This window comes from Oncorhynchus clarkii, chromosome 14, assembly GCF_045791955.1.
Source record: "Oncorhynchus clarkii lewisi isolate Uvic-CL-2024 chromosome 14, UVic_Ocla_1.0, whole genome shotgun sequence".
Lineage (NCBI taxonomy): Eukaryota > Metazoa > Chordata > Actinopteri > Salmoniformes > Salmonidae > Oncorhynchus > Oncorhynchus clarkii.
In genome coordinates, this window is record NC_092160.1 from 14,090,267 (window position 1) to 14,233,327 (window position 143,061).

Genomic DNA, 143,061 nt, shown 5'->3' on the forward strand with positions numbered 1-143,061 from the left:
AGTTTGCAAGCCCTGCCACATCCGACGAGCTTCGGAGCTGGTGTAGTACGATTTCATCTTAGTCCTGACGCTTTGCCTGTTTGATGGCTCGTCGTGGGGTTATAGCAGGATTTCTTATAAGCTTCCGCGTTAGAGTACCGCTCCTTTAAAGCGGCAACTCTACCCTTTAGCCCAGTGCGGATGTTGCCTGTAATCCATGGCTTCTAGTTGGGATATGAACATTTGAAGTCAGAAGTTTATATACACTTAGTTTGGAGTCATTAAAACTTGTTTTTCAACCACTCCACACATTTCTTGTTAAGAAACCATAGTTTTGGCAAGTCGGTTAGGACATCTACTTTGTCCATGACAAAAGTCATTTTTCCAACATATTATTTCACTTATAATTCACTGTATCACAATTCCAGTGGGTCAGAAGTTTAAATACACTAAGTTGACTGTGTCTTGAAACAGCTTGGAAAATTCCAGAAAATTATGTTGTGACTTTAGAAGATTCTGATAGGCTTATTGACATCATTTGAGTCAATTGGAGGTGTACCTGTGGATGTATTTAAAGGCCTCAAACTCAGTGCCTCTTTGCTAGACAACATGGGAAAATAAGTAAAAGTAAAAGTATTCAGCCAAGACCTCAGAAAAAAATTGTAGTCCTCCACAAGTCTGGTTTCTCATTGGGAGCAATTTCCAAACGCCTGAACGTACCACGTTCATCTGTACAAACGATAGTACCCAAGTATAAACACCATGGGACCACGCAGCCATCATACCGCTCAGGAAGGAGACGCGTTCTGTCTACTAGAGATTAAAACCTCTTGTGACTATTTTCATTTTTGGAAAAATAACGTTCCCAAAGTAAATGGGATATTTTGTCAGGACAAGATGCTAGAATATGCATAGAATTGACAGCTTAGGATAGAAAACACTCTAAAGTTTCCAAAACTGTACAAATATTGTCTGTGATTATAACAGAACTGATATTGCAGGCGAAAGCCTGAGAAAAATCCAATCCGGAAGTGCCTCATGTTTTGAAAGCTCTGCGTTCCAATGCGTCCCTATTGAGCAGTGAATGGGCTATCAACCAGATTACTTTTTTTTACGTATTCCCCAAGGTGTCTACAGCATTGTGACATAGTTTTACGCCTTTATGTTGAAGAATACCCATTAGCGGCTACATTTTGTAAGTGGTCACCTGATGGCTCTCAGAGTGATTCTCGGTAAAATACAGAGGTAGACATTTTCCAATCGGTCCTACTGAAAAACCAATTGTCCCGGTGGATATATTAACGAATAGATATTTGAAAAACACCTTGAGGATTGATTATAAACAACGTTTGCCATGTTTCTGTCGATATTATGGAGCTAATTTGGAATATTTTTCGGCGTTGTCGTGACCGCAATTTCCGGTCAATTTCTCAGCCAAACGTGAAGAACAAACGGAGCTATTTCGCCTACAAAAATAATATTTTTGGAAAAAAGGAACATTGGCTATCTAACTGGGAGTCTCGTGAGTGAAAACATCCGAAGCTCATCAAAGGTAAACTATTTAATTTGATTGCTTTTATGATTTTCGTGACCAAGTTACCTGCTGCTAGCTGGACATAATGCTATGCTAGGCTATCGATAAACTTACACAAATGCTTGTCTTGCTTTGGCTGTAAAGCATATTTTGAAAATCTGAGATGACAGGGTGATTAACAAAAGGCTAAGATGTGTCTCAATATATTTCACTTGTGATTTTCATGAATAGGAACATTTTCTAGTAATATTTATGTCCGTTGCGTTATGCTAATTAGTGTCAGTCGATGATTACGCTCCCGGATCCGGGATGGGGTGTCACTAGATTAACGTACTTTGGTGCAAAGTGCAAATCAATCCCAGAACAACATCAAAGGACCTTGTGAAGATGCTGGAGGAAACAGGTACAAAAGTATCTATATCCACAGTAAAACGAGTCCTATATTGACTTAACCTGAAAGGCCGCTCAGCAAAGAAGAAGCTACTGCTCCAAAACCGCCATAAAAAAACAGACTAGAAATGTCCTCTGGTCTGATGAAACAAAAATAGAATTGCTTGGCCATAATGACCATCATTAGTTTGGAGGAAAAATGGGGAGGCTTACAAGCCGAAGAACACCATCCCAACCATGAAGCAAGGGTGGCAGCATCATGTTGTGGGGGTGCTTTGCTGCAGGAGGGACTGATGCACTTCACAAAATAGATGGCATCATGAGGATGGAAAATTATGTGGATACATTGAAGTAACATCTCAAGACATCAGTCAGGAAGTTAAAGCTTGGTTGCAAATGGGTCTTCCAAATGGACAATGACCGCAAACATACTTCCAAAGTTGTGGGAAAATGGCTTAAGGACAACAAAGTCAAGGTATTGGAGTGGCTATCACAAAGCCCTGACCTCAATCCTATAGAATATGTGTGGGCAAAACTGAAAAAAGTGTGTGCGAGCAAGGAGGCCTGCAAACCTGACTCAGTTACACCAGCTCTGTCAGGAGGAATGGGCCAAAATTCACCCAACTTATTGTGGGAAGCTTGTGGAAGGCTACCCAAGTTAAACAATTTAACGGCAATGTACCAAATACTAATTGAGTGTATGTAAACCTCTGACCCACTGGGAATGTGATGAAAGAAATTAAAGCTGAAATAAATCATTCTCTCTACTATTATTCTGACATTTCACATTCTTAAAATAAAGTGGTGATCCTAACTGACCTAAGACAGGGAATTCTTACTAGGATTAAATGTCAGGAATTGTGAAAAAGTGAGTTTAAATGTATTTGGCTAAGGTTTATGTAAACTTCCGACTTCACCTGTACATGGGAAATTGCCTCTAGTCTTGTTGGCGTCTCCGTCATTATCACTTGCTTGGAAAACAACTCATTCCAATTTCAACTTCGGTAACTTCATGTGGCGAATGTTGATAAAGTAGTCACACTGCACTGCTAAATGTACATTGATAATCATGTGAAGTCATTCTAGACTATGAGTGTTGTCATTTTACTCTATTGAAATAACATTAACTGTATATATATGGTAACCAGCTAATGTAAATTATTACAAAAAGACAATGCTGCAAACCAATTTTTGCAACAACAAATCCTTCTTGGGCAAATATATCTACTTTATATAGTAGGACAATGCTCCCTTTATGAAGCAGCCTTGTCTCCAGGGATGGACTGGGACCAGAAATCTAACACACCGGACCATTTTTCCCCCTCAGGCCCCCACACTGGCCATTTTGTTCCCTTGAGGCCCTCATTATTAGCAAGATTATGATTTTGCACACCAAAAAAAAAAAAAAAAAATTAGGCCCACTAAGGAAAAAGAAACACCATCCCATCTGGCATTTGCTGGTATTTATTTTTGCCATCCGCCCCTGTCTGTCTCCCTCTCACCTATGGGGGTATGTCTCCCTTTCTAATTCACATTTAGTTAGAGGGGAGTGCATGCTATGCAATCTTCGACTCCTCTCTCGGTTTAATTTTGATACCCTGCCATGCCAATCTCACACAGCAAAGCGAGAGAGCTGCTGTGAGGTTTATTTGAATTCATCTTCTCTTGTGTTTACACGAGGTCCTTTTTCACTTACTATCATTATCCTTATGAGTGTTATTATTTCAGCATCGGCATGGTACAGCATTCCCAAGCAGTCTACGTCAACATTGGTCTCGGCAGGACAGAACCTCTCCAGGAGTCCACAGTAATCTACCAGATTTGGGTTGTCACTCTTCGCTTGGTTCATGGCTCCCCTCTCTCTCTCTCTCTCTCTCTCTCTCTTCGTGGCCCCACTCTCTCGATGACGGAGAAGATAAGCATGTTACATACCAGATCACCAGGCTACAAAAAAATTGTTCTACTCAATAAGCCAGATGTAAATAATTGTTGAAAGCAATAGAGGGCCCTGCGTCGCTGAGTCCGCTGGATGTTGTGCTTGGCTGCCAGCACTGTGGCTCAGTTTCATTTAGGTCCTCAATGGCCTTTTAAAATGTTTTGTTCAATTCAGCACATGCTTTATTTAAACTCTACTCACAACAGTCTTAGAGTCCTTAGAGTATAAAATACCATACCACCCACATTAATGAGCTGCAATCTGAGCTCAAAAGGTGCCCCCCCCACAGGATTGCAGTGAGATTGCTTACCACATGACATGCTCACTTTGTATTGAAAGAGACCTTTAAATAAATACGTTTTATTCTGTTATTGGCTTTTTACATGTACAAAGCGTAAAATGTGTTATAGTTTTATCAAAAGTGGGAAAATACTGACGTTACATATGTAACAAATGTAAAAGATAAGTCTTCAATCTTACTTTCCCTGAAAGTAAGAACACACTTCAGCATGTGAAAATATCCATAAAACCCCATCTTAAGTCATTTAAGTTAATAAACAGTACAAAAAGTAGAAACCATACATTTAAAAATAATGCACAAAAACACTGACAACGATGACGTTCATGATTTCCCATGAAAACAGAAAAATATACACAAGTTCATAGTCGTAGGTGGGTGGGGTTCACGTCATGACGGGATGGATCAGCTATCATCGGCCGAACCTTTTGGCTGGTCAAATAACACTCAGGCTCGGGGGATTGTGACCCAGACTATTCATCACAGAACCTTCCCTTCCCAACCCCGCCAACAGAAACAATAGTATCCTCAGCATCCTTAAATGTCTGTAAGGCAGGGACTTGATTAATCCTAGCTCTTGGAGTGCTTAGCCAGTCATCTGAGAGAACACATACAGCCAGAGAGCGGTTATCGTGCTTGGGTCATAACACTGGCAGGCCTCGATTACCGTGCAAGCAAAGTGGTGTGCTCATTTTTACACGAGGGCTGTATCTGGATGCCTAGAGGTGCAGTAGAATCATACACATATGCTTCCTTTTAAAAAATTAGAAATGGGACAAAGAAGACACAGGCCGGGGTTTCTATTGCTATGGCCTTTGGAAATTCTCTTGCGAGTGTTTTCAATGCTATCGCTCATCTTATCTCTCACTGGTGAATGTGACAGACGTTTCGCAAAGGAGCGGCATTATTGGTAATACAGACCAGCTACGTTTGATGAAGATCAAATTTAGCTTTGCAGTCATCAAATTGAATTCAGACCCAGGCTTTTTGTTCCAACCATTCAGTGTTAATGTATGACGCATAATGAGACCGCAGAGATGATTGTACAATTAGAGGTTTGGAAAGGACTGGTATACTCTTCCAAGGGGCTAACTCCATTAGAAGTAATATTACAGGTGTCATTTTCTGCTTTACTGCATTGAAGGTTGTCTTATTTCCACAAAGAAATTAACGGAGACGGCTAGCCCAATGTGCTCTGCTTCTTATCTACATCGTCTTAGTTTCTCTTTTAGAGAACATACCATACTGTACAGGATTGTAATAAATAGTCTCATACATATTGCTCGGCCTCCCCTTCGTTCAGAATGGTCACTGACCCATCCCCACTGTTCATCTCAATGTTCATCTCAATGTTCATCTCTTTCGCTGCTGCGTTCTCCGGCAGCAGGGCCAGGTCCTTGAACACATCTACGTAATGGCCGAAGCCTGGGCCCCAGTTCAACAGGTTGTCCCAGTTGAAGCCCCCGGCTTGCTGGCCCAGTTTATGGGGCAAAGTGTAGTGGTCTGTCATCGGCGCCTGTGCAGCGGGCCCTCCCTCGGTCCGCCGGCTGGAGTAGCGCCTCTGCTTGAGCCGCCCGCCGTAGTCCTCATCGTCGGCGTCTGACTCGTTGACCTGCGACAGCTTGGGCACCCTGGAGCTGTAGGCCACGGGCTTCTCCCGGTCGTACTCCATCTCTGAGCAGGTGAAGGAGTCGTGGGAGTCGCTCTCAGATGATGACTCCGGGGCAGGGATGCCATCGGCTGGGTTGCGCACCCGTGACAGGGGCCTCCGGCAGTCCTCTTCAGACGAGGAGCGGCCGTGGTCGGCGCTGCAGATGCTGGGGTTGCGGGGCCGCGGCGTGTTGAGCCGCTCCACCTCCTCAATGGACAGCCCCACGGGGGGCCCCGTCTCCAGGGGGATCTGCTCGATGGGCTGCTTGAGCCGGCTGCCTGGCCTGGAGCTGTGGCCCCCCATAGTCTGGGGGCTCTTGCTGCGTCGGCCCAGCCGGTTGCCGTAGTTGAACATGGCTCCCTGCTGGCTCATCTCATTGTGGTGCAAGTCCAGGGGGCTGCCATCCCTGCGGGCCAGGTTAAGCTCTCTGGTGGGGGTGTTGCGGTAGAAGGACGAGGGCTTGGTGAAGGGGGCCGGGCTGTGCCTGGAGAGGGGGTTGGGCGTGGGGCAGGCTGAGTGGCTGAGAGGGGTGGACCTCAGGGCCTGGCTGTACTGGGGCTGGTAGGTGTAGCTGGTGGCCCCCAATGGCAGGGGAGACTGTCTGGCAAAGCCCAGAGGGCTGTGTCTCTGGATGGAGAACTTGGGCGTGTGGCTGCGGAACTGCTTGTAATGCTGGATGATGTCGGCGTCGGACGGGGCAATGCTGCTGGCGTTGTCTATGTCATAGTGTTCCATGTCTGCCTCAGGCATCTGGCAGGGGGCACAGGGGGCGCTGGGGATGGTCTCATTGTTGTGGGGAATGTCCGTCTCGTCGTATATGAGGTAGGGGTTTTCCCTCTCGATGATGTCAGGCTTGGGGTTCCCCTCAGGCTGCTTCCTCACCGTCATTTCATCACCGTACGGAGGGATGTTATCTGGGTCGTCAAAGGCCACGTTCTCACTCCCTTTTTTCTTCTTCTTCTTAGGCTGCTTCTCCTCCTTTGGCACTTTGGTCTTGTTGCGGCTCTTGCAGTGGTTGCAGAGGATCAGACTGAGCACCACCAGGGCCAGGGCTGTGGCACAGCTTCCCACAATGGCTGGCACTGCCCAGATGGGCAAGGTAAGCTCCTTGGCTGTGGGGCTCGGGCTGCAGATGAAGCCGCCATTGTTGGCCGTCTTGCAGAGGGTGCCCTGAGGGCATAGAACCCCCAGGCACGCCACCAGGGTCTCGCAGGTCTTGCCAGTGTAGAACTCAGAGCAGACGCAGGTGTAACTAGAGCGGGGGCCAGGGACGCAGCTCCCTCGGTTCTGGCAAGGGCTGGAGGCGCATTCGCCGGGCGGCAGGCACTGGTAGGTGTACCACTGGTTGACGCACATCAGGCCATCCCAGCAAGGGCTGCTCTCACACAGGTTGGGCCCTCTGCAGCCAATCTTAACGGCTGAGCTGGTCTTGGAGATGGTGACAGCGCTGTGATCTCCACTGAATGGTAGATTCTCCCCATTGTACTTCACATAGGCCAGGCAGCCGTCAAAGCCTGCAGGAAGAATAGGAAGAGGTGTTCAGTAAACAGGAAGTAGTCCTGGACGGTTATTAAGACAACACAGTGGCCTGGAAGATCATAATTTCCGAATGGCACAAGTTTGATCGCTTTTCAGAATTTGCAATGAGGCTTGGATTGCCTCCTTGTAATTAACAGGAACTGAAAGCTATAATCAGAACTGGGGGAATTTTGTCGACTATTGGTTCAGCATCGATTAAAATCTCAATGAATTTTCTCATGTAAAATACCTCGACAAATCACATTCTCAAATGGGTAAATTCTGAGACAAACCAATATGATTATTTACTAAAACATGGGAAGTTGATGCCAGACAATCTACCTTCAGACCTTATATCGCTTCAAGACATCCATGTGGAAGAAATGTTTTGGTGACCAATTCAAACCTTTGCTTTCATATTGCCTCACAATGTCCCTCACAGATGTAAACATGTTTATTGAATTTATTACAATATAAATGTAAACTATTTTGTCCTATTCATTATAATCTTACTAGTTGAATGCACACAGCTGCTTCGATACGCATATTGAGCGAGGGTCAGGTCTTATTTGGTGCAGGCGTGGAAACCGGGACCAAATTATCAGTGTGCTAGGCAATGCAGCCTGCAATAGATCTGCATGTTCAGAGCGTGTTTATTTTTAAATATATCCTGGACCTTGCTGTGTGAAAGAGGCCAACAAATCATTCAAATTGCAAATGTTTTACCATATTAGTCCAGTCCATAGTAGTAAGTCATTTTCTTTCCCCTAAAAGTCAGACATTTACAGCGGTGTATCCCTCCCTCTGGAAGCCCTCCCGTTCACCCTATCCAAACTATTTTCAAGTCAGAGTTGAGGACATTTGATACGTGATTTAGGCCTAACCGAAGCCGAGGTTCCAGAGCAAAGAGATTAAAACATGAAAGCATCAAAGGCGGGGCTCCCCCACCTAATTAAACTAGTTTCACATTAGTTATTGTCTAGAAATGATCCGTCAAAGAGAGCAACATTAACTCTCTTCTACTGTAAATATTTCACAGTCAAATGTCAAAAACACGATTTACACTATCTCCAGTAAGCAGGACTGGAACACCACCTAATATGGTCAACAGAAGACCTTTTATTCAGTGAAAAAGGTATCTACCATTCACATAATACACTGTGTGTACAAAACATGTCTTTCCATGACAGACTGACAAGGTGAAGGCTATGATCCTTATTGATGTCACTTGTTAAATCCACTTCAATCAGTGTATATGAAGGGGAGGAGGCAGGTTAAAGAAGGATTTTTAAGCCGTGAGACAATTGAGACATGGATTGTGTATGTGTGCAGTTCAGAGGGATAACGTGCAAGACAAAAAATACAAGTGCCTTTGAACTGGCTATGGTATTAAGTGTCAGGCGCACTAGTTTGAGTGTGTCAAGAACTGCAACGCTGCTGGGTTTTTCACACTCAACAGTTTCCCGTGTGTTTCAAGAATGGTCCACCACCCAAGACATCCAGCCAACTTGACACAACTGTGGAAAGCATTGGAGTCAACATGGGCCAGCATCCCTGTGGAACTCTTTCGACACCTTGTACAGTCCATGCCCCGATGCATTGAGGTTGTTCTGAGGGCAAATGGGGGGGGTTCCAACTCAATTTTCGGAAGGTGTTCCTAATGTTTTGTGCACTCAGTGTATGACAATAACAGCAACTTCACATTTCACCAAATCACCTGATGCAATTTTCTGCTGGGTGGGGCCAGAGGGGACACCACCGAGGGACATGGTCAGGACATTAAGACCCCCAAAGTCCTGTGTGGAGTGCTGGATGAGCTTGAGGAGGGCTCCGTCCACGTGAAGGGAGGTGGCTGAGCCGTTTTTGAAAATCTGCAGGACGTGCCACTGGCCATCTGATAGGACCATCTCCCCCAGGGTCCTCTCCACCTTGCCTCCCACGCCCGCGTCAGAGATGTAGTGGACATTGCCATTTTTTAACTGGGGGGAAAGAGACAGAGATGAAGTTAGATGGATGGATGGATAGATACACATGTAGACAGATGGACGGACACAGACGAGCGGACACAGACACACGGACGCAGACAGATGGACGCAGACAGACAGACGGACGCAGACGGGCGGACAGACATAGACACTGTATTGTACATGTTTGTTGAGAAGGAGAGCTCGGAGAAATGGATAAGCATGATTATATGATTATATGCTCAGGCTCTGATAATTCTCAACTCTGGGATGTTGTTGATGTTTCATTTCAGTTGGAGAGTTGTTCTTGTTTTGGAATTTTATTTACAGTATCGTTACTGTAACAGGTAGGAGAGTTGATTGAAAACACATGTTCCTTTACAATAATGACTGTTGCAGTTAGGTTTGCAAAGGCAGGGTGTATTACTGGAAACATTAGAAGTTTACCAGTAAACTACCAGAATTGTGGTGTCTTTCAAGGATTTTACGTAATCTATCACAAGACATCTAGTGGCCCTTTTGGGTACTTCAGATTATCACAGGTGTCCCCAATAATCTGTGTCCCTCTGTGTGGCCTTATCATGTAAAATATATGAAATAATTAAATAATACAAAATAGAATGACAAAGCTGTATAACATTATCTTATATATAAACCATCAACTTAGTGAATACCATTGGAATGAGGGTTTTAGCATGAAATGTCCTTTATAAAAATTGTTTCCCTAACTTTTATTCATTTTACTATGTCAATATGTATTTGCAAAGTTTTCGCATCAAACTGGCGGTAGTTGTGAAACAAGTCAATATTTGGAAAATGAATACCCTGACTTGATGATTTTTTCATTAAATAGGCTATTTCCTCTGCAACCATATGGTCTATCTACTAGAAACAACATGGACAGACATAGAATACATGAACACTATATATAAATACATATACATGTTTATTTGAAGTTATTCGAAATTACGATAGATGTCCATTGATTTGCTGTTAATTACCAAAGTCACTGAAGATTCCAGGTAACTTTGGTAAATGACCAGTCACTTTGCAACCCTCGTTGCAGTGCAGAGGAAAGTGTTGCATGTGCCAAATACCAGTAAACCGGACTGATATTATTATTATTATGATCGTGTTATGTTATGTATGCAGGACCAGTTAATACTTTTACTTTCACTATGCATAAACTATATCCATACGCAATAGAGTTCATTCTTTAAAAGTAATGAACCAATATGACTTTCTCTTACAAAATGAATGTGTGCCAGGCATTGTGTATGGTCATCTCATACATTTCAGGAGGAATTGATTTTAAAGGTTCACGACAAAATCTGGAAAAGGAAAAAATCCTGCGAGCCAAAAAACACAGGAAAAGAGATCTGGAGAACCAATTAAACTTATCTCTTTTACATGATTTATACTCCTGTACAAATTATTCTCATTTTCTAGGGTCACGCAGTACATTCAATATTGTTCTTTGGGCTGTATAGTAGTAGTGGTAGGGGGGATTCTGGGGGGCTGCTCTGCAATGGAAAACAACCAGAGAGACCCTCTGTGTCCTGGAGGAAAGGAAGGCCCTTGGGCAGCTGCCCCGAATCACTCAGAGCCTTGAAGTTTATAGCAGCAGATTGAAGGAGCGTATGGAGCGTATATATATGGGTAATGAGAGGAGGTGATGAAGACAGGTCCCCTTATAGCTTTGACTCAGGGATGGGGAGCTAAGGGAGGACTGTGTGTATGTGTGACATGTTTACGTGTGGATCTCAGGATGACGACCAAGTAGCAAATGGAGAAATTGACAAATATACTAACATGCCTGTATGTACGTTCACTTGTGCCTCCGGATGCTTTGGGAACAGCAGACACATTCTAGCATGTCTCTGGCATCGCTCCGTGGAGCCTTCCTTTACCTTGATGGTAGTGTAGTTGCTGCTCTCCTTGACATGGAGCAGGGTGCCACTCTTGCTGCGGGTGCGGAACTTGACCTCAAGGCTGCTGGGCCCAGAGAGGTCAGAGGGCAAGCCCATGAGGCTCTGGCGTAGCAGGACGTCCCGTTTGGGGCTCTGGCGCATGGCGTAGTCAAGCCGACCAGTCCCGTCCAGCGAGAGAGCCGTGTCGGCCGTGATGTCTATGAAAGAATGAAAAGCACAAGTCAGGGTAAATCAAAGGATATGATACAATCTGCATATGAGTGATGGTCAAATTCACAAGAAGTGTATGACTCAGACTGCAAGCACAGTCAGCCAAAACTCCCCTTCAAAGGGATTCTTACATTTCTCACAGTTTTTGCCGGTGAAGCCTTCCATGCATTTGCACTGCTGCCAGGACCAGTAGTCAATACAGGTGCCCCCGTGTCTGCAGGTGTTGGCTGTGCAGGCTCCCTCCAGTCTGGGACATCTACGGACAGACAGACAAGTCAGCCCCCATGGTGGACAGCGGGCCCTCTATAGGACCCGGCAGATGCAACTCCTCCAATACAAAAACCATAAAAGACCCAGGGAATTAGCATATTAAAAGATCTGTCCTCGCCACTATTCACATCAAACTAAAAGAAAAAATCTCCATTCTACTATTCCCAAAAAACTGTACGTCTGCTATTTATATCAAAGATGGCTTTTCAGCGGTTCTTGAGGGTTGAGAGCTACAGAGAATGACCAGATATCGTGCTGGGAGAGTTTGGGGGTTAGGGGGTTGGATGGAAGGATGTAGGAAAGAAAGAGGTAGGGAGAGAGCTAAACCTGTCAAGGATGCCATGGGATGCCAGGGCCTGACTGGGCTCCAGTGGGCGGCCGTTGACGGCGAACTCCATGATGCAGCCCACAAAGTCGTGTGTGGCGACCTGGCCACGGCGATGAAGGACGGGCTCTATTGACCTGACGCCTCCCACTGAGAGACGGTTGGGCCCAACGTCCAGGATCCTGCGAGGAGGAGAAGGGGAAGCCGCTGGGGGTCAGCGCCTCTCACAACAACTATGCCCTACAGGGGTCCGGGCCCTCCGCAAATAAACTGCAGCAGACCCTCCTCATCTGCCAGATCACTCACTCAGACAGTCTCACACACAGTTCTCCCCCTATGGATTCAGACAGCTTTTCACTCTGGGCCTCTCACAATGCTAAACGATACATGTGATGTCCATGTATGTGTTTACAGACACTATGGTTTACACAAGCCAACGTGGATATGCAAGGGTTCATTGAGAACAGTCGACATGATGGATGGGTCCACAGACTGTTCCATTAGCAGAGACATGAGATATTGTTGTATTGTTGATATTTTCAACTTCCCAGAATGACAACCAATAGTGATCGATGAGGAAGTTTGTATAAATTGAAAGTGGCCAGAAAGAGCTACTCTGACAGTAAACAGCTTCAAATGGCATTATGTTTTTTTTTTCTCTCAAGGAATTATATTTATTTACTACAGTATATCATGGAAATAAAGTGCTATTTCCATCTGGAAATAAATGCTTCCCTTATTTATACCCAAAGTCTCTTCTACCGAATTGAGCCTTTCACTATGTAGTTGACCGCTGGGTGTACGTTGCCAGGATGGACTGTGTGGTAAGCTCTATGTAACGTTATGTGTTCTTACCAGTCAGTATGGACAGCCACGTTGCTCACAGCACAGTAGCCTGGCTCCTGATCGTCCCCACACAGGTCGACTGTCAGGGACGCAGCCTGAATGACGAGAGGAGCAGAGACACGGTCACGCACATGTTATTCTGCTTTGACTATACAGCACACATACAACACAAAACAAATTACCACACACGTTGCACCTTCCTGATGGTTGTACCAGCACAGACAGTAATATCTTACTCAGATGAGCACTCCAGTTTGCAGGAAGACAGACAGACAACAGTAAATACAACTACATGACTGATTTTGTAAGTTACAATTCATGTTATTTTCGATAGCATACTGTATTTGAAACCATCATTATGAAGACGCAGTAGACCTACATGGAAATCTAAAATTCCCTAAGATATGACCTTTACCGTTAGCCAAGGCTAATAATTGTTCTACTTTCTCTTTAATTCTGTGGTCTCTGAAGCTTGACTGAGGTGAAAAAACGAGGTGGCAGGAGAAATGAAAAGTGTGTGAGCGTGTTGAAAAACCATGACAGTATGCTCCACATACACCAAGATCTTAGGTAAACACGGAGCGGCCTCCTCGGAACGTGAGCACAAATCATCCAAGAGATGCCAGAGAGCGTGACTCCACCATCCCTTCCTGCGCTAATTGCTAACACAGAAAAGTACAATTTACGAGGCAAAAAAACAACAATGGAAAAAAAGATTCATTTGTCTCAGGACTTTGTCGCTGTTGCTGAAGGGCAAGAGCTACCCTTCGGCGCCAGATGGGCATTTTATTAATGCTTTTCTCTCAGATCAAAGCCCCTGCAGCCAAACCACAGCCTACACACACTGTCAAGTGTCTCACATGACTGGCGAAGGGTTTTCTGGAGGAAACACCCTCTGAAAATGGATATAAAATGTGACAAAAGACCAGGAGCATTGTTTCTGTTTGTTTAACTTTCAGGTTACAGGGTAAACACCGCAGATTAGTGATGTCACAACATAAGAGGGCGGAAAAGTGTCACTGGAGAGCATCCTTTTCCAACGACCAACCCTCTCTGCTATTGTCTTCCATTCACCATGATTATTTACGTGAGAAAGTCAGGTTCAAGACTCGTTGAGGATGAAAACAGAACGTGGATGCTGAAGGGTGCGACTAGTTGTAAATTATTTATGTGAGGCCTAAAACCACTCACAATGGGAAGGAATAGGAAATAAGGCAAAAATAACCTTGAGAAGAACATTACAACAAATGTTGCAGTTAAATTGCAAATGACTGTATTACAAATGTAAGCTGCATTAGTGTTCTTAGTGGTCATACTCATAACTATTGCTGTTATAATATAGACAATATAAATTATGCTTGCTGGGGTGCAGCTTTCAGTTGGGTGATTTAAATATAAACAACAGTGTCCTTGACTCTCTCGGTGTGTCCTACATTACTAGGACTATGACTGGTGTCTGGTTATCACATCTGCTCAGAATCCAAAAGTGGAGGAACTTAAAAATGCCCTTCACAGGCATAGCCGCGGGAAGTAGGGGTGCTGCAGCACCCCCTGACATATCGGAGAAAAAATACTCGTCAGCAGAGCAGAAAAATAGATAATACGCTCTGTTTTCATTCTTATAGCTTGGTTAAGAACCTCAACATCGTAATTCCTCAACCTACACATCGCATTTCTCACTACACGTTGAGCACCTGTCTATCCTGTCACTCTCTCAAAGCTGACAATTTAACGATTTTGCCACTTTCCTATAAAATCCCTGTGCATGATGGGAAATTACAAATCTGAAGTCCGGCAGGAGACTTATACAACTTTGGACAGGCTAGTAATTTTTTTAGCCCAACCACTGAACAACTGGCAGAGAAACAACTAGATTTGGAGCAAATAGAAGGAATTTCAGAGTCTGAGGCTATTTTGGAGGCCATATTGTAAATCACAACAAGCAATCAAATATAATTACAACTATGAAAACTATATGCAGAACTACCAGTGTGTGGGCAGTTTGATTATCATCTCACGGTGCAAAAAAAAAAGAATATGAGGCCAAATTTGGACGCTGCTCTCAGCTATAAAAACCCAGGAGGTCATAACTGCTATTGAAACATAAACTTCTATATAGGCCTCCATGTGGGGGCTTTAGAATGCTACTCTACATTTGTGCAATTATAGGTCCATAAAACCATTGACTTCAACCCAAATATATTTTCCAACTGTTTATGGTGCAAAACAAATAAAATCAGCTTGGTGATAAAGTCATATGTAACAAAAATGCCTCTCACCATTCCAGCTCTCCTTGCGATGACTGTGTGGAACTGTCCATCTGAAACTTTTATCATGGTGATTAGTTTATAGGTCCCGCTTCCCAAGTTAAACGAGAAGCGCATCCGTCCCTCAAAGATCTCCAGAGCCAGGAATTCCGCCTTGTCTCCGGTCTGGTTGTCATGGTTGTACATGAGGAGAGCGTTGCTCTTTAGTGTGGCAAACTTGATGTAGATGTAGTTGTTGTTGGGATCCAGGCTCGGAAACTCCATGTAGGACAGCTCCTCAAAGCCGTAGCTGTTGAGTTCACAGTGTTTTCCAAAGACCCCTGAGGAGGAAAGGAATGAAAAAAATGAAACAGGGATGTCATGAATAATTCATCATACTGCATCTACAAAATCAGCACACAGCTGGGAATCTGTTGTCATCCGCTATCATAGACTAACCATAAGGGTATCATGCTTAGAAGAGAGAAACAGTTACACAACATACAGTATGTGAATAAATGTGACATGGAGACATGCTATCCACAGTGTCATGCTATCCCCAGTAATTTTGCCAATTGAGATAGTTTTCAATCACGTAGCAGTTTCCTCTAAGTGAATACTTACCAAATGGACAATGACAGTTATACCCATCCACTCTGTTCTGGCAGGAGCCGCCATTAAAACATGGGTTACACTCACAGTGATTGATGATGGAATCACACGTTTTTCCTGGGTTCACAAAACAACACAAATTAAAATGAACGAGGTGGGAAGACGTGGGGGCAAACACAGGAAGATGTGGGGGAAAGCACAGTTCATGTTGTTTTTCTTCCTATGGCACCCTTTCACTGATGCTTAAAACCACAGAGGGTCTACGCCATAGTTTCCCAAAATCAGTCCTGGTGCCCCCCGCTTGGTGCACGTGTTGGTTTTTGCCCTAGCGAAGCTAATTCAAATAATCAAAGCTTGATGATGGGTTGGCTATTTAAATCAGCTGTGTAGGGCTAGGGCAAAAACCAAGACGTGCACCCAGGGAGGGCCCCAGGACCGAGTTTGGGAAACCCTGATCCTAGGCTATTGTAATCTTATAAGAGTTTCTTTGAAACTTGCATGTGTGAAAAAGTACAAAAATATATAGAGATTTTAGAACTGTAGACTTCATAGGATCTCTGAAGCCAATGAACTAAAATATGATGAAAATGTGATGAATAACATAAGATAGTACAATAACAGACAGAACAAGGTATGCAAGGGGCGACACTGACAATGGCCTGCAGCTTTATGTATTTCTAAGCATTTTTAAGACTCCTGTACCATTAGAAAAATTATTTCACCACAACCAGGCATGGAAAATTGGAAGTGTGGAGTTCAACGGGAGGGCATGCAAACTTCTGTAAGTCAAAAGGTGCAGTTCTTCAGGAGGGCCATTTGTCTCGATGAAACGACAAGGTGTGTGGTCATTTGTTATGGTCATAATCAAAAAAGACAGTAATGGCTGGTGCTGAGGCAACATGTCTGCTGGTGATCATTGGAAATGTCTATCAGCCACTACAGCCAGCAGCTGATCAAACAGACATGATTCAAACTACTGTTCTCATTTATGCTTCTCCATGTGCACTCCCTTCATTAAGAGTAATATTTATCACACCATCAAATTCAAGTAGGGAGGGAGTGATTTACACAAAAATAGAGTGGCTAATTATCTATAGTTCACTCAAGAAAAAATGTATCTTTAAGGATCTGGAAGGATCAATCTTTAATACATCCTAAACCTCTCAATGTTTGAACAAAAGAAAGATGAGCAGAGCCCTAAATATAAAAAATATGCTTAAGTACTGTAGAAAGAAAGGCATGCAGAGGAATATGAGACTATATGAGACTAGTGGTGTACAGTCCACAGTAAGGCCCTTACTGGGGTCAATTTCGCATCATCCTTTTTATTAAAGTAAACATGACAAGCTGATATGCATCAAAGCTGATACCCCCCAACTTGTAATCGTAAAACCAAACAGTTTTGGGTTTTTGGCAGTCAAGCCTGTATGCTAGGGTTACAACACCTCTTGCATTCGTTTGGAGGCAAATATTGTACTTGGACAAAAAAGTGTGAGTCATGTGCAGTGTGTGTATACTTGAGCCTAGCTGAACATCTGTGGTTGTGTTGCTCATAAAATCTAAATGGCTCCTAAGGCGGTGTACGGTACCTGCAAAGCCAGATTTGCAGAGGCAGTTGAATCCACCGGGGTAATTCTGGCACAGCGCTCCGTTCTTGCAGGGGTTGGAGAGGCATTCGTTGACGTCCCTCTCGCAGGCCATGCCTGTGAATCCCTCTGGGCAGGTGCAGGAGAATCCTCCCACCAGGTTGTGGCAGGTCCCGCCATTATGGCACGGAGATGGCAGGCACTCGTCTATATCCATCTCACACAGCGCCCCTGCGTACCCTGGTCTGCAACTGCAGGCGTAGGGCTGATGGGGGTGGTTGGAGACAAGGATCACCGGGACACTATCCTCTGTCTTCATATCTGGCCCCACGCTAAGGCGCCTCTTGCAGCTGCCCCCATTTTGGCATGGGTTACGTGTGCAGGGGTCGTGATCCACTGAGTCTATCTGTACACCACTCTGCCTGTGCAGAACATCTTTAATGCTCTGAAAGAAGGTGGCAACTCCACTGGGGTTGACATACTGTCCGTGGCTTCGCTTTATGGCAGCCATCAGGAATGTTTGGTTGTTGAGTTCAAAGGCGCCATACAGTTGTACTCCAGTGCCAAGCCCTGCCAGCTGTGAGTTTGCGATACGGACAAAGCTAAGGTAGTGATTGGTGAGGAAGGTGGTAACCCCCTGGGTACGGAGGCGAATCAGGATACTATTGTCCACAGTGGCATTGGTGAACCCCACGAAGAAGACCCGGACGTTACTACTGACAGAGCCGTGGACACCATCACTACTTCGGACAGCTAATTCGAATGTTCCGTCTGTTGAGCGGGCCTTTGAGTTGAGGTCACAGGTGCCTGTTGGGATGGTAAACAGACTGGATGAAGGAGGGGTCAAGGAGCAGTGGAAGCTGTCTTGGATGTCTGGGTCTTGGGGCTTCACAACCCCAAGGGATCCTCCGGGGAACATGTTTCCGAAATAGTGGATGAAGATCTCCACGGAGCGTGGCTCTGATGGGTTATCATTCTGATCGTTTACTTTTACGTGGACTGTTCCAGTTGAGGACATCTGAGGGACACCGGAGTCCTTAATCACCACAGAGAGGTAAAAGTCGCTGATCTGCTCCCTGTCAATCTCTCGATTGGTGGTCAGCACTCCAGTGGGGCTGAGGCTGAAGTAATTACTGGCTGAGCCCGAGATGAGCAGACTGTATGAGAATGGACCTTGATTGGGTGACAGGTCTGGGTCGGTTGAAGTAAGAGTTGCGACATCTGTCCCAGCTCGCTGGTTCTCCATGACTTCTGCACTCACCGTCTTCAGAGTAGGACCGTTATCATTAATGTCCTCCAGATTCACAACCAGGGTGGCACTTCCAGTTGCGGAGGGTGAGCCAGAGTCCACAGCTAGCAGAGTCAGGCTGAACACAGGAGTGGTTTCCCTGTCCAGCTCAGCTGCTACAGACACTTGGCCAGTCTGGGGGTTGATAGTGAAGACATTTTTCTCTAAATCTGAGGCTATGGAGTAGGAGAATCTGCTCCAGCTTGGGACAGAGTCAGAGTCTTGGGCACTAACGAAGGTGACCAGACCGCCAGGGGATAGACCCTCACTGATCTGAACATTATACAGTTCCTGGCTGAAAACAGGAGGATCATTGGCATCCAGGATTGTGATATTCACAAAGACCTCGTCAATATCAGCCCCACGGATGCTTCCCGCATTCTTCGCCAGGACTTTGAGTGAGATCTTTTCCTCTTTCTCACGATCGAGGGGGCCTGTGACGTGGATCTGTCCTGTTTTCCTGTTGATGCCGAAGCCCTTTCTTCTGCTCTTCCCGAAAATTAGGTAGTAAACCACTCCGTCATCCCCTTGGTCACGGTCACTGGCGAACACCTCTCCCACCACTGTGCCTGTTGGAGCTGCTTCAGAGATTTCAAAGTAATACTGCTTCGAGACAAAGCGGGGAACGTATTCATTGGCTCCCTTGAGCTGAATGTTGACATTGGCAAAACTACAGCGCTCCTCGTCTGGGACATTGAAGGCCTTCACTGTTAAGTGGTAGACCTGCTTAGCCTCGTAATCCAGGAAACCCTGGGTGGTGATTACGCCTGTGTTTGGATCAATTACAAAGAGGTCGCTGTCTGACGACTGAATCACGTAAGCCATGACAGCATTGGGCCCTGAATCTCTGTCTGTGGCATTCATTTTCACCACCGTTGTGCCACTGGGAACGTTCTCCTGTACCACAGGGAAATACTCATCAGGTTCAAATATAGGTGGGTTGTCGTTCACATCGGTCACATGGATTGTGACCATGACGTAGCTGGTCTTTGCAATCCATCCCCCGTCGTTGGCTGTCACTCTGAGTTCATGCTTTTGCTTTTCCTCAAAGTCCAGATGATTGGCCAGAGATAGGACTCCTGTTTTACTGTTCACGGTAAACAGGCCCTTGTCATTACCTGTGGTGATGTTGTATGTGATAAGCCCGTTCATCTCTTTGTCCTTGTCCCTGGCAGAGAGCGTCCTGATGGCTGTCCCCACGGCAAGGCTCTCAGGTATGGTAGCTGTGACTTGGCTTTGGGAGAACTCTGGTGTGTGGTGGTTCTCCTCAGTGACTGCCACTTTCACAGTGGTTCTAGCACTCAGAGGGGGGTTCCCTTTGTCTCTGGCTGTAACATCCATGAGGAACACCTTGTTCATATCTGAGGTGAGTGAGGAGGCGACTGCGACCCATCCACTCTGTTTATCCAGCTTGAACTTGCTAGTGCTATTCCCTCCTGATATTATATAATCCACCTCAGAATTGAGGCCAAAATCTTTAAGGTCAAGAGCTATGACCCTGATAAGTTTGGTGCCAACTTTGACGCTTTTCGTGACAGGGGTAAAGTAGCTAGAGGATTCAAACTTGGGTGGATTGTCATTACTATCTACTATGTTTACAATGACTGTAGTTTCACTCATCAATGGCTTGGTCGCACGGTCTGAAGCAGTAATGATGAAACTGTGCCGATTTATGTTTATGTTGCTGCCAGTTGAGTTTTGATATTTTAAATGCTGCTTGATAAAGATTTCTCCCGAGCTTGAATTGATCCTGAAATATTCTGACTGGGACCTGATGAAATAGAATATTTTGCCATTGACACCTTCGTCGGGGTCAGTCGCAGACACCTGAGTAACGAGTGACCCCACCTCTGTAAGCTCAGGGTAGTCCAGGTAGTAAGATGGCCGACTGAATCGGGGGGCATTATCATTTACATCCGTTACAAATATTGTGACATCCGTGCTAACTGTCCAGCCAGAGTCATGGGCAGAAACTTTGGCAATGTAATGGCCAGTGTCCTCCCTATTGAGTGGTCTACTGATAGTTATGTCTCCAGTACTTGGATTGATAGTGAACGGTAGACTTTGGTCTGTGATTGAATATTTGCTTATGGCATTAGCACCTGTGTCCTCGTCTGTGGTTGTAACCCTGGTGACAGTGTAACCCACTGGGGCGTTTTCGGGCACTGTGGCGCTAAAGATCTTAGAGAACCTGGGAGCGTTATCATTCACATCTAATACATTGATCAGGACTTTCACAGCTGTGCTTTTGGGAGAATTGCCACGGTCGGTGGCCTTCACTTTGAGGGCATATTGAGCTAGTTTTTCCCTGTCAAGAGGCCTGGTCGTTCGGATTTCACCAGTGGCCCGGTTGATGCTGAAGCTGTTCTCCTTGTTGCCGTCGATAATGGCATATTCCAGCTGACCGTTAGGGCCGCTGTCCTGATCCATGGCTGAGACCATGAGCACCCGCTGAGGGGACAGGTTCTCCAGTATATCTGCATGGAATGGTTCCCTGTCAAATACAGGGTGGTTGTCATTTACGTCCAGCACTGTGATCTCCACTTTCTCATAGGAGGAATGGGGGGGGAATCCTTGGTCCCTGGCCTCAACCCAGAGCACATATTTCTGAATGTGTTCAAAGTCCAGTGAATGTTTGATTGACAGCTCTCCAGTCAACTGGTCAATGTGAAAGGCATTATCCAGGTTTCCACTGGCGATGTAGTATGATAGGGCCCCACCACGTGTAGAGGCCCCGGTCACTGTGGTAACGATCGTGTTTGTGGGTTGGCTCTCTGGGAATGTGAAAGTAGTATGCTTCAGCTTGATGACAGGGAAGTCTCCCCCGGTCACAAACCGGACGGTCACAGTGGTCGAGTCTGTTTTGGGATTGGTTCCTCCGTCTTTCACTCGGACAGTGAGGGTAACCTCCGAGCTGCCTGTCAACCTCTCATTGGCTGTTATGGCTCCTCTTACGGGGTCAATCTTGAACTTCTCGGAGTTGCGGCCAGTTAGAGAGTAGTGGAGCTGAGCATTGAGTCCAGCGTCCTCATCTGTCACCGTCACAGCGAATACCAAGTTGCCTGAAAATGAGAATGAGTGGATGAAATGAGACAAAATACCTCATAATAACTACTATAAGTACAACAGATATTCACTTCATCATCAATATTTTTCACAAAAGTAAAAATTTCATAGGGGTTCATATACAGTACACTTTAATTATATAATCATATATTGTACTGTGTAAGCATGATATAATCCGATATAGAAGAACATTAATATTTGACATTAAGATGAATTTATCAAACTGAACCCACCTGCTGTGGTGAAGGCGGGGATGTGTGTGACGTAGGGGTGGTGGTGGAAGCGGGGAGGGTTGTCGTTGATGTCAGCTACCACCACTGACACAGTGGCGGAGCTGGACATGCCCAGTTGCTGCCCCCCGTCTGTGGCCACAACTAGGAGCTGGTAGTTGGCTCTGGCCTCCCGGTCCAGTAGGGAGCTGGTGATGATCTGGCCTGTACCTGGATTGATGGAAAACTGACCGTTGCCTCCAGTCAAGCTGTAACTGTAGGGACACACAAAAGAGGACATGTGGAGGACACAGCTTTAAAGAGGCAGAGAGCACATTTAACAGAGAAACGCACATCTAATGTAACTTCCTTGCTGTTTCTTTGGTTTGAAGAAAGCACCATCTATCAAAGCATTACCCAATTCTTAAGGTATCCATCTTAATATTCTATCCAAGTTGGTTCCATTTTCTCTTGTATTTTTTCATTCTTACAGAGGCTTCTAATTCAAGCTGCTCTCTGCTGAAGTTCAGGGTTGGAGACACCCCGGAATTATTTGTGACCAAAGAGCCATACTTTTTTGGTTTCCAAAAGAGGATAGTGTTTCACTCAACTTTTCAGAAGTTTCCAGTAAGTCGCAGACACAAACATATACTGACATCTACATGTACACAAGAGCACATATTTTGAAAAGGCTTCCTAGAAAAGCATTTCCCCTGAAACTGGTGACAAATTATGGAATAAAGTGTGAACACAGGCGGAACACAGACTTTTTATTCGGACAACAAACAAGCAAACTGTCTACAACCAGAAGTGGTCAAAATAGTTCAAAAGCAAAAGTAAAAAAGCCCAAGTTAATGGGCTGTGAGAATGGAAACTAATAACTGATGGCAACTGGTTCTGATTTCCAGTAAGGCCTAGAACCTGTGGAACCCCCGATACTACTTCTGTCATAGCCAATTAACATCGTCATTACAATGTTTTGGGAAAGTGGGGCAAGTTGCCTTACCCACATGCGCCTCCCCATTGGGGGTACCGGGTCGAGGGGAGGGTGAACAAGCGGGGGTCCGATCTGAGTAAAATGTCCAACTTGGGGTAACAGGAGCCCGCCTATGACCCTAGGGACGGAGTGGGGTGGGCGTCTGGCTCTGGAATGTACCTTATGATACCGTTGAGGCCCACGTCTGCGTCGGAACTGTTAACCAGGAGCAAGTCAGTGCCGGTGGGGGCGTCCTCTGCAATGGTGGTGTGGAAGGTGGACGAGGTGAACACAGGGACGTTGTCGTTGACGTCATCTACCAAGACGGTGACCGTACCCGTTCCACTCAGGGGAGGAGAGCCTGGTCATAAAAGGGGGAGGAAAAAAGACAAAAAGGGAATGAGAGGATATCAAAGGAACACGAGAAAACTCTATTTGAAATACCTAAGGCAGTTCCATATGAGCACAGTTAGAATATCATTTTGTGTGAAAGATGAGTTATTGTGCGGGTTTATCGTTTACATGCTGAAGCAATTTATATCCTTGCAGGGACTGCACCACAAGATCCCTGCATTCAATCCAGCAAACGTCTTCGGTCACCACCAGTCCTGCTTTCTGAGCCATGCTGCCACATCAACACACAACACGTCAAAAGACATCAATAGCTCTGAAACAGAATCTTTAGAACGTGTCCTTCCCTGGGTCTTGGACATCATAGATGTAATCTGGTTGCTGAGGTACCGGTATCTATTTTGAGGCAAGCAGCACTCAGTGAGTTACTTTGTGGAAATCGAGAGAACAGAACATTCTATTTTCAGCAAAAATCTAGCCATTCCTTCGCCAAGCGAGTGACGAAATAAGGCACTCCGGGCCCTGAGGGATGGATTTAAATCAATAGTAGATTAAAACCAACTGCAAAGCAGAAACACAGAGAGGTTCAAACATCTGCTGGCTCAAGTTGCCCCTTCACAAACTTCTCTTTAGATGGCCTGTTAATGTAAAGTGTTACCAATGAACTTGTGGCTAATATGCAGCTGTATATTCAGCTGTTAACGTCAAATAATTGAACCTTGTGCAAAGGTACGGATTAATAATACAATAATAAAATAAACATTTGGAAAGAGTCCATGAATAATCTCTCTTGATCTGGAGCCTGTGCATAATCAAAACATACAGAAACTCCAGAATGTAATGCAGGGGGACAATATGGAGCATATCCCTTAGAGCCAGAAGGGCTCTCTTGATGTGTAAAGATCATGTTCATTAATAACACATGCTCATAAACTCTTTGCCGCATAACTAATGCTTATCTGCTCATTTGGATGACAAAGGGATTATGGTCCAGGGAAGAGTCTTATATTTATTGAATGAGCGGTGATGTGATGGCACTTCTACAAGAAATCCTTCTCAAATACTTATGTTAAATGAAATAACTTAATCTAATACCTGCAGATTTAGCTAAATCCTTCATACATTCAGCTGCTATGATCAGCACAGCAGTTGTTAGCACAAACATACTGCAAATTTCTACAAACACCCCGAACAAAAAATGCATTCCAGTGCAAAATAAATGATAACATACACAGCGAAAAAGTCAACAGTTTTATCCCAAAGTACCAGGCACAGAAACCGCAAACTATACTGGTGAGTCATTACAAGGATGAGTCATTCATTGCTTTGCCTCAAGAAAAGTTGCTAATTTTCACAATTGTATGTTTATTAGCAACTCTAGGCTTTGTTAGACTTTGAAAAGCGCATATGACAAGGTAATTTACGATCATGCAGTACATCATTTCAAGCAAGGTGTTTCAAAGTAGAAAATAGGGCAGCCTTGACTTACGAATTTGCTCATTCAAAAGCAATACAATTTTTAAGACCCCCCCCAAATTAAATGCATGGAACACTGAATACTATAAATAGCATTAAGTTGGATTGTCATCATTAAATTACATAACCAGTGGCACCAGTATCAGCACATATGAGTCAGAAAACTGCTTAGTAGTGGTCCGATGTGATTTACATGTCGGTCTCTGTGCTTAGTGTCATCACCCATACAAGCGTGCGACGTGACGGGATTGACAAGATTGAGTCATTGTTTCACGGGTTGTTATGGAAGCAGATTAAATGGCTGCCACTCTACAACTGATCCTCTTAATCCATGTCAGGAGGTGTCTGCATCGGTTTAAGGTAGGGAACGCCGAGCCACTGTTTCCGGGCAAGCTCTGTTTGGCAGACAACAACTCGTAAGAGCCCTGCAATGTTGCCAGCTAAGGATGTTCTGGTCTGCAACTCCTTGACCGATTAGAGTCTTTTAAAACCAATTGACTTTGTCTGCGACAGTCATTAACTCAGTGGAGCATAGATATCTGTTGAATTTATCTAGAAGTGATTCAATTAAAAACACCCTTGTTGACAGCCATGGTTCATATGAGGTATTTTCCACATCTTTCTGTGTGGATTAGTCTCACACCATCCTTCTCTCTCCACAGTCTACTTCTTAACCTCCCAGGGATCATTGCTAGCACATAACAATAGTTTCTTCATTTTGACCTGCTGTGTGTCCATAATGTGTACATAGTTCTGAAGATCTCTTACTACATTCTGTGGGCTCACAGATTCAGTCATCATGGAATGAAATACTGTGTGCAAATACAAGTATGCAAAGTATGGTGCTGATGCATAGTTTTGGTTAGGAGAAAACATTCCATGACTGCTTCTGTGACATTGAATACGGGAGGAAGAGAGCATAGCTACCACCCACACCAATATAATGCTAAGTTCCCACCCATATTGATAACAAGACAAGTTCAAGAATGTGACTGTGAATGGAGGGATAAAACAGTGAGAAGGTGTTGCTGTTTCAATAGGATGAGGATGCTCTCTCCAAAAAAACTGCTGTTGAAAATGCCAGCATCCCATCCAAACAGTCTGCACTGGAATCTGGCAACCAAAGTATCAAGGTCAACAATTTTTCCGACTTGAATGGTGAACGTTTCTACCACTTGTGACCAATGGCTTGAGCCTGGGTAGATATGGCAGAACTAGGCATACAGTAGGTTTGGCTGCAAGCAAACCTTGTCTGGCCTGCAGATATATGACAAATTACATCATCGTGCCATGGAAAGAGAGCTGGTGGAAAATTATACTGGGACGTCTGCAGCACCGGTGGTGGTGCCATTCATTGTGGTTATAAAGTATTGTTTCCATTGACAAAACGTGTTCCCAGAGAGCTCTTTCTTCCTGCTGCACCAGCAGTTCTGTGTATTTGACACTATTTACGAGCTAGTATGAAACCGCATCATGTTTTTTAGTGCCATCTCCGGTGATACTCCAGGGTAGGGCCAAACTTCATTACATCCACTGGAAAAAAGGCTTAAATATGATTAAAAAAATTACTTAACTTAAGATTCAACTAAAAAGACTAGGCTGAAATCAACCTTCTGAACCTTGTTTACTATACTTGAGGAGCTGGAAATGTCAGATATCAACTCTGCTCTATTGGACTTGAGTTAGCCTCATTAGCATCATTTTACACCGGGGTTAATCTAAGAAAAAAAATTGCTATCTAGAATCTTGAAGGGTTCTTCGGGTTAGCCAATAGGATAACCCTTTGAAGAATCCTTTTTGGTTCCAGGTAGAACCCTTTTGGGTTCAATGCAGAATCCTTTCTACAAAGGGTTCTACATCGAACCCAAAAGGGTTCAACCTGGAACCAAAAAGGATTGTCCTATGGGGACAGCCGAAGAACCCTTTTGGAACCCTTTTTTCTAAGAGTGTAGGAAAGCTGCTCTGACCTGACAATCCTGTCTTGATGATTACACTTTTATAGATCAGTATTTACCTCACACCGGGACATATCAACAACACTGCTCACATCTTTGGGAGACACATTGTATATAATACTTGGGGGACTTTGCTGTGATTCTAAAATGTTTTGCCAGCAAACACCACTCAATGTTTGGCGACATGTATATATAAAGTGTATATATTTAATAAAAATATGTCTTGGAGATTACAACATGAAGAAATGGGGTTTGGTCACAAGAAATGTGCTCTTTCAATCAAAAAATATTTTATCTCATGGTACCTTGTTTCCAAGACAAGGATTGCCCCGAGACTCCTAGTGGTGTCAGCAAGCTGTGCAATAGTGTTGCTACATGCTAAGCCCAAGCTAAGCCCTGACTAGAGACCTGTCTCCACAGTTCACTTTTTATTTCCAAGACTACAGGCTGATGGTATTCGGATAGATTTCATCGGCAGCCATTACAGTACGGGAGAAATAAGACAATGATAGAGACATTGAGTCATCACAGCCCATTTCACACGCAGAGACACAACACCTCAGATAAATACTTTAAGCACTAACGCAGGATGAGGATCCCTCACCACCTTAATTCAATCAGAAAAGCAATACCAATTTAAGCATGATTCATTCCCCCTAGGCTCGCTCAATGACAATTTGGCCAGCTGAGACCAAAACATAACTGTATTTGATATTTCTAAATTATACCGAAGAGACTGGAGTGGTCGTGAGAAGAACAATGTTCAATTCCTTCCTAATATGCAATTATTGCATTTAAGCCTATGCGCCTAAAATGTTTGTTATTGGTGGGATCAAATGAGCGAATGGGAGAACCCTAAATAACCCTAAGTGTCAGCGTCCAAAATAACAAGCCCTGAAGACTCACTGGGAGTGCTGTGTTCCATCTGCGTTGCCTGCTCTGGCTTAAACACACACTGACAGCTTTCCCTGTAAGCCGGCCTTAAGCCCTCCCCAGTAAGCATTGTCTAGCATAAACATATGGCCGAGTCTAAGCACCTTATTAGTGTACATTACCAGAGGACAAATCACATTGGCCCTGTAAAAGGTGGCATGGGCCATCCTTTCAGAGCTGGGGGGGGTACAAAAGACATATAATTACAATTAAACTATCTGAAGCTGGTTGGTGAGCATATGCCACACACTGAGATCTGTGCAGGGAGTTGACTTGCAGGAAATGGCTGCACCCCCCTGAGGAAGGTTGTTGTGTCCTCCAGGGATTGGCCAGTCTGAGCAGTGGTAAGAGCTGGGTTTGGGTGTCTTACTGACTCTGGGGATAATCTCTGCCTTCAAAATCATTGAGTGATCTCTCATTGAACACCCTGGTTCATCAGAACAATAGCATCGTTGTCCAAACTCTAGGGTTCATTAAAGTTGGAAGAACCAGACAGGTTGACTTAGGAAGAAGGATGGATGTGTACATTTATCTGACAGCCATCTGTAGCTGGGAGTTTAAGGCTAAACTGTTAATTACGCTTTATGGACAGCGGCTAGATTGTGTTCTTTTGGGAAGGCATAAATAAAACACATCATTACTCACAGTGAATTGGCCGCCATCTCGCCCGACATTGACATTTTTCTCTTCCTGAGAACCTGTTGCTTTGCGACCAAAGCTCCTTTTAATGTGCCCGCTCCAACACGCCTGAATGGGGATGGTGAAGCTGTGTTTGTCGGGTGCGAGCTATCTCACTGCTGGGTTTGCCAAATGTAACAAAGTAAACAGGGCTTTTTCTCACACTTAATGAGCGAGATAATATAAAAGGATATTCCCAGCTATACACAACAGACCACTCCCCGTTTCAAAACCCTATTTCTAATAATACAGCAATCTCAGAAGTATTCATCAAATGATACCTGGAATGTTACAGAGCTTTCAGTTATTTATGGAGTGCTGTATCTGAATGGTTAGACATATTTTTCCCCCATTATGTTATGAATAGGGGTTGGCGGTTTGCAGACAGACAGGAAAAGTCCATTCATAGACAAACTGCCATTTTCTCCTACTGCAGGACACGTACTGGGAGTTTATGAAGTGATTTGCCTCTTGTGCTTTTATTACCATGACGCTTTTCATTTGCTGAACTGTTCAATGGTTTTGACATTGTTGTCGCCCAGTAGGCCCACAGGTCTTTTAAATGACATGTTTTTCTGCTGTTTCCAAAAGTGAAAAAGAGTAACAACTGAAGAGTCGTCTATGCCGTTGGTTTTCAATGCCCATGGAGTACGACTTAGAAGACACTATTGGAATTATTGTGGCGGAAAATCGCCTATTTGAGATGAACTGTGTTGTGTGTTAGTGGCGTGATCATGGTTGAGAAGACCGCATCAGAGTCACAGAGAGCCACGGTTTTTAAAACGTGGATCTCCTGGCTGCCGCAAAGCACTAATCATCCAACCCACGCCACCTCTTTAAAACACTTATTAGACACTAAAGCTATTTACACAAACATTATGTTCCCGCAATTGTTAAGCGGACCAGAAACCAGGAGTGGAAAAAGAGGCATAGGAAAATAAAACGTCCTGCAAGACCACATTGTTACTGCGCCGGTTTTTAAGAGTTGATCTAGAATGTTACAGGTCTGTTAAAGTTCATTTGAGGAACCTGATATTTTATTTGGCCTCGTCTTGTGTTGCCACTAGACTGCCTTGGAGAGGACTTCAGAAATGGACCCCATTAAATATTTATTGTGGCTTTGGACAATGATTTGGCAAGGTCCCATCTATGCTTTTACAACACGTATCAGTAATTCTCCAAACTTTGTTAGCTTCACTTTCCATTGAAATCATTCTACTGAGCTAAGTACTAAAGCACAGTAGGGGCGAGGTGAGACATCTCTCAAAAACCTCTTTAAAAAGCAATAGTTATAATCCAAGACAAAGATCATCTTTAAGATGACCAAACCATTCATTCCTAACAGGGATAAATCCTACGCTGGAAATACTTAAGAAACCTAGGAGCTTTTCAGACCAGATTCATAAAAGATCCTGCATTCAAATGGGACGTTCCTTGCAATCCTTTATCTGCTAAGCGGTCGTTTAGACCTGAAAGGGAGAAAGTACACACACTTTGGCCCTATGGCGAGATGTGAAAGAGGGGATTTCTATGCGATGGTAAGCGCCGCCATAGGCATGGGCTGGGGGATTTACTGTGTCCTCCTCTTTAATAAATGGGACCAAACGTGGTGCATGTCAATGTTCCTCCGGAGACGTTCTCACCACACGCACGTGACCTAGACAATGGAGACATTCTACAGTATGAGAGTGAGCACAACCTGTTAACGTTCAATGTCATCTAGCATCACACAAAGTCAGTCGTCTATCGTGCATTATAATTGTGCTATAAGCATTCACAACAGAGAGTGGCTCCCAAGACAGCCTAAATGAATGCAGGTATAATGCCTTCAGGTTGCATCAACAGTTAGTGTAGTAACTTGACAAGGAATGTCCACATGCATTTCTATATTACTTTTCATTATTTCCAACCTAAGAAATAAAAGGTGTACAGCCATGTACAAACGGTACAAACACAGCAAAGTGATACAGCGAACTCAACATGTGATAGAGTCGCCTTGTACAGATCTGTCTCCGGGTGATGACCTCATCACGGTCAATGCCAATAATAACCATGCACACATGAATAGCAATCCTACTATACTGCAGGTAAGTACAATACATATTCAATGTAATTATATAGTGTCCACACTATAACACTTCTCCCCCCATCATTTAAATCCCCACTGTAAGGAAAGAACATAAGGTTCACCAGTAAACCACATCAGTGTTTTCTTTTCTCTTCTTCACAACACTTTAGAACTTCTGCTAGTGTTACTGTAAATGTAAAACAATCAAAACAATCTGAGTTAATACATGAACTGCACTGTAAACATATGGACTAACATCTAAAATTCCTGTTTTGGTGAGAAGCAACTCTGTGAAAGTTAACGATGCATACTCAAGGTTAGCTGCTACTATAACTTACCAATATGTCATACAGAAAATGTGTTTTTTCAAACTGTGGTGGTTGAGTAAAACAGTTCCAGTATCACTCATTGCCAACATATTGTAGCGTGTGTGTGTGTCCAATGTCTATTGTATGTGTGTGTATGTGTTCATATTTTTTATTGTCCTACATTTTTCTATGAGGGGGTTAACTTGTACTGGTACGTGGCTAGGCAGTGGGCTACAAATCTGATTTTCCTTCAGTTGATGCCAGATGTTTGATGTTAAACCCCATATAGCTATTACAGTTGCCTGGGACTCCACAGTCCCGTTATCTTTCTCTCTTGGTCACACTTTTCCCTCAGAAATTATGCCAACAACTTTCCACTGCAAGGGGATCTGATCTTCAAGTTTCCCTTCAACAAGCCTCCTTGTAAAACACCTTTATGCAGCTTGTATTTGTGCCACATTTCGGGCCAGAGCGCAGAGTTCCAAACATTGACAGGAGTGTGCCAAACTCCCTGTTCCCCAGCCAGAAAGCATTATGAGAACCAGGACCAGAGAGCTCTTCTGTTTCCATACATTTCATGACAGATTCCACTCAACAGAGCTGGCCCTGAAATTCCACTCAGCCACCGGTTTAATGAGTTTACCTTCGTTGAAACCCTCAGACAGACTCTGAAAGAGTGTCAGCCACAAGACAGAGGAGCAAAACAAACCCTGAAGTGGAATTCCTTCCATGATCCACACATCAACCATATTTTAACTACACATAACTAATCATAGGCCTACTTTATGTCACCCAAAGGAATCATCAATTAGACACGACAGCTCGTTCTGAATTCTGCAATTAAAACACTTTCCAAAACTACTGTAATTAACTTTTTGAGAAGTGGTCTTGCAGTAAACAAATAGTTAAAATGAACATATTCAACATCTACCTTAAAGATGTCCTGCCAGATAGTAAATGGGGTAACCATTTCCCTCCCTGTCTTAGCCTCAGCCTCAACAGGGTAATTCTGACTGTACTACGATCATGGGTTTTTCAATTTTCTACTCAAATCCCTCTTTTTGCATTTTCATTGGTAAAACTTGCAAAATGTTCTATCAAAATATTTTGCATTTGTTGACAGGGCTTCAAGCAATGGCATACTTTTGGAGCAGATATCAAAAGGAACACAATAATTGTCATAATTGGTTTAGAATGGTGTAGTTAATCATGATCTGAATCTCTGAATTTGAGCCTATTGTAAGTAATAAATCAAACAAAATAAGTATAGTTGTGTCACATTTCATGGCTTTGTCACTGCCATAGTTTTAAAAGGCAAGTGCAGAGGCAGTACTTTTGACTGGATATTAAAGTTATAGATTGTGCCTTTAAATCCTTTGCACATGTCCAAAACAAACACTGGGGCAAGATGCCACCCAGGGTCTGACACAATACACCTTTGAGACATTGCAAAGAGGGAAGCCCCGACTATAATCCATTATCCTAATGCACACTAGCCAACATTATAGCACACTACAGAGAGTGAATCTCTTTACTGTAAAATTTCTCACCAAAGTCAATGCCAAGTCAAAAATACCCATCATTACTACTGGTCACATGGTCAGTCCAGGAATTAAACAGAACCACCCTTTCACCATGACAGCCATGCCAGAGTAGACCAAAGAAACATATACTTAACTTACATACCATGTGATTTGGCTGGGACGAGGATACGCATGTACTCGCTTAACTGCATGTTTACTGACCTCTATGGAATAACAACCTAACCTTTTATCTGGATAAAACAAGCTTCACCACTGTATCCAAACAAACAGAGAAGGACCCTATGAAATGCTGCAACAAGGTTTCCTGGGATATACTTAAAAAGCCTTAGTGCTGGGAATTACCCGGGACCTTACAATATCATATTATCATCATACCTAGGTGCCGGTACGATATGTATTGTGATTCTGTATGTATTGCGATTCGATACAGTAATTTTATTGCGATTCGATGTTCCATTTTATTGCGATTTGATGTATTGCTCACCATATGTCTGCTGCAGAGAGTCAAGAGAGAGCATGAGACAATTAGTTTTGATCAGTCATGGAAATAAAAGTGCTGGAAACAAATTGGCTCCCTATTTAAAAAGAAGCTGGAGAACAAGCGATGAAAGAAAAACACTGGAGTTTCGGTGCAGGTACAGACAACTAGCTGTCGAAACTACGATTTATCGTCAAAAATGATATCCCTATATTGACATTTGCATGACAAAACAATGCATAGCTTACAGTGTGAAATAAGAATGAACTCCATGATTTGTTGAAATAGTTGCTTTGTGTTAAGATACTTGGGTCTATGTCCATGTGATGTAACACAGACGCATCCTACGGAGCATCGCTCTTCCTTCGCCAGATATTATCTCTCTTTTCAAGGAGATGATAGACACTAAGTTGAACATGTCGAATATGGTAGACACAGGTGTGCCACTTCGAACACCAATGGACGACAACACGTAATAAAACAGTCGCTGTCCATCTTCATGCTGTCGTGTCAAAATGCTAGAAACACTTGAAGATTATAAATTGACCGCTCTCAGCTGTTCTTACCGGAGTCGGTTGCCGTGATGACGAGGGTGTAGTTCCCCTGAGCCTCGCGGTCCATGGTCTGGGTGAGGATCAGCTGACCATTGGACGACAGACTGAAGGCTCCTTCTTCGTTCCCACCGCTCAGCATGTAACTCAGCTGGCCATTGGAACCCAGATCATCATCCCTGGCAATAACCTAGAGAGCAAAGATGAGACGGATAAGTCAGAGTGAAGCACTACTTATGACTCTGAGGCTATCCTAATATGGACACAATAAAAATAGATTTTCTCAGAGATCAGAAAAATGTAAGACTGTAACATCTGTCTGGGAGGACAGACATTACTGAAAATATGGCAAAAAAATGTCAGGTATGATATTGGTCTTTTCCAACCTCCTCTCCAGATGCTGTAAGGTTGGGCATACATTTTCAGACCAAAAGGACTAATTTGAGAGTGCCAGTCAGTGGTGTAAAAAAAAAAAAATTGTTATACTTGAGTAAAAGTAAAGATACCTTAATAGAAAATGACTCAAGTAAAAGTGACTCAAGTAAAAGTCACCCAGTAAAATACTACTTGAGTGAAAATCTAGAAATATTTGGTTTTAAATATACTTAAGTAACAAAAGTACATGGAATTGCCAAAATGTTCTTAAGTATCAAAACTAAAAGTGTAAACCATTTAACATTTCTTAAATTAAGCAAACCATACGACACAATTTTCATTACATTTTTTTATTGACGGATAACCAGAGTCACACTCTAGCACTCAGAAATAATTCACAAATGAAGCATTTGTGTTTATTCCGCCAGATCAGATCTAGTAGGGATGACCAGGGATGTTATTAAGTGTGTGAATTTGACAATTTTTGTATCAAAATGTAATGAGTACTTTTTGGTGTCAGGGAAATGTATGTAGTAAAAAATACATTATTTTCTTTAGGAATGTAGTGAAGTAAAAGTTGGCAGAAATATAAATAGTAAAGTAAAGTACAGATACCCCAAAAAACGACTTAAGTAGTGCTTTAAAGTATATCTACTTAAGTACTTTACACCACTGGTGCCAGTGCATTATGGGCTCTGTCTTTAATGCCCGCCGGGGCACAGATAGAGGGCCAAATCAGGTTGGCACAGGGACATGTTCTTGTGTGGCGACCCACTGCCGCTGGAGCCGTATCCACACAGCTGCAAAATAATTTCCTTGTAGGAACAGTATACAGACAAGCTGCACTGTGTGTGTCTGCTCACCGCAGTGGAGACAGGTCCTTTGTGTGTCTGCTCACTGCAGTGAGACAGGTTCTTTGTATGTCTGCTCACCGCAGTGGAGACAGGTCATTTGTGTGTCTGCTAACCGCAGTGGAGACATGTCCTTTGTGTGTCTGCTCACCTCAGTGGAGACAGGTCCTTTGTGTGTCTGCTCGCTGCAGTGGAGACAGGTCCTTTGTATGTCTGCCCGCTGCAGTGGAGACAGGTCCTTTGTATGTCTCTTCGCTGCAGTGGAGACAGGTCCTTTGTATGTCTCCTCGCTGCAGTGGAGACAGGTCCTTTGTATGTCTGCTCGCTGCAGTGGAGACAGGTCCTTTGTATGTCTGCCCGCTGCAGTGGAGGCAGGTCCTTTGTATGTCTGCTCGCTGCAGTGGAGAAAGGTCCTTTGTATGTCTGCCCGCTGCAGTGGAGACAGGTCCTTTGTATGTCTCCTCACTGCAGTGAGACAGGTTCTTTGTGTGTCTGCTCGCTGCAGTGGAGACAGGTCCTTTGTGTGTCTGCTCGCTGCAGTGGAGACAGGTCCTTTGTGTGTCTGCTCGCTGCAGTGGAGACAGGTCCTTTGTGTGTCTGCTCGCTGCAGTGGAGACAGGTCCTTTGTGTGTCTGCTCACTGCAGTGAGAGAGGTTCCTTGTGTGTCTGCTCGCTGCAGTGGAGACAGGTCCTTGTGTGTCTGCCCGCTGCAGTGAGACAGGTCCTTTGAGTGTCTGCTCGCTGCAGTGGAGACAGGTCCTTGTGTGTCTGCTCGCTGCAGTGGAGACAGGTCCTTTGTGTTTTTGCTCTGCAGTGGAGACAGGTCCTTTGTGTTTTTGCTCTGCAGTGGAGACAGGTCCTTTGTGTGTTTGCTCTGCAGTGGAGACAGGTCCTTTGTGTGTCTGGAGTGGAGACAGGTCATTTCTGTGTCTGCAGTGGAGACAGGTCCTTTGTGTTTTTGCTCTGCAGTGGAGACAGGTCCTTTGTGTTTTTGCTCTGCAGTGGAGACAGGTCATTTCTGTGTCTGCAGTGGAGACAGGTCATTTCTGTGTCTGCAGTGGAGACAGGTCATTTCTGTGTCTACAGTGGAGACAGGTCCTTTGTGGTTTTGCTCTGCAGTGGAGACAGGTCCTTTGTGTTTTTGCTCTGCATTGGAGACAGGTCATTTCTGTGTCTACAGTGGAGACAGGTCCTTTGTGGTTTTGCTCTGCAGTGGAGACAGGTCCTTTGTGTTTTTGCTCTGCATTGGAGACAGGTCCTTTGTGTGTTTTCTTTGCAGTGGAGACAGGTCCTTTGTGTGTCTGCATGCTGCAGTAGAGACAGGTCCTTTGTGTGTTTTCTCTGCATTGGAGACAGGTCCTTTGTGTGTCTGATCTGCAGTGGAGACAGGTCCTTTGTGTGTCTGCTCGCTGCAGTGGAGACAGGTCCTTTGTGTGTCTGCTCGCTGCAGTGGAGACAGGTCCTTTGTGTGTCTGCTCGCTGCAGTGGAGACAGGTCCTTTGTGTGTCTGCTCACTGCAGTGAGAGAGGTTCCTTGTGTGTCTGCTCGCTGCAGTGGAGACAGGTCCTTGTGTGTCTGCCCGCTGCAGTGGAGACAGGTCCTTTGTATGTCTGCTCGCTGCAGTGAGACAGGTCCTTTGAGTGTCTGCTCGCTGCAGTGGAGACAGGTCCTTGTGTGTCTGCTCGCTGCAGTGGAGACAGGTCCTTTGTGTTTTTGCTCTGCAGTGGAGACAGGTCCTTTGTGTTTTTGCTCTGCAGTGGAGACAGGTCCTTTGTGTTTTTGCTCTGCAGTGGAGACAGGTCATTTCTGTGTCTGCAGTGGAGACAGGTCATTTATGTGTCTGCAGTGGAGACAGGTCATTTCTGTGTCTACAGTGGAGACAGGTCCTTTGTGGTTTTGCTCTGCAGTGGAGACAGGTCCTTTGTGTTTTTGCTCTGCATTGGAGACTGGTCATTTCTGTGTCTACAGTGGAGACAGGTCCTTTGTGGTTTTGCTCTGCAGTGGAGACAGGTCCTTTGTGTTTTTGCTCTGCATTGGAGACAGGTCCTTTGTGTGTTTTCTTTGCAGTGGAGACAGGTCCTTTGTGTGTCTGCATGCTGCAGTAGAGACAGGTCCTTTGTGTGTTTTCTCTGCATTGGAGACAGGTCCTTTGTGTGTCTGATCTGCAGTGGAGATAGGTCCTTTGTGTGTCTACTCCACAGGGGAGACAAGTTCTTTGTGTGTCTGCAGTAGAGACAGGTCCTTTGTGTGTTTTCTCTGCATTGGAGACAGGTCCTTTGTGTGTCTGATCTGCAGTGGAGATAGGTCCTTTGTGTGTCTACTCCACAGGGGAGACAAGTTCTTTGTGTGTCTGCAGTGGAGACAGGTTCTTTGTGTATTTGCTCTGCAGTGGAGACAGGTATTTTGTGTGTCTGATCTTGTAAGAACTGAAGCTGGAGATGAGAAGCAGGAACGGAGAGTTGAACATTTAATTTAGCACAGACATGGAACAGGACAGGAACAGCATCTGAACCGGGTAATACAAAGGCAAACGACAATCAATGCTGAAGCGGGGAACAGAGCTGAGGAATAGACAGATATAGGGAAGGAAATAACACAGGAGATTGAGTCCAGGTGAGTGCACTGAATCGCTGATGGGCGTGATGAGGGAAGCAGGTGTGCGTAATGATGGTGACAGGAATGCGTAATGCAGGGCAGTCCAGCGCCCTCGAGCGCCAGGGAGGGAGAGCGGGAGCAGGCGTGACAGTACCAGCGCCACCCGGCGTCCCACCTGGACTAGCCTGACGGGCCTGCCGAGGCATAGGCACTGGACCAGCCGGCTGGGGCGTAGAAACCCGACGAACCAGCAGACACGTAGGAGCCTGGCGTACCGGCTGAGGCACGGGAGCCTGACAATCCAGTCGAGGCGTGGGAGCCTGACGAAATAAGACAGGTGATTGAGTCCAGGTGAGTGCAATGAATCGCTGATGCGCGTGACGAGGGAAGCTGGTGTGCGTAATGATGGTGGCAGGAGTGCATAATACAGGGTAGCCCTGCGCCAACGAGCGCCACGGAGGGAGAGCAGGAGCAGGTGTGACAGATCTACAGTGGAGACAGGTCCTTTGTGTGTCTGCTCTGCAGTGGAGACAGGTTCTATGTGTGTCTGCTCGCTGCAGTAGAGAGGTCCTTTCTCATTCACTTCAATTTGATACTTTGGATTGTAATACCTCAAAGACATTTTCAAAATAAATATTTTTTTATCTAAAAAAGAGTGAAACAAGCAGTACTCATTGCTATCATTCTTTATCTTTTTAATTGCCTATTTTCTATGCTAATTCGCAAAATCAAGACCACCATGCTTGATGTTTTTTTATTTATTTATTATTTATTTAACTAGGAAAGTCCGTTAAGAACAATTTCTTATTTTTAATGACGGCCTAGGAACAGTGGGTTAACTGCCTTGTTCAAGGGCAGAACGACAGATTTTTACCTTGTCAGCTCGGGGATTTGATCTGTAACCTTTCGGTTTCTAGTCCAACGCTCTAACCACTAGGCTACCTGCCACTCCGCAAGTATGTACGGTATGTAAAGTTTGTAAACTGATACCATACATACTTAATGGCTTAATATTCCTAGAAATTAAGTTAAGCCATTAGCTTGTTGAAGGTCTAAAGCTTGGCATATGAATTGGTGCTTTGTTTATGAGACTTAAATTCCCAGTGCAGAAATGTCAATAATGTTTGACCATGATTGTCTAGAATGACTAACAAAGTGAAAGACCTCACTGACCTGTAGTATGTTGCTGGGGAGACTCCCCGCGTTCTCCTGAACGTTCACAGAGTAGGGAGAGAGCTCGTACACCGGCGGGCAATCGTTCACATCCAACAGCACAATGTTGACTGTGGCGCGGTCCACCCTCGAGCTGCTTCCGCGGTCGGCAGCCTGGACCACCAACGAATAAGACGTCCGCACCTCTCGGTCCAGCTGCTTGGCCACCGAGATCCATCCGGTGACCGAGTCAATCCTGAAATCAGATTTGATGTTACCCCCAGCGATGGAGAAACGGATCTGCCCGTTGGTTCCCTCATCAGCGTCGCTGGCAAACACCTGGATGACATCGGAGCCCGTCAGCGTGTCCTCCTCAATCTCGATGTCGTAGATGTTCTGCGAGAAACTGGGTGTATTATCATTGACGTCCAGCACCAGCATCGTGACATCCATGGCTGAAGACAGCGGCGGCTCGCCCTTATCCTTGGCCACCAAAGTCAATGTATAATTGGACATCTCCTCCCGGTCCAGTTCGCCCACCAGCCTCACATCTCCATCGATAGTTCCTATGCTGAACTTGTTCCCAAAGGGGCTTTTCAGGGAGTACTCCACGTAGCTGTTGGGCCCACTGTCTGCATCAATGGCCTGGGCCGTGAAGACCACCGTGTCCACTGGAGTATTCTCCTGGATATAGGTCCTCTTCTGGGAGGTGAAGGTTGGCGGGCAGTCGTTGACATCCAACAGGATGATGGACACCTGGGCCGTGCTGGTGTAGCGAGTCATGGGGGCGAGGGCCAGGTCGTGGACAATGACCACCAGGTTGTAGAAGGACTGGGCCTCCCGGTCCAAGGCCTTTCTGGTCTGGAGTACCCCAGCTTTGGTAATGTCAAACTGGCTCTGAGGATCTCCCGATGCGATGGAGTAGAGTAGCTGGGCATTCGGACCTGGAAGACAAGCCATAGCAATAGATTTGGAGTTGGTTACCTTGCGTTAGTTGCTTGTACTAGAAAATGTGAAGCTCTGAAGAAGCTTTGTGTGCTTGCTTCAGCTGTTTGTTATGGTAGGGGGTAGTTACAGTATAATGGCTCTTTCTGTTTCAAGTCGAGAAGTATTCATCTGGAAGGGGTAGGATTAGATTACCTTAAAATATCCCAGAGAACATGTCATGTGATATACTGCACTGTACCTTAAACACATCATGCGTAGATAATTTGGACTGATGCCAGGTTGTTTAGATATGACTGTTAGACACTGTATGTCTGAATTATAATGTTATATTCGCTATCAACATGCATTTCCACATATTGCCTTAATGTCTTCACAAAGACAACTGTCTCAGCAGCCTTCCACTTTCTTCCTCCAAACGGAGGATGCCTTTATGCAGGGTAATCAATCTTTTTCAAAAGAGAAATCGTACAGCAACTTAAAATCACCTCCTTTACTGATTCTACAATTTGGGGATTTCCCTCACAATCGAAACACTAATTTCAATGAAATAACTAACTGCAGAAACCGCGCAAATGCAAACTATTAGACCTTGAAATCTAGCTTAATCCTTGTTCCTCACCTGGAGCCAGGGGAAGAATATCTTACATTTTGCGTCTGTAATTCAAGTCATGGGGGTATTCATGTGGAAAGCGGCCCAGCAACTTCCCACACTCCAGACGTTATTATTGAACACAGGTAACCCCTTTTCAAAAAGGCCAAGTCTACTTCTATCCTTAGGTTACAACCACGTCTACAGGGGTCAAGGGTTGAGGAACTTCTGTGAGTGCTACCAATAATGATTAGTGTGGAGGGACGGGGGGACGCTGAGAGAACATTGAGATAACACAGAGAGATCGTTGTGAGAACGTTGAGATCACAGAGAGAGAACAGTGACTGACTATCGACAGTGAGGGTCAATGAGAGCAAGTGGACAGTGGAGGAGAAGAAGCTTTACGTTGGGAGACACACGACAGGCTTCTGCCCCAGGAATGTGGGTCACAGTAACAGCATTATGCCTGGTATGGTCAGAGCGGTAATTGCAGTCAGAAAGGGATGGCAGAGCTGTTATAACAGCATGAAGCAGTCTAAGGTAACCACCTGAAATTGATAAGTACCTCAAGCCTAGTGGACCGTATTTCACAACATGATCCCAATGTGACAGGAATGACAAATGGAAAATAAATATATGGCTTAATATTATGTTTAGCTAACTGCCTTCACTACATGATCATTACAGGTCATAGAACAATAGTTATGGGCCATGCTATATTGACCATGTTCACCTGCATTTTTCATGAACCATCCGTTTATTGGTGTGGCAGATTATTCTATTATGGAAATCAGCAACTGACAGAAGGGACATACATACCGTCATCTGCATCACTGGCCCCTACAGTGATGATACTGGAGCCAGGGGGGAGGCTCTCGGTGACCGAAGTGCTGTAGGAGGTGGCATTGAAGATGGGAGGGTTGTCGTTGACGTCCAGGACGTTGAAGTAAACCCTGACTGAACTGGCCTGACCACCGCCGTCCTGGGCCCTCCCGGTCAGGATGTAGTACTGCTGGGATTCATAGTCCAGGGGCCGCGTGACGTTGAAGACCCCCGTGACGGGGTTGAGCAGGAAGGTCTCGTCTTCGTCGTCCTCCTCCAGGGAGTACGTGATCTCGCCGTTCATCCCCGAGTCCGAGTCACTAGCCAGGATTGCCGCCACAATGGAGCCTGACAAGTCAAGAAGCAGACAGTCAGACAGTGAGGGTTTGAGAGGGTTTTTGGATTGTTGGATTGGGATTCCCTCACGTCTACCTACCAACTCATTCAACTGCCATAGAAAAAAAATACAACACATTTCATATTTCCAAGTACCACTTTTTAATGAACAGATTCAATGTCCCAGTAACACTTTATTTTAATGGTTTGTAATAAACCATTTATAAGGAATATATAAATTGTCTGTTAACCATTTATTAATAATTACTCCCAAAATTAATAAACCATTTACTAATCATTATTAAAGTATTTTTGCAGTCCCTAATCTAAAGTGATTGCCATTTATAATGTAGAAATACTTTAAATGTTTTGAGTGACTAGTGTAATTTCTCACAAAAAGATGGGTATTGCATTGGTAGACATTCCTTCAGTACTTGATAATAGAACAAGCACACAACAAAGGATGTATAATGAACTATATATACACATATGTGAATATCTAACATTTACAAATATGGGAATAATGATTCATAAACAGTGAAAAAAATGTATTGTAAATGCCTTATAAATGGTTTATTATGGACCCTTAAAATAAACTGTTACAATCTTTGTTGACTTAGCTAACGAGCAAAACGTCTGCATTAAAAGCCTTAAAGATATAGATAGACTACATTCACGTGGAATGGCATAAACTTTAGCAGAAATTCATTTGGAACTTTCACACTGAGTAAGCATGAAATAACCTGGCAGTTACAAGCAACGCCATGTGACATTAAGCCTTTTACCTGATGTCATATCCTCGGGAATGTCGAAGGAGTACGTTCCACGGGAGAATTTAGGCGTGTGATCATTGACGTCACTGACAGTGATGTTCAGCCTCATATCTGAGGATTGCTTTCCATCGTCAGCTCGGACCAGCAGGGAGTACTTGGAGCGACGTTCCCGGTCCAGTCTCTTGGTGGCGATCAGGTCCCCTGATTCTGGGTCGATCCGGAAACTGTCATCGGCACCGCTGATAATGGTGTAGGTCACCAGTGCATTAGGACCCTGAAGAAATACAAATGGCTATAATTGGTTATTTCTAACGGCAGAAAGATTCAGTATCGATTTTTTATTATGAGGCTTTATTTAATAACCTCTATAGGATCAGTGGGTCCCCCGCGGGACGGTTGAGCTAACGTAGGGTAATGTGATTAACATGAGGTTGTAAGTAACAAGAACATTTCCCAGGACATAAACATATCTGAAATTGGCAGAAAGCTTACAATCTTGTTATTTTAACTACATTGTCCAATTTACAGTAGTTATTACAGTGAACGAATATCATGCTATTGTTTGAGGAGAGTGCACAGTTGTGAACTTGAAAATCTATTAATAAACCAATTAGGCACATTTGAGCAGTCTTGATGCAAAATTTTCAACAGAAATGCAATGGTTCATTGGATCAGTCTAAAACCTTGCACATACACTGCTGTCATCTAGTGGCCAAAATCTAAATTGCGCCTGTGCTGGAATAATTCTCTTGCATTTCAAAGATGATGGTACAAAAGTTTTATTTTTAAACATTCTTTTTCTTTGTATTATCTTTTACCACATTTAATGTGTTATATTTTCCTACGTTAATTTAACATTTCCACAAACTGTTTCACTTTGAAAGTGTTTCCTTTCAAATGGTATCAAGAATATGCATATCCTTGCTTCAGGTCCTGAGCTACAGGCAGAGACCGTGATGTTTAACATAGGTTAAGGATTATGGTTAGTCAAAGTCCTGAAGGGGGAGAGAGGGACATCATACTACTTTCTTTGTGAGAGTGAAATTCATGTTCACATCCACCCACTGCGTGCGTTCACACTTTTATCAAATACCTTATTCTAGGGCTAATAGATTAGACATTATTATATTAGAAATCTCAATGAGTGAAATATATCGCAAATGCATCACTTAGCAAGCTCCCCTCAGAATGGAATGGTCATGTGGGTGAAAAGAAAAACTCACAGGAGCTGAATGGCAGTATTCTCTTGGGCCTTTCTCTTGGTCTTTGAACTCTGGGGCTATAGAGTTCCTCTATAAACTCAACTAATAGATCCCATGATACCTTGGACAAGTACAACCCAGTACACATGTGAAAGCCATAGTGGTCCTTTGCAATTGGAGTAGAGGACTGGACGTGGTATGACAACTGAATAACAGTGGTGACAGATTTTAACATTTATGTTTGTGCTGAGCACAATACCAGAGCAGATGACTCTCTCCTGATGTCTGATGCTAAGTGAGGGAAAAAGGTACATTTCAAAAGCTACTACTTTTCAACAGAGGAATTATGTTTTGACTTGTCAAAAGCTAAAAACATCTTTCATTTCAGGGTGATTTCAAGGGTACTTTTGATCTTGACAAGATACAATAAAATGGAGTTGATGCAATAAAATAAAGTTGATGTATCTCCCATTTAGTAAGTAGTAATAGTTTATTGCTAGTTTATCAAGGACAAAAACCTCATCATTATGAGTTACCCCCATTGCAATTCCAGAGAGCCCATTCTCCTTCCCAGACCTTCAGAGTGGTACATTTTTTTCTGAGAGGTCAGATTGAGGCTGTGTTCATCTAACAGGCCCTTGTCATCAATTCGAATGCTGGATCTGGGATTCCCATCAGCCACCTGGGCTGCAAACTGGAACCAGACACCCTTCGTCTGCTAATTAATTCTCTGATAGGGTTCAAAATGAGAGAGGAGGAAAGGGAAAAAGAGGGGGATGGGAGAGGAAGGATTAGAGGGTTAAAAAAGAGGTGGAGGAGTGAGGAAAGAGGGGGAGTGGAGGGGAGAGGAAGGAGTAGGGGCTTAAAAAAGAGGTGGAGGAGTGGGGAAAGAGGGGGAGTGGAGGGGAGAGGAAGGAGTAGGGGGTTAAAAAAGAGGTGGAGGAGTGGGGAAAGAGGGGGAGTGGAGGGGAGTGGAGGGGAGAGGAAGGAGTAGAGGGTTAAAAAAGAGGTGGAGGAGTGGGTAAAGAGGTGAGTGGAGGGGAGAGGGTAGGGGGTTAAAAAAGAGGTGGAGGAGTGAGGAAAGAGGGGGAGTGGAGGGGAGAGGAAGGAGTAGGGGGTTAAAAAAGAGGTGGAGGAGTGGGTAAAGAGGTGAGTGGAGGGGAGAGGGTAGGGGGTTCAAACAGAGGTGGATGAGTGGGGAAGAGGGTGAGTGGAGGGGAGAGGAGAGGGTAGGGGGTTAAAACAGAGGTGGAGGAGTGGGGGAAGAGGGTGAGTGGAGGGGAGAGAGTAGGGGGTTAAAACAGAGGTGGAGGAGTGGGGGAAGAGGGTGAGTGGAGGGGAGAGAGTAGGGAGTTAAAACAGAGGTGGAGGAGTGGGGGAAGAGGGTGAGTGGAGGGGAGAGAGTAGGGGTATTAAAAGGAGAGAGGAGGAAAGGAGTAGCGGGTCCATCGTCTCCCGCTGACACTGACCATTCCCCTGACCTCCCCTTGTAAAAAGACTGACTAGTTTACAGCCGTCCCAAGGCACAGAGGGAAGAAAGAGGGGGGTGGGGGGCAACCAATTAAAGAGCAGGATTCCCGGGCCAGACTTGGGCATAAGGAAACTCATTTAGCAGATGAGTTGCAGCAGCAGAGCGGGGTGAGGAGAGAGACTCCTAGAGCTGTCAAGAAGCAGCCTAGTCCTGAAACAAGATTAGGCCGTGTGAGCCAATCACAAGACAGGTGTTAAAAGTCCAATCACAGCAACGTGTTGAGAGGTGATGTGTACTAATGCTTCTATTTACAATCCATCAATCTAAACTGATACAGTCATTTAAGAACTAGATTTGTAGGTGATGCACAGTACCAAAAGAAGGAACTTTCAAAGTTATGCTCCCCCTAGGACTGTTGATTTAGTAAATGACTGTGTTTTTACATGTGAGGTAAATACACAGTCATTTACTAGGCTTTAGTAACTGTCTTGTAGGAACTAGCTTCAGTCACGCTCATTTGAATTTTCAGCAGTCTTTTTGGCTGTTACGTTGTTATTTTGCTTCTTTAGCACCCAGTGTTCTAGATACTTTTCTTAGCTAGGCTTGCTATTGGTACCTGCATATTTTCCACTCTGTGTCAGAATGCTAATAAAACGAGAATGTTCTCTCCAAAAATACAAAAAGTGCAGCTTTTTTTTCGATTCTTTCAAATAATCAGGTGAGAACCATTTTCTCCAAAAGAGGCCTTCATAACAGGAGAGAGCAAAGCTTTATTCTTTTTCTTTTCCAAACTGAATGCAACCGCTCCCTTCGTTTCGGGAGTAGCGAAAAACGGATGCATAGAAACAGCATTTTAATATGCTCCCACATGACTCCCATATGTAGCACTGTTAAATTGGGTGGGATTCAGCCAGTTAGCTGGCCAACAGCTTGCCACGCCAGGTTACGGTTCCGTGGATCACATGGGGAGTTCTGAAAAGGGCCTGAATGCATTCCATACGCTTAGTGCCAGCGCAACCTGTGCTGTGGGCAGAAATTAGCCGACTTTATCTGGAGTTCAGTTTAATGATCATATCTGAGTGCAACTACTTTGTCCGAGGCTGCGTCCCAATACTCTAAACAAGAGCCTTTTCCAACTATAATTTCCTTCATGACCAATAATAGGTAAAATGACTGGATAGGTTTTATCATATTGCTTTCCCATTTCAGGTACTTTTGGATCAGTGGTCATGAAGGAGAGGAGGCAAGGGAAGGCAGCTATTTGATACTACTGGAACACAGCTCAAGTCTTTCTTCCCTTTGATTTTGACTATGAGGAAAAAGTGATAAAGAAAATAACGGAAACCGTCCAAGTCCATTTCATTTAAAATCCTTGAAGATCAGAGCTCCGAGTTCAAGTTCACTTGAGTCCAAGAGAAGTTACTCAAATGTCCTTAAAACGCCCTATTAGTCAAAATATTGACCTGACTCCAGGATTTACAGTCAATGTTCAATTCCGAATACAATGACCATTCCAGAAATGGACTGTGCATGATTTTTCTCACATTCTAACTGGCGAGGTTGGTGAGGTAACAGCTGTGTAATAAAAATGTGTGGCCTCATAAGTTAACGTTAAGTATGAGTGCATATTCTCTCACACACTAATCCCTCCTCACAATGGCCCCAGTTCTTTCCATTCAGATCCCCTGTCTCATTGGCAGGGCCAAGGAACCGCAGGCCTTGGAGATGCTGGGAGGACCTGATTTTCGCTCAGTGCTGGATTTTATGTCCACATCCTGCCTAAGCTGCGAAAGATGGAGCCTTTTTCTAATCAAGGGTGAAGTCAGTGATGTAATGTGAACTACAGAGGCCCGCAGAGGGACAATCTGCCTGGCGCGAGGAGTCAATTGTTAGCTGCTCTCCTCAGGGCTCGGTGACACCTGTGGCCCCTAGCCATCTCATGTAACGTCAAAACACGTGATCGCTGGGGACCGTGTGTGTCTGTGTGTGTGAGCAAGAAAAAGTGCTGTAATTTCTCCAACTACAAGTTGTGGTCACTGGTGTACCAGACAACCTCAAGGAGTGAGGGTGCACGAGCACTGGAGGCCCATGCGCCCATCATCGGTTGTTCAATTTTTGACAGTAACCCTCCAAAAAGTCATTCATAAACCTTTTTCATTTCCATATGTACTAGGATTCTAGTGTTTGTTTCTTGGGCTTCAGGAATGTGACTGATCAAACTGCATTACATGAGTGGCTGTGGTCGGATACTTGGTAAAATAATTGCAGAGCGCATTAATTGGACGGAATTCTTATTTAATTTTTGGGATATTGGAAACTACGTTTCTACCTGCAGCCACTTTAAGAAATCCCTAAACAGAGGCTCACATCTGCTCATTTCCAGATTTTCATTTCCAAGTTCCTATATGCAGATAAGAGCAATGCAGTATATTTAGGAGGTTGAACGCTTTACATTTAAGTGCGGCACCAGATCTAGTCAAGATGTACATAAAAAAAACATCAATTTTGATGGTAACACAGAGATAACGACGGTATGCCTTGTACATTTACTTTTTGTAATGGCTGCCTTTTGGCTGATCCTTCCCTCTAGCATGGGGGACGGGGACGGGGGAGTTATCTGCCAGAGTTCCATTCAAATAGGCAGAAGACAGAATATAGAAAAGGCCAATCCGTGGAGACTTTACCTCATCTGCGTCTGTGGCTGTTAGCTGCATTATCTTGAAGCCATCACTGATGTTCTCTTCGATGGTCACGTCAAGAAGATCGTTCGGGAAAACAGGTGGGTTGTCGTTGACGTCCTGGAGCGTAATTTCCACCTGGAGAGAAAGAAAAACACCACCATTTCCATGAAAACAGTGCCAAACTATGCCTGCTATAGCCGTTAGGTTCACTGCGAAACGTCCTGCTCGCATTTCTGACAGATATGCGCCCAGCAGGGACAAGTGATCATTCTTCCACTCTTCATAAAACTGCAGAGGGCTGAGGAGAGGAGAGTTACTGAAATGTCAAGTGTTTCAAATTCACGTTCTGAATAGTCTTATTTTGATGTCAAGTGTAGAGATCAATGGTAGTTTGATGCCAAATGTAGAGTGTAGTTATCAATGCATTAGACTGGGACAGTTCCATCGAGAGGGAGCTGCTTTATGGTTTTACACACACGTCTACACAGTGTACAGACAGTATTCAACTACTGCCTGGAGATACACACTTCTTATTCGTGTTTTACACAACCCAAAACCATTCTGTGGTATCTTTAGCATAATGAAAGAGAGAGGTGAAGGGAGAGAGAGGGAGAGAAAGATAGAAATATTATGGTGTCAAATTGTGTCGAGCCCATAAATATTAAATTTCCACTCATACTCCACAATCCAATCTCATCCCCTAACCCAAATATGCATTTCAATGCCAGTAAACAGTGTTCACTTTGAATCATAACAGACATTTCCGTTTGCATTCTTTGTTTATTGCTTCTATAAATATGGAAAAGTCGGGTTTGAATTCTCCAGTGTTGCCAAATCCATTAATGTTGACAGTGATTATGGTAATTATTTGCCTCTATGCAGTCTTATTCAGTCCTACAGTTGAATCTGCCGCTGTGCGGGTTGATGTGTGTTGCTGAGGCGCAATAGGCCCCAAAAACAATATATATACACCTTTTGGACCATTTGTATATTGATATTGTGCTGCTAGATATTACTGCTCTGTTGGAGATAGAAAAGTAAGGATTGAGATATTACTGCACTTTTGGAGCTAGAAACATAATCCTTTACATATTACTGCATTGCTGGAGCAAGAAACATCGGGCTGTCCCAACAAAAAATGATCTTAGTCAACGAGAATCGTGGGTTCTTTCGACGAAACGATTGGTAACATTTTTTAAACATGTATTTTTCCATATATAGACTATATGTAGGTTACTGGGGTTGTCTGATGCTTTAAGCATTGTGATTAAAAATTAAGACACAAATTACTAAAGAGGGAGCCAGAGATCAATATAGTCTAGCCAGAAGAAAAAACCCTCCTCCTCCCGCTGTGCGCTGCTGCTGGCCTTCACAGATTCTGACACTAAACTCCTGAAGTTGCCAGTAATAGGCTACACCAGCAGTCGACAACCTTTTCGATTTGGAGTGCCAAGTTATCATACCATTTCTACTGATCTGCGTGCCAGTTATGATTTTCATATGTATATTTTCATGGAACAGTTTCATTTCATTTATGTCTTCATATCTCAAAATAATTTAGAATTGTCTTCATATGTGACCCAATTCAGGAAACTAGGCGTATGTCGCAAATCACGACTTCACAGGAGCACCTTTTGAACGTAAAAAATATATTTTTTATGAAAATGCTTTTTTTGGCAGAAATGCCTTCTCGAACATGTGAACTTTCATGTGCCTTAATATCAAAGGTGTATGTCATCTGTAAATACAAATTGTTAAATTATTAAATTGTGAGCCTAATTGGTTTAGCCAAAGAAAAAGTCAGCAACCTTCCCGCTAGCCATGATTGGCTGAGATAATGATTGGGCTGGACATGCCGAGAGATGAGTTTGGATTGGTCTGCGGTGTTGCATCTTGTGTCTATAAAATGAGCTGCTCGTAATGCGTAAATAATCCTTTCTACTGCAGTTTTCTTGAAAGATATGTTAGCCATGGACAACTGCAAATATGTTGCTACTGCTCTCAATAACATTGCTTCCCTGAATTTACAAGGCGCTATCGACCAAGGTCAGTGGGAATAAGTTGTGATGGACTACTTTCTGGATGACGAACATGCCATGCAATGCTGACTCTCTCATTTTATAACGAATCAGTGGAACACAACGGGCCAAACAAGCTGTGCAAACTAAACAGAAACAACACAGGATGTCTTATAAAAGGGCTTGCTAACTAAAAATGAACCTAACGTTATTTGGTTAACTTTAGTTTGCTATGACAATCGGTTTATATTGTTAGTAACGTTACTCTATGGATTGGGATTATAGTTCATTTTTTAGCTTGCTAGCTAACGTTAACGTGACATGTCTAAACAAAAGATCCCAAGTTAAAGCTTGCTGTTAGCTAGCTAACTTTAGCTGAGGTTAGGTGGCTGGCTTGCTAGCTAACATTAACTTATGTGAATGAAGTGTGTGTAACGTTAGCAATGTTTTCTCAGAATTCCATTTCGCATTGCTAGATATAGCCTAATGTTAGCTGGCTAACATTGAACTTATTGGTTAACTTTAGCTAGCTATGACAATTGGTTTGTATTGCTAGTTAAAGCTTGCTATTAGCTAGTCAGCTGATGTTAGATGGCTGGCTAGCTACAGTAGCTAACACTACCTGAATGAACTGTGTGTAGTGATGTCATCTCTGCCATTTCGCATCTATTGTATAATAAATCTGAAATGTTTGTGTGGAATTTGTCTTTCAGCATTAATCAGTAGAACACGCCTGACTAATCCACCAGTCATACAGTCATCAAAAAGAGAGCTGGCCCAAGCAAGCAAAGGCAGCAGCGCAGTCATCAACTACATGCACCCTTTCTTCACCAACTACGGAGTTGGGAAAACACATGTGGACCTGAAATGTGATAACTTCAGTGGCCAAAACAAGAACAGGTTTGTGCTCTGGTATTGTGCCTGGTGGAACATGTACAAGCTACACCACAATCTGGACTTTCACTTCCTGATCACAGGCCACACCAAGTTTGCCACTGACTTGTGCTTCAATCTCATCAAGCAGCGCTTCAGACAGACCAGAGTGAACACTTTATCTGAGATTGCTGGAGTTGTGAAGGACAGCACTGTGACAGGGGTCAATATCCCAGAGCTGGTTGGACTGGAGGATGGTATGGTGCTGGTGGAAAGCTATGGCTGGCAACAACACCTGACTCCGTACTTCAGGCCGCTGGCACAGAACAAGCAGTACCAGCACGTCAGGTAAAAAATTATTATTTGTATGAGGTTATTCTTATCTAAACTTGGGAGGTGAATTGATGTGGTGCAGGGTTGTAATGTCTTCTGATTTTTTTGTTATTCCCTGTTTTACAGCTTTGATGCTCTGGAGCCTGGTGCTGTCTCCAAGGAGCGTTCGGACTGTCGGGACCAGGTTTCAGCTGCTGCGCAATGCTGACATCCTTCCTTCCATAGATGGTCTGCCAGTAAAAGCTCCACCTGGACTGGACACAGCTAGACAACATATTTTTGACAAGATCAGGGAGATTTGCGACAAAGAGGCTATGGACATCACATGCCCTGCACCAAAGTCAAGGGCAGGACAGAAAAAGGCTCTCCGAATATAGATTCCTTAGTTCATGCGTGATTTGGACGGTCCAGTCATATGTTGCTGCAATTGTTTTGTGTTATCCTGCTGCTCAGCCACTTTACCCCTGATTACATGTACAGTTGAAGTCGGAAGTTTACAAACACTTAGGTTGGAGTTATTAAAACTCGTTTTTCAACCACTCCACAAATTTTGTTTTAACAAACTATAGTCTTGGCAAGTCGGTTAGGACATGTACTTTGTGCATGACACAAGTAATTTTTCCAACAATTTTTTACAAACAGATTATTTCACTTCTAATTCACTGTATCACAATTCCAGTGGGTCAGAAGTTTACAAACACTAATTTGATTGTGCCTTTAAACAGCCTTGAAAATTCCAGAAAATGATGTCATGGCTTTAGAAGCTTCTGATAGGCTAATTGACATCATTTGAGTCAATTTGAAGTGTACCTGTGGATATATTTCAAGGCCTCAAACTCAGTGCCTCTTTGTTTGACATCATGGGAAAATCAAAAGAAATAAGCCAAAAAAATGCAGACCTCCACATGTCTGGTTCATCCTTGGGAGCAATTTCCAAATGCCTGAATGTACCACATTCATCTGTACAAACAATAGTACGCAAGTATGAACACCATGGGACCACACAGCCATCCTTCCACTCAGGAAGGAGACGCGCTCTGTCTCCTAGTGATGAACGTACTGTGGTGCAAAAAGTGCAAATCAATCCCAGAACAACAGCAAAGGACCTTGTGAAGATGCTGGAGGAAACAGGTACAAAAGTATCTATATCCACAGTAAAACGAGTCCTATATCGACATAACCTGAAAGGCCGCTCAGCAAAGAAGAAGCCACTGCTCCAAAACCGCCATAAAAAAGCCAGACTACGGTATGCAACTGCATATGGGGACAAAGATTGTACTTTTTGGAGAAATGTCCTCTGGTCTGATGAAACAAAAATAGAACTGTTTGGCCATAATGACCATCGTTATGTTTGGAGGAAAAAGGGGGAGGCTTGCCAGCCGAAGAACACCATCCCAACCCGTGAAGAACAGGGGTGGCAGCATCATGTTGTGGGGGTGCTTTGCTGCATGAGGGACTGGTGCACTTCACAAAATAGATGGCTTCACGAGGCAGGAAAATTATGTGAAAATATTGAAGCAACATCTCAAGACATCAGTCAGGAAGTTAAAGCTTGGTCGCAAATGGGTCTTCCAAATGGACAATGACCCCAAGCATACTTCCAAAGTTGTGGCAAAATGGCTTAAGGACAACAAAGTCAAGGTATTCAAGTGGTCATCACAAAGCCCTGACCTCAATCCAATAGGACATTTGTGGGCAGAACTCAAAAAGCTTGTGCGAGCAAGGAGGCCTACAAACCCGACTCAATTACACCAGCTCTGTCAGGAGGAATGGGCCAAAATTCACCCAACTTATTGTGGGAAGCTTGTGGAAGGCTACCCAAAACATTTGACGCAACAATTTAAAGGCAATGCTACCAAAAACTTCTGACCCACTGGGAATGTGATGAAATAAATAAAAGGTGAAATAAATCACTCTCTACTATTATTCTGACATTTCACATTCTTAAAATAAAGTGGTGATCCTAACTGACCTAAGACAGAGAATTTTTACTAGGATTAAATTTCAGGAATTGTGAAAAACTGAGTTGAAATGTAGTTGGCTAAGGTGTATGTAAACTTCCGACTTCAACTGTAGATGTGTACCTCACTCAGGTTTCAACTCAGGTTGCATGGCCTTAACTTATGTATGGAATACTATGTGATCGGTGTGTGTGTAACAGTATATAAAGTATGCTATTTTTACCTTTGATACCGAAGTGCATTGTGCCCCTGGCTATCCGTCAAATTATTATACTTTTTTAAATACAATTTTAAATACAGTTTAATATAAGGAATTTGACATTATTTATACTTTTACTCAAGTATGACAATGTAGTACTTTTTCCACCAGTGGATGTGGCTGGGGGTTATAGCAATTCTTTCACATGATCCATCAATTTAGACAAGTGTATCTGGGTAAGCATCATCTAATATCTAATATTTATCAAATATTTGTATCTGGACACTTCTGTTTACCTGGAATGTTTCCTTATTGTAGGCTACTACCACTTTCAGTCTTTAGCACATGACCTCATGTGAATCCTTAAAGAGATGGGTGGGGCTGGCTTAAGAGGGTGTGAACAACGCTGAATATGTGTAGACAAAGTAGAGCTCTCTAGTAGGTACCAAAACATTCAAAAGGCCCTTTTCTCAAACGTGAGTTTACAAACGTATCAACTTTCAAAGCATAATTACTTTCCCATTGTTTCCTCAAATGCGGTGTATGATATGCCATTTTGTAGCTATGAGTCTCTACTTTGATCCAGTGTAAAAAACAGAAATTCAAATTTTGCTACATAAGAATGAATGGGGTGGTGAGGTGGTGAGTCACATATTTCAAAATCAATGTTATGTGGTTAATCAAAATTATATCTAAATGAAAATGATACAAATCTAAAAGTAATTTCTATTGCCATTGCCAATACGTAAAAAATAGCCTAAATAAAGCCAACAAATAAAAACATTGCAGCGCGCAGGTAAAAAAATATGATACAAATAAATATCCTATAAATCATATTGGCTCTGCATGACCAGTCTGCAAGGAACTTGAAACATTGTATCAACTATTAACTTGGGTCAGGCCTGAAGCTTGTGCTAGCAAACTTGCAACATTGTATAAAATATGCTGGGTCCTCAAGAGTTTCCTGTACCAGTGAGCTCCGGAACAGACAGACACAGCTGTAGGCTATTTGCACAAGGGATAAGAAGTAATCAGGCAGGCCTTTTTTTATGACATTTCCACCGGATCAGAGCATGACATTTTTTCCTCTTTCATGCTGAGTGGTTATCGAAAGAGAGAGAGCTGGAAAGATTTTTCAAATAGACTACATTGATGAACTATTATCATTATCAAAGGATATAAAAACAGACTTTGTTTATTTGTTTTTAGAGGCAAAGAAAACATTCCTTTGAGAATATCCACAGTGACGGTGAGTTAAGATAACCATCAATAGCATCAGATCCCCAAATAGACACATTTCTAAGCCTACATTCGTGCAAAGGCCAGGTAGGCCTAGTTCTATGCGTAATCAGGTGCATGTCCTTACTCAAGATTGGCAGGAGCGCTCCAAACAAAAGACAATGAATAAATTGAAAATGGAATGAAATAAATCAAAAGTTATTCCTCACAAGTGTAGCCCAGGTTGTGCGCTCTGTCCATTCCTACACTAAAAACGGTAAGACTGTAATAATTAATATTTTGAATGCATTAACAGAAATGATCGTCACCAAACAAACATTGGTTTGGAATGGTGGGCCATTCCTGTGGCCTCCGCAATGTATTAGTTGACTCAGACAGGCATGAGTCAAACAGGTGTATCGTGTGCCACACATATATTTGACACTGGTTGCCAAAACAGCCTATCGACCAAACAATCGTCCAGTCGACTAAATAGGGCCAGCCCTAGTACGCGACCAACTTTGCATCACGTCCACGAACCGAAGTTTCCCCCACAGGCATTTACTATGCAGACAATTGGCTTCAAGGCCGCAGGACCACCAAGAGGGGGGAGATACAGGAGTCTATTCATGCCTGCCATTGACAGGAAAAACAGACCTCACGTGCTCCTGCAAATCCACTCTAAAACAAGCCGCATGCAGGATCTACGAGTAAATGCCACCAGCCAGACCCTTTTCAAGAGCTGCAGCTCATTACAGATGACCCAGTTTGAAAAGCTTTAAGACGCCTGGACAGAGAAGGGCTTAACATATTGAATTGAGATCCTTCTCATTGATGACTTGAGCACTATCATTGCTTTGCTATAACTATTTTCATTCACACATTCCAAAGCCAGATGAAAATTGGATTTGTAAGTCTGAATGAGCAGTCTTGAAAAGACTATGATTACAACGTGTCTCCACGCTGACCGCTTATTAATCTGATTCTGAATCAGAGTTTTTGGACTGTTCAGTGGTCTCTGTCTGGGATGAGGATGTGGTGGATCTGACCTTGGGTCCCGATAATTGGAGAACAAGACTTAACGCGGGGCCTCGCCGGCCATCATGGCTGGGGCGCCATTTACAAGGTAAAAACAAGACGGGAGACGACATCACTTGCAGAGCCGAGGGACTCGGCAAAGTCAACAAACAATGTATATGTATCTTCCAACCCATGTCCTCTTGTGACGTGTAAAAAATGCAAGGTCCAGTTCAGAGGAGTGAACTAATTAGAGAAGATGTGCGGTTATGAGAAATAATTATAGTTTACATTACCCAAGCTCCCCTGGGTGAGAGATATCAAAGACGCTTTGGTGAAAAATTCATCGGAGGAAGATGAAGCGAGGTCTGGAGGGAGGAAGGAGTTGTTTCGTTCCCCTGCTCAAACCTGTCATTCAGGCCCAGACGCCCCGGTGTGATACAGGTGAAACACATAGTTTACAGGGGAAAAGATTGTGTTTCAGGCCACTACTATTTCGAGTTGCAGCTGCTAACTGGCTGCTATTCTCCATTATTTATGCCTGCCATGAATGATTCACAGGCCGAGCCACTCTTGAATACTGTCGATTATGATACCTTAAGTGGCCGAGGACAATTTGCCAGGGTCTACGCACGTCTAAGCCTGCAACTTGGACAGAGGATTTCTTATCCAACAGGAATTGTTCACACAGTCTAGTCGGTCAAATCGATAAATCAAGGGCACATATTTCTTAACACAGTGAGGTGGATTCCTATTCTTCTAGACGATTCATAAAATCCTCCATGTACCATTCCATTCAACCTTCTGGCCAAACATTCTAGCCCTTAGCCAATTATGAGAGAAGAATTGCACACACTTCATCCATTGAGCTACTAGGAACCTTGCGGGATTTAAACACTTCATAAGCTCAATTTGCAGTCTCAACAAGCCATATCTTCAAGCAAAAAAAGGCTGAGACTGCAGACACTGAACGGTTTCACTCCCTCTCACTAACAGTAATAAAATGTACTGAAACAGCCACTCCATCCTGGTGCGCTTGAGCCGTGTGGTGCACGGTGAGGAGAAACACAGGACCTGGTTTCCATGGTATAGGCATCGCCTGCATCCCTGAGAGCACACTACATTTCCCTTCTAATCATCCTCATATTGTAAAAGGTGGAACCACTGGGAGTGATTCACACAAACTTTCCCCCCATCATACCTGCAGCCGTGCCAAGATGACTGCACAGAGATGGGGTGACGGGGTGACGGGGGGGGGGGGTCATGGAGGAAAGACATTACCCCCTATAGTCAGTACACATATTTTGTGAGTTAGTGAGTCAGTCAGTTTTCTACCAGTGGAGGGGGCCGCTAATGAATTAACTCAATGCTGGTCTGCATTAAAGATGAGTAATAAGCTACACATCAGTTACTCCTACTCATTACTGTGATCGCAAAGACTCCACCTGAAAAGAGTAAAAGAAACATCAGCAAGGTAACGTCTCTCTTTTCTAACACTATAACTTCTGATGCAACATGTTGGAAAGCCAAGTCTGGTTCAATTGATCATAAAAACTGACAGGGGAAAGGGGTGTGTCTCGTGTGGAGAATAATCCTTTCAAAATGATTACAGGTCTCATTAGACATTGTTGACAGCTTGAGGTGAAAGTTCTTAGAAGTATCGACTTCCAGCACATCATTTTTTGTCCTTTTGAAAATTGAATAATTCCATTCTACATAACCAAACAATGATTTTGTAGCAGTAGTGTACTTGGAACTAATGTGCCGAAAACCTGGATCACCAGGGCTATTTCACTGTAACACTTCATCATAGCACAAGGCCAAAATCATGAGCAGTTAAAAGACATTACTCAGACGTTGGCTTTGAATAAAATAAAGGGTACAAAGAATGTTTGTATCGCCAGAAAATGAACTCGATATTAAAACCTTTAAAACGTGTTGATTCTATAAAAAATTAAAAAAAATAAAAAAATGTTGGCGGAGGCCGACTGCACTATTTGTTTTCAGTGAAATTACGTTCATCTGCTGTTATGTTTGGCCAATAATTCAATAGGGCCTTGAGGTAGCTGGAGTATGGACAGAGAGCATGTTGGGAAAGAGAGGAAATGCAGCCATCACTGGAGCATCTCACATTCACTTCTGACTTCCAAGCACTAAGGAATGGATGCAATCCATAGCGACGAAGATCACCGTTTTTGCGTGGTTGAAATGTAAAGGTCATTTTCAATTTACTGTGAATGCAGGTAATATTTTGGCGCTATGGACTGAATCCACCTTCTTACTACCCATTACTAAGGTCAGCCAAGACACTTATAAAAAATAAACATCTTGTATCATAGCGCCTCTCCTCTTTCAAGAGATCTAATTTAACTGTACTGTAAGAATATTAATATGTATATAGGAATAGTGTGTAAATAGTATTTTTGTTGTCTCTTGGTGTCTTCCTAATGTAACTGCATTTATTATTTTCAAAGTAATGTCATTTTAAATGTAATGCAATAACTCTTATTTAATTATTTTTCTTCTTCAATTTAATGTAATATGTTATGTTGTTCTTGTCTATAACTATTCTGTACTTTGTCAGGTATTTGTACATGTTATGTGGACCCCAGGGAGAGTAGCTGCTGTATGTGCAGTAGCTAATGGGGATCCTAATAACTAAACTTGAATGAATAAAGATGGTCATTTCATACAATGAACACACCTTCCATGGTTCTAAGCAACCCTATGCATTAGTGAGATCATACCCTTCCATGAGATTCAGTAGTATTTAAGAGGCACTGTATTGTTTGAAGGGCTCTGTCATCTTCCTGACTCTGGGAATGGATGGCCGACCCTCTAGAAAACCCCAGGCCCGGTGTCTGTGTTTGCATTGCTTAATCTGAAAAGCGTATGTCATGAACCATGCACGTCTGATGAATGCCCTGCTATAGCTCAGAGAATGTAAAGGCGGACTGGGGTGATATAACGGCACATTCAACATTATTTATTTCCTGTGGCTCCTGAGACTTGCAGACAAAGACCATCTTTATTTCACTTTATCTTCACTCTCTCTCCCCATCTCTCTCTCTCTCCCTCCATTTCTCCTTTACTCATTTCACTGTTTAGATATAACGTCAGCGATTTTTTGGGCCCCAGATTTATGGCCATGGCGGCTTAGGAACCGGCGAGTTCCGAGGGTCAAGCACAACTCCAAGTGCCATTCCAGGCTTCGTTTTTAAGAGCAAAAGGAAACATAAGCATATAATAAAGGTGACGGCTCAGGTATAAATTATCTTATCCTCCTGCTTTTTACACATACGCAATCACGACTGGCTTGATTTGTCAAACAAAAGCCCCCGCCACGATCAATCTTCATGACCGCAGCTGGCGGCGTGTGCTCCAGAGATGGGAATTGGACTGTGCCAGGACTGGGAATGTACACTAGAAAGCTAGACAAAGCTGGAACGCCGCCAGACCCCAACACACAGTGCTGGGGAGAAGTCAGAATACGGTCCTATCCCCCGAGCTTCCAAATCTTCTCCAGCCGGAAAAAAATCCACGGAGAGAGAAAACTAAACAAAACAAGAGTGCCTGCAAACGATCACAAAGCACCTCGTTCTTATGTAACCAACGAGTGGTGGAGAGACAATGCCGGACAAGTGGCTTTAATAAAGAGGATCACCGTCCTCTCAGAGGAGCACTTCAGCAACTGTTAAAAGATAGTTTGTCTACAGTCGGCCCTCCAAACCCCCTGCAGCCTCTGCCAAGCAAGGTTCCCTCAATGTGTTTAGGAGGTATATATAATCCTAAACTAATAACCCATAGTCTTTTTGGACCGGAGTATTGTTTCATAGAGTTTCTGGGCTCGTTGTCGAGTACTCCCCACATAAAGACTTGAAACAAATCATGATGAATTGTCGTTTTTAATGGTCCAAGGACTTGCATTATCCAGAATGTGAATGCAGCACTGCTATTTTTCTCCATAAACAGTCATATTTCTTCTATATTGTTGGTACCAGGGAGAGTTTAGTGGAAAGTTTAATTAGTAGTTGAACTATATCAGAGCTAACGAAACAGACGAGAGGCAAAGTTTACCTCTCCTTGAGGCCCCAGCCCACTAGAAAGCTATCCTCAAAACCACCATAGCCTAAAAACTACATATCCCAACGATAAAAGGTTAGAGAAATTTAAGAACATCAAAACAAGTGCACCTTATTTCTCACCAAGAGAGAACGATAAGGTAAAAAACTAAAACAGGATTTGCAAATATTCTGCTTTGAAGTTTACAAAAACACATTTTTATCAGTCTTCCTTGGGCTTCTATGCTAATTGCTCATAAAAAAATATTGACAAAAATTCAACTCAACCATTTCAACCAACTCAACCATTTCCTACCACTGCCTGCTGTTAACCCTCGAAAACGGATGAAGAAAAAATGACAGAGTACAGTACAAATGTCTTTCCCATTGCCAACTGATAGTGATTCAGAGTCATCATAAATACTGGAAGATAATACTGAGTGCCCCTGCATGCAGTTTCAAGTTCAACCCAGGGGATTTCAACAAGACAACTACTAAATCTAAGGGATACAGATACAAGGCATGTCTCTTTCAAGCCAAAGTCAGTCTCCAAGACTTCTGGAAGGAGAAGGCTTTAAAGACTATTCCGGCATCCATTTAATAGTCGCTGTCCGCAAGTGATTGATGCATAAGATTTTCAGAAGCAGGGAGCAGAAAAGGCACTGGCGATATGCTCGTCTGGAGTTGGCCAAACTATGCATGGAAGACAGTCAAATCTGCAGAGGCTGCTCATTTATTTTCAGTGATGTACGTCATGTTAAACTATTATGGAAGCTAAGAAATTGTCATTAAAAAGTGAGGGCCCTGATGTGGCTTCGAGGGCATCAGGGGAGGCAAGAGCTGACCACATGCCTGACCACATGACCTCTCCTCAGTCCACTAACAGAACATGATTGGGAAGGTGAAAAATGAGGAGGGATTGGGTGGGAGGAAGGAGGAAGGAGGAGGGAGGAGGGATTGGGGTTGGAGGAAGGAGGAGGGATTGGGGTTGGAGGAAGGATACTGAAATCTTGTGTGCATTTTATTCTACAAGGGTGAATGGAGGGTAGTGTGTGTGTGCGTGCATGTTTGTGTGTGTACCCTCCGGCTCGTGCGTGACTGTGTGTGTGTGTGTGTGTGTGTGTGTGTGTGTGTGTGTGTGTGTGTGTGTGTGTGTGTGTGTGTGTGCGTGCGTGTGTGTGTGTGGAGTGATTAAATCTAAAACAGGACAAACTCTGTGTGAGAACAGCTCTGGGCACCCCCTGCAGCCTCTGTTCATGTGAAAACCCCTGAAAACAGTAACAATGGGAAGAGTGAACAGAGAAAGACAGCGATAGGGAGGAGTGAGGGGAAAAAGAGAGAGCGGGAGAGAGAAAGAGAGCCCAGCGGCCGGTACCTAATCAGGAATGGTTGTGCATGCCGGCGACTCTCCAAGCTCCCTGACTGTTTAACAGCCTTCGAGGGAACTCGGAAGGAGCAGACATGCTCTGGCCAACAGTCGCTCCAGGATCGCTGCAAGAACACAAACATGCAAATCGCAAACCACAATCACACTTGTATGTGTTTACTAGTCACTAACAGGTTGCCGAGTTCACTTTTTTTCAGTCCCAGACAACAAATTATGATGATAATGTAGAAACAGTTGTTGAAATGTAGTTCCGAGAGACTTGCTGCTAGCTTTTTGGTAAAGAAACTGAAGTACACAGCGTTCATCTGTGACAGTATTATCATACACTCCACAAGTATTGTACAGAAGTAACAAGAATAGGATGGTTATTAATTTGAGTTGAAAGAAATAGCCTAGCATATGTGCAATGACGTTTTAGATTTCATTAAGGGACCTTAGTCTACTACTGCAACGTCTACTGAAGAGCTAGCGTGAGTTAAACACTGCTTCAATCATACAATTACATTTGGTCATTCCTGATCCAAAGAATAACCCTTTTTTTTCCCTCTGTAACCATGCAGCTATTTCTCATTTTGCGTCCCATACATCTGCGTCGGTCATTTAGAAACCTGACAGGAACCGTTTGGCAAGATGGCCTGATCCGAAGACATTTTGAGGGGCAACAAAAAAAACATTCAGAGAAATGTTGATGCATTAAACATGAGACACATTTTTTTTTTTTGAAAGAGTTCTGCCAAAGAACTTGACAATAAGGGACAGTTTCCCCCCTACAGAGGCCATTCGTAGCAACAGACTGGTGCTGGAGCTAGCCTCTCCTCTCCACTGAGCAGCCTGCTTTTCAACCACCCTCAAAAGGAGTTTAATGTTTAGTGTTCACTCGTGAAGATGGGCTCTCTCTGAATACCACCCATCGTCAATAACTCGTCATTCGTATGTACTTCAGCCGCCGTCAGTGCTAGCATGGGAAGCAATCGACTGGCTAAAGATGAGCTCTCGAATCACTGAGATCATTACTGGATTAAAACCTAAATGGCTACACCATGTTGCCAGTGCATGTTAACTAATATCAAGGACTTTTATTATATATTTTCCATGTAAAATGTACATCTTTGCTACTTCAAAAAAATGACGTTTCTTTTATAAAGACATGATGCACATCTTCCACATACTGACACTTTCCATCCCTTCTAAGTATGTTATTCTGAGTAACCTTCCTTTGAAGAGATCTCCTCTTGATTTACTGTCTGTAGCATGAAGGGCTCACTGTCCCAATAGCATAAATGAATGATGTACACGGTGTCCTGTTGGAACCTCTCAAATGGGTCATTATAATTACTGTCTCTTCAGCAAGAACAAACATGTCAGACTCAGTTCGTACCAGTTTCCAATCATTTTCAAACCAGAAGTGTTGGATTATTTTAGTTAGTATTAGTTAGCATGTGTAGTTTGGCACATGCTGAATTGGTGACTAGAGCAGTTGGGTCTTCCCTTTGGGCCTGTCTGAGGAACAAAAAGGAAATGTTTCAAAAAGATCCAGCTTCAGAGCCACCCTGTTTTTTCTCGTGGCGCGCTTGACTGCAGCCGAAAAGGCTTCAAAACAATCCGTCTCAATTCCCATTCAAGAAACTTATATAGACGATCAATTGTGAACTCATGAACCCACAGAACGAGCTATTGGGTATGAAGCCACTCATACGTCCCTACTGAGGATTTAGCTAGCTACTGCTCTCCTCTCTCTGTCTTTGCTATCATCCATAACATCTATGGGCTTTCTGGGGATTTTGGGGTCACAGGGTCAGAAGAGCATTGGCATTGTGGGAGCTCCTGGATACTTGGGGGTCATGACCCCAGTTTAGCACAACACTATCATTTGTTAGTTGACCTTTACTGCAAACCCTGACATCTATTTTACATCCATTCCTCCATTCTCCAGTTTTCTAGAAGGTGGAGGAAAGGAGAATGGGGGGACTGGCTCTGTTGTTCATTTGAATTGCTATTCACCAAAACCATCCCCCTTTTATTACACAAGTAGACAAACTGTACAAAATAAAAAGTTTGTGGTTTACAGAGAATTTGAGCATAAATACTCAGACAACATTCCAACTGTCTCTCTGGTGACTGTAGTGGGAAGGCTAATCCAGCACTGTAAATTAAGTCCGTCACAATAAATACAGTTGTGTTTATTAATGAAGGAATTGTTTAGTCTGGCAAAAAATACTGAAAGTCATTGACATAACAATGGCTGACAATGCTCCTTGGGATATGCAATCCAAGATACACAGAAAGCAAATGTACACGCCCACAAACACACAACTAAATGGACCGTGGTCATTTACTTATTAATTCAACATTTACTCAACCTTCGTGACAGTACACACACAAAAATGACCAATTAATGTCTATCCCCAACCTTTGTGAGATACTATATGTTTTCTCTCCGGTCTTAAGATGAGTCAAATAAAGCATTGGTCTTTAGGGGCTGGCAAAAGGCAGGGTTATTCCCCACATTATTTACTGTCAAAGAAACAATCAGGTATTTAAGATGCCGTGAGAAAACTCAAAATCCGAGATGGCTGCCATTCTGTTCATGTCACGTTACAACCATGACTGTACTGACATAAAAATAACGAATACTTTTGCAACAAATAACACTACATTCTATCTATTTAACCCAACGTTCTAGACACTAAGTTGCAAACACACTTTATTCATTCAACTAAACGCACACAAAAACATGTTTGGTTTAATCCGATCGTCTGGTCGATGTCAATCAGTGGAGGACAGAGGATTTAAGAAGGGCTGCGCTGGGGTAAAAGGGCTTACAATGTCACATATGATCTAGTCAAAGACAGGAGCAGCCACCACTTCCACCTCCCCCAGACCGCGGCACGCAAAGCTCGAAACCACCACTTGGCACTGGCCAGAGAGGAAGGGAGGGAGAGAGATAGGGGAGAGAGGCAGAAAGAGGCAGAGAAAGAGAGAGGGGAGAGAGGCTGAGAGAGGCCAAGAGACACATTAAATTGATCCTCCTCTTTAGTCTCCTAGCTTCCTTTCTCTTATCTTCTCCCCTGCTCTCCTCCTTTCTCTTTCATTATCCCCTGCTCTCCTCCTTTCTCTTTCCCCCTCCTCTTCCCTCCTGTTTTCTCTTTCCTTCTCCCCTGCTCTCCTCCTTTCTCTTTCCTTCTCCCCTGCTCTCCTCCTTTCTCTTTCCTTCTCCCCTGCTCTCCTCCTTTCTCTTTCCTTCTCCCCTGCTCTCCTCCTTTCTATTTCCTTCTCCCCTGCTCTCCTCCTTTCTCTTTCCACCTTCTCTTCCCTCCTCCTTTCTCTTCTCCTCTTCTGCCCTTTAATTATTTCTTGTCCTTTCTACTTTTGTCTTTTCAAACTCTCTCTTCTACTTTCTACTTTCGATTAGTCTTTTCCTCTCAGCTGTCCCCTCCTCTCCTTTATTTATTTTATATTTATTTCACCTTTATTTAACCAGTTAGTTGAGAACAAGTTCTCATTTGCAACTGCGACCTGGCCAAGATAAAGCGTAGCAATTCGACACATACAACAACACAGAGTTACACATGGAATAAACAAAACATACAGTTAATAATACAGTAGAACAAAAGAAAACAAAAAGTCTATATACAGTGAGTGCAAATGAGGTAAGTTAAGTAAATAAATAGGCCATGGTGGCGAAGTAATTAGAATATAGCAATTAAACACTGGAATGGTAGATCGGCAGAAGATGAATGTGCAGGTAGAGATACTGGGGTGCAAAGGAGCAAAATAAATAAATAAATACCAGTATGGGGATGAGGTAGGTAGATGGGCTGTTTACAGATAGGCTAAGTACAGGTGCGGTGATCTATAAACTGCTCTGACAGCTGGTGCTTAAAGCTAGTGAGGGAGATGTGAGTCTCCAGCTTCAGAGATTTTTGCAATTCGTTCCAGTCATGGGCAGCAGAGAACTGGAAGGAAAGACAACTGAAGGAGGAATTGGCTTTGGGGGTGATCAGTGAGATATACCTGCTGGAGCGCGTGCAACGAGTGGGTGCTGCTATGGTGACCAGTGAGCTGAGATAAGGTGGGGCTTTACCTAGCAGAGACTTGTAGATAACCTGTAGCCAGTGGGTTTGGCGACGAGTATGAAGCGGGGGCCAACCAACGAGAGCTTACAGGTCGCAATGGTGGGTAGTGTATGGGGCTTTGGTGACAAAACGGATGGCACTGTGATAGACTGCATCCAGTTTGTTGAGTAGAGTGTTGGAGACTATTTTATAGATGACATCACCGAAGTTGAGGATCGGTAGGATGGTCAGTTTTACGAGGGTATGTTTGGCAGCATGAGTGAAGGATGCTTTGTTGCGATATAGGAAGCCGATTCTAGATTTAATTTTGGATTGGAGATGCTTAATGTGAGTCTGGAAGGAGAGTTTACAGTCTAACCAGACACCCAGGTATTTGTAGTTGTCCACGCATTCTAAATCAGAGCCGTCCAGAGTAGTGATGCTGGACGGGCGAGCAGGTGCGGACAGCGATCGATTGAAAAGCATGCATTTAGTTTTACTTGTGTTTAAGAGCAGTTGGAGGCCACGGAAGGAGAGTTGTATGGCTTTGAAGCTCATCTGGAGGGTAGTTAACAGTGTCCAAGGAGGGGCCAGAAGTATACAGAATGGTGTCGTCTGCGTAGAGGTGGATCAGAGAATCACCAGCAGCAAGAGCAACATCATTGATGTATACAGAAATGAAAGTCGGCCCGAGAATTGAACCCTGTGGCACACCCATAGAGACCCGTTAAGGGTTCTCTCTTCCTAATTACTCTTCCACTCACCCCTTTCCCTTCTTTAGCCCTCTACTAATTTCCACTGTAGTTGATATCTTCTTTCTTGTGGGATATCCCTAGCACAAGCTTTATGATGGTAATGTTGGGCCTGGTTCTTTACACCTTTGTTTAACAATAGAACTGGCCAAGCATCAAAATAACATTGAAGGTGATTAATGACGTCCGTTGACAAGACTTTTGCATAATTTAATGACAATATATTATTACGAAGGTTTTCATACTAAATGTACTCTTGAAAGTAATCTTGTTTGACATTTTGCATTTCATATTTGATGCCTAAAATGTTTTCTTTCTCTGAAAGCTTCTGTAGCTGTTGGCTCTTTGCAATACCTTGATACAAACTCATTAAACAGTATACTGTTCAATTAAATGGCAAGTTACTACAGTAATCCACTGAATGAAATCACTAATCCAGATTAATCCAATTCCATTCCCTGTCAGACAGCCAGGGAATGGAATTGTCTAAAGCACTCGCTTTGAAAGCTGCATACATCGGATACTTTTGGCTAAGGGTCAAACGAGTTCATAGGAAATAGACACCACAACATGGATGGTCTTTTCACAGTGTGAGAGCACTGAGGTTTGTCATAATCCCATTCAACAATTGTTTGTTGGGGCATAAATGCATAGTGTGTGAAAAGTTCTGTGTGTAAAATTTGACTGTGTTCCTTCATGACTGAATATCTATTAGTGATACTACATTAACATTGTTGGATTGATAGCTGTTGTCACCGACACTGCCAAAATGCGGTATCAGTTTCATAGGCCAAGACTGCTGTCACTCTCTCTTAAACACACATGAACGGACACACACACACAGGCACACACAAACAACCTCACTAAGAGACACATGCTGACCTTAAACACACAATGCTGCCTTACATAAAAAAAATATATGTCTCAGTGAAAATTACGGGTTTATGTCATTTCTGTCGATGGATGGAGCACGAACATGGGACATCAGGAGAAGCTGACACCATGTCCTTTGGATGTGTGTGATTAAAACATGTGGTGAATGCATCAAATACAATTGAAGTCGGAAGTTTACATACACCTTAGCCAACTGCATTTAAACTCAGTTCCTGAAATGTAATCCTAGTAAAAATTCCCCGTCTTAGGTCAGTTAGGATCACCAATTTATTTTAAGAATGTGAAATGTCAGAATAATAGTAGAGAGAATGATTTATTTCAGCTTTAATTTCTTTCATCACATTCCCAGTGGGTCAGAAGTTTACATACACTCAATTAGTATTTGGTAGCATTGCCTTTAAATTGTTTAACTTGGGTCAAACGTTTTGGGTAGCCTTCCACAAGCTTCCCACAATAAGTTTGGGTGAATTGTGGCCCGTTCCTCCTGACAGAGCTGGTGTAACTGAGTCAGGTTTGTAGGCCGCCTTGCTCGCTCACGCTTTTTTAGTTCTGCCCACAAATGTCCTATAGGATTGAGGTCAGGGCTTTGGGATGGCCACTTGAATACCTTGACTTTGTTGTCCTTAAGCCATTTTGCAGCAACTTTGAAGGTATGCTTGGGGTCATTGTCCATTTGGAACATCCATTTGCGACCAAGCTTTAACTTCCTGACTGATGTCTTGAGATGTTGCTTCAATATATGCACATAATTTTCCATCCTCATGAAGCCATCTATTTTGTGAAGTGCACCAGTCTCTCCTGCAGCAAAGCATCCCACAACATGATGCTGCCACCCCCATGCTTCACGGTTGGGATGGTGTTCTTTGGCTTGCAAGCCTCCCCCTTTACCCTCCTAACATAATGATGGTCATTATGGTCAAATAGTTCTATTTTTGTTTCATCAGACCAGAGGACATTTCTCCAAAAAGTTAAATCTTTGTCCCCATGTGCAGTTGCAAACCGTAGTCTGGCTTTTTTATAGCAGTTTTGGAGCAGTGGCTTCTTCCTTGCTAAGTGGCCTTTCAGGTTATGTCGATATAGGACTCATTTTACTGTGGATATAGATACTTTGTACCTGTTTCCTCCAGCATCTTCACAGGGTCCTTTGCTGTTGTTCTGGGATTGATTTGCACTTTTCGCACCAAAGTATGTTCATCTCTAGGAGACCGAACGCGTATGACGGCTGAGTGGTCCCATTGTGTTTTTACTTGAGTACTATTGTTTGTACAGATGAACGTGGTACCTTCAGGCATTTGGAAATTGCTCCCAAGGATGAACCAGACTTGAATGCAGGATGAATGCAGGATGAATGCAGAGCAAGGGGAACAACTACTCCAAGTCTCAGAGCGAGTGACGTTTGAAATGCTATTAGCGTGCACCCCGCTAACTAGCTAGCCATTTCACATCGGTTACACCAGTCTAATCTCGGGAGTTGATGGGCTTGAAGTCATAAACAGCACAATGCTTGAAGCATGCTGCTGGCAAAACGCACAAAATTTCTGTTTGAATGAATGCTTACGAGCCTGCTGGTGCCTACCATCGCTCAGTCAGACTGCTCTATCAAATCATAGACTTAATTATAACATAATAACACACAGAAATACAAGCCTTAGGTCATTAATATGGTCGAATCCGGAAAATATCATCTTGAAAAAACATTTATTCTTTCAGTGAAATACGGAACCGTTACGTATTTTATCTAACGGGTGGCATCCATAAGTCTAAATATTGCTGTTACATTGCACAACCTTCAATGTTATGTCATAATTACGTACAATTCTGGCAAATTAGTTCGCAATGAGCCAGGCAGCCCAAAATGTTGCATATACCCTGACTCTGCGTGCAATGAACGCAAGAGAAGTGACACAATTTCACCTGATTAATATTGCCTGCTAACCTGGATTTCTTTTAGCTAAATATGCAGGTTTAAAAATATATACTTCTGTGTATTGATTTTAAGAATGGCATTGATGTTTATGGTTAGGTACAGTCGTGCGCTTTTGTTAAATGCGCTTTTGTTAAATCATCCCCCGTTTGGAAAAGTTTGCTGTCTTTGTTAGGAAGAAAAAGTCTTCACACAGTTCGCAATGAGATAGGCGGCCCAAACTGCTGCATATACCCTGACTCTGTTGCAAGAGAAGTGACACCATTTTTTCTAGTTAAAATAAATTAATGTTAGCAGGCAATATTAACTAAATATGCAGGTTTAAAAATATATACTTGTGTATTAATTTTAAGAAAGGTATTGATCTTTATGGTTAGGTACATGTTGGAGCAACGACAGCCCTTTTTCGCAAATGCCACCGCATCGCTTATATGCAACGCAGGACACGCTAGATAAACTAGTAATATCATCAACCATGTGTATTTAACTAGTGATTATGATTGATTGGTTGTTTTTTCTAAGATAAGTTTAATGCTAGCTAGCAACTTACCGTGGATTCTTACTGCATTCGCGTAACACGCAGTCTCCTCGTGGAGTGCAATGTAATCAGGTGGTTAGAGCGTTGGACTAGTTAACCGTAAGGTTGCAAGTTTGAATCCCCGAGCTGACAAGGTAAAAATCTGTCGTTCTTCCCCTGAACAAGGCAGTTAACCCACCATTCCTAGGCCGTCATTGTAAATAAGAATTTGTTCTTAACTGACTTGCCTAGTTAAATAAAGGTGAAAAAAAATAGTCCAAATCGGTGTCCAAAAATACCGATTTCCGAATGTTTTGAAAACTTGAAAACGGCCCTAATTAAATCGGCCATTCCGATTAATCGGTCGACCTCTAATTGTGATAGAGTGAATAATAAGTGAAATAATCTGTCTGTAAACAATTGTTGGAAAAATTACTTGTGTCATGCACAAAGTAGATGCCCTAACCGACTTGCCAAAACTATAGTTTGTTAATAAGAAATGTGTGGAGTGGTTGAAAAACAAGTCTTAATGACTCCAACCTAAGTGTATGTAAACTTCCCGACTTCAACTGTAGGTACTTTGAACCTATTCCAAACTGCAGAGAGAGACCAATGGAGGACAGTTAGGGGAAGATGGTCTTAAAACAATAGCTGTATCTGTTGAAATGTCATTGTGGAGCTTTTCACATCCACTCCAGACTACTTTGTGGTAATTAACAGATCAGGAGGTGAAAAAGTGTTAGTCGGTTGGACACGGAGGATAACACTTCACATACTGGATCGCCACTCCCTCTCTGCGCTCCGCTGAACGCTTTCAGGTGGGATGCTAACATTTATCCAACTGGGTCTTTGCTTTCGTAGAAGGGTCGTGAGGAAGGAACAACGTAGTGAGCCAGCTGTGTTTGGAGAAGGAAACCATTTTTTGAAACCGGGAGAGATATATGGCGCATCTCCGCTCTAACCAGGGTCCAGCAAGCTCACAATGTCTCATCAGCACTGCTCGCCGAGATCCATTACTTTCCCATCCAAGACAGATACTCCGTCTGAACGGAGGCCTCCCTCTACAATTAGTGCATTAGCAGCTGGGAAGAGCATTAAGACTGCACTCGGTATTCACACCTTCTTCTGTGTTTAGAATAGACTCAACACCGCTAGAAACTCTGGCAAACTAATGAATTGTGTCTAGTCACTGCCAACGGAGACATGTCATTGGGACACAATGGAGCGAGGGAAGGAAGGAGAATGGTTATGGTGATGTCACCTACTGTATGGGGAGGAAAGGGCTGGGAAATGATATTAAGCTGTGTCGCATTTGCAGATCTTCATTATAGTTTGGCCTTGGTAAATACTGTGAAAGAAGAGATCGTGACCTTTGTCTTTGGCCAATCAATCATTTGCTTGACTAAATTCCATCACTATCCAATGTGCAATAGAACACAGCTGTGAATGTTTGCCAAAGATGAGAAACGGTCATACCTCAAAGTTATGCTTGGCTTGTTTAAGGTACAACTTCTGTCCAATGCTGTACATGTTATACATCCAAAAAACAACATCAATTTACCATTGAGGCAGTGATGGGAATGGTGAGAATCCTTTGTAATCTAGAAATGCTTTCTCAACTGTCTAAATTACCATTCTGTAAGATAACACAGAAGTTGGATCGCTCAACACGATTCTCCCACCTAATATGAGTTCTCAGTCTAGAAGTCTGTATTATCTCTGATTCTTTCCCCCAGGTCCACTCCCCATTGTTTACAGGTGCAATTCCTCTTATATAAGTCAAAACGAGGGCAAAAGTATATACACACATTCTAAAAACGTTGGCTCGGAAACATGCAAGGTGGTAGATATGTTTTGAAGAGGTCGCTCTAGACTCTGTAAGTTGAAAAAGGTTAAATAAACAGGGAGCTTGTCCACAAACATTTCCCACAGTGGAGCCATCGCGACTGAGAACGCGACAGGACGAGGAGTCGTTTTTTTTGATGGAGTTTAGGCCATAATATTATTTCTTTTTCCCAGCGAAGAGTTCTTTCTCTCTTAAACTACAGACTCCCCTTGTTGTTATTCTCGGCGAACACTGCTGGTCTGGCAATCGAAAAGAGTGATGCTATTTTCTGTTGAACATTTTCTCCCTCTTTTCTTTGGTATTTTTCTCTCCTTCTATTCCTGAAACAGTATACAGTGAATATGTTGATTCTTTGGTCAAGAGTGGGCTCAAATCTAAGGCCTGTAATCAGTTCTCCAAACCCTCTCCGCCTCCGCTTTGCCAGCAGCGACTGTTTATTTCCAGCTTGATGACATTGTCCAACGTTGCTTCATGTTTAAGTATGAAACATTAGGCCTCTCAAAAACCTTTTGCGTTTCGTATTATGATTAGAATGCCGAACCGAGCGAGCCTGCTCGCTGTTCACTACATTTAGAGTAAGATAAATACAGAGAGAAGAATTTCACTCGCTTCTGCCAGTTAATCAAGGAGGGTATACCCATTTGTCTGAGTGTGGGGATTCCAAATTACAGGGTATTTATTATGTGTTGGACATTTTAAACACGTCCACAAGGGTAACACTCGGTGTGCGCGTTACGCACTACACCGTCCATAACCTCTGACATGAAAACAAATGGAACAATTAAACCACTGTTGATGCTAATTAAAGCAATGCTGTATCCAAATCTGGAGAAGAAACAGGGTTAAGTCTGATTTAGTTGATGTGGTAAACCAACTGCAGCCTGAGATTGTGGGCTTCACTATACATTCTCCCTGGCGTCTTTGTTATTTCAGGGGTACCCATGATGACTATGTTGACACTACAGTATATAACTACGTGACCCCATTTTATAGCCAAATTAGGACAAACTTAATCACATCGAACTTAATCACAGTGGATTAAACAATCGACAATGTGCAATGCAGTCTCCTATCAAAAACATCTAGACCACGCCTTGAGATATGTGCATTATTCCACGACAACGATATGAGTCTATGGAAGTCCTAAAACAAGAGTCACCACGGAGACAGAGGAGTGGGGGTGGAAATACAACGGCTGGGATTGTTGTAAATGTTGCAGCACGGCCAGGTTTCCTGTTATTTGTTTTGTAGTAAATGCTGATTCCCTCCAGGGGATTAGACTGACCCTGCATGTCTGACACCAGTCACCTTCCCCCGAGCTTTACTGGGAGGAGTGTAGTAGTAGAAATATGTGTACGGGGGTATGCAGGGCTCGGAGTAAATCTAACAAAAAAAAGATATACAAATCTGCTCTCCTTCATCAAAACTTAATAGTCCGGGACATTCCTTGCTCCATTATCTGGTTCCAAAAGTTCTGTTACTTCTCAACAGAGGGAGAGAGAGAGAGAGACAGAGGGTGAGGGTGAACAAAGAGAGAGAGAGAGCAGGCAGGCAGGTCCAGAGCAGACTCTGTGGCGTGAGTTTTATTGTCTAACTACTTCATTGTAAATAACAGGCCCAGGGATGTGAGCGGCCATTCATTCTCCAGACAGGGTGATTAATCCATGCTGGGACTTTGGGAGTGAGAGAGGCCTTTCTCCTCCATCCCTCTCTCTCTCTCCCTCCCTCCCTCTCTCCATCTCTCTATCTTCCCTGTGCAGATCCTAATTGGCTAATTTCATAAACTCTCTTTGTAAAAAGGCCCTGCTTTGGCGAGGGTTTTGAGGGAAGGGGAAGCATTGCAACCTGCAGTTCCTTGGTTCTTTGTTGGAGCGGGGGGAGTCAGACAGAGACCACGGGGGAGCCTGGAGAGAAACAGAGAGGATATAATAGCCAGAGTTTAGTTTCACAGGCCAGATGGGGAAGAGTTTGAGCTGGTCACTTCCAGTGCTTTGTCCAGGGGCAAGACCCCATTGCCTTACATGTCATTTCAGCCTGAGGTGGCACCGTGGGCTCCAGGGAGTGGGTTGGATGGAAAGATATGACTCTGCATGGAAAAGTACAGTTGTTTTGGTAATTTTTGGAGTGCATAGCCTTTGTTTGGTATCATACCCAGTTATATTAGAGTCTGAATATTTACTTGGTATCAGATCAAGCAAGCTATTCCTTCCATATGGGTACTGGAAGTAAGAGTTTTTTCTTGACAAACCATGGCTGTACAGCTGTACAGTGTAGCACGAAGGCAATCCTTCTACGATATATAATTGCTTGCGCGCCTTTGAAATTGGTGCAGTTAGACAGCCGCACGTCTACATCGGTTACTTCACCCTGCTAAGAGACGCTGCCACGATACGTGGCACTCTCATAAAGGAAGCATAATTGAAACCTTATCATGGCTTGCGATCAGCGTCTGAAACTTGCCTTAAGTGTTTTCCCTTACTAGAGCCGAACCGCTCTGAGCCTCAAACAATGTTTCCACACCTCGCCATGGCAGAGTGGACTGTACATGCCTGGTCCAGAGCGAGATACCAATCGAGCATTTCGTCCCGTGCGGCAGCTGTAACATTGTTTCCCCTCCCTCAACCTTGTGATTATTTATTTATTTTTGCTTGCACGGTATCTGCTTTACGAGGCGAATTCCAGCCTTTGTACGTTGGAGGGCCGTCACAGTCGAAAACGGGAGATAAACCCAAAGTATAAACAGGCTCCCATTAGGCTCTGGCGGCCAACCAGCATTACCTCAAAGGGATCTGTGTTATCAGTCCAGCGCCTGGATCTACACTGGACTGATTCACTGCAGGACTTCTGTTCTGTTACGCCTTGCCTTGAGGCAGGCCATCATCAGCCGTAGTCTCAGCCTCTCAGGCTAATCCATCTTCATAAAAATGACATTTTACCAAAATAAAAAAATGAGGTGGCAGAATTGCTTTGAGCCATGTGTTCTTTCAAACACCACATTGATGCTTTTTAGTTTGTGTGCAAGACACGGACTGCATTAAATCAGCTAAATATGAACCTTCTATAACATAAACAGGTTGTGGCAGTATTCCTAACATTTTATCTTCTAATAGTTTAATAAAATACTCTATTAAGGCCTTGACACATAGGATCCCAGGTATGGGTATTGATGGCCACACTACATCAACCAGGTCTGTGGCAGGCTCTACACGGCTAGCGTAATCCATCAGCATCACCGGACCCGTTTACAGTTCTATAAAAGTGTCCCTCTGTCTTTGCCTGTCTGTAAATCAGGTGTCTAGGACTCCAGCTCATAAGTAACAAAAAATGAAGTAAATGAAGAAAGCAAGATGGCCATAAAAAGAGAATAATGTGCCATGGGAACATCTCCTACAAGGCCTGGCTAGTTTTCATTCTCCTAGCCTCACAACAGCATCTTAAATGTATCATTGAGAGTCATGGGCATAAGGTTTGCAGTTGTTTTGACTAGGACCATAAGATGCTTGGATTGTGGTCCAGTGTACCACAGAACCATATGCACACAAAAACAACCAGAACCGTAAAACAACATTTGAGCATGAACACTTGGTGAACTGCAAAAGAAGTTGTGCGAAATGGGCTGTGAACGGCTGAAAAATAGAAACACACTCTCACATCTGTGACTTCTTTCATCTTGGCTCACTATGCCGTTGGCCATGACCACTGTTCGCATTAGCATTTAGATTTGACTCCGCCCCCGTTTTATTTTTGCTTATTGAGAACCGCTTATCAGTTGCAGTTCCCGACCCAGCATAAATCCTGAGGATTAAGGGACTTTAAAAAAGTTTTGGGTTGGAAAAAAAAATCAGATAGGATGAAAAGAAGTTGGGGGCCCATAGAAATCCTAAAGAAGTGGCACTTTTTTGTTGCTCAGGGGTAGGAAGTTCCCAGATCCGCCACTTCATTAATTCATGCTATTTAACAAGCAGGATTGAGGGGGCTTCTTCGGCCCCCTTCACACTGGAACCAACAACAGTGCCATCAGTAACTGACAACCCCCTGGGCGGCGTAGCTATGGCCTCTGGGGTCCATGCTGCAAACACAGCCCCGGGAAGCAGAACCTTTGCATTCAAGAGTTCAGCCATTATTTGTCATCCCTGTTCCCCTACCCAATCACAGGCCCCGGGGAGGAGGATAGAATCCTCTGTTTTCTATTAGGGGTGCTTGTCAGCAGAATCAGTATGCTCATCCATAACTTCTAACACTCTTGCTGACGAGAGCGGCGGTGGGAAGGGATGGGCGTGGTGCGTGAGAGGGTCTGGGAGGCAGACGAGAAGTGTCAGAGCAAGAGAGAGGAGAAATGACAATATTCCTCTTTCACTAAAAACAAACCATTTAAATGCATTGTTTTTTGTAAGAAAATGTACCAAAAATGTATCACACATCCTTTAAGCCTTTCCTGACAACCAGACAAGTGGAAACATGAACGACTACAAACGTGTGGTTAGGTCAGGGGTCTCCAACAGGTCAATCACCAACTACCAGGAATTACCAGGAGCTACCAGGAACTACCAGGAACTACCAGGAGCTACCAGGAGCTACCACGAACTACCAGGAACTACCAGGAGCTCGCCGAACACCTATGAGTAACACGTCAAACAATTCTGAAAGTACATGCAATTTACATGTGATCCATTGCAAACTGTCATAAACATAAAGCTCCCAGCTAATACACGCAACATTGACATTAAGCAACCCGTGGTTAGCCACTATTGGCTTAAAAAGCCAAACCTAACACAATATCTGCCAATTCATTTCCAGCAATATTGCCCCTTTCGGTCTGTGTGGTGTGGGCGTTTGTCTATTACTCCATGTGTTGCCTGGTCATTTGTGAACTAACTGCTTTTTTTAAACAGCACCGATTTGGTGAAGGTCAGGAACCGAATCACATATGTGAAAGAGCCGTTCATTTGGCTCCCTGATTTGCATACTTTTACTATTGCTTTTTGAGCTCCAGACAACGATTATCTGCAGATAAACTATAAAAACATTCTCTGAAGATGGTAATTCCTCAGTGCAGGAACAATATAGTGAGCCTCATTCAGTCTGCATTTTTTTGGGGGAGGTCATCTAAACATTTGTTCAGGAAATGTTTGTTTTTTAAACTTACATTTCACAATCTGACATAATGGTAGGCAACGTTTTAGGCTTTATGCTATTATTTTCTTTAAATTAAGGTTTTAGGTTCATTTCTAAGCATTACTGAACGTAGAGCTGTTTGGGACTTACAGGCTCTTATAGGTGAACCGACAAAAGATCTGGCTCACAGAAAAGACTCGGTTATCACATCACTAGTAGCCAGTTGATGTGATAACCGGCTTGTGGGTTGACAGAAATATTTTCTCCAAAACCTTCTCAATCAAATGTTAACTGTAAAGTAGGCTTACCTGGCAGAAGTATACCATGAGTAAGTATATCATTTGTATCTATTATTTGTTATTTGCAAACTTTGCCATGAAATGAGCAGCAGCAGTACAGTACCATCAGTAGACCGGCACATTAGATGGCACACAAGATGCGCAATTAAAGGGGAATTACACTCAAAAATATAAATATGTTAGTATGTTAGTAGTCTTCCAGACCTAAAAATGTGTCTTTAGATGTGATTTATGCATTGATATCAACTCAGAACATCCACTTTTGTTGTTTCTCTATGAACAATTGTCATTTTGAGAGAGAAAATCCCCAAAAATCTAAACCAAAGAAAATCATGTACCTATTTGAAAGTTAGAAAGGAAAGAGTAGCTAGCGACATGTTTCATATTTTAAAAAGCAGTTCTCATGCTAGAAAGACATGGGGGAAAAGACTGGTCAGAGAGTTACTCCCCAGAGACTGAACCAAGGGATCACCATGAAAGTAACGTTAGAAGGGCACTTCACATGGCTGTTGTACGCCAGGTTTACCAGGGGTTTGAGCTCAATGCTGCAGACTTACACAAATACCCTGAGCATGCATTACGCCTGTGACCGATCCTCTTGCACATTCAGTCAACATTTTTACAAATCTTGTTATGGTGAGTGAATGAGGACCCAAAAGCGAACTAACTTAAACAGAGCTTCTTTAATAACCAAACATAGGTAGGCTCAGATAGACCGGCAGATTCCGACAGGACAGGACAAGGTTACAGCAAACATGACGATAGTCTGGCTCAGGCATGAAACACAACAAACAAGAATCCGACAAGGACAGGAACAGAAACAGAGAGAGATATAGGGACCTAATCAGAGGGAAAAAGGGAACAGGTGGGAAACGGGGTGAATGGGTAGTTAGAGGAGACAAGGAACAGCTGGGGGAAAGCGGGGGAGAAAAGGTAACCTAACAACGACCAGCAGAGGGAGACAGGGTGAAGGGAAAGGACAGAGACAAGACACAACATGACATTACATGACAGTACCCCCCCACTCACCGAGCGCCTCCTGGCGCACTCGAGGAGGAAACCTGGCGGCAACGGAGGAAATCCTCGATCAGCGCACGGTCCAGCACGTCCCGAGAGGGAACCCAACTCCTCTCCTCAGGACCGTACCCCTCCCAATCTACGAGGTACTGGTGACCACGGCCCCGAGGACGCATGTCCAAAATTCTACGGACCCTGTAGATGGGTGCGCCCTCGACAAGGATGGGGGGGGGGGGGGGGGGAAGACGAGCGGGGGCGCGAAGGACGGGCTTGATGCAGGAGACATGGAAGACCGGGTGGACGCGACGAAGATATCGCGGAAGAAGAAGTCGAACTGCGACAGGATTAATGACCCGAGAAATACGGAACGGACCAATGAACCGCGGGGTCAACTTGCGAGAAGCCGTCTTAAGGGGAAGGTTCTGAGTGGAGAGCCAAACTCTCTGACCGCGACAATATCTAGGACTCTTAGTTCTACGCTTATTAGCAGCCCTCACAGTCTGCGTCCTATAACGGCAAAGTGCAGACCTGACCCTCTTCCAGGTGCGCTCGCAACGTTGGACAAAAGCCTGAGCGGAGGGGACGCTGGACTCGGCGAACTGAGATGAGAACAGCGGAGGCTGGTACCCGAGGCTACTCTGAAAAGGAGATAGCCCGGTCGCAGACGAAGGAAGCGAGTTGTGGGCGTATTCTGCCCAGGGGAGCTGTTCTGACCAAGACGCAGGGTTACGAAAAGAAAGACTGCGTAAGATGCGACCAATAGTCTGATTGGCCCGTTCTGCTTGACCGTTAGACTGGGGGTGAAAGCCGGAAGAGAGACTGACGGAAGCCCCAATCAAACGGCAAAACTCCCTCCAAAATTGAGACGTGAATTGCGGACCTCTGTCCGAAACGACGTCTGACGGAAGGCCATGAATTCTGAAAACATTCTCGATGATGATTTGTGCCGTCTCTTTAGCAGAAGGAAGCTTAGCAAGGGGAATGAAATGAGCCGCCTTAGAGAACCTATCGACAACCGTAAGAATAACAGTCTTCCCCGCTGACGAAGGCAGTCCGGTGACAAAATCTAAGGCGATGTGAGACCACGGTCGAGAGGGAATAGGAAGCGGCCTGAGACGGCCGGCAGGAGGAGAGTTACCGGACTTAGTCTGCGCGCAGACCGAACAAGCAGCCACGAAACGACGCGTGTCATGCTCCCGGGTGGGCCACCAAAAACGCTGGCGAATGGAAGCAAGCGTACCCCGAACGCCAGGGTGGCCGGCTAACTTGGCAGAGTGAGCCCACTGAAGAACGGCCAGACGAGTAGGAACGGGAACGAAAAGAAGGTTCCTAGGACAAGCGCGCGGCGACGGAGTCTGAGTGAGCGCTTGTTTTACCTGCCTCTCAATTCCCCAGACAGTCAACCCGACAACACGCCCCTCAGGGAGAATCCCCTCGGGGTCAGTGGAGGCTACTGAAGAACTGAAGAGACGAGACAAAGCATCAGGCTTGGTGTTCTTAGAGCCCGGACGATAAGAAATCACGAACTCGAAACGAGCGAAAAACAGCGCCCAACGCGCCTGACGCGCATTAAGTCGTTTGGCAGAACGGATGTACTCAAGGTTCCTATGGTCAGTCCAAACGACAAAAGGAACGGTCGCCCCCTCCAACCACTGTCGCCATTCGCCTAGGGCTAACCGGATGGCGAGCAGTTCGCGGTTACCCACATCATAGTTACGTTCCGACGGCGACAGGCGATGAGAAAAATACGCGCATGGGTGGACCTTGTCGTCAGAGAGGGAGCGCTGAGAAAGGATGGCTCCCACGCCCACCTCTGACGCGTCAACCTCGACAACGAACTGTCTAGAGACGTCAGGTGTAACAAGGATAGGAGCGGATGTAAAACGATTCTTGAGGAGATCAAAAGCTCCCTGGGCGGAAACGGACCACTTAAAGCACGTCTTGACAGAAGTAAGGGCTGTGAGAGGAGCTGCCACCTGACCGAAATTACGGATGAAACGACGATAGAAGTTCGCGAAGCCGAGAAAGCGCTGCAGCTCGACGCGTGACTTAGGGACGGGCCAATCAATGACAGCTTGGACCTTAGCGGGATCCATCTTAATGCCTTCAGCGGAAATAACAGAACCGAGAAATGTGACGGAGGAGGCATGAAAAGTGCACTTCTCAGCCTTCACAAAAAGACAATTCTCTAAAAGGCGCTGGAGGACACGTCGAACGTGCTGAACATGAATCTGGAGTGACGGTGAAAAAATCAGGATATCGTCAAGGTAAACGAAAACAAAGATGTTCAGCATGTCTCTCAGGACATCATTGACTAATGCCTGAAAGACAGCTGGAGCGTTAGCGAGGCCGAAAGGAAGAACCCGGTATTCAAAGTGCCCTAACGGCGTGTTAAACGCCGTCTTCCACTCGTCCCCCTCCCTGATGCGCACGAGATGGTAAGCGTTACGAAGGTCCAACTTAGTGAAAAACCTGGCTCCCTGCAGGATCTCGAAGGCTGAAGACATAAGAGGAAGCGGATAACGATTCTTCACTGTTATGTCATTCAGCCCTCGATAATCTATGCAGGGGCGCAGAGACCCGTCCTTCTTCTTGACAAAAAAAAAACCCCGCTCCGGCGGGAGAGGAGGAGGGGACTATGGTACCGGCGTCAAGAGCTACAGACAAATAATCTTCGAGAGCCTTACGTTCGGGAGCCGACAGAGAGTATAGTCTACCCCGGGGGGGGGGTGGTTCCCGGAAGGAGATCAATACTACAATCATACGACCGGTGTGGAGGAAGAGAGGTGGCCCTGGACCGACTGAACACCGTGCGCAGATCGTGATATTCCTCCGGCACCCCTGTCAAATCACCAGGCTCCTCCTGTGAAGAAGAGACAGAGGAAACAGGAGGGATAGCAGACATTAAACATTTCACATGACAAGAGACGTTCCAGGAGAGGATAGAATTACTAGACCAATTAATGGAAGGATTATGACAAACTAGCCAGGGATGGCCCAAAACAACAGGTGTAAAAGGTGAACGAAAAATTAAAAAAGAAATGGTTTCACTATGATTACCAGAAACAGTGAGGGTTAAAGGTAGCGTCTCACGCTGAATCCTGGGGAGAGGACTACCATCCAGGGCGAACAAGGCCGTGGGCTCCTTTAACTGTCTGAGAGGAATGTCATGTTCCCGAGCCCAGGTCTCGTCCATAAAACAGCCCTCCGCCCCAGAGTCTATTAAGGCACTGCAGGAAGCTGACGAACCGGTCCAGCGTAGATGGACCGACAAGGTAGTGCAGGATCTTGAAGGAGAGACAGGAGTAGTAGCGCTCACCAGTAGCCCTCCGCTTACTGACGAGCTCTGGCCTTTTACTGGACATGAAGTGACAAAATGACCAGCGGAACCGCAATAGAGACAGAGGCGGTTGGTGATTCTCCGTTCCCTCTCCTTAGTCGAGATGCGGATACCTCCCAGCTGCATGGGCTCAGCACCCGAGCCGGCAGAGGAAGATGGTAGTGATGCGGAGAGGGAGGCGACGGAGAGCGCGAGCTCCTTTCCACGAGCTCGGTGACGAAGATCAACCCGTCGCTCAATGCGAATAGCGAGTTCAATCAAGGAATCCACGCTGGAAGGAACCTCCCGGGAGAGAATCTCATCCTTTACCTCTGCGCGGAAACCCTCCAGAAGACGAGCGAGCAAGGCCGGCTCGTTCCAGCCACTGGAGACAGCAAGAGTGCGAAACTCAATAGAGTAGTCTGTTATGGATCGATTGCCTTGACATAGGGAAGACAGGGCCCTGGAAGCCTCCTCCCCAAAAACAGATCGATCAAAAACCCGTATCATCTCCTCCTTAAAGTCTTGATACTGGTTAGTACACTCAGCCCTTGCCTCCCAGATTGCCGTGCCCCACTCACGAGCCCGTCCAATAAGGAGAGATATGACGTAGGCGACACGAGCAGTGCTCCTGGAGTAAGTGTTGGGCTGGAGAGAAAACACAATATCACACTGGGTGAGGAACGAGCGGCATTCAGTGGGCTCCCCAGAGTAACACGGCGGGTTATTGATTCTGGGCTCCGGAGATTCGAAAGCCCTGGAAGTGGCCGGTGGATCGAGGCGGAGATGGTGAACCTGTTCTGTGAGGTTGGAGACTTGGGTGGCCAGGGTCTCAACGGCATGTCGAGCAGCAGACACTTCCTGCTCGTGTCTGCCTAGCATCGCTCCCTGGATCCCGACGGCTGAGTGGAGAGGATCCGAAGTCGCTGGGTCCATTCTTGGTCGGATTCTTCTGTTATGGAGAGTGAATGAGGACCCAAAAGCGAACTAACTTAAACAGAGCTTCTTTAATAACCAAACATAGGTAGGCTCAGATAGACCGGCAGATTCCGACAGGACAGGACAAGGTTACAGCAAACATGACGATAGTCTGGCTCAGGCATGAAACACAACAAACAAGAATCCGACAAGGACAGGAACAGAAACAGAGAGAGATATAGGGACCTAATCAGAGGGAAAAAGGGAACAGGTGGGAAACGGGGTGAATGGGTAGTTAGAGGAGACAAGGAACAGCTGGGGGAAAGCGGGGGAGAAAAGGTAACCTAACAACGACCAGCAGAGGGAGACAGGGTGAAGGGAAAGGACAGAGACAAGACACAACATGACATTACATGACAAATCTAATTACTATCTTGAAAGAATGTTACCCACAACTCCAGGAAACATCCCTAAGGCCTAAGAGCATATCGCTCATGGTGACTCCAAGTGTTGAAAAAGGGGGGCTTACGATATGAACCCTCACACCCGATTTCAATATCTTATTCCACAACCCCCCTTCATACATAACACTCCACAATCTATGACTAAGGTGACTGAAAGGAAACAGAGCATATATCGGTTATCATAGTGAATGGACATTATCTATTGTGCTTGGGTTATCTGTTATGGAGAGAAAAGGAGTGAGAGGAACATGAATAAAGTCTTCACACAGCTCATTAACCCAAATGTCATTCGTCTCCCGGGGGCGAGAGGAGAGGAGCAGAGGGGTCTGTCCTTTAATTACTAATATAGTTATTAAGGGGTGCCAACGGGGGACCACCGGGGCAGGATCATCCCTGCATTATCACAGTTGCCTTTCAAGGCCGTGGAAATCCTCTAAAGCGATGGCTCAGTGTCAGTAGGGGTTTTTATCATCTTTGCACCAGCGGGCCCCCGAGTGGATCCCACCCATACCCCATTGGACCCCCTCCCTGCTGTCTTACAAGCACGCCATACACACACACAAACACACGTCATTCACACACACATCCTACACACGCACACGCACACACACACGTCATACAAACACATTCATGTTGCGCATGCATCATACAAACATACGCATCACACACATACAGTACCAGTCATAAGTTCAGACACACCTACTCGTTCAAGGGTTTTTCTTCTTCTACATTGTAAAATAATAGTGACTACATCAAAACTATGAAAACGTCCGATCTGGTTTGCGCTTAGTGGGACTATAATTTGTTTTCAACAGGAAAATGACCCAGCACACCTCCACGCTATGTAAGGGCTATTTGACCAAGAAGGAGAGTGATGAAGTGCTGCATGAGATGACCTGGCCCCATCAATCACCCAAACTCAACCCAAATGAGATAGTTTGGGATGATTTGGACCGCAGAGTGAAGGAAAAGCAGCCAACAAGAATATGTGGGAAGTCCTTCAAGACAGTTGGAAAAGCATTACAGGTGAAGCTGGCTGAGAGAATGCCAAGAGTGTGCAAAGCTGTCAAGGAAAAGGGTGGCTACTTTGAAGAATCTCAAATATAAAATATATTTTGATTTGTTTAACACTTTGGTTACTACATGATTTCACATGTGTTATTTCATAGTTTGGCATCTTCACTATTATTCTACAACTTTTGACTGGTACTGTATACTATCGTAAAGTACACAATGGTCGCCACAGAGGGAGGGTCCAATGTGGTTGTGTAAGTACCTATAGTATCTGTATGATCAGGAGACTGAAGGAAGAGCACTGTCCCTCTATCTTTGTGGTGAAAGTGTGTCTGCGATGGGTTGGGGGTGTTTAGTCCAGAAGATAATCACCATACGCGTTCTCGGAAAACGTCTGGACCATCAAAGGACAGTGTAAACAAAACTTAATTTGTCTTTGGTCGAAATAATGATGCAATTTCGTTTAAGAGCGATCATCCATCTCCATCCTTTAGAGATGAGTGTATCAAAAGTACTGTTTATTCTGAAATATACACAGAATTGAAATGGAAACGCTGGCGATTAATACATACATTTTCCCCTCTATGTAAACCTTCTCCCAATTCCCAAGAGCTAAGTGCACCGTCACATACATCAAAAAGACTACGCCATTTAGATCTTGGGCTTCTCTTCTTTGCCATGTCTCAGTTTGAAACATTTCCCAGGATGGATACATCCTTTCTGAATGAGGTAATGAGCATTAGGGTTAGACTGCCGCACGGCAACCACAACCTCCTTCTCCTTTTTTCCCCCTTCGGCTGATGATTTAAACACACAGGGATGAAGCTGAGCATTTTTTCCTTAGCCAAACAAGGGGAAATGCCTGGGAATTACCTGTTGGACCCGAGAGATCTTGGCGAGCCCATGCCAGGGCACAGGGGCCATGATGCAGAACGTTCACTTTAACAGACAAAAAGAGAGAGGCTAGGGAGTGGCCTCCAGGGAAAAAGTCGCTAATTAATTCCACTTAGCTCAATTGTGTCCGGTTTTCAGTGCTTATTGAATGACAGAAGCGGCCCATGATGACAGTGTTAAGACATCTTCGTCTTCGCTACACAATACGCTTGAAGTATTGTAAACATGATGCTGTAGACGCAGTAAATAAAATTGACACTATAGCTACAAATTGGCAGGGAGGAGTTTTTCTGACCCAGTCCTGACGACAATGATTTAAGTGAAAAGAAAGGAGCCCTTAACACAGTCACATCTGATTGCAAGCGTCGCTCAGCAGGGTCGAGTTAACCATCAAAATGGTTCAATGACTTTTAATGCCAATGCTTTGCCAGGAATGACAGCAGCACTCAATAATTGTCAAAAAAGGAAAGCGGAAATCTTGCAAAACACAACACACAGTTGAGCCGTTGTCTATGGGCACTAAAAATAAATCTTGAAAAAATTGTTTGAATTTCAACTGCAGTTGCACAGATGTGTTGCACTTCCATGACTCAATTCTCTCTCTCTGGCCTTATTGTCCGTTTGACTCATGATGATGATGATAATGAATAGTGGAAAAGAATGGCCAAGTTTCCCTTTGAAGGCTACCAAAAAAATACCTGCTAACACATCATCTGGGCCGTCCCAGGCTATGCCACTAGTGCAGCGCCTGAGCACAGAGCTGGCCTCTGTACTTACTCAAGCAGCTCCGGCTCGTCTAACTCCCATCAGATACTGGGAAAGGAGAGCAAAAAAAGCAGGCTAGACTCACAGACTCACGGCCTGGCTGGCAAACCTGTCACCATTCAGGACATCCAAATTGTCCACGGAGATAAAACAGCTACAAAAACAACCCAGCAGTGACTTCATACCCAGAGAGGATGGGGAGAAAGAAAGGTGATCTTCGATTAATGGAATATGATAAGGAGAGAGTAAGAATGTTTACCAAAACTGGCCTCAATGATAACTCAAAAGGGGTTTGAGGTTTAGCGTTAATGGTATTATCCAAAACAGAGTTTGTTTTTTCCAAGTAATGGACAGAGCGAGCAGAGCAAAGGTGGCAGGTAAGATGACTCCCTCGTGTCCTGGAAAGTTTCACTTCTTCCATGGAAGTTTGGGTCTGACCCATTTTTACCGTCTCCCTCAGACCGCTTGATTCATTCTGCTTTTGTCCCCCCTCCTTGGAGGGTTTAACCTTAGGTCACCACCAACTTCTTAATCAGCCCAGCACATGACCAGCCCTCTCAATCCTTACATAGCAGAGGGAAGCACACCCTGATACAGTATATTAGGATAAAGAGCTCATGACCAAATAGAGAGAACTATATCCCCATATGAAAGCCAGGACTGATACATCAATGGGGGGCGCAAAACACTTCTCCAGAAAATCCACACTTCAAAAGAACCCCTGTCTTAGACAGAGTGGGAGTGAGGGGTGGAAGTAGGGGGAAGTAGGGGGGTGATGTGTGTGTGTGTGTGTGTGTGTGTGTGTGTGTGATTACGGGGATCCAAGATGTATGAAATAGCATGTGGTGTGTTCTCTCCAAACATTATTGCTCTTTAAACATTTTGCTTTTTCAGTGGTCTCTAATTACTATCAGTTGGCTCGTAATAAATTTAACCAAATGAGTGAAAGGGAAGCAAGGGAATAGGGTCTGTGTTGATTAGTTGTCAGGGGGAAGAGCGGTTTCCTCGGTTGGCCAGAGCACTAAAAAAGGTCAAAGGGTGTACCGAGAGGTCGGAAGCCCAATGGGTCAGAGTTCAACCCACACTGTCGTGGTTCTTTCCCCCCACCCCAAGAAAATCCCACCTCCAAAAAATGTAATCATGTGATTTCTCCTCATCCCTTATCATCTCTTATAATCTCATAACTCTTCCTGTTTGTTTACTGTCCCGCCAATCTTCTAGTACTTGTTTGACCAGAACACATATGCAGCATGTGAGATTAGAAGCCAAACACATCACAGGATAATGTCATTATTGAGTACAAAACTATTAAGTTACTGAGCAACTCCTTACAATTGTATAGAGTTTCTAAACCATTATAAAGCTATTTTTCAATAATAACAAAGTAATTCTGGTGTAGGTCAGTTTATTAGGTACACCAGCCCGTTCACGAAAATGGTTTGATCCTACAGACTGTGAGTCACGTGGCTGTGGCTTGCTATATAAAGCAGGCAGACGAGAATTGAGGCATTAAGTTACCGTTTGATTGACTGTTAGAGAATGGGAAAAACGAGTGACCTAAGCGACTTTGAGCGCGGTAAGATCGCCGGTATGATCGCCGGTGCAAGGCGCGCCGGTTCCAGTATCTCAGAAATGGCCGGCCTCCTGGGCATTTCACGCACGACTGTGTCTAGGGTTCACCGGATGGTGCGACAAACAAAAAAATCCAGTCAGCAGCAGTCCTGTGCGTTAAAACAGCTTCTTGATGAGAGAGGTTGAAGGAGAATGGCAAAAATTGTGCAGGCTAACAAGTCGGACCACAAACAGACAAATAACGGCACTGTACAACAGTGGTTTGCAGAACAGCATCTCGGAACGCACAACTTGTCTGTTCAGAGGGGTTGGGTTAAATGCATCCAGTTGTAGAACTGACTAGATATCGCTCTTTCCTTTCCTTTTCCTTGTCACGGATGGGCTATTGCAGCAGACGATCACAGCAGGTTCCACTCAGCTACAAACATCACCTGGTCCGACGAATCCCGGTTCCTGTTGCGTCATGCTCGTGGCAGAGTCAGGATTTGGTGGAAGCAGCATGAGTTCATTGCCCCATCATGCCTGGTGTCAACGGTACAGGCTGGTGGCGGTGGTGTAATGTTGTGGGGAATGTTTTCCTTGCACACATTAGGTCCCTTGATTCCAATTGAACAACGTTTGAATGCCACACCTTGTAGAATCCATTCCTCTACGAATTCAGGCTGTTCTGGAGGCAAAGGAGGGTCCGACCCGTAACTAAATGGGTGTACCTAATAAACCGGCAACTGAGTGTATATTATAAAATATATCTAACTCTTATCCATTTATCAGAAAAATATACTTCATAATTCATTGGTGTTTTGAAAACATCAAAACATCAACTAGATAATATTCCATCCCTCAGAAGTCCTGGCCCACATCCCATAGCCAACCAACGTTTTCATCCAGGGAAAACAGAGCTAACACTTAACTTCAAAGACTGGCCTGATAAGCCTGAACTGATAACCCTCACCCAGACTACTGAACTACAGCCATGGTGAGTGGGGGGCCAACTGTTTCTCTGTAACAGTAAGTTACTGGAAACTACTGCCGATATTTGAGAGAAAGGAGTACAGCTACACATACTACATGTCCAGCCTGAGGACCATACAGGTTCATTAAAGAAGTCCCCTATAAATGAGGACGGTAAACAACCTCTGCACTCGGTGTCAGGGAGAGAGACTGCAACACCTTTGCAGACACTTGACAGAGTGAAAAAGGGGGGAGAAGGTTAGGGGAGTGGAAGGGAAGAGGAGGAGAGTAGCACTTCAGCCGAATGGGAGACACAAGCCCCGGCAGCAGTCAGAAGCGGGGACACAGGGTCTACTGTTCCCATTGAGTGCTTTGTCTCTGGGCCTCTCTTGTTTTTCCTCAGCAAACCATGGTACAATGAAGGCGGCATGCTCCACTCCCCTCTCCGAGGCTGTCAATACTGGACCTATCAGGATCTGAATGGCCGAACCAGCCTTCCCATGAAAATCAAGTCAATGACCTGCGTCCCCGCTCCCCTTGTGAAGTGGGTGACTGAGGGGTTTTCTCACGTGTTTGGGGGCAGTTCGCCCAGCCCTGCGGCCCAATATAAAATGCATTAATTCCTTCTCTGTGAGCTCACCGTAAATTATTTGATTGTGGCTGATTCGACATAGTTTTCCTGGCTTCCCTAGAAGAGGAAAACAAAATGCAGGGAATGTTAAGACAATTTTCAACCACACATTAACTTCAGCCTTATGACCCAATCAAGTGGAAGAGACAGCTTTTGTCTACCTATGCCCATCCAAGGAAAGTGCAACAGCGAAAGAAAAAAGGAAAATAAATGTAAAGATTTTGCCAAGCTTTTGTCACGCTTTAAGGGCTGGTTTAGTCAATTGCTGTCAGATCAAGAAGACAGAAAGAAAAACAGCCGCGGTTGCCTTATATAATAAACACTATCTCTCGCAGCCAAGTCGGGAGAGTCCCAATACACAGAATTACACAGTTACTTTTAAAGGATTTGCATTTAAAAGATGGCCTAGAGGCCTGAATGCAGGTCATTTCACGGTGACCATAGAAACAGTAGAAAAGATGGAAAATTCAGTCCACTAAACTTTAAACAGCTTTAATAAAGTGTCACTAATCAGAAGTGAAAGACACAGGGTTTTAGTGTTTGGGCAAACTTACAGAAAAACTCTGAAAACGCTTAATGACCTGCTAAGAGCATTACTTTGAAAAGCCATGTCGACGGCAGAGTTTAATAAAAAATAAAAAATAAACTCCTTTTGCTCACAAGAATTTGACTTAAATGTCAAATGACATTTTCAGTCTGGAGTTAAGGAAATGATCCATTCCCACTGCTTTAAGAACAATACTAAATTACTTCTTCATTCAATACTAAATGGCTTCAATACAATACATTCAATACAAAATTACATTCAATGACTTCAATACAATACATTCAATACAAAACGACTTCTGTCATTTCCTAACAACTTTAAAGAGGCTTAAAGCTAATTCTACAACAATGTTTCATTTCCGGTCGATATTATCACATATTGCAAATAAAACACGTCATTGAATTTGGTGAAAAACAAGCAGGAATACTGATTTCTATAACTGGAAAAAAATGAATGACATATCAATACCTAATCCTGCTACTAATTTACAGATTGTCGATAACTGATTCTAAAACATTCTGGCATTTTTTGCCCAAAGAAATCTCTGGATCCTAAGCAGAAAATGGCTACCATCACAGCGTTTAATGGGATAAAACTCAAAGCATAATCCCTGGCTAACAATAGTGATGTTTCAAAGGACTCCTGTGAGTCCCGTTTGGTGTCTGCCAGGACGGCCGGCGTTTTACAACCACCGGCGGGGCTATGTAATCTCCTCTCAATGGCCTACGAGCCACAGACCCGGAGAGGAGACCTCCAGATGAGGCTCTATCCTTCCATCTCTCCATCCATCCATCCGACCAGCAAATCCCCAGCGACGGCGAGCCAGCCTCATTTCCATCCAACTCTGATGGAGGTCTAGTAATCGCAAAGAATGAAACCAGACTGCGGAATAGACTATTATGAAGATATGAAGAGAGAGGGCGGGGGTTGAGGGGGAGGATGAATCCAAGTTGGTGCGAAGGAACAAGAGCTTCTGATCTTCACTGCTTGTGCTAATCATAGCACCCTAAATGAATCATCCTGGGAGTATTTTTCTTAGCGCTGATTTAGGTAAGAAATTAATTAAAGTGGTACTCGAATTGATGTATGCAGAGTGGAAAAACAACAACAACAACGACGGGATAATGATCCGAGAGGCTAATTTATGTCATAATGATATGAATGGGACATCAGATGACTGGCACGCTTAATGAGCAGGAAAAATAGGGCTTTTTGAAGACTAGAGGATCTTAAATGGGGTGGAAGGGTGCTATCCACTGCTTGTTCTTTTCATAATTTGTGCATAATTTATACTTAGCCAAATATTGTAGTAGCCTACATCACAACAGAGTTGCGTACAGAATGCTTTCCATGTCATAATTCCTTTCAATGTTATATTCAGTAGCCTAAGTGAATGGGGGGAAAACATCAAGACAACAGCATAGTCAAAACCATATGTCCAAGATTAACACTAATAAACATTTCCTTCTTAATTTTGCAAATCTTAGAGGCAAACAAGTTTATACAAATCCAGATTTTAAGAAGCACCACAGTCACCATGGCCCTAATGCCAAACAGTACAGTGTCTGCAAAGCTGCTATGAAACCTAATGCAGCGGTCAGACAGGCCATTTGACGGTCAGAGGAAAGAAATGGCCTTCTCTGATTGACTCCATATGACCAATAATGTCAAGACATCAAGCAAGGGCAACCACTTTTTGGCTTACTTACTAGTATCTTGACAGTAGGATGGTATATGATCTTGGTGAATAGAGATTAGGTTTCAAAGACAAATCTGAATCTGTTTACTATTATAGCCAGGCCTCATACTCAGCCAATGAAGACAGCCAATGAATATGAATGATATATGGAATAGTGTGATCTCTGCACCAAGGAAGGTCTGGGGCTAACTTTTGGATAACTTGCCTTTCACCACGTCTGTGCTATTTGACCTAGCACTAACACACATTTTCCTATTATTAAAGGAGCATTATGTAACTTTTTGGGTGACCCAACCAAATTCACATAGAAATGTGAGTTATATATCTGTCCTGCTTTTTGAAAGGTAGTCTAAGAAGTGGTTGATCTGTTCTGTGCATGTTATTTCTATGCTTCCCGTTCTTAAGTTTAATTTTTGCATCTTTTACTTTCGGCTTTGTTCACCAGCTTCAAACAGCTGAAAATACAATATCTTTGGTTATGGAAAATATATTTCACAGCGGTTTTGATTGTACAATGATTCTCTACATGCTACTTGCTTGTTTTGTCACATAAACTGAAATTAGGCGAACTATTAGAGTTTTTGCAACCAGGAAATGGCAAAGCGATTTCTACATATTGCACCTTTAATCTACAGAATGTACAAATAATTGTAATGCTTTAAGTTGTCGGATTTTAAGAATATAATTGTTATAGGTGTGAAGACTTAGACTCAGCAAAAAAAGAAACGTCCACTCACCGTCAACTGCGTTTATTTTTATCAAACTTAACATGTGTAAATATTTGTATGAACATAACAAGATACAACAACTGAGACATAAACTGAACAGGTTCCACAAACATGTGACTAATAGAAATTAAATAATGTGTCCCTAAACAAAGGGGGGTCAAAATCAAATGTAACAGTCAGCATCTGGTGTGGCCACCAGCTGCATTAAGTTCTGCAGTGCATCTCCTCCTCATGGACTGCACCAAATTTGCCAGTTCTTGCAGTGAGATGTTACCCCACTCTTCCACCAAGGTACCTGCAAGTTCCTGGACATTTCTGGGGGGAATGGCCCTAGCCGTCACCCTCCGATCCAACAGGTCCCAGACGTGCTCAATGGGATTGAGATCCGGGCTCTTCGCTGGCCATGGCAGAACACTGACATTCCTGTCTTGCAAGAAATCACGCACAGAACGAGCAGTATGGCTGGTGGCATTGTCATGCTGGAGGGTCATGTCAGGATGAGCCTGCAGGAAGGGTACCACATGAGGGAGGAGGATGTCTTCCATGTAACGCACAGCGTTGAGATTGCCTGCAATGACAACAAGCTCAGTTCGATGATGCTGTGACACACTGCCACAGATCATGACGGACCCTCCACCTCCAAATCGATCCAGACTACAGGCCTCGGTGTAACGCTCATTCCTTTGACAATAAACGCGAATCCGACCAGGGGTGAGACAAAACCGCGACTCATCATTGAAGAGCACTTTTTGCCAGTCCTGTCTGGTCCAGCGACTGTGGGTTTGTGCCCATAGACGACGTTGTTGCCGGTGATGTCTGGTGAGGACCTGCCTTACAACAGGCCTCTCAGCCTATTGCGGACAGTCTGAGCGCTGATGGAGGGATTGTGCATTCCTGGTGTAACTCGGGCAGTTGTTGTTGCCATCCTGTACCTGTCCCGCAGGTGTGATGTTCGGATGTACCGATCCTGTGCAGGTGTTGTTACACGTGGTCTGCCACTGCGAGGATGATGAGCTGTCCGTCCTGTCTCCCTGTAGTGCTGTCTTAGGCGTCTCACAGTACGGACATTGTAATTTATTGCCCTGGCCACATCTGCAGTCCTCATGCCTCCTTGCAGCATGCCTAAGGCATATTCACGCAGATGAGCAGGGACCCTGGGCATATCTTTCTTTCTGTGTTTTTCAGAGTCAGTAGAAAGGCCTCTTTAGTGTCCTAAGTTTTCATAAATGTGACCTTAATTGCCTACCGTCTGTAAGCTGTTAGTGTCTTAACGACCGTTCCACAGGTGCATGTTCATTAATTTTTTATGGTTCATTGAACAAGCATGGGAAACAGTGTTTAAACCCTTTACAATGAAGATCTGTGAAGTTATTTTGATTTTTACGAATTATCTTTGAAAGACAGGTTCCTGAAAAAGGGACGTTTCTTTTTTTGCTGAGTTTATGAAGGTGTATTGCCTGTGACTTTACGAAATCAAAATGGAACTTAAACTGAATAATGTTGAGCCCAGAACCTGGGCCTGAGTAGAATCATAATGTGATGTGCGTATGACAACATTGCTTGCTCTATGGGCAACCAATCAGAAACAAAAGGAGCACACAGAGCTGTTTTATGGGCCGGCCTGCAGTGAGGCATGATGGGAAGTAATAACCACATCATTATTAACAGCGTGTCAGCCTTGTCACACGTCAGACGCATAAAGACACCATGGGGAGATCAGGCTCTGGTCTGCCAGTCTCCAGCACTGTTGGGCCCTGTCACACACACACAGCTGGCACAGTGGTTCAGCTGCCAAGGGACATTGCTTCCGCTAATGCTGCAGGCTCTGCCAAGGCAAGCCAAATGTCACTACATTCACTGGCAACCTGACCCTTTGCAGTGTGAATGTTCATCACCTTCCCTCACAGAATTTAACGCGTTATCAAGCCAAGAGGGAGGCGACAAAGGCCTTTATCTCATTTATGTTTTGCTAGAATCATATTAATGACATTTTTTTATGTATTCCATTTCATGCCAATACTCAGAATGGAGACTAGACTGCAATGGGAGTATGTGTCTGTATATAAGGTAGGGGAACAGGTCGGACAAGGACATCCCATCCTTTAGAAAGGAGTTCTGCCTGATTTCATCAATCACCTGGCTCCAATGGAGGGGCAGCGACAGAATGATAACACAGACCGAATGCACCGGGACTTGTATCCCCCACTTGTAGGTTTCTGCTCTGTGTTCTACCACAGTGCAAGTCCAGAAAGTTAGGACCAACAGCACAGACCACATAAGTAGTATGTGGTCACTTTCAATGTATGATTACAGTGCATGATGTCCAGGGAAACTACTCCCAATGTATGATTACAGTGATGTCCAGGGAAACTACTCCCAATGTATGATTACAGTGATGTCCAGGGAAACTACTCCAAATGTATGATCACAGTGATGTCCAGGGAAACTACTCCCAATGTATGATTACAGTGATGTCCAGGGAAACTACTCCCAATGTATGATTACAGTGATGTCCAGGGAAACTACTCCCAATGTATGATTACAGTGCATGATGTCCAGGGAAACTACTCCCAATGTATGATTACAGTGCATGATGTCCATGGAAACAAATTCCATTAAGAGCAAACTTCATTAGGAAGTTCCTATCAACAGGGGAGATATCAGAACACAATGCTTCAGCCAGCATATTTCGCCTGTTGGACATTGCATGCTCCTTTGGCCAACAAAATAAGGCATTCTTGAGTTAACAACCTGTTAAGTGTGATAAACATACCTGCATTCGCACGCTTTCGCACACACACACACACACACACACATACGCACACGCACACGCACACACACCATAGAAATCAGATACAATACAGCTGGTCTAACTAGGCCACTCCAGCAATAGGAAAAGTTGAGGAGGGAAAAAAAATAGCACAATGTCAACGTGTGTAATCGAAAGCAGAGGAACTGTTTCTGTGTCCCAACATACGGAGCACAAACAGTAAAAAGTTTCCCTTTGCTCCTTGTGATATCGTCTGGTTTAATAAAAGCATAACTTTTGCCTGACAACAAAGCTCAGAGAGAGCTGCTTAGGTACCCAATCAGGAATGAGAGCCTGAGTCACGTTGGCTGGCCCCAACCTTGCTGCCCCGAAAAAAGTGCTTCACCCAGATGTTTTCAATTAGGCAGCCTTTCCAGAGGGGGGAGAAAAAGGCTGCACTCACCAAAATGGCCGAGAGGAGAGCTCTGTTTCTCACTCAAACTGGAGATGTCAGTTGTTAGAATTGTGTAAACAAAAGTGTTGTTTTGTTATTAAGGCAAGGTTTATTTGTTGCCATGCGAATTCAATCCATTTGTTTTGAGTCTTAAATAGTCTTAACTCCATGTTTCAATGTAAATCGTGTGGCCATCCTCTTAAAATCTTCTTTAGAAACTCTTGGAGACTACAAACTTGTTTTGGGAGAAAAGTCTTTTGAAAAATATCTCATGAGCCAAAGTTGTCTGCTTGATTCAGCTCACTTTTAATATAGCATAATATGGTCTATCTTTAGTGAGCATTACTTCTGTCATATGAAAAGGCCAACATATTTTCAAGAGCAGTTCCTCTTTTATCAATTGCCAAACATGCCATAACTATTCAGTTACACGCTGGTGTGCATGTATAATGAAAGCTAATAAAAAGTGAATTTAGAGAGATGCTTCAAAGCACACATGCCCCCCCCCCCCCCCCCCCACACACACACACACACATTACTCCATACATAATTTTTAAATAAACACCTGCCAACACTGTAAAAACAGGTAAAGCTTAAATCACCCTTCACCGTCAAAACGTTCTGACACAGCCAGGATACAGTAGACTGCCCTGCACCTTTTTCCCCTCTTGATGGAAAACCTCTAAAATAAGAGGGAAGACAACAATAACATGAACATTCTTCTCTGAAACCAGTCTCTCTCTCTCCTTGTCTCCAGGCCTGACGCTGCTGAAGCTCACTCTGGCCCTCTCCCACAGCTCAAACCTCAATCCCCCCTCCTCCTCTCCACCTCCCTCCTTTCTCTCCATCTCTCTCCGCTCCTAAATTATCTGTCTGCCTGCGGGAGATAGCCTTCCTGGGACAGGAAGGCTATCAACTGCAGGCTGAAAGAAAAGAGGAGGGGGTTTAGACTTTGAAAAAAACTCACATCCTCTTTCCCCCCTCTCGTTTGATGTCACAGGGGTGGTGGCGTGACTTAATGGCACCTGGAAGGTGCTGATGATATAGGGTCTGGGAATCGAGATCTCTAAAAGTACACGAGCGTTTTTCTTTCAATTTGAAATGGAGATGCAGTGTAGTTTTGTCCAGAGAAAACAATGGAAGCCCAGGGGGAGGTGTGTGTGTGTGTGTGTTGCAGTGTCAGTCACGTGTAGAACAAATCATTCTGTGGCTGGGATCAATTATTACTGCACTGAAAATGAGCCTAAATCCACCCCTCCCACCCCCCCTCACACACACACACATCTCTCCCCAATCTCCCTTGCACACTCTCTTTCTCAAACTACTAACTTTTTACTAGTCCAAGTAGTGGAATCTTGTTTTGCTGGAATTGGACCAGATTTACTGTAACATTTCCTTTACAGACCAGTCAAGCTAAGTGGACTCGGGCAGCATAGCTATTACAATAACCACACTCTAGATGACTACATTACTATCCTGTTGCCACACAATGATAACGTGAGTGTAACGTTAAATAACAGTAGACAGTAAACAACACCCGAAGACACAGTTTATCAGCTTGAACCCGTTTCTATAACGGCTGGACGCTAACAAAAGGTTACACCTACACCAGTTAGCCAATCATAGACATTCCTATTTCAAAGTTACCCAGTAAGCCCATGGCCCTGTTGCTGTTTGATCATTTGTTCCATAGACCAAAACAGCAGGACATTCCCAGTGGACCTGATACTCTGTGCTCAGACCACGCGTGCTGAAAAGACCAGGAATGACCTGCAAAATGAGGCGAAACAACCAAAATTCACAGAGGTCAAACTAAAGTCCATGCGAGCACTTTGGAGCGCGCACACACCTCTCGCCACATTAATTTATTATTCCAACGGGAAACCTGTGCTCTCTTTGGAAGACGACCGAGTCAAATGGAGGGGCGGGATGAGGCAGCCGACCAAGCAGACCGTTTAAAGACCGTTTTGAAACATATGGCCAGTCTGTGGTCTGAGGCTGACCCTTTGTTGACATTAGTCAACCTAATGTAGTGCTTATAGCATTTATGTTCAATGGCATCTCTTATTCTATGAATAAAACTACTGTATTGATGTGTGCTAAATATGCGTTTGATCGCATATTTTGTCGGCACATTTTATGGTGTATATACAGTACAGGGGGGGGGGGGGAGACTTAGCAACACATGGCCTGGATAAGGACCTACAGCCTTGTTTTCAACATGAGCCTTGAGTGTATCATCGTTGCTAAACAAACGCTCATTGTGAGCGACGATTGCCGCTAGCTTTGAAACCGGGAGAGATGGAGAGAAAGTTTAACAAGTAAACAAAGACAGCTTAGTGTGGCTTCTGTGTTGTGGGGACATGCCCCACAATGCTATCACTGGAACAGCATTGCTATTGGAACAGTCACAGTAATTATTCCAGGGGGAATGCTTTAGAGTGGTAGCATGACAACTGGAGTGTTGATTTCTTGGCATGGAAGATAATATGTATGAACTTGAACACGATACTTGACCTCCTGCCCTGTAATCCACCTATTAAACAAAACACTGAAAACAAAATAATAGGGCAGCTGTATGTGTGTGTGTGTGTGTGTGTGTGTGTGTGTGTGTGTGTGTGTGTGTGTGTTTTTCTCCCTGCATGCCTGTGAGGAGGGGTTTATAGTTTGTGTCTCGTAAAAGACAGGTACTTAGAGAGAGTCTCCTGTTTGTCTCAACTTTGACCTCAGAGAGGACCACCTACATGGGAGGACCAGCATACGCATCAACTCCATGAAGGCTGTGAGAACCCTGGCGATGACCATTACAAAACACATATCCAGCCAATTTACCCGGTGAATTTACTGTCTCGCTTGCCTCAGAAACCCTTCATCCCCCATACCAACAACCATATCATATGGTACCAGGGCAGCGCAGCCCTCGCTCTACCTTGTTGACCTGCCTGTAGAGGTTTTACGTTTCATAGTGCTTTTCTATCTACACTACATTAAGCACTCCACCCGCTACTAATGCCCTAATCACATTTCCTCACGGTTCAAGTCTGAGGAGTTTATCGGACCTGGGGTTCAAACAGTAGTTGTTTTCTTTCAAATACTTTGAGCATTTGATTGAGCTGAATCAAGCACAGCTACAGTATTTGAAATGAAATAAAGACTATTAGAACCCAGGTCTGGTTTAAGTGTGCTGGACTGACACCAGGCATGTTAAAAGACATTCAAGGTTGATTCGCAGTCTATTTCATGTCCAGTAAGCATGCTTCTAACTGCGGGGCTACATTAATAAACAGTCTGTTTTTCCAACTGTTTCGAAGTATACAAGACGATAGAGGGTTATTGTCTGGACAAAATGTTCCTTGCAAAGGAGAGGGGGAATAAAGAAAAAGAAAGTGTGAGGAAGAGAAAGATGGGAGAGAGATAATGAAGAAAGGGGGTCAACTCCACTGTCCTGAGTAAAATAAACACTAATAAGAGCCGTCTATCTAGCCTAGCCATCTGCATTCCCCTGTTGCGATGTCCAGAACACCAGTCCACCAGAACACCAGGCCACCAGGCAGAATGCTGATGCCCCCCTCCTCAGTTTGTGAGATGATCCGAAACGTATCCCAAGTCTTTTTTTTCTCCACTCCAACTCCCACTTCCCTATTCCTTCGTCAGGGAGGAGGGGGTCCCATACACAACCCTAAATCTGTCATTGAATGACGCTGGCACAGACAAAAAAATAACAAAGCCCACTGAACCAGTGCCAGAGCGGAGCAACACTATATCTGTGAAGGCAAAACAAAGGAAGGACTGTTGCGGTCGGCAGTGTTTATTTCCAGAAGGAACAATGCTTTCGGCAGGGCAAGAAGTGATGTAGCACTTCAGGCTCTCTCCTAAAAGATCCTTTATTCATTTTCACAATGAGCAAAAGAAAACAATTCAGGCTGGAGCTGGAGGGAGTGGGCTTGAAAGTGTGAGAGTGGAGAGAGAGCGAGAAGGGCAGAGAGTGAAAATAACATAACAGAAAGACAGAGACGCAGAGAGAGAGAGAGAGAGAGAGAGAGAGAGAGAGAGAGAGAGAGAGAGAGAGAGAGAGAGAGAGAGAGAGAGAGAGAGAGAGAGAGAGAGAAAGAGAGAGAAAGACGGCCAGACACCCTGACCAATATTGACTGAAGGGTCGAGCGATAAACCGGGTTGTTAGAACATGTTCTGAAACAAGATTGTTACAACATGTTCTAAAGCCGGTTGTTACAACATGTTCTAAAGCAGGATGTTAGAACATGTTCTGAAACAAGATTGTTACAACATGTTCTAAAGCAGGTTGTTACAACATGTTCTAAAGCCGGTTGTTACAACATGTTCTAAAGCAGGTTGTTACAGCATGTTCTAAAGCAGGTTGTTACAGCATGTTCTAAAGCAGGTTGTTACAGCATGTTCTAAAGCAGGTTGTTACAGCATGTTCTAAAGCAGGTTGTTACAGCATGTTCTAAAGCAGGTTGTTACAGCATGTTCTAAAGCAGGTTGTTACAGCATGTTCTAAAGCAGGTTCTTACAGCATGTTCTAAAGCAGGTTGTTACAACATGTTCTGAAACAAGATTGTTACAACATGTTCTAAAGCAGGTTGTTACAACATGTTCTAAAGCATTTTGTTACAACATGTTCTAAAGTAGGTTGTTAGAACATGTTCTAAAGTAGGTTGTTACAACATGTTCTAAAGCAGGTTGTTACAACATGTTCTAAAGTAGGTTGTTAGAACATGTTCTAAAGCAGGTTGTTACAACATGTTCTGAAACAAGATTGTTACAACATGTTCTAAAGCAGGTTGTTACAACATGTTCTAAAGCAGGTTGTTACAACATGTTCTAAAGCAGGTTGTTACAACATGTTCTAAAGCATGTTGTTACAACATGTTCTAAAGCAGGTTGTTACAACATGTTCTAAAGCAGGTTGTTACAACATGTTCTGAAACAAGATTGTTACAACATGTTCTAAAGCAGGTTGTTACAACATGTTCTAAAGCAGGTTGTTACAACATGTTCTAAAGTAGGTTGTTAGAACATGTTCTGAAACAAGATTGTTACAACATGTTCTAAAGCAGGTTGTTACAACATGTTCTAAAGCAGGTTGTTAGAACATGTTCTGAAACAAGATTGTTACATGTTCTAAAGCCGGTTGTTACAACATGTTCTAAAGCCGGTTGTTACAACATGTTCTAAAGCAGGTTGTTACAACATGTTCTAAAGCAGGTTGTTACAACATGTTCTAAAGCAGGTTGTTAGAACATGTTCTGAAACAAGATTGTTACAACATGTTCTAAAGCAGGTTGTTACAACATGTTCTAAAGCCGGTTGTTACAACATGTTCTAAAGCAGGATGTTACAACATGTTCTAAAGCAGGTTGTTACAACATGTTCTAAAGCAGGTTGTTACAACATGTTCTAAAGCAGGTTGTTAGAACATGTTCTAAAGCAGGTTGTTACAACATGTTCTAAAGCAGGTTGTTACAACATGTTCTAAAGCAGGTGCTATCAAAGCAAACTCTGAATCCCAAAAGATGGAAAAAAACAAATCAACAAACAATGGCAATTATACTCACTTAATCTGATACCAAGAGGCATGTTCAAAACAAGTCAGCGGCAACTTCTGTTTCATAGCAAGCTCAGCGCTATGTCAGGTTGTTTATGATACCAATCATTGAGACGGCATACTGAGCTGAATTCTTTCTTCTAGTCTATCCAAAACATTGTGCACAGTGCAAAGCACAAGAAAAGCAGCTGTCAAAGTGTTTTCAATAATCAATATGACTACTTCTAAAAGGCTAATGGATTTAAAGCTGAGAAAGTGAAAGCGTTTCCCTCTTTAGGGACCTTAAAAGTTACGTTTTGATTGGAAATGTATCAGTCTAAGCCCAAAACCTTAGCCTGCCATATGTCCCACCACTGAGCAGTACAGTACCTGAGACTACTTTCAAGTAGGGCATATCCAAAAGGCCACTATCACCCACAGGAAAGGTAGTTTAAAATCATCAAAGAGCTATTACACTTCAGAAGTAACAATAAAGAGAGTGCCTATACAGTTATGGGGTATGTTTAAGTCATCTCTCAGAGGACAGAAAAAGTATAAAACGCCACTGGACTTTGAGAACAGGGTTTGTACATGGAAAACCTAAGAAATATGTTAAGCATTATTTCTCTGATCGACTGCAGAGTTTTCAAACGAAGAGATTAGTATCTGTGGTGGTGCAGGCAAAACGGGAGAGCATTTGATATCCCCTTTTGACCAAACTAACATTAAGTTAAATGACTTAACGCCATTTTGCCAAATCTGTGATTTTAATCATATTTGAGTTTGCCTCCAAATACCCGATTATTGTATTGGATTTCAATTTCAGTTTTTGTAATGGTTGAAGTGGTATCCACAAAAACTGTCAAAGCATCCGATTACTGTCATACTGTTAGAGCGTTTCAGGATAGGCCCTTTGCAAGCAACTTCCAATAATAAAAAACACATTTTCTTGAAGGAAGCAGCAGTGAAATCTTTTCTGGTTGCGCTCAGAAAACTCCCAATTTATAAATGCGTATCATCAAGCCTGTAATAACATGAAATTCTAGGTTCCAGTTGAAATTTCCAATACACATATATAGCATATAGAATCCCATGTTTTAAATCTGAGGAGTGGCTAGGGCTTAACCACCCAAAGCTGGGTTTACAGTTTCAGCACTGCACTTCAGAGGATTTAACTCCACCCCCAAGGGAAGAGGTGCATCACATAATGCAAACTGAATAGAGAGCTTAAGTTTCAGTCTTCGAGATTTCTTCCCCTTCTTCTCTCCCCGAAAATCTTTTCACAGTCTTAGGAGGTCATGCAATTTTAACGGTCACATATTGCCTGTAGAGCCCGGCCCAGTGGTGGAGGAGAGTACCACAGGAACACCCTTAAACCAAAACAGCCTCAGGCTTAAAACTCTGTGATATTGGCCGGATATAGTCTACCTGCACTAACTCATCATGATATTTTCTTTGTGTGTTCCATTACTACCTATAGAAACCTGGAACAATTCATCATGGATCTTTATCATATGAAGCAACCCAGGACGATAATGCCTGCGAAAGAGAAAAAGTGCTACGTTTCGATTTGTGTAGTTCTTATTCACTGATAAGAATATCCAAGTTCATAACAGCATGAGCACAGCAGAAACACAGGATACGAGGCACTCATTTCCCCTTCCCAGAAAACACAGACAAATGCTAGAAGGATTGTTATGGCCAGTCCTTTTTGGGAACTGGAACAATACAGTTATCTTGCCAAAAACCAAGGCCTACTTACTCATGTCCAAGGCTATTTAGATTTTATGTAACACAGAACTTTTAGCAATATATTTAAAAAAAGGAATGTAATTAATGTGCATACAAATGCACTAGGTATACCTGTTTTATGTGCGACTTGGATATTTTCCTTTCACTCCCAGGTTTTCCAGTCGAAACCTTGATCTCATTTCATTTAATCCCACTAAACGACTTCAACGGCTGTACGGGTTCCAATTATGCTGTCTGGAAGCCATCGACCACAATGTGAAGAAGCCATTGCCCTCCAAAAAGAGAAGAGAAATAAAAGCACTACTAACCTCAGCCCTCTGCGTCCTGGGATGACTGGCGTCCGTCTCGATGGCGTACACATCCACCAGGTAGAGGTCAGAGCCCTGTTCCCGGTCCAGTTCGGCTGCGGTCTGGATCACTCCAGTATGGCGGCCTATGGTGAACAGGCGTCCCATGGCCTTGCTGCCGCTGCGGACTGACACAATGAAAAATTCCACCTTGGTGGCTGAGCCTCTGGGGCTGGAGGCATCCAGGGAGATGACGTTGGTGCCCGGTGGTTGGCCCTCCTTCAGGATGGTGATGTATTTGGGCTGGGAGAAGACGGGCCCATCGGCGCCCTGGAGGATTATGGCGAGCTCGGTCCTGGAGGTCTTCCTGTCCGAGCCATGGTCGGTGGCCGACACGGTCAGGCTGTAGATGAGGCGAGACGGCACCAGCTGTGAGGCCAAGCGGATATCCCCGCTGTAGCGGTCCATGATGAACGTGTCCGAGTCCCCCTTCACCAGCTCGTACTCCACCTCGCCGTTGGAGCCCTCGTCAGGATCGAACGCCACCACCGTCGTGAGGATGGAGCCAATGACTATGGTGGATTCCGCAACCAGAGCATTCTGGGAAACAAACGTGGGGACATTGTCATTCAGGTCCGTCACCCATATTGTGACATTTTTCAAGGCAAAGCGCCGGAATTCCACAGGAACTGCCTGGTCAGTGGCTTTAACTGTCAACTCAAAGAGATTGGAGAACTCTCTGTCAATCTCCTTGTTTGTGAATATGAGCCCACTGCTGGAGTCAATGCTGAAGTGACCTCCCCTGGGTGTCTGTTGAACTATGGAGTATTCCAGCTGTCCGTTAATGTCTGCATCCGTGTCATGAGCAGTGATTGTCATTACTGATGCAGAGACGGGCATATTTTCAGGAATGGATTTAAAAATGTCACCAGGGGTAAATATAGGAGGATTGTCATTGAAATCTCTGACATGAATGACCACAGGAATTGTTGAGGACCTTGGTGGTCTCCCATTGTCCTTTGCAGTGATGTTCAGTTTGTAAAAAGACTGAGTTTCAAAATCCATCTTTTTTACTAGGAAGATGCTCCCTGTGTTGGGGCTAATGCTAAATGTCCCGTGGTTGTTTGTGGCTGTGATGCTGTATGTTATGTCTGTGTTATGACCCGAATCAGAGTCCGTGGCTGTCACTGAGGCCACCAGCTCTCCAATCCTCATATTCTCCAGAACATCCACAGATATGGTAGATTTGGGGAAGGAGGGGGAGTTATCATTCTCATCCTTTATGCTAATGCTGAGCATACAGGACGAGGAGAGGGGCACGGCTCCAGAATCAACAGCAATCATTTTTAACGAGTAGGAGGATGTCACCTCATAGTCCAGCTTTCCCACTAGTGTGACCTGTCCTGAGCTGCTGTCGATGGTGAACTGGCTCTCCTCGTTGCCCTCCTTTATGTGATAGTGGACCAGTCCGTTTTTACTCTCATCCACATCGACGGCAGACACCCTCAGCAGCTGCGTCATGTTCTGGGCCGACTCGGAGATGGAGGCCTGGTAAATGTCTTTGGTGAACTTGGGCGGGTTGTCATTGATGTCTTGGATGTAAACCTGCACTTTAGCCTGGTCTCTCAGAGGCTTGGGGAGCCCCTGGTCTGAGGAAAGTACTGTAAAGCTGAACACTGCTGCGCCTCTCTGTCTCATTAGTGACTCACGGTCCAACTGCAGAGTACTGGTCAACTCCCCCGTGATGGCGTTCAGCTCAAAGTTGGGCTGTTGAGTCTCAAACGCGTACCTGACCTCACTATTGGGGCCAAAGTCCTTATCCACTGCAAACACTCGCCCTACCAGCGACCCTCTCTTCTGCTCTTCCTCAAAGTGGAACACATAATTAGTGCTGTTAAAGAGGGGGCGATTGTCATTCACGTCGTCCAGAATTACACTGACATTGACACTGGCACTTAGTGGCTCCACTGCCCTGTCTGTGGCCACCAGCACTAAGTTATATCTGTCCTGGACTTCTCTGTCTAGCTCAGCCTTAATATACAACTGCCCGTCTGGAAAGATCCCAAATACGTTGGCTGTGTTCCCGTCAACTATGTCATACATAACCTCCCCATTCAGGCCTGAGTCTTTGTCGGAGGCTTCCACCTTAAAAAAGCGACTGTTGACTGGTTCAGACTCTAAAATAATGACCTCGTAGGAGAGCTGATCAAACATGGGAGAGTTGTCATTGACGTCGTACACGCTGACTGTTAACATTAAAGTGGAAGTGAGCAGGGGGACCCCCATATCAGAGGCCAGGACCTCCACCTGGTAGGAGCTGGTGGTGAGCTCCAGCGGCCCTGTCAGTGTGATAAGCCCATGTTTCTCATGGATGTGGAACAGGCCTTTGGGGTTCTGCTTGAGGCTATAGACCACCATGCCATTGGTGCCCTCGTCAGGGTCGGCAGCTTTAGCTTGGAATATCAGATGCCCTGTGCGCCAGTTCTCCACTGCACTGACGTGCTCGGTGGTGTGGATAAAATGGGGCGCGTTATCATTTAAATCCTTCACTGTGATGTTGACGAGGGCTTCGCCTGTTACCTCACCACCTCTGGCTATGACTTTGAGTTGATAGAAAGGCTGCTCCTCTCTGTCTATCTGACTGGATGCTTTGATTTGACCTGTTGCACTACTGACAGTAAACAGCCCCCTCTGGTCCCCTGAGGTGATTAAATATGTGATATTTGTATTCAGATCGACAGTGGTGGCAGATACAGTGCCAATAACTGTGCCAATGCCCACATTTTCAAACATGACAAAACTGTAGGCATTCTGACTAAAGGTAGGGGGGTTGTCCTGTGTGTCTATGACATTAATGGTGACGTTGGCCTGGGTGTGTGAACGGAGGTCTCTACCATCCGCTGCTGTCACCTGCAGCTGGTAGGCGGTCTTCTCCTCTCTATCCAGCGGCACCAGGGTGGTGATTTTGCCTGAGTTACTATTAATGTGAAATTTAGATGTGTCTCCAGCAGATATGATATACTTCACTGTGCCATTTCCCCCCAGGTCAGGGTCCGTGGCTAATGCAGTGGTTATGAACGAGCCAGAGGGTTCATTCTCTTTGACATTGGCAAAGTACTGGACTGGGTAGAAGACTGGCCTATTGTCATTGATATCACTCAGAGTTACGTTTACTTTACCAATGGAGTGGAGAGGGGGGCAACCGGAGTCTGTCGCCTGGATGTAAAGTAAATAACTCCCTTGGTCCTCCCTGTCCAGTTCTGTGGCTGTGCTCAACCTGCCTGATACAACTTCCAGGCGGAACAACTCTTGTACACTAGACGGGGTCTCCGGGTCAAAAGAGAACCGGATAGTTCCATTGGCTCCAAGGTCATCATCTGAGGCTGACAGCACTAGGAGCTCAGCACCGGCTGGAGAGTGCTCCACCAGGGACACATGATATGTGCTCTGTGTAAATGTGGGCACTTGGTCATTCACGTCAGTTATGTTGACTATCAATTTAGTGTAGGAGATTTTGGGTTGCAACCCCTGGTCTTTGGCACTGATGTTGAGCACTATTTCAGATGATACTTCCCTATCCAACAAAGCGGCGCTGGTAACCAGACCACTGTTTTCACTGATGGCAAACCAGCCCAAACCGTTTCCAGACACCAGGGAGTAGCGAAGGTTGGCATTTTGCCCGGAGTCGCCATCTGTTGCAGAGACCCCTTTAATGTAGCTGCCTTTTGGAATGTCTTCACTGATATCTACTCTGTACATGACTTCCTGGAATATGGGTGGGTGGTCATTGATATCATTCACAAAAATAACCAGGCTGGCAAAAGAGGACCTGGCCATGGGTTTGCCATTGTCTGATACCGACACAGTCAGGTTGTAGGAGGAAATGCGCTCCCTGTCTAGAACACTAGCCACTTTGATCAAGCTTAGGTTGGGAACTGGGGAAGTGTGCACTTCAAAGTGTCTCTGCTCATTGCCCCCCAATATTGAGACAGATATATTACCATTAGCTGTGGGAGAGTCGGAATCTGAGACTGTCAATAAGGCTACCACTGTACCAATCTGAGCATTTTCATCAACAGAGGCAAACTTAGATGTGGTGGGGAAATATCTAAACTTCACAACTGGGTCATTATCATTGACATCCAGTAGTTTGATAGTGGCCTCTGACCTACCTGACAGAGAAGGTACACCGTTGTCCATAGCATGAATAGTCATAGAGTATTCTTTCTTACTCTCATAATCCAAACGTTCTTTTATAACGATGGTACCTGCTTTAGGATCGATTTGAAAAGGTGTTCCCTCGTCTAAAAAGTACCTGATGTCTGCATTAGCTCCCTCGTCTTGGTCTGATGCTGTTATCTGCAGAACACTAGAACCCACTGCCGTATCTTCAAAAACATTCGTTTGATATTGGTCATGATCAAACATAGGGGGGTTGTCATTGATATCTTGAATAGTTACATTTACTTGCAGGTACCCAAACTTCTTAGGGTCTCCTTTGTCCTCCACTTCAATCAAGAGTTGGTAGAAGGGAGTGATTTCCCTGTCCAAGCCTCCAGTTGAAACGAGGTGACAGAATGCCCCCTCTCCACTAGGATTCACTGTAATATCCAAACGGAATTTCCTTTGCTCGTTGCCATTCACTATTCTGTAGGTGGTGTGATCCACTCCATTACTCCCAATGTCAGAATCTGTAGCCGTGTCCAGAATCACTTGTCTGCCACTGCTGGCGTCTTCTTTAAACGAAACTACAATTGATGCGTCGGGAAACACTGGCGAATTATCATTTATATCCAGTACAACAATCCTAACTTCGGTAGGATAGGTAGGTTGGCTGGAGAGGACCACCACATTGATGACATTACTTTGCAAAATCTCCCTGTCAATCACAGAGGAGGTGTAAATGACTCCAGTGGTGCCATTAATTGCAAACAGTTTGTGGTTTTCACTGAAACGATAGGTGAAGCTGGGTCTCGTCTCTATCGTTCCCACATAGGTACCAAACGGTTGCTCCTCCAATACCTGAAACTCTTGACGAACTTGGCTGGATGAAGAATATTGCGACAGAGTCCATAGCATCAATAAAATCAAATGGAACCGGCCTAAGTCCCTACCTGTGAGCGCCATGGTCGAAATCCAAGTCCACCTTTATTATAAAAAGTCCATGCCGAAGATGCATCAACTTTATTCGAGTTTGGCCAACGCTAAAGCATTGTATTCCAAAAGTGCGCGACACACTGTGGTAATTCCAGAAATTATACGGATATTTCCACTGAAGTATTTTCTCCCGTATCTAGATGTAGTAATTGAATCCTTGGGATGCAATGAATCCGTGGTGCTCAGACTTCCCTTGCTTGTCAATTAAGTTTCGCCACTACTCCCCTGTAGCAGAACGCATCGTATGTGAGCGGCAATGCATGATGGTTTATATGCGCAATACACTTACGGATGAATAGGAACTACAAAAGTGAAAAATACATGCCAATATTAATTCCTCTCCGTTGTCAAAAGTGTATCTAAAAGTTAAAAGTGATTAAATAATTGCTTTTATAGAATATGGAAAGCAAGGCACAAATACTCTCAGTGGTACCAATATAATGTCCCGTGGAATAACGGTGCAGAAGCTTCAGACATCATACACGCTTAGGTACCTACTAACTTAGAACAAAACTCGAGTTAGACAAACTCCCTCCCACCTGTGATCCCATTGGACAACTGTGCTCCTGCTCGCCCTCCTTGCCTTTCCTTTCTATTGTAAACCGGAGCCCTTGTCGTGGCTTGTGGAGGGCAACGTCAATCAAATTAAATAAATATCTTTATGGCATGAGAGACAGGTAATGAGTGTACCGTTAGTTTGTAACAAATGTAGCTTATTAGGTTACAATATGGAATGCACTGATCTACCTAAACCACACAGGTTGATTAGAAAAGTATCTAGTATTAATCTCCAAGTGGAAGTCTACCAATTGCATTTATCATATAGTCACACATTTAAAAAAATATATATGTTACCCAATGTATCTTGTTACTCCTAATGTAAAAATGCAAAACAAGATTGCAATTTGGAAATGTATTAATATACAGAGAGTATCATGCGTCTTCTTATGAGGAGGGATAGTTTACATATAAGTATGTACCTCCATCTAGTGTCTTAATTAAATCATCAAGCAGCAAGAAGGTACAATTATATTCCACCTATGTTTGATAGAAGGCAACATGCAGTGAAAATATCACACATACTGTAGTTTACTAACGGTCCAATAATATTCTTAAGTGACTGAATAGATGACTCCAAATACCTAAATGACTCCAATATGTTAATAGTATGTAACATTAAACATTTTAACTTTCAATTGGCTTGTCATGTGACTTTAAATATATACAGTACCAGTCAAAAGTTTGGACACACCTTACTCATTCAAGGGTTTTTCTTTATTTTCACTATTATCTACGTTGTAGAATAATAGCGAAGACATTAAAACTATGAAAAAACACATAAGGAATCATGTACTGTAGTAACCAAAAAAGTGTTAAACAAATCAAAATATATTTTATATTTGAGATTCTTCAAAGTAGCCACCCTTTTCCTTGATGACAGCTTTGCACACTCTTGGCATTCTCTCAACCAGCTTCATGAAGTAGTCACCTGGAATGCATTTCAATTAACAGGTCTGTCTTATTAAAAGTTAATTTGTGGAATTTTGTTCCTTCTTAATGCGTTTAAGCCAATCAGTTGTGTTGTGACAAGGTAGGGTGGTATGCAGAAGATAGCCCTATTTGGTAAAATACCACATATCAAGAACTTTGAAAGTTTCTTCAAGTGCAGTCGCATAAACCATCCAGCGCTATGATGAAACTGGCTCTCATCAAGACCACCACAGGAAAGGAAGACCCAGAGTTACCTCTGCTGCAGAGGATAAGTTCATTAGAGTTTCCAGCCTCAGAAATTGCAGCCCAAATAAATGCTTCACAGAGTTCAAGTAACAGACACATCTCAACTGTTCAGAGGAGACTGTGTGAATCAGGCCATGGTTGAATGGCTGCAAATAAACCACTACTAAAGGACACCAATAATAGGAAGAGATGATTTGTTTGGAATTCAAGGCACACTTAGCAAGCATGGTTACCACAGCATTCTGCAGCTATATGCCATCCCATCTAGTTTGCGCTTAGTGGGACTATCATTTGTTTTCAACAGGACAGTGACTCAACACACCTCCAGGCTGTGAAAGGGCTATTTGACCAAAAAGGAGAGTGATGGTGTGCTGCATCAGATTGTAACGACCGTTGGTGGAAGAAGGTGAGGACCAAGATGCAGCGTGGTAAGTTTTCATCATTATTTTAATAAACTGAACACTAAATACAAGAAGGAACAAAAGAAACAACCGAAACAGCTCCGCCAGGTGCAAAACACACTAAACAGAAAATAACTACCCACAAACCAGGAAAACAGGCTGCCTAAGTATGGTTCTCAATCAGAGACAACGATTGACAGCTGCCTCGGGAACCATACCAGGCCAAAACCAGAAATACAAAACATAGAACAAAAACATAGAATACCCACCCCAACTCACACCCTGACCAAACTAAAATAGAGACATAAAAAAGTAACTAAGGTCAGGACGTGACACAGATGACCTGGCCTCCACAATCACCTGACCTCAACCCAATTGAGATGGTTTGGGATGAGTTGGACTGCAGAGTGAAGGAATAGCAGCCAACAAGTGCTCAGCATATGTGGGAACTCTTTCAAGACTGTTGGAAAAGCATTCCAGGTGAAGATGGTTGAGAGAATGCTAAGAGTGTGCAAAGCTGTCATCAAGGCAAAGAGTGGCTATGAAGAATCTCAAATATAAAATAGATTTTGATTTGTTAAACACTTTTTTGGTTACTACATGATTAGATATGTTATTTCATATTTTTGATGTCTTCACTATTATTCTACAAATTAGAATATAGTAAAAAATAAAGCAAAACCCTGGAATGAGTAGGTGTGTTCAAACTTTTGATCCATAACAGTGTCTGTTAAATTGTAGCACTCATATGTGACCATTTGCGCAGTGAGGTCTTGATCAGTACATAGATGTGCTGGAGAATCGAAGAGGACATGACTCAACCATACTAATTGAATTACAAATGGGATCGTTGGCACAGACTGCATGGACTGACAGCCAATGCACGCACCCATTCAGTGTTCCAGTAGCCTACCAGACAGAGACAGAACGTATCAAAGCAGATTAGTTTCCCACACTGTCTTTCCATACTGACAGCCAGCCATTTAAACTGATTATGCAATGCCTGAAGCTTGCAGGATGCTTTTAACATCAAAAATCATCACTGTTATTGTGTTTGTGCTATTTTTTTAAGAACTTGGACTGATGTCTTCATGAGCTATTTCAAAGTTGACGGTTTTCAATCCAGATGACTATTTTCCCCAAGTCTTACCTCTTGTAACAATCAGCTTGGATCTCAAACTAACAATTTTAAAGTTCAAGGAAATACTTAGTTAATATGAGTGCAACAAAAACAAAACAGACTTAACTGTTATGAAGTGAGCAAAATAAGCATAGTGTCACAATATCAGAGTTTCAAACAAAATAAAAGTTATTATCACAAATACAATCCCAACCAAAAGGCTTCATGTCCAACTAAATAAGGAAGTCCAAAATCCAATCAATCAGAGTTCGGAGAGCAGAGATGCTAGGCTATCGCCATCTTTGATTTGTCAGTGCAAATAATGCATGCAGGCAGATACAGTACAGTACATCACATAAACAGTTTGAAAATCAAACATCACATAGGGAGGTTTATTCTTGCCTTGTATATGTGTGTATCTGCCTGTCACCTAACATTTGTGGCAGTATCACACTCTTTTGCCCTCAGTCACTGGAGTCATGGGGTTTCTGTTATTGAGCAGTGAATTTGGGTTCTTTATCTTTTACATCTCAATGTGAACAGTATGTATTTTTTTTTAAGCAGGGACAATGTAACCTTATCACAGTGACCATTTGTTTGATAGCTATGGCTCTTGCATCTAAGCACATCACCACCACACTTGTAGACTTCTGAAAACAGATGTTTCTCTACCTATCGTCTCAGAATCACAAGTGAAATCCCTTGATCTGATTACCTTGTTGGACCCCCTCAAGGACTGGAACATTGTAGCCTGTTTCCTTTTAAAAACACATGAGCAAAACCCTGCAGGACATGTACTCGTAAAATCTGTCAACATACAGTAAAGTCGAGGCCCAGTAATAAAGATCAAATTCAGCAGTCAATGAGAGGATGAAGGAGTGCCATAATCCAAAACAGACCTGATGTGCCTCATTGGAAAGTTTTACTGTCATCAGCCGACAGAATGGGACTGAAAGGCGAAGCGTTAACTCAATGGGAGAAGGACGCATACGGTAGGAACATAATGTTAATAAAAGTCTAGTCATTATTTGAATTCAAATGAGTGGAACATAGTTTCAGGGCTTCCTTTCACCTCAATCTTCATGTAAACAGTGGGTAAATCTGTCGTTGTACAGTAGAATAATTTATTTGAGTGTTCAAGCAAGGGCAGAATAAGTTCAAGTGAAAGTCACAAAAGGTTATTGTACAACCAGGAAGCACGAGCCTGTGAAACAACAGTCCCCCTTTTCAAATAACCAGTGTGTGAACGGCCAGGCATTAACGCTGACAGTGGATCTATTGCGTGTCTGTATTTGTTTAACATGCCTCCAGGTTTTAAATTGTCGTCCATGATTTCTCAGGGATTTTCCCTGGACCCCTTATTGCTAAGTAAGATGTAAAGGCCTCCTGTTACCCAACATGCTCTGTTTTTCCCGTGGCGTACAACTATGAATTTCCATCTCCCTGGCCAGTTGTGCTTAGCAGGTCTCAGCACCGGGATATAAAAATCAATCAGCCAACTCGTTAGAATACATCTGTGTTGCAGGTACAAGAGATCATTTGTATTTTTTGGAGGAAAACCAGAATATTGTGGTCACATTTTCTTGAAATATCCCACTTGTGTAGAGTCTAACATTACACAGACATTTTATATTTGGACTGGAAGTGACTGAGCGTGAGGAGATGTGGATAGCACTAGAGAGTGTTTTGCATGAACCTTAGTGTCCATCCATAAATAAATGTTATCCATTAAATCCATGTACCAAAACCTGTCCCTATGTCGGCATTTGCCCACCAGATGTCGCCATTGTATCACCATACAAAACAAGGTCATACTCAAACAATACTGGAGAAGAGGGGTGCTTGTAATGTTTTTTTTTTAATCGTTACCAGGCCTCCATCCATGCACAGAAATATAATTTAAACCATTGTTCCATTGACAAGAATGATCATATTTCAAGATAAGATAATGACGACGATTCGACAGATCACATTCGTTTATCCCTTTGAAAACAATCGGAAACTTTAAACCCAGCGCAGAGGAGTTAGAACAGTGACAAATTGCAGCAAGTGGAGTATGGTTCTGTTCATTAGGTCCGTATCCATTTCACACTCACGTTGGGGGTGGATAATAATCCTTAGATGTCCTTTCAAACGTCAGACCCCGAGTAGAACCTCAGTTAAAATCCCTGAGATGCAGTGTGACGATAGCTTTAACCACGGTCACATTCAAGTATCTCATGCGTGCAGCTCCTGTGACCACGCAAAGGGACTTGAGATGGATAGGCATATTACAGAGAGAAGAAGAAGAGTGACGTTTCAAAAGGAAGCTCACAGTAGATGCTATAAAACGGAACCGGTGCATAGAGAAACAGTGATGTGCACACTATATAATGCTCGTAGAGTAGATAGTGTATGAAGTTTGCCGCCACAGTTATGATCAGCATGATCATGATGGTTTTGTGTATTCACTTTTGTTTGAAGGTAGTATCTTCAACTTGAATCAGTTCTTGGCGATTTTGAGCGATTGCAGAAGACGTATAAATCATTTTTTTAAGGATATTCTTTTCAATCTGTAAGTACGTTTGAGGCTTCGTCGCAGCTCGTCAATTATTTAGGAATGCAAAGTTGTACTTGGTGTCATAAACCACCACCCTTCCCCTCCACAACCATAAAATGTTGATGTGAAGAAAACTGCAGTGGACCTGTTGTATGCCACGTCAAGGGCATAGTTTTACAAGCCATAAAGATATTCCATTAAGCAGGAATTGCGGTTAGGGTTTTTATTCGGGCTGTTTAATGACACATACACATTGATGATTGGAATCTTCACGCTGCATTTGGATTCTGCTTGAAATGTGGAGTTATAGGTTCGAAGGAGGTGCAGTGTATAAGGCTGAGGCTGAGCAATTATGTCTACAATTAGGCTGATGAATATCGAAGTACATCAACTCTGATGTTTACAGCATTGTTAATTACCATTAATTAATGACAGTGAGCTTGAGATATTTAATTCTCACCCAGATGGACGAGCAACATCATGCAGCACTGTTGTGTTGGCATCAATATTTCCACCTTTTCAGCATTAAAATGTGAAATTCGTCTTTTTCTATGTGGGTGTTATGCCGGTTAAAGGGCTTCACATAATTAAAATATTGCCTCATATTACTTGTGCTAAATTCTATTCCACCATTTTTGCTTTCGTAACATTTCACAGTTCTCAATCACCCAAACAAATGCATTCCACATTTCTTAAGGAGGTTTGTGATATCTTTGACAATATTACATCCATGGAAATGTTGTGCCCAAGAGCCTTATTTTAATGTTCTGACTGTGGGGGCAAGCACATAAGTCTCCTAGGAAAGAACAATACTGTCTTCTCTGATTCAGTGATCACATATCCTGCCTGGTGGCGGATTGAAAAAGTGTTGGGCTAAGGACCGATCCCTGAGGCACTCCATTAAACCAAGTTTAACTGTGGAAACATTTTTTGAGTTTCACCGGTGTCAAATGTACTTCAACCAATAAGGTGCCTGAGGTAAAAGAAAAGGGACATTCCACCTCAATCCCCCAAACTTTAAAATCACAGCTGGAATAAAAATCAATGAATTAGATCAAATTTGTCATGCTACTGTACAAAGCAAAACAAATATCACATTTCTGGTCGATAAGCCAATAATAATAATGTCTGGACAAAACCTTTTTTTTACCCATATGAGAAGGGAACAGGAGTTTCAGTGAGTCCAGGAAGTGGGTCCAGGAGTTTGGCAAGCGCATGCAGAGTTCCATTGAGGTTGGGAGATGTTCTGTATTTTCCGACCCCTGGCTAATGTGTCCAGCCTGCTCTGTGGTGGGAGTGTGATTTCCACTTCAGATGACAAACTTGTGCATGTGAACTCCCTTATGTGCTCCTTGTCATGTTTCTAATTAAATGCATACTCTACAGAAGTCACTGGGTTCGGGGCAATAATGGCCTCTGTGCGAGGGCCCTCTCCTCTTCAGCTTCACTTTATGTTTGTCGGCATAGTGACAAAACCCCTGGACATGCTTAACATGGAGTATTGACGTGCACAGAATCTTTCTCCACGACTACAGAAAAACTACAGTAGAAACTCCACAGTGGCGCTATAATGGTGAATTCTTAGATGAAAAAACTCATGTCTATTCTGAACTAAATGACTGACAGACTGACTTCACTAGCTAATGGAGAACACTGTGACTCAGAACAGGTTCAGAAGGTGAATGTGGGTGAATATAATTCAACGCTTATGACAGTCCATTTTGTTTATTTTTTGGAAAACAGATAACGATTTGAGGAGAACTTTCCACACGTCTGTGAAATATATTAATTTGGTTTGGAGGCAATAATGTGCAATTCTCACACCATAACGCAGATCTGTATCATGTAACAAATCCTGTTTTATCTCTGACATTCCTTGGAAAAACATCCTCTCCCCAAAATGGGATTCAATGTCACTGTACAAACACGAAACCCTCTACTCGCTTGAACGCATTGCTTGTCTCTTTGATCAAAGGTGTAGAACGTCTTTCCTTGAGAGTGTATCTCCAGTGCCATCCATCACGTCCAACAACGGAAAAACAGCTGTGCTCTCTCAGATGCTTGTTCGCACCTCAGTGATGTATCAAAATATCTTAACTTGCTGGAGTATTGTTATAGTACATGTAAATAAAGCTCATGCAGCTTTCATGTCCGCCGTCAATAGTACTATTAACTTCACTACGCACACACCCTTCTCCAGAGTGACTTACAGCAGGAGGTGTATACATTTTCATACTTTTTCATACTGGTCCCCCGTGGGAATTGAATCCACTACCTTGGTGTTGCAAGTGCCATGCTCTACCAACTGAGCTACATGAGACACTATTGTATGTACAGTATTATTGGTCTTGTGCGTCTTTGAGAATCATCCACATAGAGATGTGTAGGTGCAGTACTGTGTGTATTATGTGTGTATTATGCACTGTGGGGAAATAGGAATAACATTTTGAGCTATTGTTCTGGAAACAAGGATGGAGACTCAGTAAATTATCTATTGTTTCTCTATACACAAGCAGGGGCCGTTTATCAAACTTGTTTTGATGGACTTGGGTTTGTGTTGTCAACTGAGCAAAATGGTCTCTGGCCAAGGCATTCGGGGAGGCCTGAATATGCTTAGGTGGCACAAAAGCAATTTGAGCTGATTATGGTGCCGCTGTGAGATGCCAAGGGGATTTTATGATATCATAAGTGTTAATTGTGGCAGCATTAACAAAATGCGGTAAAGTATTTGCTTTAGTGTGTTTGCAATTGTCCAGGTTAGCCATTTAATACACAGCAAAATAACCCCAAATACATGAGGGGCTAGCATTATATATCGGTGTAATATGGTATGTGAAATATGCAATTGCCGTAATATGTAATCATAAAATCATTTATTAGGTTGTTATACGTTTATTAGGTTGTTAGCTTGATACTTATAGTCATCCACATATGGATTTTAACAAATGCAATTTCAATCTGACACTACACAAATCAACAGGCTAAAATTATTTCCTTTACAACATACTTTCTGATACAGTGTTGTTGGCATTCTAAAATGAGGTTTGACTACAGAATTTGCTTTCGGGAGTCAATTATTGACTTAATCACTGTTTAAGTGACTATGTTGAACTCATAGCATTGTTTTCTTCACTCTGTGAAAGTCTGTTATGTCTGTTATTATCAAGATGGTTTACTTCAGTGAAACACAGTTGGATTGTGACTTTTCAATTACAGAGAACACCCAGCTAGCATATTTTGTTTCTTGGAAGTTGTGGGAACATCTGTTTTTGGTATTGTATTAGGATCCCCATTAGCTGTTGCAAAAGCAGCAGCTACTCTTCCTGTGGTCCACACAAAACATGAAACATGACATAATACAGAACATTAAAATTAGACAAGAACAGCTCAAGGACAGAACTACATAAAAAATGTTTTACAGGCACATGTAGCCTACATATCAATACATACACACAAACTATCTAGGTCAAACGGGGAGAGGCGTTGTGCCATGAAGTGTTGCTTTATCTGTTTTTTGAACCCAGGTTTGCTGTTTATTTGAGCAATATGAGATGGAATGGAGTTCCATGCAATAAGGGCTATATATAATACTGTACGCTTTCTTGAATTTGTTCTGGATTTGGGGACTGTGAAAAGACCCCTGGTGTCAGAGCTGTGTGTAAGTTGACTATGCAAACAATTTGGGATTTTCAACACATTAATGTTTCTTATAAAAAATAAGTGCCCTTAGTCAAAAGAGACTGGCATGCATAGTATTTACATCAGCCCTCTGATTAAAATGAAGAGCAAGACGTGGCACTCTGTTCTGGGCCAGCTGCAGCTTCACAAGGTCTTTCCTTGCAGCACTGGACCACGCAACTGGACAATAATAGAGATTAGACAACACTACCTGCAGAACTTGCTTTTTGGAGTGTGGCGTCAAAAAAGCAGAGTGTCTCTTTATTACGGACAGACCTCTCCCCATCTTTACTACCACTTAATATACAGTTGAAGTCAGACGTTTACATACACTTAGGTTGGAGTCATTAAAACTCGTTTTTCAACCACTCCACAAATTTCTTAGTTTTTAGTTTTGGCAAGTCGGTTATGACATCTACTTTGTGCATGACACAAGTAATTCTTCCAACAATTGTTTACAGACAGATTATTTCACTCATAACAATTCCAGTGGGTCAGAAGTTTACATACACTAAGTTGACTGTGCCTTTAAACAGCTTGGAAAATTCCAGAAAATGATGTCATGGCTTTTAGAAGCTTCTGATAGGCTAGTTGACAGCATTTGAGTCAATTGCAGGTGTACCTGTGGATGTATTTCAAGGCCTACCTTCAAACTTGGTGCCTCTTTGCTTGACATCATGGGAAAATCAAAAGAAATCAGCCAAGATCTCAGAAAAAAAATTCAACCTCCACAAGACTGGTTCATCCTTGGGAGCAATTTCCAAACGCCTGAATGTATCACGTTCATCTTTACAAACAATAGTATGAAAGTATAAACACCATCGGACCACGCAGCCATCATACCGCTCAGGAAGAAGACGTGTTCTGTCTCCTAGAGATTAACGTACTTTGGTGCGAAAAGTGCAAATCAATCCCAGAACAACAGCAAAGGACCTTGTGAAGATGCTGGAGGAAACAGGTACAAAAGTATCTATATCCACAGTAAAACGAGACCTATATCGACATAACCTGAAAGGCCGCTCAGCAAGGAAGAAGCAACTGCTCCAAATCCGCCATAAAAAAGCCAGACTACAGTTTGCAACTGCACATGGGGACAAAGATCGTACTTTGGTCTGAACTCTTTGGCCAAAATGACGATCATTAGGTTTGGAAGAAAAAGGGAGAGGCTTGCAAGCCGAAGAACACCGTGAAGCAGGGGGGTGGCAGCATCATGTTGTGGGGGTGTTTTGCTGCAGGAGGGACTGGTGTGCGTCACAAAATAGACGGTATCATGAGGCAGGAAAATTATGTGGATATATTGAAGCAACATCTCAAAACATCAGTCAGGAAGTTAAAGCTTGGTCGCAAATGGTTCTTCCAAATGGACAATGACCACAAGCATACTTCCAAAGATGTGGCAAAATGGCTTAAGGACAGCAAAGTCAATGTATTGGATTGGCCATCACAAAGCCTTGACCTCAACCCTATAGAAAATGTGTGTGCAGAACTGAAAACGCGTGTGCGAGCAAGGAGGCCTACAAACCTGATTCAGTTACACCAGCTCTGGGCCACAATTCACCCAACTTATTATGGGAAGCTTGTGGTAGGCTACCCGAAATGTTTGACCCAAGTTAAACAATTTAAAGGCAATGCTACCAAATACTAATTGAGTGTATGTCAACTTATGACTCACTGGGAATGTGATGAAATAAATAAATAATATAAATCATTCTCTCTACTATTATTCTGACATTTCACATTCTTGAAATAAATTGGTCATCCTAACTGACCTAAGACAGGGAATGTTTTCAAGGATTAAATGTCAGCAATTGTGGAAAAACTGAGTTTAAACTTCCAATTTCAACTGTATATGTTTTGATCATGACAGTTTACAATCTAAGGTAACGCCAAATAATTTAGTTTCCTCAACTTGTTCAACAGCCACGCCGTTGCTTACCAGATTCAGTTGAGGATTAGAATTTAGGGAATGACTTGTAACAAATACAATGCACTTAGTTTTAGAGATGTTCAGGACCAGTTTATTAGAGCGTTGGGCCAGTATCCGAAAGGTTGCTTGATCGAATCCCCGAGCTAGCAAGGTAGAAGTCTGTAATTCTGCCCCTGAGCAAGGCAGTGGATGTCGATTATGGCAGCCCCCCGCACCTCTCTGATTCAGATCCCGTAGGATCGGTGTCCCTATACCGGGACAGTTGTTGCTAACATGCGCTATTGTGACTAGAATAACAGCAAACCCTCCAGGACATAGACATGTCTTATATGGACAGAAAGCTTAAATTCGTGTTAATCTAACTGCACTGTCCAATTTACAGGGGAAAGGGGGATACCTATTCAGTTGTACAACTGAATGCATTCAAAATAAATGTATCTTACGCATTTAAATGTGCTGAGAATGTTCCAAAGGCAAGAAACTATCCTTCACCATTCCCAGAACATTGTGGGACGGTTGTATGCAAATTAACTTTAAGACAACCACGCTCTCACCAAGCTCTAAGGAATATATGGTTCTCAGAACGTTATGTGCTAGCTGGGTATAGTTCATGATTGTGTAAAATAGAGGCATTCAGGCCATCAGCCAAGCAGCACATTTTGCCTCTGTGAAATGACTCACAATTAGGTTCATTGAGCCAACTGTCAGCAAGTCAAATCAGTCTTCTTTACTAATTAAGGGAGAGACTTCCCCATTGTTTACACAAGACATGATAAAGTATTCAGGAACAGTGGCTCCTTTGAATAGCGGGAAAGTGTTCTTTCAAGGCCATTGTGCGGGTCCTTAGGCATCAAAATGTGTCAGAGCTTTTTGATGCAGGACTCAGAAAGACAAGTCACCTGCATCTTTCATGTTGTCGAGGAGAGCAATGAGAGACTGGAGTTGTCTAAAGTGTGTAAGACTGACTTGCAGTTGGTGCTGTGTGTGTGTTTGCCATCCCTCCGCGACTAAGATAGCCCAAGGTCATCTGGCCGCCCAGGTGAGCAGAGTGGTTACGCGAGGAGGAGAGAGGGGAGGCTGGGTCGGCCTGTCGGATTACCTTACCACGGTCTGAGGTTTTCTTTGTGTGCATGACCTGGGTTAGCTGGGATTCAGGGGTCAATCAAAGCCTGTCTCACCGCAACTGGAATGTGGTAAACAAGACTGCGTGGTATCGGGAACCCGGTGTAGATAGCATTCCTGCAGTCAGCACAACAATGTCACACCTCTGCATTTCTGCTAGCATGGCAGCAACACCTGAGGTTGAGAGAGAAAACGCAGCCCGTCTATTTAGTGGCTAATGAAATGCCAGGTACATATACCCAAAGGCAGCGTGAACCGAGGTAACTATTCAGATATCGAATAGTGTACCTTGTATCCTGCTTATGTTCCTTTTTAACATCCTCAAATACTGGATACTATTCAATCAAACACATTTACCAGGTGTAGGGGCTAGAAATGATATTCCTTCAGCACTACAGATGGGCTTTATGATTGACTCCCTTCTGTTTTACACAGACTATTTATTTGTTCATTACCCGATTAGTACAATTTCACATATGTATTGTGCAGCCCACAATACAGGCTACATTGTAGAGTGTTAGCAATCACAAATCCTTACGTGCTCATTTGAAAACACAGCACAAAAATGCCCTTTGTCTCTAAACTCACTTTATGTCGAGGGTTCAGATTCAAGCCTACTCAAACAGCTGCCAAAAGCATTCCACTTCCAGAGTGAGTGGGAGTGGTCTGAATGCAGTGGACAGTGTGTGTGTGTGTGTGTGGGGGGGGGGGGGGTTGACAAGGATAACACAGCGCCCTCTTATTTCTCTCTTGCTGTGTTTCTCTGTAGACACTGTGTCAGTTTGTATATGCAAAGTCTTCAACTGCTGCGTATAGAAAGATTCATAATTCATTTATTCATGACAAGAACAGTGCATTGTCCATCCAGTACTCAGCAGCACGTACCCCAGGCATAACAGCTGCCCAAACATTTCACTTCTTTCATCAGCACCTAATGGCATTAGATTTTTCATCTTCGGTCCTCTCGCAAGATGGATGTCGCACACCTGTTAGTCTAGACGTGCAAACAGCTGGGTTAATTCTATCAAAACAAGAATTTGTTCTTAACTGACTTGCCTAGTAAAATAAAGATTAAATAAAATACTTTTTCTTTTAAACAGCCCATTTCATAATTGACACTTAGTTTTAACACCAACTGTCTTGTCAAGGAGTCGATTCCCAGGGAATAAAATCACTAAGGATACTGTACACAATACTATGATGTTTAGGCCTTCTCTTGCTTCTGTACCAATGCGAGATATCTCCTTTGACCCATTCTCTACTATTCCAGTTGATAAACCTGACAGTGAGATCACTTTAGCTAATTTAACCAGCTATCCCTAGCGGTACACACCTAGAAACAAATCCTGTAAGACATTAATACAGACAGGCATTTTGTTTTTCTCTCATCTGACCTGGCTGACACCAATCTCAATTACTTTAGCATGCATCGAATCTCTCCAAACAGTTATTTAATTAGCTAAAATGTCTCATCTGTCACAACAAAAAGTTCAGACAGTCCATGTCAACCCACTGCTCCCTGGGTCTATCTTGCCTTAAAGACACCCTTTAAGTGCTTATTGAAGAGGATCAATAGATAAGTGCAGCAGAAGCAGCTGCCAGGATAGACCGGCCTCCCTGCTCTCATCAAGGAGGGAGAAAATCAAAACACCAACTGCCGAGAGTCCCATTACAGTTCCGTTGGTTGGATAACCATTTTACAGTCCCAGTAATGTTGACAAATGTTGCTTTATTTTCATTTCTTTCCTCATCATCATGCACCAGCCATCCACCTCAATCATCAACCATACCTGCTATGTTGGGGTTGCAGAGTTGTATCACATTTTTAGGTTGAAACATACTTAAAATAAACGTGCAGAGCATGTAGAATCATGATGATATGATACTTGGCAACTGAGAGCTAATTGAAACTGATGTTGACGTTTGCCAGTCTTTTACGGCTAATGCATATTTCAAAGTGCAGCTGCCCTCAGTAATTTGACAGTGTCCCTTACCATGAGAACAACTCAGATGTTCTAGAAGCTCAGTCAGAGCCGGCCCTAGCCACTAAGCGATATAAGTGACCGCTTAGAGCCCCGCAGCAACTAGGCGGCCCACGACCCCAAAAAATAGGAACTCAGTGTTGGTCTCAACTTACTGTTGAGAGTTAGAAAAGTGGAATAAGTAGAATAAGTAGAATACACAAAGTGGAATTTGGTCATGTGGTTGTCCATCTGCATTTTGTCTTGTTTTGTCAATCACTGACAATCACTCAATTAGCCCATGTCAGCTTACATTGTTTATATTGTTAAGTTAGTCTAGCCAGCAATCTAAACTTGTAATAATCATGGTTGAATTAACGACTGGGTATGTAGGACAAATGCCCTGGTGCCCTGGCCTCCAGGGGGACCCCATTGACTTTGTTAGTCACTCTCACACAGATTCAGTACCAGTCAAAAGTTTGGATACACCAACTCATTCAAGGGTTTTTATTTATTTTTTACTATTTTCTACATTGTAGAATAATAGTGAAGACATCAAAACTATGAAATAACACATATGGAATCATGTAGTAACCAAACAAGTGTTAAACAAATCAAATATTTTATATTTGAGATTCTTCAAAGTAGCCACATTTTGCCTTGATGACAGCTTTATCTGTGTGAGAGTGACAACATGTATGTGTTATTTCATAGTTATGATGTCTTCACTATTATTCTACAATGTAGTCATTGCAAAATGTGTACAATTGCAGGAAATTAACTGTAAAACTACAACAACAAAAAATCTCTGCAGTCAAGAGGGGGCCCACTAAAATGTTTTGCCTGCGAGTTGCCCCACCCTCCCCCAATTACTTTTTCAGCTCAGTGTGTGAAGAACACAGGGAACTGTATGTCTGATATGTTTACGTTCAGCCTTCTAAACAGGCGAAGGGGTTTTGACTCCAGAGCTGTAGATCCATTTAGTTGAGGACACGTTTCTTCTTCGAGCAATGAGAATTGTTTGTCAAATATATTAAATCTCTATGTTGACGAAGTAGTAATTCATGACACTATAAGAAATAAGTCATTATCGAGCACTAAAATGGCTGGTTTTGAAAATTCCGTTTTGTGTTCCAGTGAATTCTGTTAAAGTGAATGGTTCCTATGCAACCCAACGAAGGGGAGTTGAAGCGGTATACTAAATTGCGTAGCATGATGAAACAAATGTCAATAATCAGGTGCTGTAGCCACCGAAGCAGGTGACACCTCAACATCTGAACAGAGGTCGAACAGAGGTTGAATAGATCATTGCGGGAAAAGGACAGCTGTGCACACCTGGTTGTGCCGTGGATGTAATTAGCTGAATAAAGATCCAACATGTGACACATACCGTAGAATCAAAGAAGGTTAATACACAGCATGTGATATTTGATCATGTAAGGATTTCAGATTTATATGTTCTCACGATCAGTTGGCTTTGTGGGTTGTTTTATTGCTGTGAGACTATAACACAATAGCTAGTAACATGGACAATTCATCACATCAGGGAAATTAGATCACAACAGGGAAATTCCATTAAGCAAACCTCTTAAGAGTACAGTGCCTGATTTCAGGCACTAGATTTCCTGGTGATAAAAAGTTTACATTACTTATTTTATTCAGTTCTCAACGTTTTTGTCAAAATACAAAAAGAGGCTTCTCTGTCGAATAACACTTACATTATTCATGGTTTGGGTGGGGTGGTGGTGGCTTGTGATTTGGGTGGGGTGGTGGAGGCCTGTGTTTTGGGTGGGGTGGTGGTGGTCTGTGTTTTAGGTGGGGTGGTTGTGGCCTGTGTTTTGGGTGGGTTGGTGGTGGGTGGCCTGTGTTTTGGGTAGGGTGATGGCGGCCTGTGTTTTGGGTGGGGTGGTGGAGGCCTGTGTTTTAGGTGGGGTGGTGGTGGCCTGTGTTTTGGGTGGGTTGGTGGTGGTCTGTGTTTTAGGTAGGGTGGTGGTGGCCTGTGTTTTGGGTGGGTTGGTGGTGGGTGGCCTGTGTTTTGGGTAGGGTGATGGTGGCCTGTGTTTTGGGTGGTGGTGGCCTGTGTGTGGTTATCCCTGACAGGGCACCTCATCTGTTGATGGGGCCTTTTCATTCCCCCAGAGTGTTAAATAAACTCTGCAACAACAAAAAAATGTCCTCTCACGGTCAACTGTGTTTATTTTCAGCAAACTTAACATGTGTAAATATGTCCACAGACATGTGCCTAACAGAAATTGAATAATGTGTCCCTGAACAAAGAGAGGGTCAGTCCTGTCTGGTCCAGCGATGGTGGGTTTGTGCCCATAGGCGACGTTGTTGACAATGATGTCTGGTGAGGACCTGCCTTACAACAGGCCTACAAGCCCTCAGTCCAGCCTCTCTCAGCCTATTGCTGACAATCTGAGCACTGATGGAGGAATTGTGTGTTCCTGGTGTAACTCGGGGAGTTGTTGTTGCCATCCTGTACCTGTTCCGCAGGTGTGATGTTCGGATGTACCGATCCTGTGCAGGCGTTACACGTGGTCTGCCACTGTGAGGACGATGAGCTGTCCGTCCTGTCTCCCTGGAGCGCTTTCTTAGGCGTCTCACAGTACGGACATTGCAATTTATTGCCCTGGCCACATCCGCAGTCCTCATGCCTCCTTGCAGCATGCCTAAGGCACGTTCACACAGATGAGCAGGGACCCTGGGTATCTTTCTTTTGGTGTTTTTCAGAGTCAGTAGAAAGGCCTCTTTAGTGTCCTAAGTTTTCATAACTATGACCTTAATTGCCTACCGTCTGTAAGCTGTTAGTGTCTTAACGACCGTTCCACAGGTGCATGTTCATTAATTGTTTATGGTTCATTGAACGAGCATGGGAAACAGTGTTTAAACACTTCACAATGAAGATCTGTGGATTCTTATGAATTATCTTTGAAAGACAGGATCCTGAAAAAGGGACGTTTATTTTTTAGTTTACATGCCAACTCATGTGATATTAGTCAGATTGAACAGCCCTGAAAGCACAGTGTGATTATGCTCAAATCAGATCAAGGAGTGATGGTTTTGTTGGGCAAAACAGCATGGGGACTTTTACAGCATAACTGCTGTATGCATTTGCTCTGGTTGTCTTCAGTATCTGCTGTGGATTATCTGCTGTGCCAACTACTGCTAAATTATTCTCAGTCTGTAACCTTCCTCCCTGGCACAATATTGGGTTAAAGCTCTCCTATGGTAAATTCAATGATGCGCATAATGCGGTACCTTAGCCCTTCAAACACCCCATTTCCATCAACTGATGATATCGTTAAAAGTTATTGTACCTCAGTGCACAATTGATTGACTTTGGCAGCCATAGAAACTTCCTGAAGTTAATGCCCTGTTTAGAGTGGAGATGGGCTCTCCCACCAGAGTCTCAACTGCAGGACTTTGAACCTTGGCACATTCTCTTTGAAAGAGGGTCATGCCAAGTCGTGCTGACCTCCACATCTTTATTAATGTTTCTCTTGATAGTCAGGAGCAGGGCAATTTCATTTAGCTAATGCGCAAATTTAAATCAAATGTATCTCTCCAAGTAACTGATTTAAAAGGGACTTAACTGTTAACCTGGTCAGGAGAAGTCTAGCCAGTCTGACCTACCTCAAGTGTCCAACAAGTCACAGGCTCAAGGCGACCGACGAAAGACAGCGTGGTAGCTAGTGGCTCAGTAGTATCTTTATGCAGCCATGCAGGACAACTGTGACCACTTTCACCCAGCCCAAAATATATCATCTAATTGCGGGGCCATGAATAAGGAGGGCGACGTTGCTAAGTGGCCAGGAGTAGCTGATGGAGATAAGGGGAAGTAGCCAACGCTCAGCCTGTCACAGCATGCCGCCCACATTAATTAGCCTGTATAACTCACAGCTGATCTGACACAGCTGCCTAATTTACGGGTGGCTTGACAAAAGCACTAGAAAAAACAGACGATCCACGATCGAACCTCTTTGTTATGCTACTGTTTTTCCTCGCCACCTGAATTTTGGCTGGTTGTGATGAGATATATATACACTGTTTCCCTCTTCCTCCTGGTCTCATAGGACATCGAGAGACTCATTCAATTTGCAAGACTAATGCATTTAAGAACACATTCTGTTACAACTAGGAATCTTTCATTTCCTTAGCAAAATTATTAAAGTGTCAAACAGATTAATAAATAATGGCAAGTGTCCATTCCCCTTAAGCCAGTGGCTGTGTGTCAATCTCAACCTTGAGATGAGAACATATAGACCCCAGAGAAGGCACAAAGGGGGTCGATATAATTTTTTGGCAGCCCTCCTGTGTAAACCCAAAAGGATCCTCCGTATTCATCATGGTGAATTTGGGCTGACCTCCGTCTGCTATTAATTCTGCAATATACACCTACCACAGAGGAGTGTAAGCAAACTTGACACCCAGCCAATTACGTCTCTCCGAGGTGAGGGAGAGGTTATCGGTGGGGTGTTAGGAAGGTTGCAGATGCCAGCGGTGTGATCCCAGCTGGATCAAATCACTGTTTGCTTGGACAGGCCACGTTAATAAGATTGCTAACATCTTGCACCAGCAATCCAGTTTGAGAGGAAAAGCCTTATGGTTCCGTTACAGAGAATTACACAGCATGAAGCATCTGCCATGTGTAATGAACACTCAGGGAGATAATGGTGTAGATTCACTTGCAGAACACTGTAGGTGTTTATTTTGCCTTCACAGAAAGCGTGGTCACAGGCAGGCAATGGTCATACACAGGTAGGCAAACATGCAGGTGAATCAAAACTGGGACTGAAGGCTATAACTGGTTCTCAGAAACGAGCTAGGAAAAGGCTTAGTAGAGTCAAAACGAGCAATACCTCACAAAGGTACAAACAGAATGAACTGAACTAAATAAGGAGCTGATGAGACAAGGAGAGTAACTAACACAGGTGAAATCAATGAACAAAAATGAAAGACAGGGCTATGTTCAAGAACACAACAAAACAGAAAACAAGGTTGACTAAGAAAATAAATATAGAACCGTACACCATGAATCAAATTGACTAACCAATAGTTTATTTAGAAGTACCATATATAAAGAAGGATTAAGGTTCTGTTTGTTTTCCACAATCACCTTAGACTTATGTGTGCGAACGTACAAAGAGTGACCAATTCAATTAAATGTCAAACAAAAATGTTAATCCTTTGACCCTGAGTCCCCTGTAGAGTTTAGCCTGTGAATGATAATTATATCCAATTAAAACATAGCGGAGATTCCTAAATCGGTGAGTTAGGCCAGGCTCCTCATTTCGAGCCTTTGATATGCAGACCAGGATTAAATTGCCATTTTGAAGATACTAAACAACTCAATTAAAACCGCCAGACCCCGTCAGCGAGTGCAGAGATGGAATTCAATCGAATGAGTGCACCAGGTCTGGCCTTGATAACGCACTGAGTGAGATGTATATTCATCTCTCCAGTACGTGCCTGGTCCTGTTGTGTCTGAGTCTGGTTCATCCATGATGGAGGAGGGTATTACAAGAGCTCAGCAGAGAGCAGCAGGTCTAGCTTCTAGAATACAGACCCTGTTCCCTTAGTATTCCAATGGCTTTTCACTAGATGCTGTTAACTTTATGGCTCATTAGAAATGGAAATAATGCGTATTCCATAGATCAAGCGGCATGTATTTCCATTTGGCCATTTGTGTATGAATGAGAATGTGCGATTTTTTTTGTATGTCATCGGAACATTGGGATTCTAGGATGTTAATTTGATAAATGTCCTGGGCCCAGTTTTTCAAAAGTGATCTATATTTCACCTATCAAACAGGTTTAATAAATAAAAATAGAAGAGGATTCCCCACTCAAGTTAATGATTTGTCCATTCTATTCATTCCATTTCTATGCATTTAATCCCATCGGATAAGCGAAATCCAGATAGATAACTTTTGAAAAACTGGGCCCTGGAGTGGTTTTCTGAGAAGAATTGGATCCGTTTGAGGTGGAAAATATGAAATCTAGACATGAAGAATTTTTTGGTCCCAGGTGAGACTAAATGTATTTTGACAATGACACATCTAGTCTGTGTATCATAAGATGTATAGCAGGGTGTCTGAAACATGCCCTGGATCCTGCTAGTGTTATGTTTTTACAACCTGAGGCAGTGTTGATATGGAGAATCATACTAACTTCCTGTATTGGAAGCCAGCCATTGGCTGTAGACAATGTGTTCAAGATCATCACCATTACATGTGTGAGCTATAACACATCTAATCTACACTGATTTACTCAGCTTCAAATTAATCAACATCAGTTATGCCACAAAATTTGCTCTGGGATCCTTCCATGTCTAACTAAATTCCCCTTTTTTCAATGCGCCACTTAGCAAAGGACTCTAACAGAACAGAAGCTTAAGTAACCATAAAACAGGCAATGTAATTGATTGGCACTGTTGATGGAGAATAGTCCAGCCAAAAGCATGGTGTGAACAACAGCTGTGGGAGACACAATGACCTATTCAATCAAAACCTATATCCAGGTTCACTGGGGTTGGACAAGATTAGTCTTGCTCTGTGAATCCGTTGAAAGTAGAACTTGTCGTTAGTTTAACACAGTAAGCACCGTTTTATTATCAAATTAATTCCAACATTCATTATTTTAGTAGAAAAAAAGAACAAAAGGGAATGCTGCTGGGATACAACAGTAGAACTCTGTGGGTATAAGGAGCTCTTTGGTGAAAGGGTTAAATGGTCTTTAAAAAAAATGACCAACAAACTCTTCATATAATTAGTTTAAATGCCTTTAAGTTATTTAATGTTCAATAGAACAAAAAGTTAAAAACACTGACGCATTTCGGCAGCATGGCCTTGGTCAGGGAGTACAAAGAAGATTGTTATAGTTCTTATAGTCTATTTGTTTTTCTTAGCTTTTTGCATTATCCATAGGAAATTCTGTAAATGGTTTAAGTTAAGTAGGTTCCCTTTTGCAACATGTGTCATAAACGGTTTTATCAGTGAGTGGCACCTGATGTTCTCTTAGGGTAGCAGATGCATGAAGAGTTTTGTCTTCTTGTAGATAGAATCTGAACCCCTGTAGTCAAAACAAACATTGTGCTGAGACAAATACACGGTTGAATGGCAATGCTCAGAGGATTCAGCATGACTGGTAGCCAACAAAGATTTCAGTCACTATGAAATACTCTGACATTTTAATGTTATGCAGGGTTATTGTGTTATTGAGACGGCCATACATACACCATAGCATATTTTTGGGTGGCTGGGAGAGGGAGTTTGACTATTTCAGGGGCCTTGTGTAAGTCTCTGCTTTTATATCAGGAAAACTGGTTGGGAAGCAGTCAGTTGAAGTTGCATTGCGGAGACAAAATGTTGATCTTATGGGAGAACATGTGGCTTATAAAGCAGAGAAGAGCAATAATTATATTTGCTGAGTAGAAGCTGTGTTTTGTTGCAATTTCAGTACATTCCCATTCAGTCAGTTTGGGTGGTTCTTACAGTATGGTCAACATTTATTCTGCCTTGGCGATCATGTCCTAAAGATGCATCTAAAGTACAATTAGCATAGGCTGTGATCATACATTACCAGGCATGGAAATGTAGATCACTCAGCTCATAACCATAAGTATGAGATAATTGATCATTTCAATAAGCATTTTTCTACGGCTGGCCATGCTTTCCACCTGGCTACCCCTACCTCGGTCAACAGCCCTGCACCCCCCCAAAGCAACTTGCCCAAGTCTCCCCCATTTCTCCTTCACCCAAATCCAGATAGCTGATGTTCTGAAAGAGCTGCAAAATCTGGACCCCTACAAATCAGCCGGGCTAGACAATCTGGACCTTCTCTTTCTAAAAGAACTATAACAATCCTCTTTGTACTCCCTGACCAAGGCCATGCTGCCGAAACGCGTCAGTGTTTTTAACTTTTTGTTCTGATGAACATTACATAACTTAAAGTCTAAAATGATCTATAATCACTCTGGGAGCCATCAGGTGACCAGTTGCGCAATGTAGCCGCTTACGGGTATTCTTCAACATAAATGCATAAAACTACGTCACAATGCTGTAGACACTGTTGAATACGGAGACAAAGTAATCTGGTTGATAGCCCATTCACTGCTCAATAGGGACGCATTGGAACGCAGAGCTTTCAAAAGATGAGTCACTTCCGGATTAGATTTTTCTCAGGCTTTCGCCTGCAATATCAGTTCTGTTATACTCACAGAAAATATTTTTACAGTTTTGGAAACTTTAGAGTGTTTTCTATCCTAAGCTGTCTATTATATGCATATTCTAGCATCTTGTCCTGACAAAATATCCTGTTGACTACGGGAACGTTATTTTTCCAAAAATGAAAATACTGCCCCCTAGTCACAAAAGGTTGAAGTCTAAAATTACCTTGAAATTGTTGCAACCCCTATTACTAGCCTGTTCAACCTCTCTTTCGTATCGTCTGAGATCCCCAAAGATTGGAAATCTGCCGCGGTCATCCCCCTCTTCAAAGCGGGAGAACCTCTAGACCCAAACTGCTACAGACCTATATCTATCCTACCCTACCTTTCTAAGGTCTTCGAAAGCCAAGCTAACAAACAGATCACCGACCATTTCGAATCCCACCGTACCTTCTCCGCTATGCAATCTGGTTTCAGAGCTGGTCATGGGTGCACCTCAGCCACGCTCAAGGTCCTAAACGATATCATAACCGCCATCGATAAGAGACAATACTGTGCAGCTTTATCGACCTGACCAAGGCTTTGAACTCTGTCAATCACCACTTTCTTATCGGCAGACTCAACAGCCTTGGTTTCTCTAATGACTGCCTCGCCTGGTACACCAACTACTTCTCAGACAGGGTTCAGTGTGTCAAATCGGAGGGCCTGTTGTCCGAACCTCTGGCAGTATCTATGGGGGTGCCACAGGGTTCAATCCTCGGGCTGACTCTTTTCTCTGTATACATCAATGATGTCACTCTTGCTGCTGGTGATTCTCTGATCCACCTCTACACAGACGACACCATTCTGTATACGTCTGGCCCTTCTTTGGACACTTTGCTAACTAACCTCCAGATGAGCTTCAATGTCATACACCACTTCTTCTGTGGCCTCCAACTGCTCTTAAATGCAAGTAAAACTAAATGCATACTCTTCAACCGATCGCTGCCCACACCTGCCTGCCCGTCCAGCATCACTACTTTGGACGGTTCTGACTTAGAATATGTGGACAACTACAAATACCTAGGTGACTGGTTAGACTGTAAACTCTCCTTCCAGACTCACATTAAGCATCAACAATCCAAAATGTAATCTAGAATTGGGTTCCTATTTTGCAACAAAGCATCCTTCACTCATGCTGCCAAACATACCCTTGTAAAACTGACTATTCTACCGATCCTTGACTTCGGCAATGTCATTTACAAAATAGCCTCCAACACTCTACTCAGCAAATTAGATCCAGTCTATCACAGTGCCATCCATTTTGTCACCAAATCCCCATATACTACCCACCACTGCGACCTGTATGCTCTCGTTGGCTGGCCCTCGCTACATATTCGTCGCCAAACCCACTGGCTCCAGGTCATCTATAAAAGTCTTTGCACATTTACCACAGGTGGACTCCAATCAAGTTGTAGAAACATCTCAAGGATGATCAATGGAAACAGGATTCACCTAAGCTCAATTTCGGAGTCTGAATACTAATGTAAATAAGGTATTTCTTTTTTTCATATTTAATACATTTACGAAATTTCGTCATGGGGTATTGTGTGTAGACTGCTGAGGAGAATGTTTTATTTAATCAATTTTAGAATAAGGCTGTAACATGACAAAATGTGGAAAAAGAGTTGGGGTCTGAATACTTTCCGAAGGCATTGTATATATCCAAAAATGGATGTAGTAACTGCAGATTGCCCCTTTAAATGCAAGCCTGTCCCTTACTTTCAGGTGAAAATAAAAATGCTGCCCATATGTTGTATTATTCTACATGAAGCTTTAACCTTACTCAACATGTAAATATATACTGAACAAAAATATAAACACAACATGCAACAATTTCATTGATTTTACTGAGTTACAGTTCATATGAGGATATCAGTCAATTCAAATAAATTCATTAGGCCCTAATTTATGCATTTCAAATGACTGGGAACACAGATATGCCTCTGTTGGCCACAGATATCTTTTTAAAAAAATAGGCCTCAATATGGGTCTCAGCATCTCATCATGGTATTTTTGAGCATTCAAATTATACCATCGATAAAATGCAAATGTGTTCGTTGTCTGTAGATTAGGCATGCCCATACCATAAACGCACCATAGGGCACTCTGTTCACAACATTTATCTCAGCAAACCGCCCGCCCACATGACGCCATACATGTGGTCTGTGGTTGTGAGGATGTAGGATGTACTGCAAATTCTCAAAAAAATGTTGAAGGTGGCTTAAGGTAGAGAAATGAACATTCAATCCTATGGCAACAGGTCTGGTGGACATTCCTGCAGTCAGCATGCCAATTGCACACTCCCTCAAAACTTGAGACATCTGTGGCATTGTGTTATGTGACAAAACTGCACATTTTAGAGCAGACTTTTATTGTCCCCAGCACAAGGTGCACCTGTGTAATGATCATGCTGTTTAATCCACTTCTTTATATGCCACACCTGTCAGGTGGATGGATTATCTTGGCAAAGAAGAAATGCTCACTAAAAGGGATGTAAACACATTTGTGCATAACATTTAATAGAAATAACCCTTTTGTGCCAACAGCAAATTTCTGGTCTATTATATCTCAGCTCATGAAACATGGGACCAACACTTGATATGTTGCATTCATATTTTTATTCAGTGTAGTATGTTCAGACATTTTTCTTTTAGAGGCTAACGTTGAGAGACATAGGCTTTTCTTTCTCTCTCTGAACAACCTCTGATTGAGAAAGCAGCTGTTGCGTTTCTCAGGGGCACTATCAGTAGATCTGAACTAGCTAACCCCTGTTTACAACCAAGTCCTTCTAATCGAGAATGTGTCAGCTGGCGGACCTCTACTGCTCTCCAATTCACAGCACAATGCTTACCTCTATTAGGAAGTTTCGTTTGTCGCTCACTGCAACCAGGCTTGTTTGACAGTGACACCCACTAACTAACTTCTGATGGCAGAGGTTTATGAACTTCTGGAACCAATTAGACATGCCAGAATTTGACATGAACAGATATTGTAAGGCTTGTGCAAATGTTGATGAAAGAGAAACACCAAGATGGATTTGCTATGACTCTGGCTTATAGTACTGGCCTAAAAAATACACTTGGAGATGCATCATGTCAGATTTTGGACTAAACCAAAAACATTACTTCTGCCTGAAAGCCAGACCAGTGTATTCCAGAAATGTCATTTATAAAATGTGTTGCTTCCTGTTGCCCTACTTTTGTCTCCTGTCCGAAATAGTGAAATGACAGAACACTCGCTTGCACACACACACACACACACACACACACACACACACACACACACACACACACACACACACACACACACACACACACACACACACACACACTCACACACACAGGAACAGGATGGGGTCTGATTCAGGGCTGGATGGAGAGAGGCAAACTCCAGGGCTGCACTATACTAAGGATTCAGTGGAAACCTAATTACTTTTGTCTGTGGGAGATGGACGCCTTTGGCTCGTCAACAGAATAGCAGACGAGATTTAGGGCCCTCAACAGCGCTGGGCGACACTGCTGCAAGGCAGGCTGGGAAGGACGGCTGCAGACTGCTCAGACAACCACTGACAGGGCTCTGCTCTCATTATACAGTCTCTATTAGTGGGCCAATGACACGTTTCATTGCTGTCTACAGTTGACGGGCATGTTTCCAGAGGCCACCCAAAGGCTAGTTATAGATACTGTATATAAATATATGAGTTTTGAAGTGGGACACAGATAACATTAATGCAAAACTTTTTAGAAAACAAAATCTTTATATGAGAATTACGGTGGTTCGATACTCTCGGCACGCTTGCAACACAGGGGACAGTCTCAGGTGCAGTCTTGGCCTATTGTACTACCAGCGGGCGAGTGTGTTTACATAAAGACAGCTGATTTCAGTGATGCCTCCAAGACACCTCGGGGTCACTCACTGCTTTGTTTGTTGTGACAGCAGCAGCCTGTGCGCAGTGTGTGTGTGTGTGTGTGTGTGTGTGTGTGTGTGTGTGTGTGTGTGTGTGTGTGTGTGTGTGCACGTGTTAAATTGTATGTCTGTTATCTTTGGGCTGCAGACGTGAGGCTTTTTAATGTATCTATTTTTTCCAAACTTTCTCTTAAATTTGCTAAAGAGCAAGTCCTCTCACTGGTCAATGGAACATGTCTCAGAATGACTTATCTGTCAATCAGTCTACTCTCCCACCCCAAATGCCTAACATTCTCAGACAAACTCACTTCTGCTAATGTTCAAATGGTCTCATAATCCACCATGGGTAGCCTGACTAATGGCTGCCTGTGGTGAATAAACATCAGCATGTCATCTGGACTTTATAAATAACGCATTTTCTCAAAACATGGATTGGTAAAAAAAGATTATAGCCTCATAACATTGATGAGGTAGAGTGCTAGATATGCTTCTTATCATCCAGGGTGTTTTCTCATATCAGTAGGCGTACTGTAAAGTAAACAAAAAGTGGCAACAGACTAAATAAATGTGAAGGAAAAAGATTTCTAACCTCGACGGGAGCACCCAGGCAACCCTGAGGCTACTATCAACGCTTTGCTACGGAGTTGCAAAGAAAAAGCCATATCTCAGACTGGCCAATAAAAAGAAAAGATTAAGATGGGCAAAAGAACACAGACACTGGACAGAGGAACTCTGCCTAGAAGGCCAGCATCCCAGAGTCACGTTGAGACTGGTGTTTTGCGAGTATTATTTCATGAAGCTGCCAGTTGAGGACTTGTGATGTGTCTGTTTCTCAAACTAGACCTTCTAATGTACTTGTCCTCTTGCTCAGTTGTTCACCGGGGCCTCCCACTCCTCTTTCTATTCTGGTTAGGGACAGTTTGCGCTGTTCTGGGAAGGGAGTAGGACACAGCGTTGTATGAGATTTTCAGTTTCTTGGCCATTTCTCACATGGAATAGCCTTCATTTCTCAGAACAAGAATAGACTGACGAGTTTCAGAAGAAATGTCTTTGTTTCTGGCCATTTTGAGCCTGTAATCGAACCCACAAGTGTTGATGCTCCAGATACTCAACTAGTCTAAAGAAGGCCAGTTTTAGTGCTTCCTGTATCAGCACAACAGTTTTCAGCTGTGCTAACATAATTGATCAATTAGCCTTTTAAAATGCTAAACTTGGATTAGCTAAAACAACGTGCCATTGGAACACAGGAGTGATGGTTGCTGATAATGGCTCCCTGTACATCTATGTAGATATTCCATTAAATCATCAATTTCCAGCTACAATATGAATTTACAACATTAACTATGTCTACACTATATTTCTGATAAATTTGATGCTATTTGAATGGACAAAAAAGTACCTTTTCTTTCAAAATCAAGGACATTTTTAAGTGACCCCAAACTTTTGAATGGTACTGTATATATATTATGTATGTATGTATGTATGTATGTATGTATGTATGTATATATAAATATATATATTACCAGGACATGTACTCTGAGCATGCGCGGACCAACTGGCAAGTGTCTTCAATGACATTTTCAACCTCTCCCTGTCTGAGTCTGTAATACCTACATGTTTCAAGCAGACCACCATAGTCCCTGAGCCCAAGAACACTAAGGTAACCTGCCTTATTGACTACCGACCGGTGGCACTCACATCTGTAGCCATGAAATCCTTTGAAAGGCTGGTCATGGCTCACATCAACACCATTATCCCAGAAACTCTAGACCCACTCCAATTTGCATACCGCACCAACAGATCCACAGATTACGCAATCTCTATTGCACTCCACATTGCCCTTTCACAACTGGACAAAAGGAAATCCTATGTGAGAATGCTATTAATTTACTACAGCTCAGCGTTCAACACCATAGTGCCCTCGAAGCTCATCACTAAGCTAAGGACCCTGGGACTAACACCTCCCTCTGCAACTGGATCCTGGACTTCCTGAAGTGCCATCCCCAGGTGGTAAGAGTAGGTAACAACACATCCGCCACGCTGATCCTCAACACGGTACCCCTCAGGGGTGTGTGCTCAGTCCCCTCCTGTACTCCTTGTTCACTCATGACTGCATGGCCAGGCACGACTCCAACACCATTATTAAGTTAGCTGATGACACAACAGTAGTAGGCCTAATCACTGACAACGATGAGACAGCCTGTAGGGGGGAGGTCAGAGATCTGACCATGTGGTGCAAGGACAACAACCTCTCCCTCAACGTGATCAAGACAAAGGAGATGATTGTGGACTACAGGAAAAGGAGGACCGAGCATGCCCCCATTCTCATCGACGGGGCTGTAGTGGAGCAGGTTGAGAGCTTCAAGATCCTTGGCATCCACATCACCAACAATCAAACATGGTCCTATTCCCCCTCAGGAAACTAAAAAGATTTGGCATGGGTCCTCAGATCCTCAAAAGGTTTTACAGATGCACTATCGACAGCATCCTGACAGGTTGCATCACTGCCTGGTATGGCAACTGCTCTGCCTCCGACCGCAAGGTACTACAGAGGGTAGTGCGTACTGCCCAGTATATCACTGCGGCCAAGATTCCTGCCATCCAGGACCTCTATACCAGCCGGTGTCAGAGGAAGGCCCTAAAATTGTCAAAGACTCCGCACGGCAAGCGGTACCGGAGCGCCAAGTCTAGGTCCAAGAGGCTTCTAAACAGCTTGTACCCTCAAGCCATAAGGCTCATGAACAGCTAATCAAATGGCTACCCAGAGTATTTTTATTGCCCCAATTACTTCGACACCGGTGCCCCCTCACATTGACTCTGTACCGGTACCCACTGTATATAGCCCCGCTATTATTATTTACTCCTGTCCTCTAAATATTTGTTATTTTTATATCATACTTTTTTTGGGGGGGGGGGGTATTTTCTTAAAACTGCATTGTTGGTTAAGGGCTTGTAATTAATTTCACTGTAAGGTGTTGTATTCGACGCATGTGACAAACACCATTTGATTTGTTTTGATTTGATTTTGATTTGATTTTGATATACACTACCGTTCAAAAGTTTGGGGCCACTTAGATATTTGATCCTGTAGGAAATTATATTATATTGACTATATTTCCTATTCATTTTGCAACTCATTTCATGTATGTTTTCATGGAAAACAATGACATTTCTAAATGAAAGGGTATCAAGAATATACATATCCTTGCTTAAGGTCCTGAGCTACAGGCAGTTCCATTTCGGTATGTCGTTTTAGGCAACAACAAAAAATGAAAAAAAAGGGTCAGATCCTTAAGAGGTCACCCTCTTTTCACCCTCTTTTCCCTTTTAACAAGCAGGATACATTTTTTGAATAGTCTTGCAAGCCTGGCATCACATCCCTCATAGACCCCCATTGGTGAGATTTACAAGCCATATGTTCTCTTTCTTCCACCTATGCAGCACAGCCATACGACTGGCTTCCATATATTTCCGGACAGCCTCTTCAGATGGCCCAGAGAACAACATATATCTAGGATCTCACTTCCTCTGACAATACCAAGCCTGCCTTCCATTTAGTCATGTTATGTTCCATTGCTTTGAGACCTCCCTAGTCCTTGTCCTCCTCCCCCACTCAAAATGGACTGTTCGTATAACTGAGGAGGATCAGTTCTGCATTAAGTCCAAAATAAATCATATTAACACATAACAGAAGCGTGTTTTACATGGTGAATATTGTTTTGTTCAAGTACATAAAATCCAAATGTACATTATTCCGGAGCAAGAAAAACGTCTGAATCCACACTTTCACTCTAACAAATGGAGACGGTTTAACAACATGACATGGCTATCTGGACGTGAAGCGAGCAAACGTGCTCTCGTCCATTTGTCAACAGACTGTTCTTGACTCCAGTGTACAGAGTAGAGGGGTATTGTGTCAGGGACAGATGGGTAGCCTACATTGTGAATGCAGTTCGCATCTGCTGAGATACAGTATATTGTCATGAATGCGTGCCATTGTATGTTCGGGCTAAGTGTAGAAAAAAAAAATGAATGGCCTAAGCCCTATGCCAACAACTACTGTTTATATGCAACAGTGCATTCAGAATATTCAAGATTGCCAGCTGTGTTTCTTTAGCTTTATCGATGACAGAGAACCATAAAAGGCCTGTGAGGGAGATGATAATGTTGGTATTCCCTGAACAGATGGCATTCTTGCCAAACACACAATTTCCAGCCGCACCTGGTAAGACTTCAGACAGAGCCCAGTTTAGGCAGTAATTGCATAGTGGGTAAGGGAAAGGAAATGCCACCCTGTGAATGGCTACCTTAAGAGAGTCTGACAATGTACTCTCCTCAGCAATACTGAAACCACAGTGAAGTTATGCTGAAACATGGTTAACGAGAGAGAGAATTATTAGGCATTGTGTATTTCTGAAAACACCGACAACACTAGCGCAGAGTCTTGGAATCGTAGATGGTAGAATTATGCTATTCATAACCATTAGTGTACTGTAAGTAATATAAGACAAATCTAGAATAAGTATTTTTGTAGTTGAAGTGCCATAATCACAACATTGAAAATATGAATCTAAACATTTCCCATATTGTCTACAGTATGAGTTTAATGACTGCATTTGCTATGCTCAACTGACCAAGTGCTGAAGTTTGACTCCAAATGGAAGGCAATGGTTGTTAAACTATCAGATTAGTCATAGATTCTGGAAAACATATTAAGACTTCTGGAATTGTGGCAACCTTTGACCTGCACACACTTGGTATCTCTCCAGTCACCATGAAACAGATATCCCTGATGGCATCTCTCCAATCACCATGATACAGATATCCCTGATGGCATCTCTCCAATCACCATGATACAGATATCCCGGACGGCATCTCTCCAATCACCATGATACAGATATCCCCGACGGCATCTCTCCAATCACCATGATACAGATATCCCCGACGGCATTTCTCCAATCACCATGATACAGATATCCCCGACGGCATCTCTCCAATCACATGATACAGATATCCCCGACGGCATCTCTCCAATCACCATGATACAGATATCCCGATGGCATCTCTCCAATCACCATGATACAGATATCCCTGATGGCATCTCTCCAATCACCATGATACAGATATCCCCGACGGCATCTCTCCAATCACCATGATACAGATATCCCTGATGGCATCTCTCCAATCACCATGATACAGATATCCCCGACGGCATCTCTCCAGTCATTACTGACCTTGAAAGTCACTCAAGCTAATTAGACAAATGCAATAGACTTTAAAACTAATGTCGCCTGTCTTCACACATTTACTAATTTTCTTTCTTATAATGAAGGTTCTTTACAGTGTCCTTTTCCTTTTTAAAAGGCATTAAAAACTAAGAAATAGGAAAACTAAGAAATAGGCAGCAAAGAAAGAGGCACCTAAAGATAGAAAAACTAAGAAATAGGAAAGTAAAAAAATAGGCAGCAAGAAATAGGAATGCTAAAAAATAGGAAAACTAAGAAATAGGAAAAATAAGAAATAGGCAGCAAAGAAAGAGGCACCTAAAGATAGAAAAACTAAGAAATAGGAAAGTTAAAAAATAGGCAGCTAGAAATAGGAATGCTAAAAAATAGGAAAACTAATAAATAGGCAGATAAAAAAATAGGCAGCAAAGATAGGAAAACTAAGAAATAGGCAGCTAAGAAATAGGAAAGCTAAAATATAGGCAGTTAAGAAATAGGCAGTTAAGAAATAGGAAAGCAAAAAAATAGGCAGCTAAGAAATAGGCGGCTAAGAATAGGGCAGCTAAAAAATAGGCAACTAAGAAATAGGCAGCTAAGAAATAGGCAGCTAGAAATAGGCAGCTATGAAATAGGCAGCTAAATAGGCAGTTTTGCAGTGTAGCAAAACAACAGACAGCCATGTCACCTCCAAGCCAGTTGGAGGTCACTGCAAGGGGAAGGAAGTGGGACTGTCCGGACGGAAGAGCAGCTAAGGTCTCAATGCACCAATCTACCTCTTATCGTCAAATAACTTCTGCAGTTCTAAGAGTTGTAATAAAATTACGTATTATATCTGGGTATGTCTGGGGTACCGATACCCAAATACTTGCCTCGATGTCCTCAGTACTGCTGGTTTTAATTTCTCCTATATCATGAATGGGACAGAAAGTCTACTCTCAATCCCTGAGTAGTGGGAAAGGATGCAAACCAGCAGTGCTGCAGACTGTGTGGCCCAAATGATTGTTACATAAATTAACATAATGCATTTCAAAATTACTAGTAATACATTATTACTTACTGGTTAGTTTTTTGGCCAACATAGGTCTCCACCTGCACCTTTTTGGCCTCTATTCATATCCATTTTACAACTAGACTGTTTTACATATTCTCACCACTACTTAAACGACTTCTAGTCCTTTGGGAAATATGAGGAACCAGACTGGTGTCACATACCATGCAAACAATGGTAACATGGTGTGGTGGAGGACCAAGAGTTTATGCTCTTGGTATGAGGTCATCACTCCGCACCCAGAGAGAATGCACGAGGTCATCACTCCACACCGACAAGCCGTGCTCTTTACTTGTGAACATACTTTGTCTCAAGTGACTCGCTAGCAAAGACAGTGGATAAATGAAGAGTTCACTCAGGCCATTTTCCTTTTTTTAATGGTCAGTGCTGGTCTACGTAAGTGGGTGTCTCCCATAGACACCAATGCAATAGCAGCTGGGTCTAGTCTACTTAGATCATTGACTTTCATTGAACCAGAAAAAAACAGCGAGTGTGGCGTCTCGCTTCCTCTTCCGTCTCTGTCAATAGTGCGCCATGATGAGTCATTGCACAACATATTTCTCCTCCACAGGCGCTTGTATCTCATCGTTTTGATAAGAGGGAAAGTAGGAAATAAAGAGAAGAGTGAAACTTGTAGTCTTGGATGAGCCAGTTACGTAAGCGAAACGCTGAGAGACAAAGCTGTTCTTTTTTCAAAGGAGTCCTTCAGAGACACATAGACACAGACATCTAATACTCTCATGAGTATCCACCGCAGTCTGGGGGCTTATCACAAGTCCTTTGATTCCACCAAGACTTCATCAATTATTTAAGTCTGTATTGTTTTACAATGCTCACGATTCAATGTCCATGTCCTAGATTTCTGAAGACTACATGTTATTGTTTCATGTTTTATATTGTTATTTTAGAATTAATAATTCAGTACTCAAGAGGTTATGAATTTACAATGAGAATTTGGGTATGGAATTTGGGAACAGTGCTGCAATAGAATCTCAATAAAAAGTGGTTTTGCTTGTTATGAGGGTGCCTTCCCATGTTGACTCGTACAACTCTAGCTCTAAACTCAATGATATAGCCTATGTGAATACCATAACTTATGTATCATAGGGAAATAGTAAGAATGATGGCAGACTGCATAAACTTGTAACAGTCCTTTTAAAACCACACTTCATTAAAAGCATCCATTAAAAGCGTTACCTCAGAGAATGAATCTACTATACATTGTCCACTCTGGGATGCATTACATTTAATGCCCCCCTTAAATACTTTAAAATGTATCCTTCGTTGAAGTGCTCACTGATCTGTATGTGGATGGTTAGTGTAGTTTCCATTCTCTTTCTTCGACCAATCAAACCTTGTCAGATCAGTAATTACTCCAAGTAAGGGACAAAGAGTGGATGCATTTTGTATATAGTAAACATGGCCTTTGCATGACAAATATAGCAATGTTGGGAATTCACAGGATCTTTAGCATTGATAGTGGGAGATGTAGCCTGAAGGCACAGGGAGAGAGAGAGAGAGAGAGAGAGAGAGAGAGAGAGAGAGAGAGAGAGAGAGAGAAGACTTCCCCCTTTAGTAATGCATCAATGTTGTGCTAGTTTTCCATCGACAGCCAACACACACTCTCACTCCAGGGATATTAATATTTCAGAGAGTAGTTGTTGTTAGTTCCAGTCTGCTGGACAACATTGTACAAAGAGTGTCAACTTGGCCCCAGAGCTGTGTGAATCTGTCTTATAAAGTGATTGACAGCATTATTTTCCAATCAACAACTTCTTTGGAGTAGGTGGTAGTTATTTATTTTCGGAGGCCAAAAAACTGCAAGGAACAAAAGCTTATTTTCCATGAGAAAACTAAACCCACTCCAGGTAGACAGATGACATATGACATTTACACTATTAGGTGTTGTTATTAATTGCCTGGCTCGGCCTTGGTGTGATTTCCGACATCCCGTCAAACCAATTCACGTCATTTGAGATGAATTCACTCAGTAGAAAAACCCAGCAGCAAAACTAAAAGTAGGTCTATTGTATTGCATTTCTCTGTCCTGAAGGCAGCAGACTCATTATGGTCCTCAAAACCCAATGATACGTCTTAACCTCAAACATAGTGGAGCTCAATGGCCTTGAAATTGCCAACTGCCCTCATTGTTTGAGGGGTCTTAGTACTCTGTTGAACCATGACACTTGAGTTTCTCTCAACTTGTTTCTGTGGCCCTGAAGACATTGTGCCATGAAGGATTTTTCTAACTGACAGTCAGAGGAAAGCGTGACATATGAAACATGTTTAGCTCCAATAATGGTCCAACAGCAAGGGAGTATTGTGTCTAACAACAACATTTCAAGCCTTAAGAAGATAAAATATTTGTCAACATACATGCTCGTATCGAAGTATTTTCCATATCTACAATTAGAGAAGATGTTGGGAGGGAGAAGGTCATGTCAGCGTCACCCCAAATGTCAATAGTCTCTAAATATGTCACTTTAATGGGATATTGATATTTAGACTATATGATTGCTAATCTATTACAGAAGGTGATTCATGCTTTGAGTCCAGGATGCAGCAAGCCAAACAATTACTGCTATGCACATTAGTCATGCCCCTAAATTACTTCAATAACTATGCTGTGCCTATACACACACACCTTAAAATAGGTATTTGTTCTTGGAGCATGCTCAAATCAAGGAGCCGCATTGAGTGATTGCTAAGTATTATTCACCTGCTGACCTGCTGCTGGGATTTGTGAAGTACACTAAGTGCTATTGCATGTGAAGAAGAAAAAAATAATATGATGCCTCTTATTGTTCATCAATGTTACATTGTCTTCACTGTGGAATATATTGATTTGCATGTATGCTTTTATGAAATACATGTTTGTTTTGGAAAGTGTGCTGTAATGTTTGAGTGGAATAAGCTTGAAGTGGATACCCTCAAAATGTTGGATGCACATTGCAGTCCTCTGGGCTTTGTTTGCTGTCTGTAGTGTTGAAATAAATGATATATATTACAAATATTTTTTACCCCAGATCTGCAAACCACATCAGCAAATGGCCAATATCTTTTTGTTTTGATTGCCATTTTAAAGGTCCCATTCTTTATCCTTAAGTTGCAAGGCAAGAAGGCGCAATATGAACAGCCAGCAGTAACCCATTAACCTACATTCTCAGGCCCTGAAGAGCTGTGTTTTAGATACCTATATAGCAACAACCTTTTTACAGGGCAGTAGAGCATCTGCCAACATTTCAGCAAGAGTACAAAATGGTAGAGACATGGATACTCTCTCTACACTATTTTCCCCAAATAAATAACCTGCTGCCAACCTAATACACCAAATGTGTTAAACTGTTGATGTCAAATTGAGGTAGAATATATTGGACATATTTACAAACGAGAATCATTGTTACGGCACACAATGACCCCCCTAACCTGTGTCTTGTTCTGAAATTAACCAGTTGGTATTTAACTGGCACAGAGAGGGAAAATTACCCAAATTCCGCAGATTGGCTTGAATGCATTGTTGGATACACCTACTGAGCAGTTTGTGCGTGGTATAAACAGCAACACGCAGCTTTACCACAGCTTAAGGGAATGAGCTCGTAACACATCAACTCCAGCTGACATTAGAATCGGGTGCAGTGCACATTAACAACCACTCTCTTCTCACAAGAGTGCCATGCAAATGTTGCCTGTATGAAGTGAGTAGTACGTTGGAGGTGATTGTGTTTTGTTATTTTCGTGTGAACAGCCAGATGAAACATAGATCCATACTTCTCTGTGGGTGGAGACCCTGCATGGCATACTGTATTAGTGAGAGGTACATGTAGGAGGAGACAGAGAGAGGAGATGAGTGTGTATGTGTGTGTGATTACAGGAGAAAGGCTGGGTTCAATATATAGATTTGCTTATCTCTCTCTGTCGTGTCCACTGGGGGCAGCTCTATAAGCATACCTTCCCCAGAGGGTAAGGGTCAGACAACACTTTTACAAGAAGGAAAGGTGTTTACTTTGAAATTAAAACACTAATTTACTCGGTGTGAACTGCAAGCACAAGCAACACTGTTTTTAATTACAACGTGTTACAACTGCAACACCATTCTTGTCATTCTTTAATCAAATAATCAGTGATCTTAGGCAGTTAGCCTGGTAATTCCTGTATTCTGTTCTGAAAACACCCAAGTGATCAACCAGTTGGAAAACAATGTTTTACACCATAGTGCCTTGAATGATTAATGGTACCTCAAAGGTCATCAGTGATTATAAATTGTCTGGAATTTTTTTTACTG

The 143,061-nt window shown here is 43.3% G+C and overlaps 1 protein-coding gene across 1 annotated transcript; it reads right to left on the minus strand.

Annotated features, from left to right (window-relative positions):
• Nucleotides 1-4,183: 4,183 nt before the first annotated feature.
• Nucleotides 4,184-105,874, minus strand: LOC139366330 (protocadherin Fat 4-like). The gene is made up of 17 exons (XM_071103692.1): nucleotides 100,769-105,874; nucleotides 46,976-47,107; nucleotides 41,631-41,892; nucleotides 40,507-40,857; nucleotides 38,172-39,094; nucleotides 33,193-33,367; nucleotides 23,016-23,196; nucleotides 21,884-22,134; nucleotides 17,300-21,646; nucleotides 15,723-15,827; nucleotides 15,132-15,439; nucleotides 12,862-12,947; nucleotides 12,009-12,188; nucleotides 11,543-11,667; nucleotides 11,181-11,398; nucleotides 9,024-9,285; nucleotides 4,184-7,302 (listed from the first exon to the last, which is right to left on the minus strand). Exons 1-17 carry the CDS (start codon nucleotides 105,872-105,874, stop codon nucleotides 5,408-5,410), a joined length of 14,907 nt encoding a protein of 4,968 aa, XP_070959793.1. The 3' UTR covers nucleotides 4,184-5,407.
• Between the last annotated feature and the right edge of the window lie 37,187 nt (nucleotides 105,875-143,061).

Coding starts and splice junctions, on each gene's coding strand:
- LOC139366330 (XM_071103692.1), bottom strand. CDS start 105,874: ATGGCGCTCACAGGTAGGGACTTAGGCCGGTTCCATTTGATTTTATTG. Junction 23,197..33,192: donor CATCACGGCAACCGACTCCG/GTAAGAACAGCT, acceptor TTTTATGACCAG/GCTCTCCTCCCCTGAGTGGA. Junction 21,647..21,883: donor CCCCGCCTTCACCACAGCAG/GTGGGTTCAGTT, acceptor TCTCATTTTCAG/GCAACTTGGTATTCGCTGTG.